The sequence below is a fragment of the Pyrus communis genome, chromosome 8, assembly GCF_041283825.1.
Source record: "Pyrus communis isolate YQ-2024b chromosome 8, ASM4128382v1, whole genome shotgun sequence".
Lineage (NCBI taxonomy): Eukaryota > Viridiplantae > Streptophyta > Magnoliopsida > Rosales > Rosaceae > Pyrus > Pyrus communis.
Window position 1 is genome coordinate 19,325,290 of NC_142572.1, and position 128,328 is coordinate 19,453,617.

The 128,328-nt window shown below is 38.3% G+C and overlaps 20 protein-coding genes, 1 long non-coding RNA gene and 4 pseudogenes across 25 annotated transcripts; 15 read left to right on the plus strand and 10 right to left on the minus strand.

Annotated features, from left to right (window-relative positions):
* The window catches only part of LOC137718145 (serine/threonine-protein kinase STY17-like), a 2,797-nt pseudogene extending 281 nt beyond the window's left edge, over window positions 1–2,516 (minus strand).
* A 5,196-nt stretch (window positions 2,517–7,712) lies between these two features.
* Window positions 7,713–9,602, minus strand: LOC137716805 (protein BIG GRAIN 1-like D). The gene has a single exon (XM_068456180.2). The coding sequence runs from the start codon at window positions 9,203–9,205 to the stop codon at window positions 7,856–7,858; it is 1,350 nt and encodes a 449-aa protein (XP_068312281.2). The 5' UTR covers window positions 9,206–9,602; the 3' UTR covers window positions 7,713–7,855.
* A 12,059-nt stretch (window positions 9,603–21,661) lies between these two features.
* LOC137717696 (omega-amidase, chloroplastic) lies at window positions 21,662–24,936 on the minus strand. Its single transcript, XM_068457140.2, has 10 exons — window positions 24,573–24,936; window positions 24,361–24,477; window positions 23,719–23,943; window positions 23,401–23,494; window positions 23,197–23,271; window positions 22,850–22,928; window positions 22,710–22,725; window positions 22,417–22,497; window positions 22,076–22,158; window positions 21,662–21,958 (listed from the first exon to the last, which is right to left on the minus strand). The coding sequence occupies exons 1-10, from the start codon at window positions 24,864–24,866 to the stop codon at window positions 21,880–21,882; spliced, it is 1,143 nt and encodes a 380-aa protein (XP_068313241.2). The 5' UTR covers window positions 24,867–24,936; the 3' UTR covers window positions 21,662–21,879.
* Window positions 24,937–26,107: 1,171 nt separating this feature from the next.
* Window positions 26,108–27,453, plus strand: LOC148695270 (uncharacterized). The gene is made up of 5 exons (XM_088699080.1): window positions 26,108–26,555; window positions 26,662–26,773; window positions 26,881–27,071; window positions 27,171–27,262; window positions 27,427–27,453. The coding sequence occupies exons 1-5, from the start codon at window positions 26,108–26,110 to the stop codon at window positions 27,451–27,453; spliced, it is 870 nt and encodes a 289-aa protein (XP_088555206.1).
* Window positions 27,454–28,487: 1,034 nt separating this feature from the next.
* Window positions 28,488–30,232, plus strand: LOC137718144 (uncharacterized). Its single transcript, XM_068457647.2, has 4 exons — window positions 28,488–28,935; window positions 29,257–29,516; window positions 29,610–29,795; window positions 29,894–30,232. The coding sequence occupies exons 1-4, from the start codon at window positions 28,488–28,490 to the stop codon at window positions 30,230–30,232; spliced, it is 1,233 nt and encodes a 410-aa protein (XP_068313748.2).
* A 596-nt stretch (window positions 30,233–30,828) lies between these two features.
* Window positions 30,829–33,200, plus strand: LOC137718676 (uncharacterized). The gene has a single exon (XM_068458225.2). It carries the CDS (start codon window positions 30,970–30,972, stop codon window positions 32,656–32,658), a length of 1,689 nt encoding a protein of 562 aa, XP_068314326.2. The 5' UTR covers window positions 30,829–30,969; the 3' UTR covers window positions 32,659–33,200.
* Window positions 33,201–34,527: 1,327 nt separating this feature from the next.
* LOC148695271 (pentatricopeptide repeat-containing protein At5g39710-like) lies at window positions 34,528–37,056 on the plus strand (annotated as a pseudogene).
* Window positions 35,375–37,592, plus strand: LOC148695272 (uncharacterized). Its single transcript, XM_088698130.1, has one exon. The coding sequence runs from the start codon at window positions 35,375–35,377 to the stop codon at window positions 36,602–36,604; it is 1,230 nt and encodes a 409-aa protein (XP_088554256.1). The 3' UTR covers window positions 36,605–37,592.
* Window positions 37,593–39,412: 1,820 nt separating this feature from the next.
* LOC137717997 (PHD finger protein ALFIN-LIKE 4) lies at window positions 39,413–42,926 on the plus strand. The gene is made up of 5 exons (XM_068457525.2): window positions 39,413–39,753; window positions 39,863–39,895; window positions 40,976–41,204; window positions 41,997–42,129; window positions 42,376–42,926. The coding sequence occupies exons 1-5, from the start codon at window positions 39,657–39,659 to the stop codon at window positions 42,652–42,654; spliced, it is 771 nt and encodes a 256-aa protein (XP_068313626.2). The 5' UTR covers window positions 39,413–39,656; the 3' UTR covers window positions 42,655–42,926.
* A 2,333-nt stretch (window positions 42,927–45,259) lies between these two features.
* Window positions 45,260–47,252, minus strand: LOC137717731 (uncharacterized). Its single transcript, XM_068457194.2, has one exon. The coding sequence runs from the start codon at window positions 46,593–46,595 to the stop codon at window positions 45,558–45,560; it is 1,038 nt and encodes a 345-aa protein (XP_068313295.2). The 5' UTR covers window positions 46,596–47,252; the 3' UTR covers window positions 45,260–45,557.
* Window positions 47,253–54,695: 7,443 nt separating this feature from the next.
* Window positions 54,696–57,040, plus strand: LOC137717963 (uncharacterized). The gene is made up of 2 exons (XM_068457485.2): window positions 54,696–55,392; window positions 56,000–57,040. Exons 1-2 carry the CDS (start codon window positions 54,826–54,828, stop codon window positions 56,846–56,848), a joined length of 1,416 nt encoding a protein of 471 aa, XP_068313586.2. The 5' UTR covers window positions 54,696–54,825; the 3' UTR covers window positions 56,849–57,040.
* Window positions 57,041–61,449: 4,409 nt separating this feature from the next.
* On the plus strand, window positions 61,450–62,141 carry LOC137716709 (17.1 kDa class II heat shock protein). The gene has a single exon (XM_068456081.2). The coding sequence runs from the start codon at window positions 61,520–61,522 to the stop codon at window positions 62,000–62,002; it is 483 nt and encodes a 160-aa protein (XP_068312182.1). The 5' UTR covers window positions 61,450–61,519; the 3' UTR covers window positions 62,003–62,141.
* A 1,267-nt stretch (window positions 62,142–63,408) lies between these two features.
* LOC137716827 (17.1 kDa class II heat shock protein-like) lies at window positions 63,409–64,716 on the plus strand. Its single transcript, XM_068456197.2, has one exon. It carries the CDS (start codon window positions 63,735–63,737, stop codon window positions 64,464–64,466), a length of 732 nt encoding a protein of 243 aa, XP_068312298.2. The 5' UTR covers window positions 63,409–63,734; the 3' UTR covers window positions 64,467–64,716.
* A 2,175-nt stretch (window positions 64,717–66,891) lies between these two features.
* Window positions 66,892–68,143, plus strand: LOC137718140 (17.1 kDa class II heat shock protein-like). Of its 2 annotated transcripts, XM_088698241.1 has the most exons (2): window positions 66,892–67,681; window positions 67,739–68,143. In XM_088698241.1, the coding sequence occupies exons 1-2, from the start codon at window positions 66,994–66,996 to the stop codon at window positions 67,837–67,839; spliced, it is 789 nt and encodes a 262-aa protein (XP_088554367.1). In that variant the 5' UTR covers window positions 66,892–66,993; the 3' UTR covers window positions 67,840–68,143. The 2 variants fall into 2 exon arrangements, with proteins under 2 accessions (XP_088554367.1, XP_088554366.1); XM_088698240.1 differs by having other exon boundaries at window positions 66,894–68,143.
* A 480-nt stretch (window positions 68,144–68,623) lies between these two features.
* LOC137718772 (17.3 kDa class II heat shock protein-like) lies at window positions 68,624–69,394 on the plus strand. The gene has a single exon (XM_068458308.2). The coding sequence runs from the start codon at window positions 68,730–68,732 to the stop codon at window positions 69,198–69,200; it is 471 nt and encodes a 156-aa protein (XP_068314409.2). The 5' UTR covers window positions 68,624–68,729; the 3' UTR covers window positions 69,201–69,394.
* A 1,113-nt stretch (window positions 69,395–70,507) lies between these two features.
* LOC137717555 (17.1 kDa class II heat shock protein-like) lies at window positions 70,508–71,350 on the plus strand. Its single transcript, XM_068456953.2, has one exon. It carries the CDS (start codon window positions 70,695–70,697, stop codon window positions 71,163–71,165), a length of 471 nt encoding a protein of 156 aa, XP_068313054.2. The 5' UTR covers window positions 70,508–70,694; the 3' UTR covers window positions 71,166–71,350.
* A 2,393-nt stretch (window positions 71,351–73,743) lies between these two features.
* LOC137717556 (17.1 kDa class II heat shock protein) lies at window positions 73,744–74,624 on the plus strand. The gene has a single exon (XM_068456954.2). It carries the CDS (start codon window positions 73,965–73,967, stop codon window positions 74,433–74,435), a length of 471 nt encoding a protein of 156 aa, XP_068313055.2. The 5' UTR covers window positions 73,744–73,964; the 3' UTR covers window positions 74,436–74,624.
* Window positions 74,625–76,756: 2,132 nt separating this feature from the next.
* Window positions 76,757–80,837, minus strand: LOC137717554 (25S rRNA (cytosine-C(5))-methyltransferase NSUN5-like; annotated as a pseudogene). The gene is made up of 8 exons (XR_015965472.1): window positions 80,390–80,837; window positions 80,115–80,200; window positions 79,521–79,619; window positions 79,348–79,401; window positions 79,068–79,214; window positions 78,846–78,907; window positions 77,914–78,001; window positions 76,757–77,543 (listed from the first exon to the last, which is right to left on the minus strand). The product of XR_015965472.1 is annotated as a 25S rRNA (cytosine-C(5))-methyltransferase NSUN5-like (transcript).
* Window positions 80,838–83,871: 3,034 nt separating this feature from the next.
* On the plus strand, window positions 83,872–85,401 carry LOC137716780 (putative WRKY transcription factor 43). Of its 2 annotated transcripts, none has more exons than XM_088699086.1 (3): window positions 83,872–84,336; window positions 84,534–84,678; window positions 84,918–85,401. In XM_088699086.1, the coding sequence occupies exons 1-3, from the start codon at window positions 84,111–84,113 to the stop codon at window positions 85,036–85,038; spliced, it is 492 nt and encodes a 163-aa protein (XP_088555212.1). In that variant the 5' UTR covers window positions 83,872–84,110; the 3' UTR covers window positions 85,039–85,401. The 2 variants fall into 2 exon arrangements, with proteins under 2 accessions (XP_088555212.1, XP_068312261.2); XM_068456160.2 differs by having other exon boundaries at window positions 83,881–84,330.
* Window positions 85,402–85,899: 498 nt separating this feature from the next.
* LOC137717687 (protein PLASTID MOVEMENT IMPAIRED 1-RELATED 2) lies at window positions 85,900–89,903 on the minus strand. Its single transcript, XM_068457127.2, has 2 exons — window positions 87,220–89,903; window positions 85,900–87,128 (listed from the first exon to the last, which is right to left on the minus strand). Exons 1-2 carry the CDS (start codon window positions 89,478–89,480, stop codon window positions 86,072–86,074), a joined length of 3,318 nt encoding a protein of 1,105 aa, XP_068313228.2. The 5' UTR covers window positions 89,481–89,903; the 3' UTR covers window positions 85,900–86,071.
* A 1,925-nt stretch (window positions 89,904–91,828) lies between these two features.
* LOC137717899 (protein phosphatase) lies at window positions 91,829–92,760 on the minus strand. The gene is made up of 3 exons (XM_068457403.2): window positions 92,590–92,760; window positions 92,369–92,453; window positions 91,829–92,242 (listed from the first exon to the last, which is right to left on the minus strand). Exons 1-3 carry the CDS (start codon window positions 92,688–92,690, stop codon window positions 92,162–92,164), a joined length of 267 nt encoding a protein of 88 aa, XP_068313504.2. The 5' UTR covers window positions 92,691–92,760; the 3' UTR covers window positions 91,829–92,161.
* Window positions 92,761–93,784: 1,024 nt separating this feature from the next.
* Window positions 93,785–94,214, plus strand: LOC148695273 (uncharacterized). Its single transcript, XR_015965473.1, has 2 exons — window positions 93,785–93,925; window positions 94,014–94,214. It is a non-coding gene; the product is annotated as an uncharacterized LOC148695273 (long non-coding RNA).
* Window positions 94,215–94,602: 388 nt separating this feature from the next.
* On the minus strand, window positions 94,603–102,257 carry LOC137717473 (aminopeptidase M1-like). Of its 2 annotated transcripts, XM_088698792.1 has the most exons (19): window positions 101,611–102,257; window positions 101,097–101,242; window positions 100,885–100,987; window positions 100,238–100,427; window positions 100,059–100,152; window positions 98,068–98,221; window positions 97,846–97,950; window positions 97,652–97,768; window positions 97,326–97,439; window positions 97,030–97,212; window positions 96,542–96,860; window positions 96,343–96,464; window positions 96,168–96,265; window positions 95,863–96,040; window positions 95,662–95,776; window positions 95,511–95,578; window positions 95,328–95,402; window positions 95,132–95,209; window positions 94,603–95,025 (listed from the first exon to the last, which is right to left on the minus strand). In XM_088698792.1, exons 1-19 carry the CDS (start codon window positions 101,824–101,826, stop codon window positions 94,840–94,842), a joined length of 2,661 nt encoding a protein of 886 aa, XP_088554918.1. In that variant the 5' UTR covers window positions 101,827–102,257; the 3' UTR covers window positions 94,603–94,839. The 2 variants fall into 2 exon arrangements, with proteins under 2 accessions (XP_088554918.1, XP_088554919.1); XM_088698793.1 differs by lacking the exons at window positions 97,846–97,950; window positions 98,068–98,221; window positions 100,059–100,152; window positions 100,238–100,427 and having other exon boundaries at window positions 101,611–102,003.
* On the minus strand, window positions 100,647–100,765 carry LOC137719318 (5S ribosomal RNA; annotated as a pseudogene).
* Window positions 102,258–109,707: 7,450 nt separating the features above from the next.
* Window positions 109,708–117,170, minus strand: LOC137717917 (aminopeptidase M1). Its single transcript, XM_068457422.2, has 19 exons — window positions 116,811–117,170; window positions 116,291–116,436; window positions 116,079–116,181; window positions 115,640–115,829; window positions 115,461–115,554; window positions 113,090–113,243; window positions 112,868–112,972; window positions 112,674–112,790; window positions 112,337–112,450; window positions 112,044–112,226; window positions 111,558–111,876; window positions 111,358–111,479; window positions 111,183–111,280; window positions 110,878–111,055; window positions 110,677–110,791; window positions 110,526–110,593; window positions 110,342–110,416; window positions 110,154–110,231; window positions 109,708–110,047 (listed from the first exon to the last, which is right to left on the minus strand). Exons 1-19 carry the CDS (start codon window positions 117,024–117,026, stop codon window positions 109,862–109,864), a joined length of 2,661 nt encoding a protein of 886 aa, XP_068313523.2. The 5' UTR covers window positions 117,027–117,170; the 3' UTR covers window positions 109,708–109,861.
* Between the last annotated feature and the right edge of the window lie 11,158 nt (window positions 117,171–128,328).

A 128,328-nucleotide genomic window follows, 5' to 3' on the forward strand; every position in this document is an offset into this window, starting at 1 on the left:
TGCCATGTTGGCTCAAAGATTTTATCTGGGTTAGTCACATGTAATAGATATTTCATCGTTAATAGATTGCAAGTCTCACACCATGCATCGACAATTAAGAACAATCGTTTGAATGATTAATTGTAGCATTCTTATAGCTCAAAACCAAATCTACAATAGTGTCTTTTTATGTTTGAAAATCAAGTGATACTAAAAGGAAATCTTGTGTCAGACATTTTAAACCCTAAACCATAGAAGGCTAGAACACCTACTTTTCTATCATGCAAGTCCACCCATGCGAGTGGTGCCGCACGGTTGTGCTGCACCGAAAAATCCCTCCGTACAACTTTATATCTTTTTTTTTTTTTTTTTTTTATTTATTATTATTTTTTTTTTTTTAACTTGAGACAAGTTGAGTACTGAGTAGTTTCTTACCTTAGTGGGACTATAATCTGTCTCAATGTAAGGATAATTTTCAGTTATAAGCTCTTTCAGTAAAAATTCAAAATTGTATATATCACATTTTTCATTATATGGCTCGCATTGGATCACCACTAGTGTTGTGTATGCATACGTTCCTTCAAATAATTTCAAAACCAAAAGATTACGACATAAAGTCACTTAATTAACACATGTATGAATACAATATCAATTAATTAACTTACAAATCCTCACCTATTTCACCAGTGAGTGCCTTCTCTTCATCACTCAAGAACCGAGCATGATCGAAATCCGCAACTCGCACATGTAGCATCGTCCAAAAATATGTTGCTAGGTTTGAGGTAATGAAGAATAATAACCTTAGGCTTTTGTCCATGCAAATACTGCATGGCTTGAGAAATCTCCAATGCCCTAGCGACCCTCTCTTTGAACGGAGGAAGTGGTATCATCCTCTCTTTTCGCCTATTTCCAGGCCGGGCCGTGAAGCCACTCCTTTAGAGTCGTGTTCATGAACTCCGTCACCACCCAAGCGTAGTTAGGAGTATCGAGGCATGCACCCATTAGCTGAAGTATGTATCGATGTCGCTGCCTACCTAAGGTCTCCAGCTCTTGAGCGAAACATGTGATACCGTTGTCGTTGGTTTCAAAGAAATCAGGGTACAAGCATTTCACTGCCACTTCAAGTCCATGCCATGTTCCTTTGTATATGTGAGCCGTACTCCCCTGCCCTATTTTTTTCTTCAAACTCAATCTGATCCAATTCTCACCATACATGAGTAGATGCGTTACTAGGGTTTCAGACAATATGGCAAGTTACATTGATCAAGACCCTAACCAGAATCACACATTCAGACACTTATTTTACTTGATTAACAATGTTCGTTGACAATCAGAAGAAATAACATGCTAAACCCTACGAAACATAATGTATAATATAAAATTTGAGGGATGGATGTACCATCCATTTGGCTGGGCTTTCTCAATAACAACAGCTAGATCAGAAGAATGGTGTAGTTGTTGAAAACTGTGGGCTGGCATTTGGAGTAACAACATTGGATGAGGGAGGGCATGGTTGTGGGCCAGTATCTTTGTAGTTGTGACTGAGGTTCAAGAATCCACTATCTTGGGCTACATGTAGGCAGTACCTCAGATAATCTTGTGTTCTTTCCAACCTCTTCTTGTACATCATGCGAAGCTCTTTCTCTTTTAGGACTTTCTGTTCCTGCTCTGCCACCTTTATTTGTATCCAAAACCCAAAATATAACACTCTTCAATTCTAAAAAAAAAAAAAAAAAGCGTTTGATGTTTACAATTTCATAGTTGCATGACAAAAATACACGTACTATGACTGCATATCTGTTAACATCCGCAAAGAATCGATATTGTAATAACAACTTGTAAAAAATCGACAAAAATAAAATTAAAATCGAAATATTTTCTTCACATTTAAATTGTTACAAAGACCACGTAAATTTGCAGGCCGAAATGTGGATTCCAGGTTTGGGTTCCTATTAAAACCTTAATACCAATTTCTTAACACTAAAATGCCCGTCTACCATTCATGATTCATCGCACTACGAACTTTGAATTTGCAATGATTAATCCAACGTTCCAATCATTTAAAAGTCAGCATTGGAAAAGTTGTAGAGATAGGGTTCTTTCCTTTTCTTTTTGTCGAATGTAGAGATACGCATGTTTGATCTTAATTATAAATTTTTTTTCAGTATAACAATCACATTACCATATATTATTATCAATTCATGTATATCTCGATAGTCAAATACCAGCCAATATGAGCATGCATCTAGCTAGTGCGATAGTCAAATCCCACCCAGCTAGTTAGTTGGACCACCTTTATAAATTTGACAAAATTCAAAGCTAGACTGTGGTCCAAACAATATAGTATATACCTGCTGCTCCAATTTAGAGATCGTTGGATGCTGGCTCATAGGAACAACGTTAACTGACTCCGAACTTGAGCAGCCATTAATCCCTAGGCAACATCCAGTTGATGCGGCGGTGGCGGTAGTGTTATTAGTAGCTACTACTTGATTTGCACTTTTTCCCGACTGTAGAGACCCAAATATGGAGCCCATTTTCTTGTGATAGTTCATGCTGTTCTATTCTTCTATATGCTAATTATGATTAATTAGTAAGAAGATGCAAAGAGAGGAAGCTTAATAACGGTTTAATGGTGATTAAAGGTGTCGTAATCTTTGTTGATTAGTTCATGCAATAAACAATTTGGGCGGATTTTGTGGGGTCAATTGTTTGTTTTTGTTTAGATTATGTGGATGTGGCGATAGAATCTATGATAACTTCCGATTATATATATATGAATATATGAGGATGGATGCCAAAATTTTACACTCTAGCCGGAATTTACTATAATTAAAGGATAATGCACCAATTTTTTAAATTAAATTTGCAAATCATATATGTGCACTAATAAGAAATAAACACGTTAATCAATGTTTAAGTAATAATTGAATCACAACAACCACATCACATGGTTTACAAAATTTAGTTTAAATAGATAATCTATCTAGGATAACGCATAATAAAAAGGCACAAGGGTTAAAATTTGGACCACCATTAATTAGTGGTTCCTTCTAGTGGTAGCTATGAATATACTTGAAACACGTAAACTTTACTATAAACCTAAAACTAATATGAAGACATAAAGATTGATTCGAGATAAAGAGTGTGCTAGCGTCAGTCATTTTTGGAAGATGTGCTACTGTAATTCATACATTGATAATTGTGAGATTAGGGTTTACATCTCGGAGTTTAGAGTTTAGATCTGATTGATGCGAGTGAAATCTATATATCAATAGATGAGCAAGCAGCGTACTGCTCAAATTGAGGGTTTAGGTCTATGTCAGATTGACGCTAGCGAAACCCTTCGACATAATTGGAGTCGATGAAGTGTCCAATGAATAGGTTAGATTGTCAGTGCTATATGTTTAAATGCATGCAAGTCTATGGGGATAGAGACGAAGATGAATCTTGAAACCCTAACAGTTACTACAAGTAAGTGGTCCTACGAGAACAACTCTCACATTCACAGATCATCACTTTTGTAGGTCAAAGGAGATGACGACGGTGCTAACAACTAAGCTTATGGAATTTTCACCTCGGGATCGACAATCGCTTATTTTCTTTTGTGACTTTGTTATCTTTTACTCTTTCACGACCCAAACAGCCAAAAAATAAAAGTAGTGGAACCTAATCTAGTGAGGACTGAGGAGGAGGAGACTGTGGACCATTCAACGATCGTAATCTTATTGAGAGCAGCTGGTCCTCCCTCAGGGCGCAGGGCTTAGCCTGTCAGTCTGGAGCTCCTCGCCCTTTTCCCCACCTCCACTTGGTTTTGTTCAATACATTTCACAGTTGATAAAAAAAATCATGCATTTCGGTTACAAATTAAAATACACAGGTAGGGATAGAACACTAGTAGGAATAATGTATTTATGATATACGAAATCTTATATATTTCACTGCATTTGTTTATCTTTTCCTTTTGATATCATACAACATGGTAGCTGTTAAGAAAGGATTCGTGTGTAAATGTGTATAATGTTTTGTATGCAGATAATCTTAAGAATTTAGTTCTCTCATACATTCTGGTGGGTGGCTTTTGTTTCTTTGTTACATATTATATTGTTGTTTCCCTAACAGAAAGAATATTATAATTTGCAGTATTGGGTAATCTATATATATATATATATATATATATATATATATGTATGTATGTATGTGTGTATGTATGTATATTGAATTTGGTCAAGAGTTTGTTGAATTCGTTATTGATTCCAGGTCGAAAAGTCCTTTGGTTGCAGGTAGCGACTAGTTTATAATTATATCACTGAAATGTCGAGTCCCCATAGCTAAGAGTTAATTGATGAACTTTCTTAGGGCTGGAGGATTGTAAATGGAAGGTGGCCAGAATTAGACTCCTTTTTCTTTTTCCCACTATTGACGACTTTAATTAAGTTGAGAATGTTAAATAGCTATTTATATTTATAGGGTAGAGTTTTGCAGGCTTGATTTGACTTGTGAACTTCAACTTCAACTTAAGATATGCCACAAAAATATCCAGAAAACAGCAAAACAGTTCAGGATGCACAGTTTCTGAATTTAACAATGCTACTGAGAGTGATTTTTCTTGGTGAACAATAAAGGAGCATATTAAAATCTAAAGAAAAGGATCACATAATTACTTGCATTAATATTCTATTTGAACATCATCATTTGACTTAATAACACTACTCAATCTTTACTTTGAAAAAATCGTGAGTTCAAACCTAAGAGACGATAGTTGTCGATTATTAAACATTGTTCATATTGCAAATCATAAATTTCGGTCTAGTGATGCCCACATGTTTACTTCGTTAAAGAGATCATACTGAGCTCAAATATGTTATTGATAAAAGCAAAGGCGATGTCAATATGCATATACACTACCTTGTATCGTTTATTTGTCATGACTTTTGCTTTTGTGGGATGATCAAGTTTGTTCTCGATCATGATTTTAAATACATTAAATTTGGTGTTAAAAAAACCAAAATCGAGCAATTGGTTCGGAAGGGGGAATATCATGAACATGATTAGGGATTTGTAAACCCAGCTAGAAACCTAGGATGGTCCAAAAGTGGTAAACGACTATAAGCAGTTAGGTGGTTTGTTTATCAATTGTATCAACTCTCCTTCTTCATCCAACCACACACATTATTCTTCTAATTATTGCTGGCAATTTCCCCCCACCACACCTACTAAATTACCCTAAAATAACCAATATTTAATTCATTCATCAACATTGTTAATCAACTTGCTTAATCTTGTTAATTTACTGATACTTTTCAACCCTTGGAGCCCTATAGTTTTGTATCTGATTGAGAAAGCATAATTAGTTGTGTGGTAGGATTCTTTGGAGGACAATACTGCCCTTATTTCTGAAAAGGAGGAAAGTCTTCATTCCCTACTAATGTGACATTATTTCCACAATAAGAATAATCACATCGTTCAATCTCTTTACCATTACTTAATTATTATATTCAAAATTAGAAACCGTGTAGACATTCATATATGTCGAACAAAATAGTTATGATAACAAGTGATGAACCGTTGATTCCTTTAATTCATATGAATAACTAAACAGTCTTTAATTTAAAAGGATATTTTTAGAAAAATATATTAACTAGATAAAGAAAACTTCAATGAATAGAGTTGAGTTTCTTAATCTTGTTTTTTAGTTAGTTCATCGTAAGATGATGCTAACTTTGACTCAGAGAGAGAGAGAGAGAGAGAGAGAGAGAGAGAGAGAGAGAGAGAGAGAGAGAGAGAGAGAGAGAGAGAGAGAGAGATTCCTTCTCAAGTCACAATTCTTCGCATTAAGAATTTGAGACGACGCAAAGTTGCATTTGCATGCTCATCACGTACTACTAATCTTATATATTAATAGGCCATTATTAGGTCTACTAATTAACAATGAACCCTTCAACAATCTGTAGGGTTTTCTTTAATTCCAATGTTGATTACAAGAATCAAAGCATCTTTGAATTTAATCGTGTTCAATCGGTTTCTTAGTCGCTACAGCAAATCATCAGTTCTACAGCTCGTCCTCGTGTCCCCTCATTTCCGCAGTACTTGATATAATAATACAAATGTACTACATGCATTGGCACTTCTTCAAGAAAATTTTCAGTGTGCTGGGTACACGGTTCAGTACACTGAGTGTTATAACGCAATTGGTTGAACTTTGTTTTTGAAGTTTCTAACCAATAACATTATTACACTTAATATACTAGACCGTTTTCCTAACACATTAAAAAACTTCACAGTTCTCGCAATAAAAAAGATTATAATTAGATATACGTATCGATGGTTGGCAGCTGGACATGCAAAGAATATGCGTATGAATGTAGCACGTAACCACAAGTTCACGTATGTGTGACATTAATTCCTCTCAATCATATTAGAAAAATCAGTATGCAGATACCAACTGCCCACCCCCAATCTCTTATCTGCTACTCGGTTCATCTTGGGAAGAAATACCCATATTATGTAGGACAAATAGAAGAGCATGTGTTGGTTAGTTAAAAGTATTTACAAGTATTTGAAACGTAAGAGGTTAGGAATTATGTGCATTGGTATTACCTGCATTTCCTTAGAGTTGTTGCCGTACTTAAGATCGTGTGTTTGATTATCGTCAACTTCTCTATCATTAATAACTCATAATCTTCAATAAAAAGTGAAAACTAGGTGCCACGAAACCAAAGTATTTGTAATTTGCAGGCACTTGGAAAGGGAAAAAGCACAGTTGGAAATTTGAAGGGGATGGAGAATCCATGAACCCAAAGACCCAAGTAGGGTTCAGTACAAGTGTCTTTATGTTTTCTTGGGATGATGAGATGGGGATGTTAACGCAACGTTTAAGTTACAAGGGTGCCAAATTCCCAAAAATCCAAAAAACATTTACAAAAATACAATTCCAGAGAAAGAAAGAAGAAGCAAAAGCAAATGCTTTAGGAGGACTTCACTTTCTCTATTCCCATGGGCGAAGATCTGCCTTTGCCTTTGCCATCACACCCCATCTTTCTTTCATAAATTTAATTTAATTTCATCATATTACGATCGAAGAATGCAAGGTCACTCGCTGTTAGATTTAATATTAAATGTGGAGAATATATGCACATTATTTAAAAAAAAATTTCTCGAATGTCAGATCCAACCGTTGATGACTATGTATCATTGATCACTAGGTTACCAAGAGAGCTGGACTCGTCATCTCATTTCATTTCTCAGTTTCTTGCTTTGGTTGCTTGCTTGTGATCAGCATCATCGAATCTTTCATTTTTCTCTTGCTCTTTTTCTTTCTTCCCCTTCCCTTTTTCCCGTTCCTATCAAGCACTGCACTCTGTCAGTATCCATCTGAGTGTTTGATCATGATCCAGAATGTAACGCATCCCCATTCCCCTTCTCTCTTTCTTTTCAGAAAATCAAACTCTATGTTCCCTCACTTTTTCCCTTTTTTACATCCCCAGATTGCCATCTTATTGATCATTCAAGTTTCAAGCTTTCTTTTTCCCAACACAAAAACAAATTAGCTGCAATGTGTACCACGGCACTCATCGAAATCTACCATGTCGAATTAGAATTTATAACTTAGATGGGGGTTATGTCAATTAACAAAGACAGTGTGTCCGTCCTTTTTACCTGAGATCGATCATCTACTCCATAAATTAGAGTTATTTAGAATATCATATGGTCCTGTTTTGTGAAGAGCCACATTTTGTATCCCCTCGTAAAACCATTTCCATTAATTAGTAAAACAAAGAGAGAAAACTAATCAAGAACAAATCTAGTTCTATAATTGTATATGCTGTAATCAAACTTAGAAGAGTGAAAAAAAAAAAAAATACTACATTGTTAACTACATTATCAAGCCATTAGCAATGGCACGATTTGTACGAACGTGAGTGGTTTCGTACACCGGAAGCTCTTCCAGATATCTTTCTTTTCCGATCACCGCAAGGTGATCAAGCTCAAAAAGATCCGAACTCGAACAACTAGCAGCATCATCATCATCACCATCATGGCGGTCACGATAATCTCTGTTCTCTATTTCACTCTTAACTTGGTTCCGATGGCTATCTCTCAAAATCTCTCTGGCCGCTTCCTCAACTCTTCTGCTTTTCTCCAACGCTTGAAGCTTAAGCTCCTCCTCCGCTTTTCTCCCCGGAGATCGACCAATTTTCCATGCGGTCGGAACAGTGACCGGCATTAGGGTTTGATCCTCCCCTTCGTACAAGCATTTCTGCCCACATGGCCTGCAATCTTCGTCCACGATCACACTCACCGGATAGAAATGAACCGATCTTTTAACCCCGTTTAGCAGTTTTTCTCGAGTAGATGGAGAGTTCTTACTCAAACATGATCTTGAAAATGAAGAGGCTGAAGAACATGTTGAGTCTGGCCCTGATTTCAGTTTCCTCTCCACACTCGCTTCCTCGTATCCTCCAATTGATGAAGTGCTCTTTGTTTTCTTGGTCTGCCCTGCGGTGAAGAATGAATTGAGGAAATTTGAAACCCGACCGCCGGGCGAAAGCGGCTGTTTCACCTTCTTTAGATTGTTGTAAATCTTCAATGCCCTCGATTTCGACTTAATTATGCCTTCGTCGAGCTTCGGAGTCGGCTCCGAGGAGCAACTGTAATGATAGTCATCAAACATGTGCACTTCCCTCTGTTTCCTCTCTGTTTTTTCCTCTGTTTTCACCGACCGGGCCGAGACGCTGGTGCGAACCGCCTTCGGCCACGGCGGGGCAAAACACGAGGATCTCGACTTAGACCCGAACATGGACTCAGCGTCCGAGGAGGAGAATCCGCCCGAGCTCGAATCCGAGGAGCTGGAAGTGGAGCTGAAAAACAAAGCATCAAGATCACGGTCGTGATCACGGTCTAATTTTCGGTCCAATTGACCCAAATGCTGTCTTCTTTGTACCCCGACCTTCTGACTGACCTTCTTTTCCATCCATTTCTCGATCAAACAAGCTCGGCGGAGGCTTGCCATCTCGTCTTCTTCGACTGCTCTGCCGCTTTTCCCGCCGCTTCTGCTCTGTTTCTGCGGCATTGTTTCATTGTAAAACATCGAGTCCTCGCGGTTTCTTGGAGAACCCTCGTCGATCGAACGGTAAATTTTGTCAAGGAGAGAGGATGAGAAAGAAGGGTTTTTCCTTTCGTACCTGTATCTGTCTTCTCTCAGTGTATTTTCCCACCTCGACATTATTGTTTGTTGAGAAATGGAACTGTATAATTTGAGGTTTTTAGCTACAGAAATCTGTAGCTTTTGTGACTTTTTTGTGTCGGCTGGGAGAGGATCAAAAGCTGCAGCGCAATTGGAGGGTGGGAAAATGTTAGGGAGAGAGAGAGAGGGGGCAATGTTTGAGCTGAGCGACCAAATTAATAATTCGACAACTCAGTCCTGATGTAGCTCTGCTCGCCTAATCGTCGATAATGGCGTTAAAAAAGTGTGAGAATTTCAGAGTTTTTGGGAATGAAGAGAAGGACGCATGAAGAAACGAAGCAATTGATGATTGTCTTGTTGTTTAGGGAGAGTAGAGAGAGAAAGAGAGAGAGAGAGAGAGGGAGGGCAATGAGAGCGAAATGGCACGCCTTGGAGATGGAGTAAGGAACAGGGAAGAGAGGGGGTAGGGTTTATAAAGCTCGACAAGCGCGTGCATGTCCACCTTATCGGAGCCAATGCCAGATTGGCATCCGATGACGTGGCTTTAAATTTGCCTTTTGATGTGCCTAAATTACCCCTTCCTTTGACGAGGAAATGACGGTCTGACCCTTTTGATTGATCAACCTTCCAATTCGAATTTGAAGCCGTTGATCGTGTTTCGAGGAGGACAATGCCTGTTATGTTACAGACAAAGCATTTGTACACGACAGTTGCTGTAACCCTAGTAATAATTGGCGGGCCGACATCCTGTTGTGAGGTAAAGTTTTTTATTTTTTTACTTTTTTTTTCTTTAGAGTGAGGTAAAGTTTTTTATTTTTATTTTTTAAGAATAATGCCAAGATGATTACAATTTGTGACGTTTTGATATAGACGTTTTGTTTTTAAATATTATAAACTAAACATCTATTTCTTTTGCAAATTTGATTAAACATTTTCCCTACAATTTTGGTACTTTAATTTTATTTCATTAGAAGTTTATTCATGTTAGCATTCCCTTTTTTCCTCTTATTTTTATACATTTCTTATTATGATGATATAAGATTTTTTTTTTTAATTTTATATTAAAATATTTATTTTAGTAAATTAAATAGAATGTAACAAAACTCATTGTTAGGTACGTTTGGTTATATTAGTATGCTTGATTATAATGCTACATTTAATTACTTGGTACATTTAAATTTTGGTCTATTTAGTTTCTTGGTACATTTGAATTTTTTGTACATTTGTTTTCAAAACATAAGTTTTATTACTTTTATAACGATGAATTACTTTAATTAATTATTTTTTTATAGAAAGAATCGTGAACAATGTAAAAGTTTAAATTACTTTAATTAATTTTTTTTATTTTTATAGAAAGAGCCATTAATCAACGGACAATAGTTTTTTTGTTAATTCAAAATTATATGATTTATCATTATTATTTAGTATTATCTGCAATAATAAGGATTTATCTACGATCAACTAAAAGTTGTTCCAGAGACTTATCTACAAAAAAACAAGACTATATAGGGCATTGTGTATGAATCAAACATATTTTTAAACATACCAAAAAGATGATTATTTATTTTAATATAGTTTATAATTGGGTACGTTTTAACTCGGGGTTGGTACGTTTTTGTTTGACGTTGGTACGTTTTTATTTAATGTTGGTACGTTTCCATTTGGCACATTTAATGTTGGTACATTTTTATTTAATGTTGGTACGTTTCCATTTAATGTTGGTACATTTAGATTTGAAAAGTTTAAATTTTTAGACTTAAATATAGTTGAAATTATTTAAAATATATAGCAGATATTTAAATGTAAATTAATTTCAATTAGTATAAAGTAGTTCAAGTTTGAGTATCTTAATCAAATGTTTCAAAAGCTTAATAAAAAACTCAAAAAGCATAAATGTTTAGTCTACAAAAGTCTAAAATAAGGCATCTAATTCTAATTTTCTCTTACATTTTTTAAATCAAATTACAAATCAAATGATGTGTCACTAATAAGGAACAAACATGTTAATCGATATTTAATTAATAATCCAATCATTTACAACCATATCATTTAGTTTGTAAATTTAGTTTAAAAAATTTTGGTCTCCCTGGCAATACTTTTTTTAAACAAACGATATTGTATGCACTAATGAAAAAGGAGGTGGCTTAGCCTTACTATTGGCTATCAATAATGTGGTTCAAATTCGTTTTTTTTTTTTTTTATATTTAATTTTAAAGAGACGATTGTGTTTTATTCATATATGAGAACGGTTACAATTTTTCATAAGGACATTCTAGATAATATCTAGAGCCTCATCAAACTAATGGCTTGTGAAACTAGAAATTAAAGCCAATTTGGCTAATTTATGGACCGTACCTTTGGCGGTTTTAATAACATGTCACACTCGTGAAGAGGTGAAATTAGAAAGAATCGGAGTTATATCCTCCATAATGAGATCAAAATCGAAGTTATAAAGTTTAAGCGTAAGCAACTTAGGGTAAATCACACAATGTGCTAATAAAATTAATTAGTATTGAATTCAATATTGACGAAAATCAAACTTGAAAACTCTTACTAATAAGTAAATAATAATATCTTTAAATCATAATATCAGTGTCCGGATTATTACTGTGACAATCCGTTCCAAATTTTACGTTTTTATTTTATTTTAAAAGCGTGAATTTACGAAATTGCCCTAGAGGTAAGGACTTTGAATTCCGTTGACCATCGACTTGAGAGATGTGGGACTTATTCTTTTAGCATATCCTCGTAATACTCATTGGTACGAACGTATAGGCGAAAGCCGTTTGCGAGTCCGAATTATAACGGTATAGTTACGGACGTTCGAAATTGGTTATTCAAGGTTTAGTGTTTATTTAAATTAAATCCCTACTTTGTGGGGGAAGCCCAATCAGAAATGGAGGGAGGAAAGAAAAAAAAAAAAAAAGAAAAGGAAGTGGTTCCCGTCCACCCGCACCCACCGCGGGTCCATTTTCCAAGGCCGATTCCGGCCAACTCCGGTGGATTTTTTCGATGCCACCACCACCATCTTGAGGCTCTCATTCCCCTCTACAAAACCCACCCAAGAACCACCTTGATTAACCATGGTATGGGGCGGTTTGAGGCCACGAAATTTGACGAAAATCAATGGTGCTCCGACCACCCTTTTCGATTTTCCGGCAAATCGGCAAAGCGATGGCCGATGCCACCACTTGGGCTTTGTAGCCCATCATCCCAGGAGCAAAACCCAACCAACCTTGACCCCGTTGGACTACCGTAGACGACGAATCGACGTCGGGAAGTTTTAGGCACCCGCCGACTTTGTGGGAAAAATTGACCATCTTCCGTCCACTTTTGGACTTCGTGGCAGATATAAAAGTTGCTCCACTCACTGAGATCTTCATTTCTGTGAAGTTTGAGAATTTTTGGAAATAGTTAGATTTTCCGGCGAGTTGGGGCGGCCGATCGCCACCCGCGGCGGCGCGTGGTGTGGGCCGCCAATGCTATTTTTAGGCTATGTCTAATGTCTTGAATTCAGTTTTGTCATTTGAATGACGTAGGTTGATAGTTGGAACCTAAATTCGTTACGATACATTACTTGATAAAAATGTGAATTGATGATTCGACCGTTGGATCGTCACCAAAATTGGATACATTATAATACGTAATATTTAAAGATCATAGAAATTTATGGATCGGGAATCCGACTTACGGATCTTCCTGAATTGGATTTGTAAGTTAGTAAAATGAATGTTCACGGCCACTTGTTTTAGGCAATTGGCGGAGATCTGACCGTTGGATCGTAATGAAATTTTAATATGTTATTCTAGAAACATATTGTGGATCGTTGGGAGTTGCGGATTGGAAATCTGATATGCGTATCTTCCGGGTCAAGTTATACAGGGTTGTAAACCCTACCGTCGATCTTTGATCGACGGTTGACTTGTGGTCAATGGGTCTCAAACTATTTTAGAATGTCTTTGAGGTTGTGTTTTATGTGAATTACGTATTCTTCGGATAAGAGTTCTGAGATGTGATTTGATAATTGGTCACATGGACCAATTATTCAGGACGCCTCGATGTGTGCGCTAGAGAATCATAGCATAGACTCCAGGTGAGTGGATATTTTCCTTTTTATCGCACATATTGTTGAGAGTTCTATCGACACTTTTAAATTGATTAGGTATATTACCTTCGTATAATTATTGTGAATGCTTGAAGTACCTATATGAACTACGAATGGCTTGATCCCTGTCTAGGGTACGTAGGCAGTCTAACGAGACGTTAGATGCAGCCATAAAATATTTGAGACAAAAGCCTTGCTTGGGAAATTGAGTAATGCGAAGGAAATTGGTAAAGGCAAGTTTTAGTTTTATGAATTAGTTTGTTAAATTAGTGTTAATTGGGTTATCATGGATAATTATCCCTGAAAATAAGTAGTTTGGGAGTAGGGCGTTATTGATTGTACACTTCTCACTATATTGTTTATAATTGAAAATGCTACGACATGGTTGAGTATTAGATTGCATAATGGTATATCCATATGTATATTACTTGCATATAATTATTGGGAACGCTTTTAAGTGCAAAGGTGAACTCAGGACACCCAGGTAAGTTCAGGTGAGTTTATGGTATTAGTTGAATCGATTGAGTTATAGCATGACTACAGTTATGTGTTAGGCAACTTCGATATTGTCGTATTGGTTGCCATGAGTTCCACATGTTATATTGAGATGCATTGAGAGCTCATAAACCTGCACCTCGGTGTTAGTGCTCCCGCCCGTGGCCAGGGCACAGTCCTTCACGTGATGTTCACCTCCCGCACGTTACGCTCACCTTGGATTCAAGGTAGGTGCACAGTCCTGTCGTACAGACCACTTTAGGTGGTTCCGACTCGTAGGTGACCCGCGATTATTCGCCCAGTCTTCACGTGATCGTAGCACTTGAGCGTATTTATTTATACCCAGTCCTGTCGTACAGACCACTTTAGGTGGTTCCAACTCGTGTGCAGGTATACTTATTGAGCTATTGGCTAGCCAGGATTGATGAGATATGGATAAGTCATACATGTCACTATAGGTGACTCCGACTTATATACTAGCCATGATTGATGAAATATGGATAAGTCGTACAGGTCACTATAGGTGACTCCGACTTATATGCTAGCCAGGATTGATGAGATATGAATAAGTCGTACAGGTCACTATAGGTGACTCCGACTTATATATCACTTTGTATTGATTTAGTTCATTTGGTCTACTTATTAATGTATGGTGGAGTTGATGGCAAACCGTGGTTTTGGTCATTTCTGAGTATGGTTTGGATATATGTATATATGTTGTACTATCTTATGGAAAACGATACGGATTTTACATTTAGGGGCATTACTTTTAGAGAGGTAATAACTTTGGGAAGCTTGGTTTTATTGCTTACTCACACCTTCTGTTTGGTGCCCTCCAGGTTTTAGCTGCTGAGTTTGTATCGACAAGAATCTGTGGCGAATCTTAGTATTGATGGATATTTTTTAGGGTATGATTCTTACCCACACTACTGTACCTTACTTATGCTCTGACATCACGTATGAAATGCGTTCGCTCCCACTCGTAGCGCACTCTGGTACTTAGACACTTTTAGATTCAAATTTATTCACTTTTTATACACTATCACATTTTATGGCTTCGTCACCTTCCACGTGCCACGTGTCGGCCAACACAACTCGATTCAGGGTCCAAATGGACTTTCTGGGTCGGGGTGTGTCAATTGCAATCTCTAAAGCCTAATATTTTTCAAAAGTTCAAACGCTTTATATAAATTAGCTAATTTAATTGAACACGAGGGCAAATTTAAATTGTTATTGTTGTGATCATGTTTGGTAGTCTAGATGAATATGATCCAATATTTTGGGTGGTAAATTAACAAGGTTCCAACTGGAGGCCGTATTCCATTCAAAACTATTAATTTCATCAGCGGTTGTGATAATTATTAATCAAGATTCGGTATTTCGTGGAATGTTTTATAAAAATGGTATATTTGAATTATTTATATAAAAAGAAGGAAGGTGTGAAGGTGGTGGTGCGTTATATATTTAGGTGTGGCATTGAGCTGGCATGACTGTATAATTGATTAATTTTTAGGTAGCAATTGTAATATACCAATAAGATGAGAAGGAGGTAACACAAATACAAAATATGATCTTTTTATTATTATTATTATTATTATTATTATTATTATTATTATTATTATTATTAATTTGTTTGTACCTTATTTTTGGTAGTTTTGTTTCTTTTTAATATACTTAGTCGTTGAATTATTTTATCTTTTATCGTTTTGTGGAAGTTCAAGTTATTTTCAAATGTTTCTTTTTACTATGCAATAACATTTTTTCTAATCGTATTTTTATGGATTTTTTTAATCTACACATAGGTACAAACAAATCCCACAAAGATAAAGTCATATTGCATGGGGTCTAATATCTTAGTGAACATGATGTTCAGTTTATACCTGTGTCCCTGGTTTGAAACTTCTTCCCATAAATTACTTTAATAGTTTCGAATCTCCCCGTTTTTTTTAGTATAATAATATTTTTTTTAAATTCGTATTACACCATTTTTTTTCCGAAGTATTACACCATTTAGGTAGAACCAAAATGTTAATTAATTAAATTGCTTACCAAAAAAATATGTTACTTAAATTATTAAACCGTGAACGTGAACGTTTGCATGAATTAAAAAATGGATTAGAGAGAGTTTACTAAGAAAACAAAAGAGAAACAGATGGATTTACCAACAAAAGGTACGTACCGGTGGAAATAACTAATGAATCTTATAAGAGTTGAGGGACCCCATTTTGCTTTGTTAATGTTATGATTATATTTTGAATTTGAAAGGTGTTAAGCTCTATTACCCAAAATAAAATGGAAATGACAAGGTTAAAAAGCGTAGAGAAGGCCTTTGTAATCATGGGAAATTAGCCTTTAACCGCGGTTGATTTATTGGAGGAGCCTGTAAAAATTGGCTTTAATTTAATCATGAAAACGGCTATCTGGAGCCTTAATGAAGTTAAAAAATCAACGGGTTGACTTTTTTCTACAAGTTAAAACTAATTCCATTTCATGATGTTCTCATATCTTGTTGCCAGTTTACCATGTATATATATTGAGATTAGAAGTTATGGGATCAAGCAGGTGATGAGATGATTGTGGGAGAAAGATATGCTTTGTTCTAATGTAGATTGCGCTCATCTGCACTCAAACTCAAATTATTATTATTATTATTATTTTTTTTTTTTGTAGTAAAGAGATAGAGGAAGTCCTTGGAAGATTTGAAAAGATACTATAAGAAAGATATGGAATACTTGTAGCTAACAAAAGACTTGGTGCAAAATCGAGCACAGTGGTGTTCTAAGATTTATATAACCGACCGCATTTAGTGGAATAAGGCTTGGTTGTTGTTGTTTGTAAGACTGATTTACAGTAGACTATCGATTGTAGCAAACTACATGATGAGAGAAGTTTTTGAGCGTGACAGTGACATTGTCATCATTGTTTTACTAAGTCACATGTTGTAATAAGATGAATAAATGACATAGTTGATATTTTATGCGCTTAAGTTATAATATTAATGATTGACGTAATGAAAGCAAACAATATAGTTTTAAAAAAAATTTATGTATTGTAACGTGAGTTAAGCGTTACATGATAGGTTGACGGTTACACTAAAAAATCACTGATTATTGGTGCATTTAATGGATTAAACCCTACCCAGAAACCATTGACAATAACCAATACCAAATAACCATGTCCACATTGTATGAACTAGGAATTAAGCAGTTAACTAAGCTAGCTTGGGTTATCATATGCAAGTGTATAATTGTATATACGACTTATATTCTTCCTTCCTAGTTGATAAAACAAACAAAACCATTAACTAAGCTGAAAAGGATGGCTTTGAAGTTACATATCAAGATCTAAAAGAACCCCACCAAATGCCTTGTACTGCATGAGAAACGAAGGATCTGCCCCCGAAACCCTAGCCAGGATCACATGTTTTTGCCATTTTTGTTTATTCATGTTCATCCATCCAGTGACATATGCTATGATGCCTGCAACATCCATACCCCTTTATGCACCCTAACCGTATGATATAAAGTAGTGTGACACAGAAAGGTCTTTGATTTGGTCTCTTAATCGGGTTTCAAACAGTATCCCAGCCATTTGGGTTAGGGTTTATAATATGATACATTGTAAGCTGGCTTCCACCCAACAATTAGACAATGATCTTATATACTTTCACGATCTGATGGTCATGGATCTTGGAGAGAATATTTACACACACATTTGAATATAAAAATTGCAACCCCGAACCAACAAAATTATGCGCTTTGTGAGGATCGAAATAACGTCTACCGTGACAGGATGAGAGATTTGAGTTATACCACATAATAAGCCATCTATAATAATTTATAAATTGAATTCGTCATCCACAGACGTCGAACTTAAAATGTTTACATGTTAGTAGATGAAAATGCACTAAATTGTAGTGCTAGATAAATTAAATACGGAGGCCCTATTTTTGGAACTTTGGTCAAACGACTCGAACCAACGCATTAAGCTGGGAAAAATATTGCTATCGGGGCACCGTCCCTGAACTTGATTGAATGTGTCTTTAAAGTGAGACCTACAACTTTAATTCTTTTGCATAATTTCCAAGCTGCTTCTTTGTTATGCATAATTTCCAAGTTTGTATTCAATTGAATCGATTCATGTAATGATTCTCGCCCACCCAATAAGCTCATTTGAGTTAGATTTACGAAGATGAGTTTCATGCTCATATTTCACATGGAATGTTCTTAGTTTGATTTTTAGCACTGGTGAATCACACGATAGTAGCCAGAAAGAGGCTGAAATGCTTTTATGAGTCTTCTCCATTCCCAAAGAGTGAACTACCATGACGAAACTACGAACTGGTTCCTTAAAAAAAAAAATTGTTTCTTCTTGAAATTGTGGATATATAATTTCAAAATCAATTAACATTTTCAATCGTTACATGTATGTGGATTAGTGGGCGTGATCCATCAAATAATGGTACAAAGCATATATTAAGTACATTAATATCCAGAGTAATGTTCTATCATCAGATTTTAAATTTTACGTAATTCGTATGCACATACGTGTTTGCGTTACGAAACTAAATTGAACTAGGTATTTGAGCAAAAAGTTACCCACATAACTGTCCAAATTTTGCCGTTTTGCCAACATAAAGAGAGCAATAAAACATTTTCTATTTTTAGTACAGCTAATGCAGTACGGACTGTGATACCATTGGTGGGGCCACTGACGTTCCAGTTTTCCGAAGCAAATTTGCACGGTCGCCAATAATGGACGGTCAGATTGGAGCATCACGCGTAACTCGTGTGGACCTGACCCTACCCATTGGGTGTGTTGTGGGGACCATTTTATATGCTCTCGCTCTTTTACACGTGCGAACATGGGGCTCTCTAATTTTGATACACATGGAGCACTCTTTTGTCTATGGCTTTCCTCACACGCATACGTCATGCACGCTAGTGTAGTTTCCTTGATTAGAAGAAATTTATCATTCTGTTTGTAAAACGGGTGGTTCACTATGAGTTATTATATAAGTGATGAGAAGTTTTATTTTTTAAATTATTAATTTTCCATGCGATTGTGCATAACACTACACTTTTATATGTTTACTGATGTGTGAAACTTTTAACTGTTCTGATGTGATAGGATAATAATGGGATCTTATTTCCAATACTTGTGTCCCCAAGTGGAGAGGTTGATTATGAGACTTTGTAGCATTTATTATTTTAATATAAATGAAAGTATTTGGTTCAAATTCTCTCACATCATAATTATCTTACATTGTAACGTCATCTCTTGAGGGGGTCGTATGGTCAATTTAGTGACGGTTAGAACATTCCGGCCTCGTAACTTGTGTTATTAGAGTCAGGGTGTGTCAGTTTGCTATAACACAATTATTTTACCATTTGTATAGTGACACGTGGTGTATTATCTTTTGTTCTAGGAGAAATTTTCATTGTACCTGGAACATGGGTGGTACACCATGTGTCATTAGATAAATGGAGGGAATTTTTTAACATAAGTATATCACCACTTGTATAGTTACACGTGGTGTATCATTCCGTACTCCGGGCACACTGAAGAATCTATCGTGTTCCAGGCACATTGAAAAATCTTTGCCTGTTTAGAAGCAGACCACCTAATTAAGCAATTGTCCTTGCCATGTGTCTAGGCTCTTGAGTCTCTATCGTTGATGGGTGCCAATACAAATTGAGACTTAAGATGAAAATGAAATGAGGCTTTCTAATTTAGTATCTTAATATGATTTTTTCACATATATAAACAAGAATTTGAGGTACATCAAATTAGATATATGAGATTAAGACATTTTTTTCTCCTTATTTTTAATTAAGAATACAAAAGAATGATAAAATTAAATTGTAAGATATATAATACGAGTATGAAGAAAATATGAGGCTTAATTTTAAAGGGAGGCTCAAAGCGCATGTCTTGTTGACTTTATCTCTCTAACCACACGTGTATAAACATTTTACCCTAATCCCTAGTCCAACGTTTGGTGATTAGAATTGGATTGCATTATGTTCACTTTGGAATGGAGAAGATAATTAAATATCCTAATTAGGTCGTTGGTATGAGTCTCGATCTAGGGTTTTAATTATAACGTGTATGCTTGATATTGACTACATATATTTTCTTCAAATATAACGTGTGTAGAGATAACTACCGATTTGCAGCTTAATAAACAAATTACTTCACTAGGGGCATCTGCCCCCAGTGGGCATTCGTTGACTCCGTCCATGCCTCTACTCTATGGGTGGTTTTAAGTTCTCACAAAAGTTGAGTTCAACTTGTAATTTATACTTGATAGATTATGAGCACAATATCTTTGCAATATGACGAAAGTCACTCAGGTAATTACAAGAACAAGCAAAATGCAGATGAGGCGTAATGCTAGGAGTTTGTAGTTCGAACGGTTAATTAAGTGCGTTTACACCTAAAGTCATCAGTTCGATTCTCTCTGTCCAACGTTATCGCTTTGAAAGTGCTTCTATGAATGAGGAAGAAGTGATTCTTATTTGGGCAAGTAATATATGCTTTTGTTTTCTGGTCTGATAATTTGGGTAAATTGGAAGCGACTTTATCCCGATCACGCCAAACATGCACTGATATTGTGAAAGAGATGTGCAGCAGTTGAGGGGAGATCCCGAAGAGGAAGTGAATAATGAACAAAGAGAGAAACTTTGCTGAGTTGCTCTTTGTTTTCTCTCCCTTCCCAGCAAAGCATGCAGTGTGGCAGCATATTTTACTTCCTTGCTGCTGCCTAGGGTTTTGTTTTGTTTTCCTCTCTAAGTTTCCTGACCAGGCTTCTTTCTCTCTTTCTCTATTCTCTCTCAGATTTATGTCTGGGTGAGGAGAGAGAGTGGATGAGTGATGACTAGGGCTGACGCAGTGCACCCACTTGCTCTTGTATAACGTGGCTGCTTTCTTGGAGAACTTAGACAAAAGCGGAGATGCTAGGGTGATAGTGTTATAAACTAATTATATATGCAACAACAATGAGAAAATTAAAATATATGACACAATATAGGGTTTATCACACCACCACCTTGACATATCCGTATCCGGTTTCATATGAGGATCTTTTAGAGAGTGTTTTTGTAAGAGTAAGAGTTAAAAATGTAATTTGCAAACCAAAAACACTTTTGATTTTGTTCGTTAAAAGTGTTTTTAGGTCATATAGGGCAAACTAACCTATTAGGTCATTTTGTGATTGCTTCTCTAGAAAACATTTATTCTCAATGTTCTCATAAGCGTTTTTGAAAATGTTAAAAAAGATAGTTTCCGTAGCATTTTCCGAGCATAAATATTTCTTACAAAAGTAATTAAAGGAGTCGCTCTCGCTTTCTTGTCGTCTCCGTCTTCACTTGCAGAGTTGCATACATCATTCCGCTCCACTTTGATGGGCCTATTATTATTTATGGCCTTTTAAAAATTGTCCCTGACTAATCAATTCCAGGGCCCAATACTTTTGTAGGGTTCCTACAGTCCTCCACCTTCCAATATTCTGACAGGACATCTCAGTTTACCATGTCGCTGAAAATCTCAACTCCCCTGCCTTTCAACCAAACACAAAGAAGACATCAGTTTCAAGCTTCGACATGAAAATTCTTCGTTGCCGGGTTTGTCGTATCTCTTTTACGAGACTGCGATGGATGATGGAATTCTTTCTTATACGGTAAACGCTGTTGTATAATTGCGAGAAGGACCGTACTGCATTGTATTGTATCAACTAGCTCTTGTTCTCGTGAAACTTATCTTGCCAATGTTGGTAGAAATCCATCGGTCCAACATTGGACGTAGAATGTATCAGCCTCGGCCCAATCCAACTGATTTTTCGCACTCCTACAGCATTAAGCCCACAGATAGATTAACGAGTTTTCCAACTCTGGTTCACAACAATCTGAAACCGAGATTTGATAAGCTCCAGTCTGGTTTAAGTTCACAACATGCGTTGTCAAGGGTTCGCTTTCCCTTGTTACTAAATACACACAATAATTCGGGTTTTCGATGATAACAACAGGCCCTCATTATTCGCACTAAGAAATGCAATTTGTCCCCGCCACTTTCCTTCCTAGAGGCATAAGAGGGATCTTGTACCCATTTGCAATCATTGAGAATTTAACCTCTGAACATCTACCAACTGGTAAAGATCGCCTCGTCTTTGCTTCAGTAAGGGAAGGTTTGTCCTGAATAATTCAAAACAGACCTGTTTTAATAATAAAGTAACGGGAAATATTTCATCGGTAAATCTATAAACATTCATGCATTGGAAAACGAAGACTATAGGTTGGAAACCACATCACCTTCTAAGCTCAAGAATTGAATAATCAATCTCTGCTATGATTATTGCCTCTTCATGTTCTGTCGTCGCCAGTACTTCTCCAAACTACCACATTTGATTCTTTTAGTCAGATTCATAAAAAAGATTCATCTACAAATAACTTGCCATCCAAAAGACTTAAACAGGCACGAAAATGCAGACTCAGACACTTTGTTCCATTACTAAAACGTAGAAAGGGGGTAACTTTAAACAAGTAAATGGAGTATAGGAGATGTGCAGTATGCGTCAACTTTCTGGTGAATGGGCCGAGCAAAGATCAAATGGAACTACGCATCATAAAGCTAAATTTACGTATCCACTTACTGGTCCAACAAGGGTGGAGTGGCCCCATGCCACATAACCGGCTCCAGCATCCCGAGCAGGGGAACAAGTTGCTACATATAGCTGACAACCCACAGAAAATCACCCATGAGAAGTCATTAGAGTTAATATGGAGGATCATCAAGGCATAATTGTCACAAAGTAGGGACTTGACTCTGGTTCTTGTCATCTAATCCATCAAAAATTCCTATCATTGTACTAACTCCAAGTTTTATTTGCAAACGTAACCCGTGATGTGCATCCCATATAGCCATATAGGACATATGTTACCGTACCTGGTTATCTGTAGCCCTGCACAAGATATAGCAAGGCAAATCTCAGTGAGAATGACTACATAAAAAACTAAAAATTGATTTAACATATCGTAAAAAAAATATTCTAAGGAATGTGAAATAGGGAATAATATAACTAATACCTTGCCCTCTGCAATAATTCCCAGTGCAACGGTCCAGTAGTCATGTTAAAAGCCCCGGGATAGCATATCAAGTGAGCACCTGATGTCAGCAACTTATTACTGTTAGCATTCGGTATTTCCAATCATAGAAGTCCTTCACTTGGAAAGGACTAAACAAAGGAGAAATAATTCCATTTCCTTTTTAACAACAAGCAGAATAATTGAACTGCAAAGAAGAATCCTGTGGAAGATTTCAAAGGATTAGGTGTACTGACTACAGAAAGAATAGCCCTTAATTTTATCAGTTTAGTAATGCCCAGAAAGTGGAAACAATTTCACGTCCATGGAAAGAAAAAGAAACGGCTAACCTCTTGCTCCATAAATCATTGCTAGTTCCGGAAACCTAATGTCATAACAGATACCAATGCCAATACGTCCAACTTCTGCAAAAACCAATTGATGTTTACTATCCCATCAATAATTAATGAACTAACTTCTTTCACCAAAGGAATAGGTGCTGTGTGAAGAAAAGAACCAATGAATAAAACTAATGCAAAGAATGAACCTCAAACCTGTATCCACAATGGTAGGAGTCTGCCCTGCTGTGAGAGTCTTTGATTCAATGAAGGTAATCTTCCCCGGGATGTCGATATCAAATAGGTGTATCTGTGACCATATGCCATGATCTTTGTTACTAAAACTGTAAGAAACAAAGACTAAGACACATAATTTCCCTTGAAAGGTAATCATTATATGTTCAAAAACATCAAGTCCATACATTCCTAAAGCAAGTGGAAAGAGCAATTTTTCATAGACATATAACCATACGATCTTGCGACTTGAACTTGATATTGTAAGTGCCCCCTTCATGTTAAAGCTTAGAGCATTACCTTCCTGTGTTTAGCCAACAGCTTTCCATCGGTGCCAAAGACACAAGAAGTATTGTACAACCGATCCCCAGAACGCTCCGCTATAGATCCACCAACAATGGTGATCTTCAAACGTTGAGCAACTTCAGACAGCATGGCTGTTGAAGGAGATGCATCGCCGCCTGCATCAATGTCCTCAGCATAAACCGGGAAGCTATCATTTGAATATGGACCATTCCAAATTTCCTGACATACAAAGCATCACACACAACTTAATGCCAAAATCTTAACATTTCTTAAAATTTGAGTTTATAAATTGTAGCCATCTCGTCTTATGCAACATAAATTTGTTCCGATACAACCCCCCACTTTGATGGTGAATATATACTTAGCAGGTGAAAGTGAGCAAACCCAATAAAGCACTAACCTTTTGGTTACTCGAAAGAACTATGCAGACTCCAAACTACACTATTCTTATGGGCATCTAAACTTCGATTAGCTAAGAAATGAAGTTTCCAAATTACCGAACATATATTGATACACTTAACAAACAATTGGAGCCTAATAAACCAATAATTAACTTGAGCCAGCAAGCTTAATCAGCATGCCAACATGAATGTCCCCAAAACAAACAGAGTGAGGAAGTAAAACTGTTAAACTCACAGGTAGAAGAACAAGCTGGGCACCCTTTGCGGCGGCGTCCTCGATGGCCTTGCGAGCATGGGCAATGTTCCTCTCCTTATCCGGCGTCACAGACAACTGACACAACCCAATTTTAAACTGCACAAAAAAACCCAATTCAAGTTCAACCTCAAAACTCCAAAAATTCACAACGAAATCACCGGATACACACGGAGATTAAAGAGAAAGCTTGCCTTGGTGACGGGAGGAGTGGGCAGAGGAAGGGCAGGCGGGACCCTGGCTTCTTCGGGCTTGTAAACCGACGCCATTACCGACGAGAAATTTGCAGAGCGGGTCTGGGACTTGCGGCTGAGACCGATGCGGATGTTGGTGGTGAGGGCTTTGGAGGGTGAGATTGGAGAGAGGAAATACGGCGGAGGGGAGAGAGGCTTCGGGCCGAGGCAAATGGAGCGGCAGAGAGAGGAGGAGGAGGAGGAGTGAGGGTTGAGATTCTTGGAGCTGATTAGTGTTGATAGTGCTGCTTTCATTTTCTCTCAAAGCACCAAATTTCTACGGACTCGGATTTTTTTGCTTTTGGGGATTAAAACGTTGTTTTCCTTCCCTTTTCACCCTTTTGTGACTAATTAACATTGTTGTTCTCTCACACATTACTTTCGGTCATTGAATCGAATAAATTAAAAGAGTAAAAGATAGAAATTAACAAACGGTAGGTAAGAAGTTAAAATAAATATGGAAATGCATTTTTCAACTTAACCTAGCACTACATCGTTCATTTTTACTGTAATGAAATTTTTCAATGCACCGAGCCGTAAAAAATACTTCTTTCTGTGAGTTTAAATTAAAGAACATCTAGACCTATTTTCAAATATCATTGATCAATTTACTGGAACGAAGAAATCTCTTGGCAAACATTTATTTATCAAATTTAAAAAGATTAAATTTAAAGATAAAATTCTGAAAACTAAAGAACATAGAAGTTGATGATTGGTTTATTATTTAAACGTTGATAAACGTGCTTATTCTTATTGATGACACATCTTTTAGTTTGCAAATTTTTTCTCTAAATTTAGTATCCCTAGCATTACTCTATTTTAAAATATTCATGATATACGTAAAATGAAAATACAAACTCAAATTTAAACGAGCGTTTTGCTGCAGTAACAAAAAACAATGATGATTGTGCACTCTAATGTAGGCTTGATTCCAAAAAATCAACAGAAAAGTCAAATATTAATAGAATAAAAAAAATAAATCATCGCAAAAATGGTTACCGTGTGATATCGCGAATTGCACTGCAAAAATGATAAAAATGTGTTGTAAGTGAATAGTATCAAGAGTAACTTTTTAGAATAAAAATATCATTTTTGTTAAAAGTGAATACTACGGGAATGTTTCGTTAAAATTTTCATAGAAAAAAGGAATAAGATCCTTACGATGGAACACATAGCACAGGATGAGAACCTCAACACCTTTCAAAACTCCCAACCGACTCTTGTCCAAACGGTAATTAACTGTCACTCGCGCCTTGTTCCTCTATTTCTTTGCACCCTTTCAAAACTTTCACTTCCAATTCAAACAAAAAACCTGTTCCAATTTCTCTCGAGCACCAAATTTCTGGTGCTCGAGACCGTTCGATTCACTTTTGGTCTAGGCGAAACTTGCAAAATCAAACAAAAGAAAGGGAAAAAAATATATCAAAAGAAAGATTTCGCATTGAAACTTCAGAGAATTGAACAGTTTCTGTACATAGATACAATTTTTTTTATGCATGGCAGATCCTAGGGCTGTTGTACCGTACCATGACCCCTACGAAAATGGCCTGTGTTCCGACATTATGAACTTTCTGTATGATTCCGAACATGCGATCCTCGGTGAGAACGTTCCGTTACCGCCGTTGGACGATGAGGGACTCACTTGCCCTACTAATCCAATTTCTCTGTTTGATGAGGGAATCCAAGATTTGGACGACCCTTTGTTGGATCAAGCAACATGGGATTTCCTCAATCAGTGTAGTAATGGTGGAGGGAACGTTGATTCGCAAGCCGGTCCCTCGCAGATTATCGGACAATCGAGCGGTACTAGTCCTCCCAGAGGGGACAACAATGAGCAGAATCAGGGTTTTGGTGATCCGATGCCGCTTTCGGTTTGGCCTGCGATACCAGTTCCATTTAACTGCAGTTGTTGCCAACTGCTTAGGGAAATCATACACTTAAATGGTAAGTTTTAAGTTGATTTTTTGTGTAATTAGTATCGGTTTAGTAGGTACTTTTCGGTTCAAGTGTTGATAAGGGTATTGATTTTATTTTCATCTTGTGTGGAAAGGCAACCACGTTATGAAATTTGACATTCATGGAAGGTTCGGTATGATCAGTCATGCAATTCTCCACAGTTTCGATGTGAATTCTTCCGACAATCATCAGTATCAAATGTTTGAGTAAGTTTTTTCGATCCTGTTTGTTTCGTTCCATCTCATTCGCAAGGGTGTGATCCGTTTAAACATGAACAAAAAGACTAAATATATTTTTTCGTTTTGGAACTTAGTTTTTGCAAGAAAAGCATAGAGGAGGTGAAGCAATTTCTGATGCAGTACTGCCTAGAGAGAAAGCTAGAGGGATACATTATGCAGCAAGATCCAATGGCAATCTTCTACGAGGCCCTCTGCGTTGGACTCGAGTGGGATGACATTCTAAACACCGATGACTTCACTTTCCCACCATCTCCTCCAAATTCAGGTTCGTGTGTTTGATTTTCCCTGCAAACTTCTATCATTCGGAAAATTTAATCTTCATATAATGTTGGCTACTTGAGTGTTTTTTTTTTGTCAATTTCAGGAAGAGCCGGTGAAGTGGAACAACAACAACCCGCTGCTGATCAACTAGAGGCGGCTGAGGATGAGAACGAGAGGATTTCCCTTGCAGCGCAGGTTGCTGTTAACTTTTCTCTCAATCCAAAAGCTCTTAAATTATCTAAATTTATCTTAATATGTGTCACTAATTTACTTCTCTAAGTACATTTAGCTACAATAAGATGATAAGCTATAACTACATTTTTTTTAACATGTTTGTTTGTGTAATGGTGTGGAAGTAGTGCAGAGGGAGAGAACAGCAAACATGACGTTGGACGATCTTCGCGGTTACTTCCATCTTCCGATTCAAAAAGCTGCTAGGAGATTGAAGGTTTGCCCAACCGTTGTGAAAAGGATATGCCGCCGAAACGGATTAAACAGATGGCCCTCTAGAAAGGTTTGTCCTCCTCTATAAACTTCTTCATAGAATTATTTCTAATTTATGTGTTTATTTTTCCTTACCCTTTCATTTTTTTCGATCAAACACGCAGATTCGAAGCATCAACAGGCAGATTTCTAGGTTGACACCGAGTTTAGAGTCCGACGATGCAAACACGAGGGTTCATGCTGAAGCTGAAATCTCTAGGCTTGAAAGAGAAATAGCTGAACTTGTCCCGTAGTGTGAATAAAGTACATATCTTCTCACCCCAAATTTGGGTCATCGTGGAGTTAGATGGGACTAAAGTACAGAGAGTTCGACGTTTTTTTGTGAGGGGTGCCTCACGGATGACCTATTTCGTATGTCGCCACCCAATTTTGTATTCGAGAGTAGTCCGGTCAATTATTTCCGTTGTTTTCTAGATAGCATTTTCATATTTATTTTTTAACGAGGGAATGTGATTAATATCTTGAGAAATTGAAAGTAACATGTACAGGATGTTTGACTTTAATTACGGATTATTATACTAAATTTTGTGTTTGCTCTTAATTTATGGGTTCCTAATTAAATTTTTCACATAAAATCCCATGTAAAATTGGAGAAAATTTTCATTGTAACAGGAACAGGTGGTACACCACATGTTTTAATAGAAGTGGTAGGAAATTTTATTTTTTAAGTTATTAACTTTTTAGCACACATATCCCACAATTTGTATAATGACACGTGGTGTACCATCTCGTGTACAAGTCTGAAAAATCTCTCGTAAAATTGCCAGCCGGATTTCCAGATAGCATCACTATATAATAATATAAATACGCCCTCAGAAGAATGACAATGTTCCTCACCGAGAGTACGGCGAAGTAACCGAAAATTAACGTTGGAGTGTTCGAACATGGATGGAGATTCCTAGGATCTCCACGAACTATGTCTTCGTCGAATTCGATCGATAAGATAATGGGAAGCGGCTTCTCCACTCTGAAGAGGAAAAATATGGCCGCTGTTACAACGACGCTGGTTTGCGTGAAGCAAGTGAAGCAAGAGGCGTCGGAAGAGTGGGACGAGAGCATGCCATTGCCCGGGGACATCATTGAAGGGGTTTATAATTCCGAGAGCCGTGACAATATTGGTGACGAGCTTTTCGTGCCTACGAAAGCCAAGGCAGAGCTGACGTCTCTGCTCGCTAAGTTTAGCAATGTGGAGGTCATTTGGGTGAAGGTGAGGAGGGGTGATAGCACTCTCAAGCTCCGGACGGGCATCGTGGCTGAGAGGCTTTCGATGCTTCACAAAAAGTATACGATCAAAGCGGCTACGGATGATAGACATGTTGCAGTTTTGGGGGACTTGACCTCGGATCAATGCACTGAGCTGCAAGGTACGTTTTTCTTCGCCGGTTTCCAGTCCATGTTGGTACTGTATTTAGTGATGATCTCTTATAAGATATCTAACGTGTTATGTTGTCTTGCCGTTGATTAGCGATTATTATTAAGTCTCATAAAACATGTCACGCTGTCATACTATGAACCAAGACTGCATATTATGTTTTCATTCCACATAATCTAAATCTACAGTTTTGATTCGCAGTCTGATAACATAACACGTCACATTGTTCGAATAAAGATCATACATTCATTCATGAGTTACGAAAATTTTGATCCAACGACCTTCGTCCGTTGCTGTTTATGTGACTTTGCAGAAATGAGCAGGAGTTTGGTGAATGTGGAATACAGGGGATACAACAAAAAGGGAGTTAAATATGACTGGAAGATGAAAGTCGACAGCCACTTGCCCGACCAACGGTGCACGATCATTAGCTCCATTCTGTTCATGCCGCTGCCAGGCGAGTACTGCACGGAGGCCACAACTGCCCGGTGCATGGCTTGGTTTTCTGCTGGAGTTGCTTCTGGAGCCCCGCTTATTTTTGTTAACATCCAAACAGAACAGATTGTGTCGTCGGTATAATCTCAGTCTCTCTTGTAACTCATGCTGAATAGCTAGTAACCAGTTATTAAGCGGTTCGATTAATTTCCCTTTTCTTATTACGTGAAGGATAAAAATAATTTACTAGGAAAGGAAATGAATTGGAACAAGCAACAACAAAACCACACAACGACGGTCCAAATTGCGCAGGGCATAAGGCTTTGGTTTATGCCCGGAGTTGCAGAATTGTTGATCGAATTGATACCTGAACCTGGCGAAGCACGGTTTGGATTGGACATCAAACGAACCGAAGAGGTAAGGAGAAATTCTGCCATACGAACACATGTGACATACGTACAAGTTTAATGTACAGGCACTGGTTCTCAAATTTTGTGCTCTAAAAATAAATGTAGGGCTTGATTTGCATACACTCGGTAGCAACAGGTTCGCCCGCGGATCGATCAGGGCTTAGAAGCCTTCATGAGGAAGCATATGCAAGTGGTTACCAGCTTGTCATATCCAGGTTAGAAGGCAAGAGCTTGATGCCTTCATATGTCAGCTCCGCCGGGCTCATACATTGCTGTGATCACACCGAAATTAAAGAGACTCTTCACTCGGCGATCGATCAGATGGACAGAGTTCAGTTCCACCTAATGGCCTGGTCTAACCATTTGCTTCGAGTTGCTCCGAAATCTATTGGTGTTGCTACGCTCCGGCCGCCGAGCGGATGCTGTCCCCCAAGAACAATGTGATCGTGTGAGTTTGCTAGTTGCAGCTACTGACAATCAAATCGTCACAAAAAGGAAGGCTTTGCACTAGTGAGTATGAATATGATCACCAACATCATAAAATGTAACATGTGGAGCATCGCTGGGTTTGAACCCAAAGAATGCTAAACGTTTGTGTTTTTCAATCGCTTTAGTTCATTGAGTTTGTATTAAAAAAAAAAAAAAAAAAAAAACAACGATGTGCTTTTTCACTTGAATTTGAATTTTTTTTCTTTATAAATTGAAGCAATTTAGAATATTTGCTTTATCAAAAATTTAAGAACGCAACGGCGTATTTTGAAAGTACTTTTATAGAATGAACTTCATAAGTTTCGTAAAAGTGAAACATTTGAGACTAAAAACAATGGTAATATTGAATAAAACTGCAATTTATGTATGTAAGAGTGTGTTTAAAAGTACATCTATACTAATTATTATGTAAAATTGTCTTTTTGTCAAAATTATATTTCAAATCAAGTGTTTAAGTCAATCACAATACAACATATACTTAATACGAACACCCGTTAACATCATCGCTCAGACTCACTGAGTGACATATTGAATGACAAATTTGGCTCTTAAAAATTACCACACCTTCTATTGGTCTAAAATTGCTATGTTTGTATATAACGTTTCTGGCTTCTTGAAAAGTGCTTATATCAAATTAGAAACACACCAAGTCACCGTCATCTTCTGCTGGAAGAAGGGTCCTCGGGAAATCAATGGCTACGCCAGCAAGAACCCTAATCAACCCATCTCACACATCACCAAATTTCTCTCTCTTAACCTCCATAACCTACCTTCTGCAAACCCTAAATCCCCAAAAACCCAACCCCTCAAATGTCAGCTCAGCCCCTCTTAACCAGTTTTCACCTCACCTGAACCCGAGACTTGTTACCCAAGTCATCAAATCTCAGACCAATCCTTACCATGCCCTCTTCTTCTTCAACTGGGCCTCAAATCCCAACCCTAATCCCAACAAATACTCCCACACTCACAATTGCTACTTAGCCATCACCGACCTCCTCCTCTCCCACTCTCTCTTCTCCACCGCCGCCTCACTACTTGTAGAATCCAACAGACTCTATGATTTCTTGCTCGGCAGGTTCATCACCGCTCACGGTGGGCGGGGTGATATCAGAGCTGCCATGGATTGGTTTCACAGGGCAAAGATGATTGAGGGTGGGAAATGCTTGTTTTCGTACAATGCGATTTTGGGCGTGCTTGTTAGGGCTAACAGGATGAGTATAGCCAAGGCAATTTATGATCAGATTGTGAAGGAAGGTTTGGTGAAGCCGGATGTTTCGACTTCTACGATAATGATCAGGGGGTTCTGCAAAAGGGGTGAAATTGAGAATGCCCGGAAGGTGTTTGATGAAATGACTTGTGAGCCGAATGTGATTACTTACAATACTATAATTCACGGGTTTTGTAAGACGGGTGATTTCAATAGTGCAGTGCGAGTTTTGGGTCGGATGAGGGAGAGTAAGGATTGCTTGCCTGGTACGGTAACTTATACAACTTTGATTGATGGGTATTGTAAGAAAGGCAAGTTGGAGGAGGCGATGAAGTGTATGAGTGAAATGGAGAAGCAGGGGTGTGAGCCTAATCTATTTACTTACAATGCTTTAATTCATGGTTTGTGTTTGAGTGGGAATGTTGGTGAGGCAATGAGGATGGTGATAAAGATGAGGTTAAATGGTGTGAAGGACGATATAGCAACACATACGGCTATCTTGAAAGGGCTTTGCATTGCAGGGAGGCCTGACGACGCTGCTAAACATCTTAAAGATATAGTGAGCCTTGGGATGAAACCGGATGTGGCAGCATACGGGATCGTTTTTAATGAGTACTGTAAGATGAGAAAAGCGGATGGAGCTGTTTCCTTTTTGAGGGAAATGAGGATGAGAGGCCTAGAGCCAGGTGTTTCAAACTTCAATAGACTGCTAACCGTTCTTGTGGAAAACAGGGACCTGGAAAGAGCCATTGTTCTTCTGAAGCAGATGCCACAAATGGGTTCCTCTCCAAATTTCTTTTCGTATAACACAGTGATAAGTAGTCTTTGTGATATGAGAGGTAGAATGGGGGTAGTTGAGGAGCTTGTTCATGGCATGCTTCAGAATGGTCATGAGCTTGATACCGCCCTCTACAGTCGTGTGATTAAGGGTTATTGTGAGGATGGCAATGTGAAAATGGCAATGCAGGCTTTCTGTGCAGCACTGGATGCTAAATACATTATTAGTTTGGAGAGCTTTTCGGTTTTCGTTAAGGAGTTATGTGCGAAAGGGATGGTCGTTGAGGCTGAGAGGGTATTTGACGATATGCATAAGAGATGCACCGTGGCTGATGTGGATAATTACAGAAGGGTGCTAGATGAGCATTTTAGGGAGATAACTGAGGATACTTGGTAGTAAAACAACCAGCAATCAAAGGTTCAAGGTTCTAATTGGCATTTTGGCTATGATGAATTAGATGGAGCCATCAGCCATGTACAAGTACACTCTTTCAGAATCAAAAGCATCGATTTGACATGCTTTTATGTGCCTCGGATCAGACCACCACGGCTCCTCTCTTCATTTCATACATCCCTTATCGGACATCTATCTCTTGATCTCTGGTTTTGGTTTATTTTTCCTTCGACGTGAAGCTCATACCTGCTTTTGCTTTCGGTAGACGCCCTTGTGGCGGCGATTGACCACATTGAAAGAGTTCAACTCCACCCCATGGCCTGGTCTAACGCTTTACTTCAAATTGCTCCCCAAGCTGTTGGTGTCGCTACACTCCGGCGGACATAAATTTAAGGGGCTTTTGGATCTAGGTCCAAAAACTTAGGTAGTTTTTGGGACCAAGTCCAGTTATCCAATTACATATTTTGATATCAATTTTGCCCCTTTAGATAAAAATATTTAAATTTTTTAATTTTTTATCATTTATTCAGTTTTTAAATTTTGAATATTTAAATACTCAAACTAAAATATTATCTAGTAACTACCTACTATTTATGAAGAAAACAAAACCGATATAATCTAGTAACTACCTACCTATTGTATAGGAAGAAAATGTTTTATACCTACAAAGCAGATATAATCTACCTGCAAAACAAAAATAAACTACCTATTGTATTGGAAGAAAAATGCTGGGAACCTACATGGCGGTACATAAAAATATAAATATGATATAATATACCTCTATTAAAGGAATGAATTTGGAGGGAAGAACACAAAAATATCACCCATGAAAAGAAAAGACAAAAAGGAGGAGGATTGATAAAGGGAATTGTTTGGAAGAAGGAAAAAAGGAGGGATGAAACGGACTGGGGGTTGAGGTGATTATATGGCTATAACTAATCCTACAATTAAGGGATTAGTTAAACCACAAATTATCTTATAATTAAGAAATTTTGTGTATTTATTACAATTCGTAAGCCTAAAGGGCAAATATGGTACAAACCACAAATAAACATACATGGAATCTCAATTATTGGATCTATTTCAATGAAGTGGACTAATTCTACTAATGGCTCACAAAATTGGATCTATATCAAGTTATCCCTAAATTTAACTATGGTTTTTCTCTTGTCACATTACAATCACATAAAGAATATCCTTAAGAAATTACAATTTTCCAAGTTAATGAACAATGAAGCAAAAATTGTATGATTCAATTTCCTATCACCAAATCCACATGTGTAACAGAAGAGCAAGAAGTAGGCGGGGAGCGGGAGTTGGTGCCTCTATACACTACGTAAATATTGTTTGGTGGAAGCAAGGGTAAAATAGGGCAAATAAAGGCGTGATTGGCATTTTAAAGAAACAGGTCCTCTTCTCTTACAACAAATTGTAACAATGGTTAATCGAGTAAAAATACATGACTGTTGGTCCCTTAACTCATTAAAACGTGTAGCTATGGTTAATTTCATCAACTATGTCAGAATTTTGTCAACATGAGTCATATTTAAAAGACCATTACTATAATTAGGTTAAAATTGAGGAACCATTGCTCCAATTGAGTTAAAATTGAGGGACTATTGCCATAATTTTTCTCATTTGTTTTTCTGTATTTGTCCCTTGATTCACCTGCACATGCCACGAACGTGACTCATTTTGACAGAAGTTCTAATGGAGTTGACGAAAAAAAATCATAGCTATACGTTTTGATGAGTTAAAAGATCAATGTCATAAATTTTTAGTTGAAAACCATTACTTCAATTAGGTTAAAATATAAGCACCATTGATATAATTTCCTAATAATATTGATGCAGAAATGCCAAAAGTAATTATATGGTTTCCCCAAATTGGAGACAACGTGGAAATCAGTGGCTACACCTGTTCTCGCCGCTCCTGAAACCAAGCCTTGCAATCAACGTGATCAAAGCTCAGGCCAACCCTCACCATGCCTTCTTCTTCATCAACTGGGCCTCAAACCCTAACCCTAATCCCAACTACTATTCCTACACTCGCCATTGCTACTTGGCGATCGCTGACCTCCTGCTTTCCCACTCTCTCTTCTCTACCGCTGCCTCTCTCCTTCAAGAATCCAATAGACTCGATGATTTCTTGCTCAGCAGGTTTATCGTGGTTCATGGCAGACGAGGGGATATCGGAGCGCCATGGATTGGTTTCACAAGGCGAAGTTGATCGAGAATGGGAAATGATTGTTTTCGTACAATGCGATTTTGGATGCGCTGATTAGGGCTGACAGGATGAGTTTAGCTAAGGAAATACATGATCAGCTTGTGAAGGAAGCTCTGGTGAAGCCGGATGTTTTTACCTGTACGATAATGATCAGAGGGTTTTGCAAAATGGGTGAAATGGAGAATGCACAGAAGGTGTTTGATGAAATGACCTGTGAGCCTAATCTGTTTACTTACAATGCTTTGATTCATGGTTTTTGTAACAGGGTGATACTATGAATGCCCAAAAGGTGTTTGATGAAATGACTTGCAAGCTGAATGTTATTACTTACAATACTATGATTCATGGATTTTGTCAAAAGTGTGATGTTAAGAATGCTTGGAAGGTGTTTGATGAAATGACTTGCTAAGCAGGATATGGTTACTTACAACACTATGATTCATGGGTTTTGTAAGAAGGGTGATTGTATACTGCAAGGCGAGTTTTGGATCGAATGAAGGATAGTAAGGATTGCTTGCCCAATACGGTAACTTATACAACTTTGATTGATGGGTACTGTAAGAGAGGCGAGTTGGAAGAGGCGATGAAGTGCATGAGTGAAATGAAGAAGCAGGGTTGTGAGCCTGATATGTTTACTTACAATGCTCTGATTCATGGGTTTTTTAACAAGGGTGATACTAAGAGTGCCCAGAAGGTGTTTGATGAAATGACTTGCAAGCGTGATATAATTACTTGCAATACTATGATTCATGGGTTTTGTAATTTTGATATTGCGAGGCAAGTTTTGGGTTGTATCAGGGAAAATAAGGATTGTTTGCCTGATACGGTAACATATACAACTTTGGTTGATGGGTATTATAAGAAAGGCGAGTTGATGGAGGCAATGAAGTGCATGGGTGAAATGGAGAAGCAGGGTTGTGAGCCTAATCAGATTAGCTACAGTATTTTTATTCATTGTTTGTGTAAGAAGGGTGATATTAAGAATGCCCAGAAGATGTTTAATGAAATGATTTGTGAGCCAAATGTGATTACTTATAATACCATGATTCATGGGTTTTTTAAGATTGGTGATTTTGATAGTGCAAGGAGCGTTTTGGTTCGAATGACAGAGAGTAGGGATTGCTTGCCTGATAGGATAACTTGTACAATATTGATTGATGGGTATTGTAAGAAAGGCAAGTTGGAGGAGGCGATGAAGTGTATGTATGAAATGGAGAAGCATGGTTGTGAGCCAAATGTGATCACTTATAGTACCATGATTCACGGGTTTTGTAGGAAGGGTGATTTTGATAGTGCACGGAGAGTTTTGGGTCGGATGAGGGAGAGTAAGGATTGCTTGCCTGATTTGGTAACTTATACAACTTTGATTGATGGGTATTGCAAGAAAGGCGAGTTGGAGAAGGTGATGAAGTGCATGGGTGAAATGGAGAAACTGGGCTGTGAGCCTAATCTGTTCAGTTGCAATGCTCTGATTCATGCTTTGTGTTTGAGTGGGCACATTGGTGAGGCGAAGGAGATGGTGACAAAGATGAGATTACATGGTGTGGAGGACGATATAGTAACACACATGACTATCTTGAAAGGGCCTTACATTGAGGGGAGGCCAGATGCCGCTGCTAAACATCTTAAAGATATAGTGAACCTTGGGATGAAACCGGAAGTGGCATATGTGGTGATTTTTAATGAGTACTGTAAGTTGAGAAAACCAGATGGAGCGATTTAGCTTTTGAAGGAAATGAATATAAGAGTCCTAGAGCTGAGTGTTTCATGCTTTAATAGAGTACTCAGAGTTCATGTTGAAAATGGGGAACCTGAAAGAGCTATTTTTCTTCTAAGGGAAATGTGTCGAATGGGTTGCTTTCCGAATTTCTTTTCGTATAACACAGTGATATGCAGTCTTTGTGATATGAGAGGTAGAATGGGGGAAGTTGAAGAGCTTGTTTGTGACATGCTTGGGAATGGTCACGAGCTTCGTACCAACCTCTACGGTTGCATAATTAAGGGTTATTGCGAAGATGGCAATGTGAATATGGCAGTGCAGACTTTCTGTGGAGCTCTGGATAACAATAACATTTTAGAAACTTTAACGAAAAGCTCTCGGTACTGTTCACTTTAACGAAAAACCACATTTTAATGCAAAAAAGTCAATTATGATACTATTTACTTTACCCTTTATTTTGTTCTTTAAAACTCAAAATTTTTAAGCTATTTTTATTAATTTTCCTTTAACATATTTTCTGTTTGGAGAGATTTTCGATTTTGATCAAGAAATTGTGCGCAAAAGGGATGGTGGTTGAAGCTGAGAGGATATTTGATGACATGAGTAAGAAATGCACTGTGGTTGATGTAGATAGTTACAGAATAGTGGTAGATGAACATTTATGTTTGTCTGGGAGAAGGAAGGAGGCACTTGACAGTGAAGCAAATTAGTAATGCAGCTTGAAGGGTCTAACTGGCAACTAAGCTTTTTACGAACACGATGGATTCATGAAGAAGTAAGCTCTAGAGGATCAAGAACAGCGATTTCTCATGCTTTTATATCGTCTGCGGTCTGCCTGATGCTTTCCATCTACATGAAGCTGGAGCATGCCTTTGTTTTGTTTTCGGATCGTAGGAGAACGAAATTGAGTGATTAATCAAGTAATGAGGGAGTTTACTCAGTTTCGAGAAATCTTAATCATAAGCCAGTATTTCTGGGGTTCAAACTCTTACCATACAGTTCATTATTTCGCGACTTTTGCTTGGAACAGATTGAAAAGTATAAAAAATAAAAAATGGAAAAACATAAAAACTAAACAAAAGTTTTCACTTCATTTTCATGCTCAACTGATTTCAAAGTATGTAAGTGTGCGTTTGAAAATGGTTTCTATTCAAATTAGTTTATTTTAAGGGAAAGTGTTTTTAAAATGACTATCGGCTTTTATATAACCAAAAGAGCTCAAAAGTACATTAAATGCAAATTTAAACTAAATTATTGGATAGTGCTGGAAAGGCTAAATTTAGAAAGAAAATTGGCAAACTAAATGATGTGTCATCGATATGAATGAGCACGTTTAAATAATAAATCAATCATCAACTTCTATATTTTTTAGTTTTCAAAATTTTGTCTACAAATTTAGTCTCTCTACCATAACCCTAAATTATTATGGCCTGTTTATTGTAAATTCAGTCAATTCTCCCAATTTCTTAGTCTAGATAATATCCTATGTATTAAAAAAATTACATTAAATCCAAGCGATTATATATATATATATATATATATATATATCATAATGTAATTGAAAAGTGCACCTTATAAATTAATGACTATAAAGTAATCATTTTAGGGTTTAGGGTTTTATGAAGCTTCCATTTAAAAAAAATAACTGTGTTAATTATATGATATAAAAAGTATTGATCGAGTAATTCATTATCCCTTTATTGATTAAAATTTTAGGTGATACAACCTGATTAGATAACAATTAAAAACATGAGGAGTTGTTCACGTGGGAAATGGAGAGAGTATTTATTCTTTGTTAGAACCAAGGTTGAAGAATAGCAGAGCTATTGTGGCCTTCTCTATGTTCGACTTAATCTGAAATTAGATTTTTCTTTTTAATTCAAAACTTCTATTACACAACATCTACATATCCATGATAATCTTCTCTCTTTCACCACCTGTCCAGACCGTTGGGTTGTCCTTGGAGATCCTCACAAGCACTTCATCAAACTTTTGAGTAGTCCCAGAACAACTCGGGTCCAAGAATGGATCTGCCATATATTTTGTGAAATTGCATCTTAAAGAGTTTTGGAACAAAATTGAACAAAAAATTTTCTTTCCAAAAAATTGTGGTTTGAATAAGTTCATAACAATCAGATGACAACTGAAAAACTAATCATTAAAACATTCAATTCTAAAAATGGTTAGTTTTACAATTTCTTAAATAAAAAGAGAGAAATGTCGTGCAATAACCACAATAATCTGCACAGCTCGGTACAAACCCTCACTCTTGAAAAATGATTTTTACATGAAATAAGTTCATTATTATATTATCGTGATGTTATTTTTCAAATAAAATAGTTGTACGTGAGTCTTCACTACATATACTAGCATATGGGCACACACAAAGTGTGTGAGAATTTTTTTTTTAATTTTTATTATTTTTTTAATAAATAGAGATATGTTAGGATTACATGTAGGTGCGGTTTTAAAAAAAAAAAAACAAAATTTAGTTGTGTAAAATTATATTTTTACCTCATATTTCTTATTCATATTTTATTAAAATGTTAAACTAATAATTTTATAGAATTTTAATTAACAATGAATATTTTATTAATTAATAGAGATTATATTAATACATTAAAGCATTACGCGACAGTAAATATGATTTATGTAAATTTCTCGGTTCATTCACCAAGAATTTGTTGAAATCTTAAAAGCCAGGTCGAGTTGTTGTCTGTAGGGGACCCACAAACCATCGTAACAGTAATCGATCAATGCCAGCGTGGCAAAGATCTTGAATTGAAAGACTAATAAATCGCACAAGGGTTTTTTAATTTTTTTTCAAAATAATGCGAGCCTGTCAGTTATTGTCAGCCTCACGGACTCTTACCATTTATCAAATCCTCTTTATTAATCCGTTTCGTTCCGATTCAAATCCGCATCTCTCTCTGTCTCTCTCTACACGCCCACATTCTCTCTCCTCCCAAACTCTCTGAGTAAAGAGGTCAAATATTTCCCAACCTTTCCCTCCCATTTTTTCCCACTTACTCTATCTCTCCGCAATTGTGAAGGCATGGACGGCGGTGCTTTGTACAACCCGCGCACGGTGGAGGAGGTCTTCAGAGACTTCAAAGGGCGGAGGGCCGGCATGATTAAAGCTCTCACCACCGGTAACTTTTTCGCTCCAATTTTCTTCGTCAACTTTCCACTATTACTCCAAAAGCTATGGAAATTCGATGAAGGATTAAATTTTCTTCCTTTTTTTTTTGGTGGTTGCAGAGGTCGAAGACTTTTTTCAGCAGTGCGACCCTGGTCAGTGTTTTTCCCTTGATTTTATTTCTGTTTTTTTATTTATTTAATTGTTTGGTTTAGTGCAGGCGCTGTTTGGTTGTATGAAAGAAAGTGTTTTTTTTTAAATAACTGAATTAGGGATTTTTGGTTTTAATAATTTCTGGTATTTATGATACGTGTGTGAAATATATATGCTTTTTGAGTAAAGGGCGACCCAAGTCAAGGCTCTTCGCTTTAGAACCTCTATGTGCGCATCACTTCCTTTGTTTTGCAAAGAAGCTGTTTTTTCGGCTCGAACCTGTGCTCTTAGGTCACAAAGTAGCAAACTTTTCGTTGCGCTAAGGCGCGCCCTCATATATGCTTTTTCAGTAATTCAGGAAAATAATCATATAAATAATTCATTTTTAACTTGTTTCTTGTTAATAAATTAATTATTTACTATCTTGGAATATATGTGAAGAAATTTTATTATTATTAGTTTTCAATAATGCAGTATCAGTTGAGTGTATGCAAACTTAGAAAGTATATTTTTTTCGCCACGCAGTACTACGGGTGGTATTCTTCTTCACTTGAAGGTGAGAGGTCTTAGGTTCGAATCCTGTGGATGACGAATTCAATACTAAATTAGGCTGTCTATTGTGTGGCTTAGCGAACTCCCCCTCTTCTTAGTGTAAAAATATATCGATGTACTTAAAAAAAAAAAAGGCAACCCGGCTCCCGCTTTGCAAGGGTTGAGGGAACGTCTATCGTATTCAACCTTAATCCAACTTTGCAGAGAGTAATGAGTTTAGTTGTGTTTTCATGTCTGATTAAAGTTTTTGAAAGTTGAATTGAATTGTTGCGGTTTGATCGGTTTTTGAGTTACCACCTCAAAAGACAAAAATAAATGTTTTTCAAGGCGATCAGTTGTGGTTTGGGTTCTTTTGTTAAGAAAATTGAAATTTTGATTATCGTTGCGTTATACATTTTGATGAAAAATGAGAATGCAGCTGTTAAAGCTGTTGTAAAGGTTAATTCTAAGCATGTTTCTCTCTCATACCTTGATTGCTTCCTTAGTTTTTGGAGAGCATGTAACGTTACCTTAAACATCTTTCATGACAGAGAAGGAAAATCTTTGCCTTTATGGATTCCCAACTGAGCAGTGGGAAGTTAATTTGCCTGCGGAGGAGGTTCCTCCAGAGCTTCCGGAGCCAGCACTTGGTATCAACTTTGCAAGAGATGGGATGCAAGAAAAGGACTGGTTATCCTTGGTTGCTGTCCACAGTGATGCATGGTTGCTTGCGGTGGCATTTTATTTCGGTGCGAGGTTTGGATTTGATAAGGCTGATAGGTATGCTTCTTTGTACCATATGATAAATGCATGGTTTAATTCTGTATGGTTCAATGGATTCAAATTGTGGGTTCAAGTTGACGTTATCACTTGATTTTAGGTCAGGCCAACAGTTCTGCATATGGCATGCAAAATGCTTTCTTTATTCCCATGAAGTCAAGTCAGGGCATAATCATCGTCCCGACGTTATGGTTTCCTGTCGTTATGCGTTTTTAAACTTTTTATGTTCCAATGTCTATGCACACACACATTGTATGTTTGCTGTGTAATTCTTCTGTTCGGGATTGAGCTATAGTAAAGTTGATGCTTTGTAGTCTACTTCCTTTACGACTGTTCACAGCTGTTTTAAATGATTGATTCTGTTCTTTTTTGGAAGATTTAGAAGGTGATTGTGCCATAGTTGTGTTACTTTCTTCTGGCATCTTTATTAGGAATGTAGTTGAAGGTGTTTGGATTTTGCATTCTTTTTTTCGGTTGCAGTTTTTGGATTCTTTTATTTAAATTTCTGATGTACAAGGAAGTAACGTGGCCTATTTCTGTAAAGTTAGTTCTGTTTGCAAATGAAAATTAAATCAAGAGCATCGCCAAAAACTGTAATGTGGCCTATCTATTTCTGTGAATTTCCCTACTGATATTGTACTTATCGAACATTGCCTTCATTTGGCAGCTTGCAGTGCTAACTACAATCCAAATCTCATTTTCTTGTGACCTCTTCTGGTTTCATGTTGCAACACTGCCGTATTATTGATCTTGAATTCACTTACCAATACGATGTTGGTATCTACATTGCAGGAAACGCCTTTTTAATATGATAAATGAACTTCCAACAATATTCGAGGTTGTGACAGGGACAGCCAAGAAACAAGTCAAGGAGAAGTCATCAAATTCAAATCATGGTAGCAACAGATCTAAGTCAAACTCTAAGGTCTGGAAAAAATTGATTGCCAGTTTCTGAATACTTGTTTGATGTTTCTACTTCTATTTTTTTGAAGTATAGATGAGCCCGTGAGGAAACTTTGCTATATTCATAAAATATTGTAAACGGAAAATAACGACTCTGAAATTTCTGTAAATTTTGTGATGCCATTCCAACATCAGACGAGAAGATGAATCATTAGTTTTTACAACCTGGCCAGATTGTATCTTATTCATATTCGGTTGGCAAATGCAGCAAGGTTTTGAGCCTCAACCCAGGTATTCAAAGGCATTGCAGTCAAAGGATGCGGAGGAGAACGAGGAAGAAGGTTTGGAAGATGAAGACGAGGATGAGCACGGCGAGACACTGTGTGGGGCTTGTGGAGAAAACTACGCATCTGATGAATTTTGGATTTGCTGCGACATCTGCGAGAAGTGGTTCCACGGTAAGTGTGTCAAGATCACCCCAGCAAGAGCCGAGCATATCAAGCAGTACAAATGCCCATCTTGCAGCAACAAGAGAGCCAAACATTGATGGTTTTTCTGGGGAGGTGACTTGCGTATTCTCGTGGTTGACTGCTAATTGTCTAGGTCAGGTTTTCTCTCAGTCTCAAAGCTTGTAACTTTAGGAAATTTTATCTTGGATCTTGACTTGTTGCGTAGTTTGCAAGTCTGCTGTCTATTTCAATTAAGTTAGGATATTTATGTTCAGGTCGGAAACGATTTTCCCCCTGTGAGTGTGGAACTCGTCATTTCTCTGCGTGAATGTAGCACAGTGTCTATAAAATTAAAGTCTGTATTTCACAATTGGATTTTCATCAACCTTATAGCATCTTGTGTCTTGTTTGTCTTTGAACTTCGATCTCGAGAGGTGTCAAACGTTTCGTTGAGGGGTGTAAAAATTTCATCCTGAAAATTTCAAGGTGTGTTTATGCTTCATTCCCCTTGTGCTTTGAAATGGCAGATGATCCCCCTCTAGGATTTTCGGTGAAAATTTCTAAGTATTAATCTAAGCACTTCTATTGGAAGCGCTTTTTTGAATCGGGCCCCAAGGTCCAGTCTCTGTATAGCTAAAGAATTGGCCCGGCCCAAGCCCAAAATAGTTTTTGGTTTCAAACACATTAAAGCGTTTGGTGTTTGCTTGGTGTAACAATGTTCGTAAACGGTTCAGACTGTTCGTGTGTCATGTATTTATATGACATAAACACGAGCGATTCATATGAAACGTGTACACTCGAATTGTAGTCTGCCAAGCCAATAATATAATATTAGCATTGTGTGAAATTTCTTCGATACTGTTGATATCAGAGAAATCAAGAAAGATATGAAGACCGGATGAAGTCATATCAAATAAACTTTTAAATTTCGGCTAAATTCAATAGATTTTGTCAATATTTTCGTCATATCGGTTAAATATGCACAAACTGCGTTATGATATTTCTAAAGATTCATTTCATGTTTTCACATTTTTAATTAATTTTCATCATTTTCATCGAAAGCAATTAACTTAAAGAGCCACAATATTATTATACCAGTGCTATGCAAGTCATTTTAATGGGAAGGGGATCCGGCTCTTTGGATCCTTTTCCAACAAGTTCGGGATCCGAACCGTTGAAATTTGATCCAACGGTTACCGTTATTATAACTTTTAAAAAAGCTTTCTGTTTGTAGTTGTTTAATCAAATTTCAATAATCCAAACCTTGAACTTAATGGATTTGGTGGAAAGGGATTGGGAGAGGATTCCTCTCCATTTCAACTGGACATTTCAGCGAGGATCAGACAATGTCACATTGTGGATAAGGCAATAAGAGGGAGGGATAAAAGAGAGAAACTGAGAACGAAACACGTGAGACCCACTGTTTTCAGTGGCGTCTTTGGATTGATGGTCCATAGAGATTGAAGAAAATGTCAAAGGTCTGATGGTCCACAGTTCATTGCATCGCACCGGATTAGCCCCTGGTTTTGGAGTCTGGGTCCCATTAAAATACAAAAAGTTGCTTCCGCACGCATATGCTGTGTTTGATGGACGTTTCACCTCTCGAGTGTTTGATCAGTTTCTTCAACCGTCCGCCCACCTTGACAATTGCCACCTCCTCTTGTTTTTATCGGCACCTGGTTCAACTTCAACATGTTAAGTTGTTCAATTTACTGGTGAAATTTGACATCACGTCTAGTTCAGATGCACATTGTTGACTGTTAGGAGAGAATATGTTATGTCAACGGGACGAGAGTATATCTTCTTGTATTCAACTTGTTCATCATGTGATCTGATGAAGCTGAGTCTAAAATTTATGTATCGTCATGTCTTTAAATTATTCATTGCGCGACGTGATAAAGCGTTTCTTGAGTTTGAAATGAAGTCCACATATTCATTAAACATGCTTGGCCAATTGGGTGAGACACTAAACCAAAAGATATGTATCCTCTTGTATCCGAATCACTTGTCATGTAATGTAATGTAATGGAGCATCAGTTGAGCTAAAGATCCACATGGCATCAAGAAAGCTTTGCCAATTGGCAATGTGACAGTCAAATCGAATCCCAACCACTCATCACATGACGTGATGAAATTTTCGTTGAGCCTGAAATTCATGTATTTATTAAGTACGCTCGGCCAATTCACAGTGTGACATACTGAAAATTTCATAACTAATAGCGGCCAATGTATTCAATGTAGCCTTTAAAAAGATGCATGCCAATTCTAGGGCTTTCAAGATGGTTTATTAAAGGGTAATAATTGGGAACATTCATGAATGTAGGGATGAGGCCAAATGAAACAAACTTGCCTTTAACTTAAGAGGGGCCAGAGCCAAACCACCCACCCAATTCCACTCATCAAGTTGTGCACAAGGTTTCTGACTAACATTTGTTATTTCTGGATAGTGGGCTTCCCACAATATTAAGGCAGTTTTAAAGTACGTGTTCTAATATTTTAATGGATAAGCTGTTAAGTTTCCACCTATACGTTCAGGATTTGAAACTCCTCCCTTTGAAGTATTGTAAAAGTTTACAACCCTCTTCTTATCAATGAAAAAAAAAAAGGGAAAAAAAAAAAAATAGTTTCAAAAGTTTCTTACATCAACATTTTCCGTCCAGCAACATGACAAAGAGATACCAATAGATAATTGCAAGCATAAAATCCAAAACTTGGCTTTATCATAAATAAAAACTCCACTTCTTTCCCGTTCACTTGTTCATCGTCTTCATTAAATTCGGGCCAACGATATGACATACGGTGTTACCACTCTACTAATGTCATTCCATCAAAACGGAACGGAAATTCTTGCACAAAGGGGCAAATCAAATGAAAGAAAACTACTAGACTATGTACAAATTTACATGATCAATATGGCAATAGGTATGCCGTTATAGCCAAATCCAGGCAAGAAGGATTTGAAATGTGCATGGAAATAAAAACCACTTCTTTCTGCGCAGCTCTATTGATTCTTGGTAGACATTCTTTTGAGAAACTCATAGGTAGTAACCATGGTTGTGGAAGACATTGCCATTGAAGCCCACCTAGGACCTAGCCCTCTGTAACAAGCAGCAAACCCTCCTTCCCTCACCAGATTTCTAACCGTCTGCATTATTGTCAGCGGTCTTCTATGCCCGTTTTCTTCCGCATCCAGAACTTGCAACCGCGTCTTGACGGTATCCAGCGGCATGGTAATCAGAGCAGAAACCCCACTTGCCATGCCTGCACTCAACGCCTGCACTGCCAGCATTGCCTTGCAATCGGGCCGCAAATTAGACCCATTGCCTGAGCCACTCTCATCTTTCTTACACATATAGCCACCAAAACTACTCCAAATGAGTCTGTGTGCAACAGAGTAAGAAGCCCACCAAACCGCATTTGAAGGAGCATAAGTCAGTGACGAAATCCCAAATCCCCTGTACAATCCTCTCAATCCATCGGCATGAACAATTTTCGTAAAAGCATCAAGGCCATTTCTATACCTATAAGAACTCACATTGGGGAGGATGTGTTTGGTGCTGCTGGTGCAGCCCTGAACCATGAGCCTCTGGCTCACAACATCGATCGGGGTCCAAACAAATTGGGCCGCCATGGCTGAGCTCAACCCTGCAGCTGCATTCGCTATCGCCATTGCTGTAGTATCCGAAAATCCTAATCTAACCGTCACAGTTCCAACATTGCTCTTGGTGACTTCAAGCGCCGTCATGTAAAGCGCTCGAGCCGGAATTGTTCCCATCAGAGAGGTCCCAAAACCTCTGTAAAACCCTTTAGGACCTTCGTAGCGCATGATTGCACAAGACATCTTCAAGCAAGAAATCTGAGTGGGTGAAACTTGTTGGCGGGTTTTTAACACTACAATTGGATACAAAGCACCTGAAACACCAGAAAACAAAGCAGCACCCAGAAAGAAAAACTTGGACTTGTCAAGCATATGCCAATCTATATCAGCCGGGATGTGAATTTCCGAAGCCGAATCGTCCTCGGCCGCGCTCAAGCTCATCTTCGCCACCTTTAAAACCCGATTCAAGATCCAGAATACAAACCACTCTTCCCCACCTATAAATTTTCCAAATCCTCCCTACCACCTAAAGATTTCAACAAAATTTCGAGCACTACTAGCTAGTTCCGAGCTCAGCAAACACACAAACCCGATAATAATCAGCAAACAAAAAAAAAGTACTTTAGATTTTGAAATGAAGTAAAAATACAATCTGGGAACTTTACAAAACGAACGATTACTAAGAAATGACCTGTTACTCAGAAAAAGAAGAACTTTTAAGGTGTGATTTGAGAGCTAGGAGATTAATTGAGATGTGGATTTTGTAGGATTTTTAGGGTTCTTTTTCCTCTTGCGCAACCGGATTAGGGAACGCATGTGGATCGCCATAAATGGGTCGAACATTTCTTCATGTAAAAACCCCAATCAGTATTGATGGTTCTTACCAGCAGAGGAAGAAGATCATGAGGGCTCATCATCATCGTCTTCAGAACTCCATCTCTGCAAAATCGACGGTGGAGATTGATGGAATCCCAGCTGCAAATATCTAGAGAGAGAGTGAGGAGTAAACACAGAAAGCGAAGTGGATTGAGCGAAAGGATTGAGGAGAGAGAAAGAGTGAAAGAGAGAGGCTTGAACTTGGAAGGTGGTGAGACAGAGAGGACAAGATTTATGGAGTGTAGCGAGGGTTTTTCGGATCCACAAAGCGGACACGTGTCAGTTATCACCTCGAGGTCTTTCCAATGTATTAACCGGGTTAAGGTTGGATCTGATTGACCGTGATCCATGCAATTATGGGTTCAACTGTGGGACTGTGGACTGATATATGTTGGCTTGTGGTGGTCACGGTGCTACAGTCATTTGATCACACGTTGAGTTCTTTTTCGTGTATCAATGGTAGGTTTGGAGTTTTCGTCTTGTATTAGAGAGCAACTTGTATAAAACAAGTTTACCGTTATTTAAGTTTCATGATCTAACAATACAAGAGAACTGTTAAGGAGATTCTCTTACAAGTAAAGTTGGAAAAAAATACCGAAAATTCCAAACCAAACCGAAAAAATCCCAAAATCGAACAAAAAAAGAATCCCAAACTGAAAATCCCCAAAATTTCAGTACCCAATGCCGAATTGATGCTGAAATTTTGGTACGGGAATCGATCTCACTTTTTCATTCGTTTGGTAATCCTGAACCGAACCGAAATAAATAAATAAATATATATATATATATATATATATATTACTTCATTTTAAATATATATTTGGAATTGTAACAACCATCGGATTTGGTTGAGATTTAATCTTAACCGTTGAATTCAAATAAAACCCTCACTCAGTCACTCTCTCTTGACCTCACCATAAAACCCTCACTCAGTCACTCTCTCTCGACCTCACCTCTCCCTGTTCTCTTATCCTCACCGATTTCTCTCAATCTTTCTCCTCCTCTTTATTTGCCATCTTCGAATCCGGCCACATCATACAAGTGACTCACCTCTCTCTCTTTCTTGAATGACCTCCCTGATCTCTCTCTTGACTTCTCATCCCTCACTGAAAAACACTTTCTAGGAATAACAGCATCTCAGGTGATAACATTATCAATCCTCACCAAGAGTTTGGCTTCGTTTGAATGACTCAAACCTTAAAGCATTAAGTTCACTCAGTCTCAGACTCTCTTTGTCTCTCTGTCTCTCCTTCTAGAATTCGAAGCTCAGCAGCCACCTACCCTATCACAATCTGACTCCGACGAACTCTCTCCAATCCAGCGACCAGCACACCTCACAGCTTCATCCCCCATCACCGATTCTCTCTAGTCTCTGTGTGTGTGGGGTTTCGAATTAAGGTTAAGGTTTCAAATTGGGGCTTAGGGTTTCACATTGGGGGCTTGGGTCAGAAGGAGGACGCGAGTCCATTTGACTATCTCTTCACTCTGTCTCTCGCTCGACCATCGATTCACTGTCACTCTCTCTTATTTCAATTTGGGTTTTTAATGTAGGTTCAAATGATTTCAATTTCAATCTAGATGATTTGGATTTTGATGCAAGTTTGGTTTTAGGAATCCTGAAGTTTCAGTTCCTGATCGATCGTCGGATTCTTGTCCTGAAAATTTTCAGTTTGGGATTTGGTATGCCATTTTCGGTTCGGTATCCCATACCAAACCAGCCCTACTTAAAAGTGAGACTTTCTATAGACTCTCTCCCAACTCATTTTTTTTGGCACAATGTTTTATAATGTTACCACGCATAAGAATTGTGCCAAAAACATGAAGTGGCAGAGAGTTCATGAAGAAGTCCAACTTTAACAAAGTCTCCTTAGCATTTCTCAACAAAAATACAATGTCAAGCTATAAAACATATTGTGACCATAAATCCGTTTTGTGCAAGATTATAGCCTAAAACATTCAACACCAACAAAAAAAAAATATCAATCAAATAATAATGGAATGAGAATTAAAGATTAATGAAATATGATTTACAAAAAGATTTTAATTAATTACCTATTACATATTAGGGAGCTTTATATATAGAGAAAAAAAACTTTTATTATATTTTAAGGAACTTTACTAGTTTTTAAACATGTCAAAGAGAGACAAAAACATAAAAACAACTAAATCCCAACCCAAAAACATGGAAACAATGTTTTAAATTATCGGCCATACCCCTAAGGTTTTAGGCTATTAATAAAACTCGGCCCTCACAACTTTAATAAAATTAATATGTGCCAAAAGCTCAACTCATCTTCAACTATTTTTGCATAATCAATTCAACTCGTCTTCATTTTTGTAGAATTAGTTCAATTCATCCTCAATCAGTTCAACCCTCTTTGACCATTTTTTCGGAATCAATTCCAACCCATCTTCGACCATTTTTGCAGAATCAGTTCAACCTTCATCGACCATTTTTGCTGAATCAATTCAACCTGTTGTTAACCATTTTTGCAGAATCAGTTCAACTCGTCCTCGACCATTTGCAGAATCAGTTCAACTAGTCTTCAACCATTTTCGCAGAATCAATTCAACCCGTCTGACCATTTTTCCAGAATCAGTTCAATTTGTTGTCGGCTATTTTTGCAGAGTAAGTTCAACTTGTTTTTTACTATTTTTGCAGAATCAGTTCAACCTGTCGTCGACCATTTTTGTAGAATCGATTCAAAGTTTAACTAGTCTTCAACCATTTTTGCAAAATCAATTCAACCCGACAAGGACCATTTTTGCAGAATCAGTTCAATTCGTCCTCGACCACTTTTACATAATCAATTCAACTCGTCATCGACCATTTTTGCAGAATTAGTTCAACCTGTCATTGACTATTTTTGTAGAATCAATTCAATCCGTCTTCGGCTAATACTAACATAATTTTCCTCTTTCACACGAAAGCAAGGTGAACGTGAGCCGAAATGTTCGAGTGCCTTTGCTTGTATCTAGAAATAAAGTGAAACTTTTGACATTACTAGTTCGAATGTTACATTTTGAAAATACCAGTTGAAATGTTGCTTTCTGGACCAATATAAGTAGCGAATAATGACAAGGCGACTAGAGCAATAATTAAATTGCATATATGGTACTGATTCGAGTTGGCCCCTTCTTCTTGCTCTGAATTAGCAGTGTATGGGGCTTTATCTGTGCTATGAGCCTCGAATTTTAACTCCAATCACAAAATCTGAAAGAAAATTTAAAAATTGGATGGTGAATCTTAATCCTTAAATCAATTGGAATTAAAACCCTATAAATGAACTGAAATTTGAGAAGGTACCTTCGAGATTTGGGTTGTGAATTTGTGATTGAAGATTGACGACATGGATTGAGTTGCAGTGAAGTTGAAATGTTTGAATCGTAGAAAGAGAGAGAAAGAGTAGAGTTTGGTGGCCGATTCGGATTTAACCAATTTTGGCAATTGAATAGGAAGTCACATTGAAATCATGTAACAAAGGGGATTCTTATTTGTACAAATGGTACTTCGAACTTGGAACGAGCATGAAGAAATAACGATACTTCTGGAAAGAAGTTGTAGTCAATAACAATTTCAATGTGGCTTCCTATTCACCTTGTGTTTATATTTGCTTCATAAAGCCAGCCACCAAGTGAGACAAATTTGGACTATATTTAAGAATATCCATATCTTTTTCCTTGGGGATTTGATTGCCTCTCGGGGGCTCGGTCTGCCATTTTGGATCTAGTTCGAGGAATGGTGGAAGCTGAGCGAAAAACTCACATTCTGAATTTTAATATAAAGGATATTTTCGTAACTTACATTCTAAAAATAAAGAGTCAATGATGTCATTTTCCATATGCATTAACTTTTGTTTCTCATTGAGATGTTTAAAAAATGTTGTCTCAATATATAATTAAGTATTAAAAGTATACTCTATGTGTAATTTTTCCTACATATTAATCTAAAAATTAATAGACACATAATAAATATTATTGGGTAAAGTACAAAAAACTACCTCAACTATTAGTGTCACGACACTTTCATACCTTATCATTTAAAATTGACAATGTCATACCTCATCTTTAGAATTTGTGTCAATGTTATATCTTCCGTTAACTTGGCCGTTTATTTCTCAGTTAAATACTGACGTGGCTTGATCCGAGACCATTTTTTATTAAAAAATTAATAAAAATTTATTAAAAACAAAAAAAATCATTTAATATTATTTAAATATTAAAATAATTAAAAAAAGTACATAAAAAAAATAAAAAATAAACCTCCCTTTCGTCCCTCCCTCCTCTCTCTCTTCCCCCATCTTCCTGCAACCCCAAAAAGAAGAAGGAGGAAGAAGAAGAGGAAGAAGAAGAAGAGAAAAAAAAAAAAAAAACCCCAATCCAAACCCAGTTCGTCCCCCCACCACAAACCCAACCTCCTGCAACCCATAAAGAAAGAGGAGGAAGAAGAAGAAGAAGAAAAAAAAAAAAAAAAAAAAAAACAACCCCAACCTAACCCGAAGGAGGAAGAAGAAGAAGAAGGAAAAAAATGGGAAACTCATCCTCCTTCCCCCCCTCCCCCCACAAAAAAACAACATACCCACCCACCCTGCAAAAGAAAAACATGAAGAAGAAGACGAGAGAAGGAAAAAAAAAAAACCCAGTTCATCCATCCCCCCACAAAAAACAACATACCCACCCACCCAGCAAAAGAAAAACATGAAGAAGAAGACGAGAGAAGGAAAAAAAAAAAAAAACCCAGTTCATCCATCCCCCCCTCAGGAAGAAGAAGAAGAAGAAGAAGAAGAAGAAGAAGAAGAAGAAGAAGAAGAAGGAAGAAAGAAGAAGAGGAAGAAGAAGAAGAAAAAAAAGAAAGAAAGGGAAAACTCAGTTCGTCCACCCCCCCCCACCCACCCTGCAAAAGAAAAACAAGAAGAAGAAGACAGAAGAAAAAAAAAAAAAAAAAAAAAACCCAGTTCGTCTGTACCCCCGCACCCACCCTTTTCCCTCCACACGCATGTTCTCAACCTTTGAAATCGCCCTGGCGAAGGTTTTCTGATTCCACCTCAACGGATCTGGGTTTTTTTTTTTTTTTTTTTGGATTGCAGGTAATGGATGCGAGGTTGGGTGCAGAGGGTGGGTGTGGAGAGTGGGTGCAGGGAGAAGAGGGGGTGGGGAGCAGGGAAAACAAATTGGTTTTTTTTTTTTTTCCTCTTCTTTTTTTCTGGGTTGCAGTTGCAGAAAGGGGAAGAAGATGAAGATGGGGAGAAGAGAGAGAAGGGGGGAAGGGGATGAACTGATGTTGTGATGTTGGTTTATTTATTTATTTTTATTTTTAATAACTTTTCTTTATTATTTTAATATTTAAATAATATTAAATATTTTTTTTAATAAAAAATGGGTCTCGGATCAAGCCACGTCAGCATTTAACTGAGAAATAAACGGCCAAGCTAACGGAAGGTATAACATTGACACAAATTCTTAAGATGAGGTATGACATTGTCAATTTTAAAAGATGAGGTATGAAAGTGTCGTGACACCAATAGTTGAGGTAATTTTTTGTACTTTACCCAATATTATTTAGAATATATTATCAAATTTAAACTACATATTAATAAAACTCTATTTGTCAACTAAAAGAGCATGAAAAGACTATTTGGTCTTCTATTACAACTAAAAAGTTAAGGCAATAACATAACTTCACAAAACAAAATTTTACTTTTTTTTTATTTAAATCTCACTTATGCTCTCGCGCGCTACTCGCTTAACTTCGGAGTTCTCATGGAACCCGAAGCCAGTGAGCTCCCAAAAGGCCTCGTGCTAGGTAGGGATGGGAATATACATATAAGGATCACTCCCCTGGGTCGGCACACCATGGCCAGGGTTAGGCTTTGATACCATATTGTCACATCCCGGCCCGGGAGGACCACTTCACGGGCCCGCTCCACCACCGTAGCACGATATTGTCCGCTTTGGGTCTCGACCACGCCCTCACGGTTTTGTTTCTGGGAACTCACACGAGAACTTCCCGATGGGTCACAAATCTTGAGAATGCTCTTGCGCGCTACTCGCTTAACTTCGGAGTTCTCATGGAACCCGAAGCCAGTGAGCTCCCAAAATGCCTCGTGCTAGGTAGGGATGAGAATATACATATAAGGATCACTCCCCTGAGCGATGTGGGATGTCACAAGTGATTTTAACATCTTTACTTTTTAAAATGAAAAATAAACTCTTTCCCTCCCTCCCTCTCTCCCACTCTTACGTTCTCTCTCGTTCTTTTCTTCTCTCCTTCAATTTCACACTTGAGAAATTTGGAAAAATAACCAAACTTTAGACCTTATATAGAGTTATAACCACTGTTTTTTATTTTATGATAATTATAACCAAAATTTGACGTAAAAGTACTAATATACCCTAAATACTAGAGTTTCTCACAACAACCAAAAGACAACCTTTAAACAATCTCTATCGCTTTTTAGTTTTCATTATTCTCTGCAACTTTTGAACTGCTTCATGCAACCTTCCGAATTTCTGCACAATGAAAGCATGAATCAAAAAGCAAAATCAGCAACATTTTTGTCTTATCCTTTCTATGCCTTTGCAAGAATTAGAGATTTTGGAAAATTCGACTCCATAAGTAGCAGGGAGGCAAAGACTACGGGTGGAGGACGATTTCCCTCCTCATCACTTTGAGAGTTATGCTCGAAAAAAAATGTTTTACTTCACACTTGGCCCCTGGAGGATTTTCCGTGGTATATTTATTTGGTCTTAATTTATGTTTTACTCATTTTCCAGAAAGGCTACGCTTTCAAAGCTCTCATTTTCACAAAATCAATGGTACTTTACTCCCCCTTTTCTCTATATTTTCACATTCCAAGTTCTCTGATGTTTTATGTTTTCCATGGAAGCTGTTTTAATTCATTCTTTCATTCTGGTTTAAAGGTTGCAGATATTTAAAGGTATAGTTAAGGATCATAGACATCTCAAGGTAGTTTAAGGGGGGTGTATTCAATTGGAATTTTGAGGGATTTTAATTCTTTTAATGGATTTAGGGGTATTCAATCAGGATTTTAAGTGATTCTCTGAAATTCAAGGTATATTCAATTAGAATTTTAAGATAGTTTATTAAAATCCTTATAAATCCGGGTATATTCAATTAGGATTTTAAAGAAGTTTATAACATTCCATATGTATTCAATTATAAATTAATTTTAAAGAATTTGAGAAAGTTGAGGAATTAGAGAGATTTCATAGTGTATTTTAAGTATTCACAAATCTCACCTCTCCCAATGAGATTTCGAAGGAATTGAATCAAAATTTTATATGAAATCTCTACAAATTAATTAAACTCCATAAAAATCTATTAAAGTCTTTCAAATTCTCAATTGAATACACCCCTCAAATCTCCATCTATATTCAAATCTGCAATATTATAAGTTGGGTTTTGGTTGTTGTGAGAAACAATAACATTAAGGATATATTAGTACTTTTAAATCAACTTTTAGTTATAATTATTATAAAATTAAAATGTTGATTATAATTCTACCTCAGATCTAAATTTTGGTTATATTTCCAAATTTCCCACTTTATGTGTGGATGTATTGATAAAAAAAAACTTGACGGTAACCTTTTTCTGGCTATTGAGCAAATTGACCTCCCCTCTTTGGGCATCGCCAAACTAACGGCATCCGTCAACTTCGGGTCGTCTCCGTCTCCGTATCCGTTTTCTCTTTCGCACGCAAAGCAATACAGAGAAAAAAATGAGGCTGCTCAATTTACTGGACTCGAGAGAAGAAGCAGCAACAGAGAGAAAGTCATGGAGAAAGAGCTCCATCGAGCCGCCGTGCGCGGATCCGTCGACGCGCTTCTCGAACTACTCAGTGAAGACCCTCAAATCCTCAATAGGACAGCCCCATCTCTCTCCGACACGCCCTTACACGTAGCCTCGCTTCTGGGCCACTCTGCTTTCGCCAAAGAACTACTGAGTCGGAACCCCGAACTCGCCGCCGAGCTGGACTCCCGCGGCTCTTCGCCTCTTCACCTGGCGGCTGCAAAAGGGTCAGTGGAGATAGTGAAAAATCTGGTGCGGGTCAACCCAGATCTGGGTTTGGTGCTGGATCGCGATGGGTTCACTCCCCTGCATCTGGGTGTGATCAAGGGGCGAGCTGCGGTTGTGGCCGAGTTGGCCCGAGTCAGACCGGCGGCGACTCGGGTTTTGACTCACGGAGGCGAGGGTGGGTTGCACTTGTGTGTGAAGCATCACAGGCTGGAGGTGTTGAAGTTTTTGATGGACTGTATAGGGAGAGATGATGAGTTTGTGAATTGGAGGGATGGCGATGGTAACACAGTCTTACATGTTGCTGTGGCCAAGAAACAATTAGAGGTAATGTTTCCTTAATTTTTAGGAAAAGTTTAGTCTTTTGACATCAAAATTAGTTAATTAGTGGGAATAATTAGGCTTTTATCTGAAACAAGACAACTTTTAATATTCAATAATTCTATGAATGTTGCATAGTGAAGAAAAAGCTTCAATTCCATTTAACTAGGTCACATTGTAGAGAAGAACTTCCATGTACCTGGAATGCTACGATGGTGGTATTTCAAGCTAATCACGTAGTGTTATGTGTTTGGCAATGCGTGACTGAATTGGGATGCTACCGTTGCATCCGAATCCATCCATGCAAAGTTGTCTTTGCAGTGCGTGATTAGATTGAGATACCACAGCCATGCAAATAAATTGTTGTCCACATTTTGTCGATTGAACTCCATAAAATTTCTTCGGTCGCTGGACTGATAGAACGATATAGTAGTACATTATTGATTAAGGTTGCTCTTTTGTGACCGAAGGCCACGGTTTCGTCCACGGGTTTGAGTCGTGAAAGCAGCCTCTTTTCAAGTAAGGGTAAAGTTGCATATCCTCGCAAAGTGGGGAGCCTTGTTGTCTGTATTGGAATTTTTTATCTAAAGGAAAGTGTGGGAATTTTGTGCAGGTTATAAAGTATTTGCTGGCTAATACAAAGATAGATGTAAATGCCCAAAATGCGATTGGTTTCACCGCATTAGACGTCTTATCTCATAGCACAAGAGATTTAAGAGACTTGGAAATCAAACAGTCCCTTCAGAAAGCTGCAGCTCCAAGAACGAACAGGGCACAATCTGTTGCATTTGAGCCGGAAATGGATTCAGTTCGAGTATCCAACTCGATCTCAATGCACCCGCAAATGTCGAAGAAAATGAGTGTAAAGGAAATAGTTAAGAAGAAGGACATTGATTGGTTGGGAAGGAAACGAAGCTCGTTAATGGTTGTGTCTTCCCTAATTGCGACAGTGGCATTTCAAGCTGCATTATCCCCTCCAGGCGGTGTATGGCAGGATGACTACTTGGTATACTCCAATGGCACCGCTGTGGAGCGTCCACACGACGCCGGGCAGTCAGTGATGGCAATTACAGAGCCAGTTCAATACGGACAGTTCATGATCTTCAACACGATTGCTTTCCTTGCATCATTGAGCATAATTCTACTGCTCGTGAGCGGATTGCCTATGAGGCGGAAGAGATGGATGTGGTTTCAGATGGTGATCATGTGGATTGCAATAACGGCACTATCGGGTACTTATTTTATTGGATTAATCTTCATGACACCGGACAGGAACCAGGGCAGCTATCTGTATTATGTGACTCAAATTTCTGTGCTGATATGGCTGGCGTTGATGGGGCTTGTGTTCATTGGTAACGTGATCCGGCTGATCATCTGGCTTCTTAGAAAGTACGGATACATGGAGGAGAAAGAAACAGATGATTCGCTCTACGTAGACTACGATGACAACGACGAAATTTGAATACGAAGATTATACTGCTGAACTTTTGAGTTGCTGATCTTCTTGTAGCAGTGGGGGTGTATATTGTTTCCAAAGTAAGCATGTTCTTTGTTTCATTTTACATGAGGAAACAAGTTAGAAGAAAACTGGTTATTGTTATAAATCGTGTTGTTAATTCAGATGTTCTAATATAAAGAAACAACAAAGTTGTTATATTATGAGTCTTAACTTTATTATTGGAAAATACGTGCACATGTTGGGAGATTTGTAAAACTTTGGGACTGCTTTAGGAATGTTAAAATAGTTCTCTGACAACTAAAAGCGCTTTAATTTTATGGTTAAACTTTAAACTGTTTTTGAGTCGGAGGAGTGAATACAAAGATTGTGAAGAATCGGATCTCTTATTAAGGGTACAAGTGCAAGACAGTTAGAAATATAGTTAGTAAGGTTGTTAGTATTTGATTAAAGTAGTTAAGATTCTCTTATAAAAACAGTGTGTAATCTTCATTTGGTTAGTTAATACAAATCCTATTTCTCTCTCTAAACTCTCTCTCTAATATCTATGTGTTCATCCTTCTGTTAATCATTTCTTCTTGATTTTCCCTTCAATTCTCAAACATTGCAATGTTGTTAACTTCCCTCTCTCTAAAGCCATCAAATCAAGTGATCCGAGTTCTTGAAATTTGATCCAACGGCTAAAAATTATTATAACTTTTAAAAGTTTTTACTAACTTCTTTGTTTTTAGCCATTGAATTAAATTTCAAGAGCCCTGATCACTTGATTTGGTTACTTTGAAGAAAGAGATCCAGAGCCGTGAAGAAATGCGCTTGAACTTGTACTATACAGAAACAGAGTTGTTTTATGTGCCTCACATGGAGTTTTAATAAATATTTAGGGCCTGCTTGGTTATTTAGAAAATTGGACTTCGAAAAGGGTTTTTTTTTTTTTTTTTTTCCACGAACATAGTTTCTGACTACAATACTCAAAAAATTTGTTTGGTACACGAACTTCAAACTTAATCTATATCAAATATTCAAAGGCAAGGAAAAAACCCAGATCTATATCAAATACTCAAAAAATTCGTTCATGACTATAACAGCAGCGCAGGAATCGAATGTCGGCGAAATCGAATGAATCTGGGTGAAATCCAGCGGAAGGAAATTGAACAGTGCTCACCGTGGAGATTCTTTTTTTTTTTTTTTTTTTAACAGTAAATTCTCACTTTTTCTGTTTTCAGGACGGAAGGCTTTTTAATTTTTATTTTTGTTAAAAAGGAAACATAATATTTAGTTTTTTTTTTTTTTTCGTCAGACAGACTATTTAGTTTCAAGTTGTGTTATTGAGAAAAACATATCAAATAAAAATTCTTCATATAACGCTTAAAAACTATTAGGGAAATTTTATTTAAACTCGTACAACAAGCTTATTTTCTACACCTATATTATTTTTAACTAAACTATCAATATTTTTTAAACCCAAATTTACTACATAAATTACCCTCACAAACCCAATTAAAAAATGTATCTTTACACACATTTTCAAAAGATAAAAATCAAAATCAAAGCATACATTTTCTTCTTTGACTTTCTCTCCTTCCATCAAGTTTGTTGTATTTCCTTTCAAATTCTTCATGATTTAATAGAAATATAAATCGAAATCAAAGGAATTGGTGAGAATATGAGAAAATTCTTGTTCATTTGTACTAGGTGCTGTCAATTTGTGCAAGAGACCAAACATCTCTTCTCTGTTAGGCACTGAGAGTGCAATACCATTTGGAGGGGCGTGTAGTCATTAGTTTAAGTTCTCTCATTCTCTTTCATATTTAGCGTGTTTACTTATAATATATGGACGCTGAGCTACTTGGCCTTAGATGATTTTGAAGGAGAAAAAAGAGTCCTGGAGGAAATGGAAACACAAGACATAGAAAAATGCAGTTGGTCAACATATGGTAACAAGGCAGAGCAACCCCTCAAAATGTCGGAAGAAATGATGAAACCCTGAAGCAACGCAAGCCGTACCATTTTTTTATTAGCCTCCATGCCTGCACTTCTAATCTAGGTGAGGTCAAAGGGGTGTGGAAAATGTTCAGGTAAACTTTCTCTGCAACAAACAATATAAGCTATCTTGTAATGCTTCAGGCCCTTTGTAAGCTAATCCATATTTGAGGGATTGTGTTTGGGCCTAAAATATTGGTGTGGGCCGAGTTAGGAGTTGTTCTCGGCCCGGCAGTATGATTCTAGAATCATCGCGAATTCTAGTTATTATGGGCTGCTCGTTTAAGATCGGCCGAGTCCTAGTATGAGACGGGTTGATGGGAAAGTCGAATCCTAGCATAACAAGGAGTCTCAATGGGATAAGGATGCTAAGATTTGAGAAGTGAATGTAGCAGGATAAAGAGTTTGGTTCAAAGCTCTAATGAAGGAAGAATTGGCCGAGACTTGGTTAGATTAGGATAAAGAATCCTAATCCGAGTATAGTTCTGGTTCGGCCATGACGAGATTGGCTGCTATAAATAAGAAGGGGGTGCATCATTCTAAGCCCCTCCAATTTAACACACAAACTGCCATGTACAAACGCTTGCTCCACACGAAACCTCTCAAACACCTTGAGATTTTTATTTTCTTTTTCGCCAACACATCTTCAGTTTAGATAAACAACATTATGAAGGCAACCGGTGACACCTTCAGTTTGGATAAACAACACCGTTGCCGTAGAATCAGCCGACCGCAGAGCACTTTCAGGATAGTCAATTTTGAAAGAACTTATTGTCAACCTCTTTCAGATATGAATCTGTCTGATTCAGAAGGGAAGAACTTGCATCAGTATCTCAATTTCAATTCAGATAAACAACACTGCGTCAAGGCCGTCTGATTACCTATCCAAGTCTCATTCGAGAAGGGTTTTCAAATCCTTATTGGTAGAGGTCATCTCATTAGCCTTCTTGGCGAAGTGAGGTGTTACAGATTACTGGGCTTGGCACGTTGAACGCCTAGTTGTTTTATGATTAGATACTCACAAGTAAGTTTTAGAATTCGGCATTCTGACGGCCGAACCACATTCACTATCAAGACATACATCTCTTTTGAGTACTTGTGTTCATATAGCTTGGTACCGGTTCGGCGTGCTTATACTCTTACGAATATAATCACCGTAATCGAACCTGGCACCGACGATCCGTGAACTTCGCAGAACTAGCAGCCTTGTCTTCAGGCTCCAGAACCCAAAGGCCAAGACATCTTCCTTCCTCTGTCGCAGTTGCAAGATCAAGAAGTCAGTAGCACGCTCAACGCAACATCAACACATTTTACTCCTCCGCTGAGCTCGGCCGACGAGTTGGCACGCCCACATCAATCGAAGGAAGTAGTTAGCTCATTAGTTATTTGGCCTGTGCGCCACGTAGGCTTAGTAGTTTTAGGGTCAACAGATTGAAATAATTGTTTGAGGAATAAGAGTCCATCTGCTTAAGACTTACATAGCTGCAGAAAAATAATATCTTGAGATGCGCCAATGATGGCACATCGAATTTTTTTTTTTGAGTTCATAAAATAAAAACTCATAAATCAATTCATACCTTAGTTGGAGGATCAAAAACTTCAAAATCAATATCCATTTGTCAAAAAGAGCTTATTCTCTATGAGAGCATCTTAGGATTTTAGCAAGAATATAACGCAAGATAAAGATTGCGTGATAGTAATGGTTTGATTATTAGGAGTGAGTTTATTGATACATTTTAGGTTTATTTTTAATTTTTTCTTGTACTTTATGGTAATTATACAATAGGATAAAAAAGACACTTCACATTTAAAATTTAAATTGGGTGTAGAAATATGAGTTCAAATAAAATTTCCCAAACTATTATTTAGTTTATAAAGCTGAATTTGAATTAAACACCAAACGAGTTATTATATTATTTTGTAAAATTTAATAAAAACGCTTACGGCAAAAAGTGCTTCTTTATGTAACAAATATCGACTTTCATGAAAAGTGTTTGGGCTAAATTTATTTAACAAAAACTTATGCTATAACTTTATTTAATAAAAAGACTTAAATTTTAATAAAAACCCGTTAAATTTTTATAAAAAAGGACAAAATAATTTTAATGAAAAAAATACATAATTTTAATATTAAAAAAACAGACACGCGGGACCCTCCATTTTTACACATACTGTTTATGAAACTTAACGGTACTGTACTATTTATGAAATTTAACGGTACTATACTGTTTATAAAATTTACTATACTGTTTATGAAACTTAACGATATTACTCTATTTAAGAAAGTTAATGGTATATACTGTTTATAAAACTTACTACACTGTTTATGAAACTTAACGCGCTGGGTGCACATGTTTATATGTTATGTTTTTTTTCCTTTTGTCCTTATAATTAAGTAAAATTATTAGATAATTTTTTTATTAAAATATAAAGTTTTGAGGTAATTTTTATTAATTTTTTTGAAAAAAAAAAAAGAAAAAAAAAAAGCCTTTTATCATACTTGTGTAGAACATTCTTGGCCAATCTGGACAGAACAGGAAGCAGATCAAACACTGCTCCTTTTCTTTGTATCCTCTAGAATTCTCTCACTTTTTCTCTTTACTTCGTTGAATCACTCTATAAATACATCACTCTAATCCTCTATTTTCCACACTAATCAATCAAATCGTTCGGCAATCTAACACAGTTTGCGTCACCATGGATTTGATAAACGGGGGAAACAATTTCTTCAGAGTATTGGAAGACATGCTGGACTTCGCCGATCAAGAGCCCGAAAAGTCCCGAAACGCCAACAACCCCTCTCGGGCGTACGTCCGAGACGCGAAGGCGATGGCGGCCACCCCAGCGGACGTGGTGGAGTACCCGAACGCGTACGCGTTCGTGGTTGACATGCCTGGAATCAAAGCCAATGAAATTAAAGTGCATGTGGAGAACGACAACGTCTTGGTGGTGAGCGGGGAGCGGAGGCGGGAGAAAGAGAAGGAAAGCAAGGATGCGGTGAAGTATTTGAAGATGGAAAGGAGGGTTGGGAAGTTTATGAGGAAGTTTGTGCTGCCGGAGAATGCGAACTTGGAGGCGATCACGGCGGTGTCTCAAGATGGCGTGCTGACGGTGAGGGTGGAGAAGTTGCCTCCGCCGGAGCCCAAGAGGGCCAAGACCATTCAGGTCAGTGTTGCTTGAGGTTGAAGATAGGAGGTTATTGTACTCTGAATTTGGTGTTTGTTCTTTTACAATATGAGGCATGTATCATGTCCACGTATGAGGTGTTATATGTGTACGTATGAAGTTTGAATAAAATTGAAGTTTGCTTTAGCTTTAATAGTTGATGTTGAAAATTTAAGTGCATCAAATGAAATACATGCACGAAACTTGGACGAAATTAAACCCTTCGCCTTTCTTTTGAATCAAAGTAGGACGAGCGCTGACTGTAACAATTAAAATGATTGTCGTTGATTTTAACAATTGTGATGTCCCTTAGTAAGAAGGGGATCAAAGAGATACGGCCGTTTCTCTAGATTGCGCATGTCATTCATGATCGAATAATTTAATATTGAATTTCATCAAGCAGCGTTCTCGAGCATTCTCATGTCTCTCTCCAATGATGAGTAACACGCTCAAGTTTATGCAAAGAGAGTTAAAAATGACAGATATTATGTTATAATCAGTTCTTAATTTAAATTTTAACATACGAGTTATGTTACATTTTACTTGTATTTATTTAAATACGATAACGAAAATTCATATTTGAATGCAAAACAGCCCATTCATCCGTTAAAATGTAAATTGGTATTTGCTTTTGGTCATGAGGAAGAATTTCTTTTGAAAAAGAAGAAAATTCATCTCATTAAGTGTCACACGTCTTCGACTTGGATGGACCATTTGGGCCATATCCTGTGATAGCAATTACAAGCAAGCTAATCCTTGAGTTTAATTACACAATGTGAGATTGGGTTGCTTTTACACTGAACCAATGGCTTCAATCCACGTCATCATTTCGTTTCCACTCCCGTAACCCACCCTTCCTTGTGTTTCATAAGATGGGACAAATCCTAGAAATAAGAATAGGGCGGATCCATACAAGGACTCGGGTGGTTTCCGAACGCTTCAAAGGAATATTAATTGTACTAAACGAAAGAACAAACAATTAGTTTTAATTATTTAATTAATATAATTAATAATTTATTCATTTATCGACAATTCGAAGTAATAATCTCGTTAAATAATATTTTTTTTAGCTCAAGATTTGTCGAAATTCTACTGTATAAAATGATATTTGGTGTCAGGTTTATGATTTTAAAGCCTACATGGATAGAAAAAAGTTGCATTTCCTTGGAACTCAAATATGCATATATGCTCTATTTAGTTCTACAGTCTCTTGGTATATTTTTTTCGTTTGTAAATGGAAAGTTTTAAGTTCGATTCTCATTAAAATTGAATTTGAATCATATTATTATTGACTTATTATAAAGTTAAACTCACCTTATCTTCTTTAATATAGATGATATCTTTTAATAAATAAAAAAATATGCTACATGCAAAAAAAAGTAGCATTCACGTGAGGGGAGTATGCTTGCCAATTGGAGTCAGCTCCGACAGAACTGCCACGCGGATTCCCCACTCCCTCTGAACTGCCACGCGGATCCCAAAACCCCTATGAATTCCCACGTAGCAGCCATAAAGACAAAAACAACCGATCCTCCTTCGCGAAACAAGTGCAAAACACACACACACTTGTCAAACGTACACCAAATTTTCTTCAGAAGTATCACCGCTTCATTATTTCTCTCATACTATATAAAGCTCTCCAAAACCCTAGACAAACCAACCAAACTAAAATCCCATCTCATAGTTTCCACTTAAGTTTGTTCATCATTTTTCAAGAGTTTGAGATCCTATCATCATTGTCACGAGTATGGAGGTGATGAGCCTGAAGAATATTGGGTTCGACCCCAACAACCTTCTGGAGACCCTGCACGACTTGCTTGACACCTCCGACGAGCAGAATCAGCAGAGCCACCACGCCCCTTCGCGGCAGTACCTCCGCGAGGCCAAGGCCATGGCTGCCACTCCCGCGGACGTGAAGGAGACTCAAAATGCCTACGTATTCGTAGTGGACGTGCCCGGGCTGAGGCCGGATATGATTGATGTGAAGATTGAAGACGACAACGTGCTGGTGGTGGGTGGGGAGAGGAGGAGAGAGAAGGAAAAGGATCAGGGGGTCAAGTATTTGAGGATGGAGAGGAGGCTCGGGAAGTATTTGAAGAAGTTTGTGCTGCCGGACAATGCAGATATTGAGAAAATTTCGGCCGAGTGTCAGGACGGGGTGCTGACTATCGCTGTGGCGAAGAGGCCGCCGCCAGAGCCTAAGAAACCCAAGGCTATTCAAGTCCAAATAAGCAGCGGTCAAGGCGGCCGCCAAGGAGGCGTAGATGTCGAAGGCGGTGGTCAAGGATGGCAAGGTGGTGCCCAAGGGAAATATGGTGGGCAAGGCAGCGAACAAGGTGGGGGGCAAGTTGGTGGTCAAGAATCACAAGGCGGACGCCAAGGTGGTGGTAAAGAATGGCAAGCCGGCCGCCAAGGTGGAGGCCAAGGTGGGCAAGGAGATCAAGGGAATGCCGGGGCAGCGCGTCGCGTCGTCCCATGATCAGTTTATGTGAGGTCGCTACTCACTAGTGGAGATCGTTCGTATATGTATGTATGAATAAATAAAGGTGCATGCATGCGTGCATCATTCTCCTTGGCGTTCTGTGTCTGTAATTTCGTACTCTTTGGTCGTGTCTAACTTTTATGTTCTTGTCTTTTGTGTTTTCACAAAAATAAGAAGAGAACGGAAGGAAGCTTGGCTGTGATCCTGATCGCATGTTTATATATATAGATATCTTCCCTTTCGAACATATACATATATTGGCATCGCCAGAGAAGACCCAAATAACACAACCATATTAAGCACTATAGAACATCAACTTGAATCAGTTAGCCGGATTTTGTTTCATGCGGGGTTTGCAAACTAGATGAAATTTGATCGTTCAGTTGGGGCTTGGGAAGTTGATATCTTGGGTAGTTTGGACCAAACATCAGACGAGGCTTGGATTAAACATTACTACTCACACTTGCCATCTAGTTGTACGTACTATCTAAGATAGGGTCTTCCAATGCATAATGTGGCTTTCATTTTCAATAAAGAGTTGGTACAATTAGATATTAAGAATAGTATTGTATTCAGGGTCGTCTCTGAAGGTAATCCATGTAAGCGTCAGCTCCCAGATCAAGGGCCCCCTAAATTTTTTTTGTATCATGTATGTAGTAACATATAAATAAAGAAAAAGTAAGAAATATCATAATTCAAAGGGCCCTTAAAAATTTTTTGTATCATGTATGTAATAACATATAAATAAAGAAAAAGTAAGAAATATCATAATTCATTTATTGATCCATGAAAATGTTTTTTTATTTTTTTTATTTTTTTGAGGTGTTAAGTTCGAAATATGAAGCTATCTTTTTAGTCACTAATTTTTTTTTTCTTTTCAAATTACTCCTAATCCATCTTTCAAATGCATATTATAAAACATTATAAAATTTAAGTCTCTTTGCAATCTTTTTTTTTTTCAACTTCATACACACTTTATTTCTATCAAATGTTTAAATCAACTATCACATAGTCTTGAATATTGTACTTTAAGGTAATAAAAATTTTAAATTTATAGTTTGCTTATCAATAATTGGGTTATTTTAATATTTGATTTGTTAGTGTGATGTGGATGTTGGAAAAAAACACAAGAGAAATAATTTAGCGTTGAATTTATTATACTCATCAATTAAGTTTTATTGTTCTTCACTTTCAATTATTGACTCTTGACTGCAAATATTTAGTAAGTTTCTCTCATCCACTACGGCTTGGAGCGCTTCGCCCGATACGAATGTCTGTTCCCACTCCTGTTCGGGATCGGGATGCATCTTATATGATTTTAAGTTAAGTTAGTTCGGATTGTCAGTGCAGTAATTGATGGGGAATCCCTGTGAAAAATAGACGTACCAATGCCGATTGGTTAGGGCCAAGGTCCGCAGGGTATCATATATATAATGCAAGACGATTTGCATCTAAAAATGTGAGACGTATAATATTTAAGTGATGTTTGTATATTTATTTATTTTTATATTAATTTTTAATTATATTTAATGTGGAAATATAATTTTTTTATGTATTTAGTGAGTTTTTATTTTTTATTTAAAAATAAATAAATACATATCTATGTATAAAAAATCGAAAGCTAAAGAACTTTAGAGCTTCACTTCAAAAGCTCGCCCATGACCCCTAAACTCGCAGGACGGGGCCTGACTGTACATTTACATTTGTGCACATTTAACAGAAAGACATCAGTTATTGACTGAACATAACTTGCACTTGACGCTGGGTGACAAGAAAGAAAATAATACTACTTTATTCTTATATTAAAGAACGAGAAAACAGGAATTCATTCCTCATAAAATATGAGAAAATCATGAAATTTATATAATATTATAAGAGTTTTATTATTTTAAAAGTATTTTTAAATGAGCTTTAAATAATTAGATAGCATCCTTAATTATGCTCTTTGTTCTTTTGGAAATAACGACCAGTTCTTTAATTTATGGAACATATGAGATAGCGTGGCCAAATTTCCAAAGCTTTGCTTGAATTCCTCAATTAAAAAAAACTGTGATAGAATTTTTTTCGTTAACAAGTAAAGTGCTCGACTAATTTTCGTAATGAAAAAAGTGAAAAATTTTGAGCTGCACACGTTTAATTTTTTTTATTGAGGTTCGTGTGGTAACTGGTAAGAACATTCCATGACGCAGAACATGCCAGCAGCTGAAACTATATAGCTTTGGAACTCAGATATATCTCTCAACTTTGGATTTCCATGAAGAAAAATAGATTTCCACGTGAGCGGTGTAGGCTTGCCACATCTTCTCCCCATGCGTTTGTAATTTGTAGGCATGCCACGTAGACTACCCAAACCTCCATCTCAACCCCACGTAGCAGGGGCATCAAGACAAAACCTACCGATGTAATCACAAACACCACCGCTTTACATTTCCCTAACTCTATATAACCTCTCCAAAACCCTAACAGAAGGCTCACCAAATTTATTTACAGATTGTCGTCTCGCGTCGTTTACGTTGTCATTAGTATGGAGGTTATGAGCTTGCGGAACTTGGGTTTCGACCCCAACCTGCTGGAGACCCTGCACGACCTGCTCGACATCTCCGACGAGCAGAACCAACAAAGCTACCAGGCGCCCTCTCGCCGGTACGTCCGCGAGGCGAAGGCCATGGCCGCCACACCCGCAGATGTGAAGGAGACTAAAGATGCCTACGTTTTCGTGGTGGATGTTCCAGGGCTGAGGCCGGATATGATTAATGTGAAGATTGAGGAGGACAACGTGCTGTTGGTGAGCGGGGAGAGGAAGAGAGAGAAGGAGAGGGATCAGGGGATCAAGTACTTGAGGATGGAGAGGAGGCTCGGGAAGTATCTCAAGAAGTTTGTGCTGCCGGACAACGCCGATATTGAGAGGATTTCGGCCGAGTGTCAGGATGGGGTGCTGACTGTGACAGTTGCGAAGAAGCCGCCGCCAAAGCAGAAGAAGCCCAAGACTATTCAGATCCAGATAAGCAGCAACCAAGGCGGCGGCCAGGGAGGCAAAGGTGGTCAAGGCTGGGAAGAAGGTGGCGAAGAGGAACGTGGCAAGCAGGGCGGTGGCCAAGGTTGGGAACATGGCAGGCAAGGTGGTGGCCCGGGAGGCGAATGTGGTCAAGGTTGGGAAGAAGGTGGCCAAGAGGAAGGTGGTAGGCAGGGCCGTGGGCAAGGTGGCCAAGGCGGTGGCCAGGAAGGCAAAGGTTGGGAAGAAGGTGGCCAAGAAGAACGTGGTAGGCAAGGCGGTGAGCAAGGTGGGGAACATGGCAGGCAAGGTGGGCAGAGCGGTGGGGAGCGTGGTGCCGGTGGGTATGAAGGGCAAGTTGAAGGGCGTGACAAGTAAGCAGAGGTCCGCTTGCTCTATTGGCAGTGCATGATCAGTTTACGTGAGGCAACTATTGATTAGCGGTGGCGGTATATATGTGCATAAAGCATATAAGCATCGTATTTGGTTTTCTGTGTCTGCTGTAATTTCGTATGTTTTTCTTTTAATTTGGTCTTTCATAAAAAAAAAAAAAAAAAAAAAGAATAAGAAGGAAAGGAAGGTTGGTGTTGTCTTTGACATATTAAGGTTAATATATTGTGCTCTTCCTTTTTGGATATGTAAAGAACCATTACGTGAAATTACAATATTAAACTAGGCTCCTTAATAACTTGTTTTTGTGTGCCAATTTAGAGTTTAATTTTTTTCATTTTAAATTTATTATTATCAAGGGATGAGACATATTTGAAACTAATATAACAATTAAATGGCGGGTTTCCAATTGAAATGGTTTAAAACCATTACATCAATCAATGGACGTGGGTTTTTAACTGATACGCATAGTTCAAATACAATATTTTATTTACTAAGATATCAAAATCACTTATTTTTATCTGCTCATATCTTTTAATTTAGTACTGTTTTTTATTTTAGCTTTTCCGTCCTCGTCTTACCCAACAAGAAATTTGGTAAATGACTAAAGTGGCCCCGCCTCTGGTAAAACCTTCCAAAATGTTCTAGACGCTCACCGAAGAACAAAATGGAACCTACTGGAACCTCCTTCCTTCCCTCCACGTGTCTCCAGAGCCCGCCTTATTCCCTTCCTGCTAACCCACGTCATCAACTCCTCCTATAAATACCCAGAACCACCACTATCCTCCGTAGCAGTGACCAGATTTCCACTCGAAAATTCACAAAAGCCTTCAAATCGAAACCAAAGAGCGAAAATTCCACCCACCAAGAAGCGGAGAATGGACATCAGAATCCCCGGTTTGGAAGCCCCGCTCTTCTCCACGCTTCAGCACATCATGGATGCCGCCGACGACGCCGAGAAGTCCTTCAACGCCCCCACCCGGACCTACGTCCGCGACGCCAAGGCCATGGCCTCCACGCCGGCAGACGTCAAGGAGTACCCGAACTCCTACGTGTTCGTGGTGGACATGCCGGGACTGAAGTCCGGGGACATCAAGGTCCAGGTAGAGGACGACAATGTGCTTCTGATCAGCGGCGAGAGGAAGCGGGAGGAGGAGAAGGAAGGGGCTAAGTACGTGAGGATGGAGCGGAGGGTGGGCAAGTTCATGAGGAAGTTTGTGTTGCCGGAGAATGCGAACGTGGATGCGATTTCTGCTGTTTGCCAGGATGGGGTTTTGACTGTCACGGTGCAGAAGCTGCCGCCGCCGGAGCCGAAGAAGCCGAAGACAATCGAGGTCAAGATTGGTTGAAACTTTTGAGTGCTGTTTCTGTGATTTGGGTTCTGAGAATAATCGTGCAGGGATTATAACATAAGGGTTTGTGTGTGGATTTTAGGGCTTGGTTGGTGTTTTCTGGATGTGTTTGTTATGTTTGTGTTGTGGTATTATAAGGTTGTTGGTTTTTCAGATCAATGAAGCATATTATGTGTTACTTCCTATTTCAATATCTGTTTTTACTTTCCAATTTTTGTTGACGTTTTCTTAAAATCGGCTTCAAAAACGCGTATCAACGGAACAAATAACTCAAATAACCGAGCATTTTACGATAATCAAACAGAGTTAGTCATATGAGTGTGTTTGGAATTACGCCATATACGTTGTTCCGTGTGTCAGCATTTTAAACAGATTGAGATGAGGTACTGCTTAATTTCTCAGCCTCTTCGGGGTTCTGTTTGAGCCTATGCGGGTTCCGATAGGTCATCTTTTAGGTTTTGATTTTTGGTAAATCGAATTTGAACTATAGTTTGCACATATTTTTCTTTTAACGTAAATAATATTATTTTCTTAAAATAAATATCTTGTTAATGGACAATTTATTTTAGAGTTTACTTTATCTTTTTTACATCTTATTAAAAGAATGGATATGTTCGAAATTATTACAATGATTTAAAGGGATTTTCAAATTGAATACTAGAATATTGGACCACCTAAATTTTAGAGTTTACTTGTCTTTTGTTGGCTCGTTTTTATTATATTTTCGATGATTAGACTCGGTTTTAGTATATTTTCGATGATTTGTCATAGAGAGTACCATTAGAATGACTATTTTGACATTGTTCATGAAGCGTTCATCCATAGAGTGACCATTTGACATTGTTTATGAAGCGTTCATCTAACTCTTCATTTCTATGTAATTTGAATTTGAAATACCATTACCTATTGACCCAGAAGAAGGAAAAATACCTCTAGGTGTTGAGTTTAATTTTCGTTTGTTTTTTTGGAAAACTAATGAAAAGAATTTGAAAACTTTGAGTTTTAATGATAAAGATAAAATAAACAGTAAAATGAATAGTATCAAGATTGATTTTTTAGTGTAAAAATATTATTTTTCGTTAAAATGAATAATACCGAAATTTTTTCGTTAAAGTTCATTCTGTTTTTTTTACCGTCTTCATATACTTCACTATTTTTTTTTTTTTGGGGATTATGCTCTTTCTCAACAAAATATCTCGTAAATGGCTAAAGAGGCCACCTCTAGTAAACGCTTCCATAATGTTCTAGACGCTTACAGAAGAAATTAATGGAACCTACTGGAACCTACTGGAACCTCCTCCCTTCCTTCCACGTTTCTCCAGAACATTCCTTTGTCCCTCCCCCCTAACCCCGTCCTCCCTCAACTCCTCCTCCTATAAATACCCATAACCACCACTCCCCTCCATAGCTACCAGATTCCCATTCGAAAATTCACAAAAGCCTTCAAATCGAAACCGAAAAGCGAAAATTCCACCCACCAAGAAGCGAAGAATGGACATCAGAAACCCCGGTTTGGAAGCCCAGCTCTTCTCCACACTTCAGCACATCATGGACGCGGCCGACGACGCCGAGAAGTCCTTCAACGCCCCCACCCGGACCTACGTCCGCGACGCCAAGGCCATGGCCTCTACGCCGGCAGACGTCAAGGAGTACCCGAACTCCTACGTGTTCGTGGTGGACATGCCAGGACTGAAGTCCGGGGACATCAAGGTCCAGGTGGAGGACGATAATGTGCTTCTGATCAGCGGCGAGAGGAAGCGGGAGGAGGAGAAGGAAGGGGCTAAGTACGTGATGATGGAGCGGAGGGTCGGCAAGTTCATGAGGAAGTTTGTGTTGCCGGAGAACGCGAACGTGGATGCGATTTCTGCTGTTTGCCAGGATGGGGTTTTGAATGTCACAGTGCAGAAGCTGCCACCGCCGGAGCCGAAGAAGCCGAAGACAATCGAGGTCAAGATTGGTTGAAACTTTCGAGTCTTGTTTCTGTGATTTGGGTTCTGAGAGTTATCGTGCAGGGATTAATAACGTAAGGGTTTGTGTGTAGATTTTGGGACTTCGTTGGTGTTTTCTGGATTTGTAATGTTTGTGTTGTGGTATTATAAGCTTGTTGGTTTTTCAGATCAATGAAGCATATTATGTGTTACTTCCTATTTCGGTCTCTGTTTTTACTTTCCATTTTTGTTGATGTTTTCATAAAATCGGCTTCAAAAACGCAAATCAACGTAACAAATAACTCAAATAACTGAGCATTTTAGGAACGTAATCAAACAGAGTGAGGTATTGCATAATTTCTCAGCCTCTTCGAGGTTCTGTTTGAGCCTATGCCGGTTCCGTTAGGCGCCTCTGATTGTCGCCGGACCTAGAAACAGAGCAATGTTGAGATACCAATATCTCAACATTTTTGTCACATTTGTCAAGATTTAAGGATGCCACTTACCGCCCTCGACACTGGGGACACCACGGTAGTGCCATTCCGGGAAGGGAGTTTCTAGTTGGAAACCATTGGATGCAGCAAGTGGTGGCATAGATTTAATGACATCTTCGTTTCCGACTTGGTTGAGAGCAGTGGCGGATGCATTGAGGGGCAGGGGGGTCAGCTGACCCCTCAAATTTCGGTGAACGTGTCTAAAGTGCTGATACTTTAAACTTCAGTGTGCCCGTGTGCAAGTTGGCTTCATCCATGATCTTCCACTGTTTGATAAAATATCTAAAAGAAAAGTGAATGAAATGGTGATCTTAATGAATAACAAAATATCATCATTCTTGAACAAATATATTAATAAGATGCAATAATATCAAATATTGTTAGTATGTTCAAGATAAGTGTGTTTTTTTTTTTTAAGCATTCATATGGGAGCAGCCTTGGAACATGTTAGTTACCCTCGCAAATGAGGTATTAACAAGTATGCAGTGTACTTTTTCAAATGACTTCAAACCCACCAAGATTAGATGAAATGATGATATGTAGCTAGTTCTGGTAAAAAAAATTTGTGCGTTGCTGCACGCTATTCTTAGTCCTAGTTTGGTACTTAGTTGATTTTGAAAAAATGGCTAACCAAAAAAGCTGGAAGCTTTTTTATATTTGGTAAATATTTAGCTTTAGCTATTTTTTCACAATTTTGAGTGAAAAAAAGTCAAAAATACAAAGCTGCAAAACCCAGCTTTGAAAAATCAGTTTTTTTCACATTTGTTTTACATAAAAGTTTATCAAACACTATAATACTGTTTTTTTTCTTTTTCAAAAGCACTTTTACAAAAAAGTTCACTAAACATTCTGCTACTTTATTTCACAGCCGCTTATTCTCATAACGCAGTAGAAGTAGTTTTTTTTTCAAAGCATAACAATACCAAACCAATCCTTACTAACTTCCCCTAATATTATTTCTTGGATCCGTCACTGGTCGACAGAGCATGTGCTGTAAACAGCTCTCTCCACTTCCGGAACTGGCAAAAGCGGTATGCATCAATTTATATCTTTGAAATAATCCGAAGAAGGTGGCCAAGAGGAACGTGGTAAGGAAGGCGGTGGCTAGGAAGGCAAAGGTGATCAAGGGTGGGAAGAAGGTGGCTAAGAGGAACGTGGTTGGCAAGGCGGTGGGCAAAGTGGGGAACCTGGCAGGCAAGGTGGACAGGGCGGTGGGGAACGTGGTGCCGGTGGGTATGAAGGGCAAAGTTGAAGGGCTTGACAAGCAGGCAGAGGTCGGCTTGCTCTGAGTGCAGTGCATGATCAGTGTACGTGAGGATACTACGACTGAGTAGCAGTGGCGATATATATATGTAGATGAAGTATATTGTAATCTTCCAATTTGGATATAAAACCAGCCTTTTTAATAACTTATTTGTGTGCCAATCGATAACCTTATTTTAGAGTTTACTTTTTTTTTTTTTAAACGTTATTATTATTTAAAAAAAGATAAGATTCGAAATTATTATAATAATTTAAGGAATGGTGCTACTAGAAACTTACTTATCTTTTGCTGGCTCATATTTAATATATTCTTAATTTGTCACCAAGAATACCATTAGATTGACCATTGTTATGTTATTTATGGAGTGTTCATCCTATTAGATTGATTATTGTTATATTATATATGGAATGTTTACCAAACTCGTCATTTAACTCATTGTCTATGTAATTTGAATTTGAAAAGTACCATAAATTATTGAACCAAAAAGGAAGAATACCTCTAGTTGTCGATTTATCGAATTAATTTCCGTTTGTTTCTTCACATAACAAAATTAGGTGCACAATTATCTTCTTCACATTTTTCTCTTTTGCTTTTTTGGGAGGTAAATGTTATTGGCACTTCAAAATCTTATTCTATACTTCTCATAAGTGTATTTTTCTTTTATAATATAGAAAATTTAAAGTGTAAAATGAAATTTTTGAAATGTTAATAACAATTTTCTTTTGAATTATCTTTTAATTTAGTACTGTTATCTATTTTAGCATTTTAGCTCTTTCTCAACAAAATATCTCATAAATGGCTGAAGAGGCCCTGCCCCTAGTAAACGCTTCCAGAATGTTCTAGACGCTCAGAGAAGAAAGGGAACCTGCTGGAACCTCCTCTCTTCCTTCCACGTTTCTCCAGAACATTCCTTTTCCCTCCCCGCTAACCCACGTCCTCCCTCAACTCCTCCTCCTATAAATACCCATAACCACCACTCCCCTCCGTAACAGCGACCAGATTCCCACTCGAAAATTTACAAAAGCCTTCAAATCGAAACTGAAAAGCGAAAATTCCACCCACCAAGAAGGGAAGAATGGATATCAGAATCCAGGGTTTGGATGCCCCACTCTTCTCCACACTTCAGCACATCATGGACGCGGCCGACGACGCGGAGAAGTCCTTCAACGCCCCCACCCGGACCTACGTCCGCGACGCCAAGGCCATGGCCTCCACGCCGGCAGACGTCAAGGAGTACCCGAACTCCTACGTGTTCGTGGTGGACATGCCGGGACTGAAGTCCGGGGACATCAAGGTCCAGGTGGAGGACGGTAATGTGCTTCTGATCAGCGGCGAGAGGAAGCGGGAGGAGGAGAAGGAAGGGGCTAAGTACGTGAGGATGGAGCGGAGGGTGGGCAAGTTCATGAGGAAGTTTGTGTTGCCGGAGAATGCGAACGTGGATGCGATTTCTGCTGCCTGCCAGGATGGGGTTTTGACTGTCACGGTGCAGAAGCTGCCGCCGCCGGAGCCGAAGAAGCCGAAGACAATCGAGGTCAAGATTGGTTGAAACTTTCGAGTGCTCTTTCTGTGATTTGGGTTCTGAGAATTATCGTCCAGGGGTTAATAACGTAAGGGTTTGTGTGTAGATTTTCGGGCTTGGTTGGTGTTTTCTGGATGTGTTTGTTATGTTTGTGTTGTGGTATTATAAGCTTGTTGGTTTTTCAGATCAATGAAGCATAATATGTGTTACTTCCTATTTCAATTTTTTACTTTTCATTTTTGTTGAAGTTTTCATAAAATTGGCTTGAAAATGCGAATCAACGTAACAAATAACTCAAATAACTGAGCATTTTATGAACGTAATCAAACAGAGTTTGTAATATAAGTGTGTTTGGAATTACGCGATGTTCCGTGTGTCTAGCATTTTAAACAGAATGAGAGGAGGTACTGCGCCTATGCCGGTTCCGTTAGGCACCTCTGATTGGTCGCCACCTAGAAAACAAGAGCAATGAAGAAGCCTTCTTTGTCCTCCTTTCGGTTGCAAGGGAAGAAAACACAGCAGTGCTCCCTTCAGTTGCAAGGGAAGAAAACAGTAGTGATTGGGATACCAATGTCTCAACATTTTGGTCACGTTTTGTCAAGATTTGAGGATGCCACCTACCGCCCTTGACAATGGGGAGACCACGGCGGTGCCATTTCGGGAACGGAGTTTCTAGTTGGAAACCATTGGATGCAGCAAGTGGTAGCACAGATTTAATGACATCTTCGTTTTCGACTTGGTTGACAGAGCATGTGCTGTGAACAAAACTCTCCACTTCCGGAACCGGCAAAAGCGGTACGCATCAATTTATATCATTGACACAAATCAGATTATTAGCCAAGCTGAACCAAGCAAGCAATAGATATCTGTAACTGAGCACCTACGGGATAGAAAGGATCAAGGTCTGGCTACGATTTTAGCGGCGAGCTTGTTAAGTCTCTCCATGCTGGCAAAATTGGCACCGTATTGCAACAAAACAAACATTTCCAATCAAATCCGCAATTCTGCACAAACAAAAGACTTTAATGTTCTTGGAACGCAGTTGACTGACTTCCCCAGTACAAGTAGCGCTCTAAATGAACTTCCTTGCATTATCAGCAATTACAAGAAGCTACCCAAAAGGTACCTGGAGCAGAAGATGGGAGCAAATGATCTAATCTTGCAGAAGCAGTCCCAGATCCAGAGCAGGAATGCTCTAAAAGCATGGCACGGACCTGCAACGTTGATTTTCTTGTGCTTGGGCCGTTGGTCAGTGCGGAAATGAGATTCAGGTTACAACCTCATCAAAATACAAACCTACAGTTGAATAGTTTAAAATACAAGAAATAAAGACATCGAAATACAAACCCACAGTTGAACAGTTTAAAATACAAGAAATAAAGACACTGAGAGAATTACGAGGTTCGGCAAAATCCTACGTACGTCTTTGGAGAGATATTGCCCTTCACTATGAGAATAACTAGTACAAGATACACTTGAATTAAATCGACATAACTCAAACCCCAATCCTTTGTATACTCACAGAATTTTCCTAAAAACCTCACTCTACCTCAAGATTTTCTCACTCTCACTCTCTATTTTCTCTCCCTTGTGTTCTCCGGATGCTCACACAATGCATAACTATTTCCTTCACTTATAGTCATGCACCAACAATTATGCCAACAACCAAGACCAAGAAAATCTTAAGTTCACATGGCATATTCAACACCCTTTTCTATACCTAGCTTATAGAGTACAACTTTTTCTCCATTTGCCATTTAATACATAGAAAATATAACATGCACAATTGTAACGTAGTGAAATTTAACAAAGATTGATAACTATGATGGTTTTACGAGTTGATACTAGAAGTAAAACAAAACAAATGAAAACAAGAAAGTTTGATCACAATGCAAAAAGTGGCAGCCAAGAACACACGTTGTAATTTAGTCGAGTAAAACGCTAGAGCATCCGACTCACCATAACCAATCCAACTTATTTTCTACAGTGAATTATTAACAAGTACTCAACCTCATTAATAGTCAAATCTCCCTAACACATGTAATATCTATGGCATCTAGACTATTATGTATATCCCAATATGCAACCATCCATGGCATCTGGAATAGTTTAACATAATGAAACTCATTACGATCAGGGGAAATTTATATAAAGACTACACAAATCCTAGAGTATGGCATCTACTACTAGGTAATTCATGGTATCTAGTTGCAAAAAGCTATCACTCAAGTTGAAAACATGACATTTGCACAACTTGCATCAAATTTACAAAGTAAAAGTCAAGATGGTAGCTAATCACCAAGACTAAAACCAAGCATATAAACACAGCAAACGATACTCAACGAAAATTGAAAACTTGAAAATAATTCAATTCAGAATATAAGCATTCATAGTCATGGCTACATCGTAGCCCTAGCTAAGGAAAATTAGTTCCGAAACATCATCGAAAATATTATTGAATTCATAATAAAAATGAGAAGAAAATTGAGTTCAGAAAAAAAAAAGGCTGAAAAATCCTTGTGCTCTGCTTGCCTTCTTCCCCTTGCTGCTTCTGGAAAATTGATCAGTTCTCCTTTTCTTCTTTTTGCTCTTCTGTTTTCATTTCCCTTTTTTGTAACCGACGACGGCTTAAAAGCTCATTTATTGAAAACATTAGAAGAAAGGAAACGGAAGAAACCGTTTAACTCCTTGACAGACACTTCGTGCGTTTAGACACCTTGATAAAAGCTTGAAAGAATAGAACGCCTAAATCACACTCAAGTTGGTCTACTTGCTGCAGCGAGGCCTCCATATTGTCCTTTTCTACCCTGCTAGATTCCAGCTGGAAATTTCATCTCCAAAGTGATATATCAACCAAATTTGAAAGTACCCAAATCTCCATTGCAATTGATGAGAATTAAAGATCAAAAATGCCCAATTCATGCTTCCACCGTAAACCAACAAACTGGAGAGTGAAATAGAAATATGGATTTTCATCCCTCTTCAATTTTGATAAGCTGTAGTGCGCCGGCTTGCTCCTGGAAATTGGGAGAGAAAAACAACCCTTTCTTCTGTCGGTGCAAATATGAGGATAAGGGCATTTGTTTTGTTGAAGCGGTCACGTGATAGTCATCCTTTTAGTGTGCAATAAGGAACCTGCTTAAAAATTGAATAATAGGAAATAAGTCTACACGGGACCCAACTGGGATAAGTCAAAGTAGACTAACAAATGGTGAATACAAATACAAATAGTCATCTAAACACCATTTTACCAGACATGATTAGACACCACCAGACTAACATGAAAATCACAGAAAAATAGCATAATTTTCCATATCATTAATCAAACCTTAAAAACACCAAAACATGTCATTTCTTTCATTTAAATCCAAAATTGTATCTAAGAAATTGTAGTTTTCGGAGTACAATAAATGATAAAATATGCTCTCATCACCCCAATACAAGTAGCGTTCTAAATAAACTTCCTTGCATTATCAGCAATTACAAGAAGCTACCCAAAAGGTACCTGGAGCAGAAGATGGGAGCAAATGATCTAATCTTGCAGAAGCAGTCCCAGATCCAGAGCAGGAATGCTCTAAAAGAATGGCACGGACCTGCAACGTTGATTTTGTTGTGCTTTGGCCCGTTCGTCAGTGCAGAAACGAGATTCAGGTTACAACCTCACCAAAATACAAACCCACAGTTGAACAGTTTAAAATACAAGAAATAAAGACACCGAGAGAATTACGAGGTTTGGCAAAATCCTGCGTACGTCCCCAGAGAGATATTACTCTTCACTATGAGAATAACTAGTACAAGATACACTTGAGTTAAATCAACATAACCCAAACCTCAATCCCTTGTATACTCACAGAATTTTCCCAAGAGCCTCACTCTCACTCTACCCCAAGAGCTTCTCACTCTCACTCTCTATTTTCTCTCCTTTGTGTTCTCCTCCGGATGCTCACACAATGCATAACTATTTCCTTCACTTATAGTCATGCACCAACAATTATGCCAACAACCAAGACCAAGAAAATCTGAAGTTCACATGGCATATTCAACAACCTTTTCTATGCCTAGCCTATAGAGTACAACTTTTTCTCCATTTTCCATTTAATGCATAGAAAATAAAGCATGCACAATTGCATGCAAGCACAAAGTCAAGACTTGCTTGCTTCCAACTTTGCTTGTGGCAGTCACCATGTCTTCTCTTGAAACAAGATTTCCATGCCAAAACTGAAAGCCAAACACAAAGTCACAAATGGCTGCTGCCATTTCCTTGTAGCATTCAGAAAGTTACACTATCAAAATTATTGCCAACTCATAAGTATATGAGTCAAACACAAACAGATTTTTGTTGTAAGCATGAAAGGAACATATTTGAAGCATTGTAAAACGCAAGTCTGCAACCAAGAGGAGAAAGGTAACAACGGTCCGGAAGTCAAGTCATCTAACCTTGGAATATTGAGGATCTTCAGGGTTTAAGTCTAAGAAAACTCCATGCACAACCTTAATATCTAAGTCCAGGTGAAGTCAAATGGCTTATCAATATGTTACGACAGCAAAGATATGATCAGAGACCGGCATTCCTCGTTAGATTGCGGTAGTTCCACTATTTTCAACAAGGAAAAAGAGAATAAACAGAAAGTAAACAAAAAGACTAAGGAAGAAGGATACTAGAAGTACCAGAAAGTCCGATCGTCTCTTTTGAACGTCGGACCCTTTCTTCATTCAGCTCACATGTTATGACATTTCCCTTTTTCCTCTCATTAGAGCTGCAGGGTGTACAGTTTTGTTTCCAGGAGCCAAGCTCGCATCAAGAACCTTCAAAGGAAATCAGATTTTAAATGTGGCGTAAACTGTTGTACAATCTCAAAATCGAAACTTCAATACATTATGCAGAATAATAACCGCAACCGAAGTGCAAAATTACTAACGATGTACAAACTTTACCGACCTCCCATCCTGGTTTTGGAGCGAGGGCTTCGGCCACCATAGAGCTTGCCTTTCCCTGTTAAACAAATGATAAAACCCTAAATCACAGATGAAAGATAAATGGATCCTTCACGGTTTAGACAATTTTTCTACATCAAGGAAAGTACTAATAGCAAATATCATGATAATTCTTACTTGCATAAAAATACTTCCATCCATTATTAGAGGATGATCACGAAGATCACTACCCGGCGGAAGAACCAACAAATCAGGTACCAAGTCATCCTTTTGAACCTATTGAAGAAATCCAAAAGGAAAAAAAGAAAAAGAAAAATGCGTCTTAGTAACAAGATGAAGGAACTACAGAAGGCGGATACATCACAAAACATACAATTCAATGTTCGAATTTTGGTCTCTACAACGCAATCACTTGTTATTAGGTTACCAATAACTGACAGGAAACATCCTAGTTGCGGTTCCACATGTTTACTTCGGTAGAGATAGCCTAGTCTGATGTTTCACCCGCTCCACCCCAACATTACCTCCAAATTTCTAAAGGAAAACTACTGAAAAAAACTTGAAAACTTTGAGTTTTAACGATAAAGACAAAATAAAGGGTAAAGTGAATAGTACTATAATTGACTTTTTAATGTAAAAATGTATTTTTTCGTTAAGTTGAACATTATCGGAAGCTTTTCGTTAAAATTCTCAATTTCTAACGTGTGACACACTACACGCATTTGAACATAATTCTAACAAAAACTTTAATGATAAAGCCCGAGAAAATACCTTAAATTGCTTCTCTAATTCAAGTAAGTCGGTGTCAACATCTATTTTCAGAGTATTTACTCGAACATAACGAGGTATTGAACCATCTGCAACCAGAAATTAGTGTCCAAAAGGGCAACACCAATCCACATCCTAACAGTTTAAATTTCCCTTGGATTTTATGAACTGAAAATTGCAAAGCAAAGTACTTTGTTTCCACAACTTCCATGCTATTAGTATAAAACTGAAGAGCTGGAACAACAAGATGAAACTAATAACACTGTAAAATCACACACCAGGAATTTCATGATGAGTTATCAAGTCTTCAACTTTCTTCACTTATTTCTTCACCAAAAGGCCAGCCAGAGCGGACTGCAGAGCTTCTTGGCGACGCATGAGATACTTCTCCGCATCACCAGCTGCCGATGAACTCACCTGTACGTATTCAAATTCACAGTTCGCCGCCTCCCTCCTGGAGAAGTAAGCCGACCTCTCCATGTTTAAACGACGCCAATTTTCCTACTTGTCGGCGGCTGCAGGCGGCGGGGCCCTTTTGTGCTTTAGGCGCGCCATCGCTCACGGTAAGAGCACGCACAGAGAGGGGCGGCAAGAAAGCACTGCATATATGCAACCCTTCCACAAACGACATCGCTGATTAGAAAGGGTAAACTTGTAATAAAATCTAGGAAAATTGGGCTCACTGGTTCTTTTACAATTGTTGGTTGTGACGAAATCATCAGCTGGTCCACTTATTGCCAAGGTCTCTAACAATGTATTTTGGAACGACTCCTTGGGCACTTTCACATCTACATCTACTTATAACAAGCACGTATACATAAACAAATCTAAATCCTGTTATCTTAACGGGTAATGAATTACTTTTAACCACAACTACACATTAGTCTAGACTCACATGACAGTCGATACTCAAGATTTCATTTAACCTGTAGACTAGAATAGTAAACCTCACCCAAATTTAACATATGCTTAAGCTCCCAATAGCCTCACGAGCTGGATTAGTATGAATTCTCTGGTTACTTTCTTTTCGCATTAAAAAAAAATAAATGCAATCTCTGTTAATCATCTACAACGAAAATATTTATGGGATTAACATATTATCAATTCAATATTAATACATTGTCAACACAGTATTAATAGACTACTGGCATAATGTTGATACATTATCAACACAATTTTTTTTTAAAAAAGGATGCCGCAACATAGGAAACTGCATCGGTGGTTCGGAGGCAAGCCCGTTTAGGGGATTCTGCTGTCGGGTTCGCCAGGGTGAGGGAAGACGACGTTGGCTCATGCCATTGCCAATGAAGCCGGCATTCGGTTTCAGAATATTAATGCCACCGAGGTTGTCTCTGGTGTCTCAGGTATGAATTTGATTGCATTTGTGAATTGTGTGGAAATTATGTACCTTTGAAGTTTGAACTACTCTGTTAGTTATAGAAAGTGTTCTCTCAAAGTCCCAGCCTAACTTAGCCCAGTAACCGCCTAGTGTAGTTTAAGCTCCGCTAGGCACTAGGCAGCTAACCACTGTCACGATTAATCTCTAGGAGTTTACGAAGTAAGAAAGGGCGCATAAACTTGTCTAGGCGCTGACCAAGCCCACCTAGGTTGTGACTCTCCATTAGACAAAAAATAGATAAATTCTATTTTGTAAAGACTTGTTAGATACTTGGATAAACAATCATTGTATACTTGTTTCCTGTGCTTTGAATATGTACTTGATAATTTATATGTCATTCAATTGTGTAGTTTTGCATCTCAATGTAATTATATATATTTTTTTAAATATAAGAAGACGTTTAAAACATGTATGCTGAATTTGCAAAAAAAGCCATAAAGGATGAGGATAGAAAAAAAAAGTGTAGATGCTCTTTCCAATAAAAGGTAAGAAGCTAGCAACTGATGATGATTGGATATCAATGATAGTTATTAGAGTGCATAATCACACATCAACAAAGTATTTGGAGGATCATTCACTTACTGGCAGATTATCAACAGAGGAGTCTTCATTGTTGAGGAATTAACATTCAAATTTTTAGGAATAATAGTCGGTGGAGAAATGGTATATTAGAGGTTATTTTAGAAATAATAGTGAGAGAGAAAATGACATTTCAATTTTTTAACTTTTTATAGTGGTGAGATTATAATGTGGATAAGGAAATAAGATACTGGGATGGGTCTAATAGCTTTCTTTTTAAACCGGGTTTCAATTTGTCAATTTGTGATTAGTTCCATCATATCTTGCCATATATTAACTTTTTTAAGAAACAAATTGGTATCAAAAGTTTTGCTTAACTTGTATAAAAACACCAATAAGAATTAATCTTTCAAAGTTATTGCTTAGCTACCGAACTTGACATTGACAGCATGATAATATGGCAGCAAGGCTTTCGTAGACCTTTGTTATAAACCCCTTGACAATGGCCTCTGGAAGGAAGTTACCCACACAATTCCTAAGTGGGCTGCCGGCTAGTCCTAATCCTAATTTTGATGCCTTCTGCCATCGACTTTGAACATAAATTTGATGCACCGAGACGAAATGGTCTAACCATATCTCGTCGACATTATCGGCGGATTTGACGGGTTCATTTTTCTCTCTTAAGATATGGTAAAAAGTGCAAATATGTCATATGTCAATTTCTTGGATCTAGATGATCAATTTAAGCACCCGAATCATCCCCAACCTCTTATTTCAACCGCATTCACTCATGACTAGCTCAACTTAGTGTCCTTGGGCGGGCGGTCACGTGAACTTGTCGTTCGGACCTGAGAATTTGTCCTTTTAATGGGACTTGATTGGTAAGGCAGTACCAATTACACCAGTATTATTTGGTCAAGCCCTTTCATCTCAAGTTCTTGCTTCACTCCTTAAATTACGGTTTGTACAGAGACCATGTGCACTCCAAATCACAGAAGCAACATCAACGTAAGGACAGGGTTATGCTTTTCACATTTTAGTATAACTGAAATTAAACAAACAGATGAAACAAGTGGAACATAAAATGCCAAGTTTCTCAGCTCTTTGCTTGTGCATCATGTGTTGTGGTGTTATTTGGTTATATGGTTGTGGAACATGCGACATAAAATGTCAACCAACTCTTGCGCTTTTGGGCTTTCAAACAATTGAAAACGTTTTTATGGCAACGTTTGAGTAAGACTACTTCTTACATAAGCATTTTCAAAAATCATGAGCGAAGTGAGGAGAAATTTTTCAGTTTAGATGTTCGGATCACGTGATAATCACTGTGAGGATGGGTCAATAATCTTAATAAAAACACTTTTGTTTTAAGTGATTATGAGCAAAATTGCTTCTCACGCATTCTCACTTCCTCGTCTATTGCTTTTTTATATAAGGTGCCTTATACCGTTATACGAGCGTCCAAACATAAGAATCTCTCAATTGTCAACGTAAAAATAGTACTTAACGACGTTAGCTCAATGACTTCAACACATACCCATCTCATCTCAGCTCCAAGATTTTGAGTGGTGCATTGAATCAACGTATCAAAATCACCACACAATTGACTTGTATTATTAATTACTTTAATATTTATTTGTCAAATGTGAAGGGATTGGGCTTGGTCTAACCACGAGCCGGAGACCTTTCAAGGTACAAAGTCTTCCCACAAGTCCTCCTTTGGCATGTTCTACAACCATCTGCATCTTACATCTGGATTTCAAATATTTTCTAATATATTTCGGGATATTTTATGCTCTATTATTTTTAAGCTGTTAGATGTTCGGTTCGGTTCAAAATATAATGACGAAGATATAATGATTAAAAACTTTGAAACATAACTTCAAGGCACCATAGAACTTTCTTTTATTTCATAATAACAGTATGTCTGTCACTGTCTGTGGCAGTCCTAAGCACCAGCTTTGAAGCTTCGCTTCATTGACAAGGAAGGTCACGAAGAAACCCTCCTCCTTTTGAGATGGAGATATCATATATTTAGGTCGTGATCAACGTTCAGTCTGGCCATACTTTACAGTACCTTAATGTCTGGTGGCAACTTCAGGTCAGTGGAGTCACCTGAGACTAATGACTTTTCCAGCAACTTGAATTTTGAGTTTTCGGAGTACTTGATGATCCGCAAGTGGCTGGATGAGGATCCGAGTTTCGTAGGTTCGGAGTTTTCTGCCCAGAATTCGGGTTTTCGAGCGAATGAAGTTGGTGAGTCTGGTGCAAGAAGCAGCCAACCTGGAGGGTCTACTAGCAGTAAGCGTATAAATACTTATGCGCACACACGTATATATTATATATATATTATATATGTATGTATATATATATATATATATTTTTTTTTTTTTTTTTCTAATGCATATTTCTAAACGTTCCCTTCCCGACCTTCGCAAAGCTGAGAGTTTTGTTGGCTTGGGGTCACCTTTTTTATTTATCTTTTGTGTGTGTGTGTGTGTTAGGAGGAGAGAATGGAAGCAGCCGGAAGAGGCAGGAAGCTGGAGACAGAGTTGCATTCAAAACAAAATCAGAGGTTGAAATATTGGATGATGGGTTCAGGTGGAGGAAGTATGGTAAAAAGATGGTGAAAAGCAGCCCTAATCCAAGGTAAAAGAAAACATATACAAAGTAAGAGCACGATTAACCGAATCGAATACAGATCTGTTCCTTTTCATATACAAAGTTACAAACGATCCTCTAAACTATCCTAATCTATTGAAGAGGATTCAAACTCACCTGTAAGGCGGCGGGTACACTGCTCTGCCCAACTTGCCTGGCCCACATATACGATAACGTTTAGCCATGTTTAGATGTTTTTAATCTGATGATGTTATGTTTGATTGCAGAAATTACTACAAGTGTTCAATTGGAGGGTGCCACGTGAAAAAAAGAGTTGAGAGAGATAGGGAGGATCCAAGGTTTGTAATTACAACTTATGATGGAGTCCATAATCATCCAGGCCTCTAATTTTTGAGCATTTTTTGGAGTTTGGGGTCCTTACAAAGCGGGAAGCTTCGTTGGCTTGGATCATCCTTTTGTTGACCCCACATAATGGGACAAGACTTGGTTGGTTGTTTGAGTTTAGGGTTTGAAACGAGAGTTTATCTCGTGTGTTACGTGCAGTCTTATTTGGTTAACGCTTTAATCATGTGACCTGCATTTCAACAACACTTTAAGCACTAGGAGGTTTTTTTTCTCCAAATTTTTGTTCATCTATTGATTTGAACAAAGACTGCTATATCTGTTATGGAAGATATATATATATATATATATATATAAACTAATGTAATCGACAATAAGTTTTCTATGCAAAACGTATGTTCTTTGTCAGATGACGGATTCTGTTCCTTTAGCATGTCGATACATTTTGACATCGATGTGTTAGATGTTAATGTTATATACATCACATCAATGTTCTTTCCTTAAATGAAGAACGGACATCCTGTCCTAAGTTATGTCATGGACATCAGAAAAGCATTAGATGTTTCCAGTAAGAAGACTTTCTTAGATACTATGGGTGTTTTAACCATTAAATCTTTGTTTAAATATACATACATATATATACATACATATATATATATATATAGATTTAACGGTTAAAACACCTGGTGTATACAAAGTACTCTGGCGCACTCAAGAATTTTTGTTCGAGTAAGTACTTAAAACAGCCTCAATTCCATGTTATTTAGCTGAAGAGGGAAATGACATGAAACTTTCTCCTAACCAAAACCAAACTAACAGTCTGCGGCATTAATGGGCATAATTACTTGGGCTAGAGTGGATATAATTCCTTAGGCACCCAAGTTCGAATTCCGCACCCAGTTGAGATTTGTTAAAAAGTAAAATATGGTTTGTATAAAAATAAATCAATGCACATGAATCGGTTATGTGTGAAGTATAATGCAACAGAACCTATAATTCACATAATAACCTGTAGCTTAACATCTCTATTCTCGCTCTACAAACAAAAGAATCTGTACAAGGAAAGCACATCTACATGTTACAGGTTTATGTGTGGTTTGATGCCTTCATTCGGAAATATAACATTCGGGTTTCGAACATGTGGAGCTATCAAATCCTTCCAGGTAGCTCCTGTTCCTTGAAAATCAGAGGAAATGCTCCATAGAAAATCCCTTTGATGTTTTGCTGAAACTGGTGTGGATGATCTTACAATGGCTTTGGAGTTCGAGACTGGAAAACTAGCGGTCTTACCCATGCCAGCGCCAAGCAACCATCGGGAGCCAGAATGCAGTTGGGTTGTGGTACCCCAAAGCCGCCTGTTTCCAGGCGCAGCATCCACTCCTGCAAGATGGACGTCGATGATTTTAAACTGAGGATTGCATCCTTCATCTCCTTCATTTGTCTCCCCTTTTCTCATGTCCCCAATCTCGTCAAAGACTGCCTCATCGTGTTCGTTCTCTTTGCTATCGTTTAACAGCACACTTGACACCTCTGGCATTAAATTGGCCAAAACTCTCTCCACTTGAATTAGAGCAATCATTGGAACACCCACTGGTTCATGGTTTCGAAAGGGATCTCTAAGCTGCACCATGAGAGCAATTGTGAGGTTGTCCCCCAAAAGTCCACAGTTCCTACCGGATAAACCACCGCAGTTTGTTTCTTGTGTCAAATTTCCATCAACCAAATCTGTGTACTTGGCATGATGGGCAGCAAGGATTTTCAACAATCGCTCTCTGCTGTGATCTTCATCACTAATGATTTTAGCATCTAGCCTCAGCCACTCGTCCAATGGTAAAGACAGAGCAATTAATCCCTCAGCATCAACAACACGGTCTCCAAAACCGCATAGTTGCAAACCTCCAGACTGAGGATATATACTTGGAGGTGCCTCCCCGCTTGACATGCGGGACTGGATTCTTAACCCTTCCACTGCAAGAGCTTCAATTTTTCCCATTGCCAAAGGGGCAAGATACTCTAGAGATACGTAGTCCGACCCCATCTCACTACATCCCAATTCGGCAGAACTCAGGTTATGACAACTCCAACTAGAAGGAAATCCTTCATCCTGCCTCCCACGATATAAAATCTGCTCAAACCTGAAACAAGGAGGAGAATTAAGCCAACAAATAGAGAAATATTTGAAATCACAATACTTCAGATATCAATGTAATTGTTGTGCTCACAAACCTCTCAGACACCACTATGTTACGCGCTGCAGCCGCTGCCTCCCAGGCTATTTGTTGTATTGTCTTCCCGGTAATATCTTCCAAAGGCATTAGTTTACTCACACACTCATGCAGCGTATCTCCAACCATTGCCAGATGCTGCACTATCTGGATAACATCAAAACCCATTACTGCTGGTATAACAACGGGATTAGAAATATGAATCACCAAGTTCCCACCGTTTTTAGCATTTCTGAAAAGCGAAGGATTCACAGACTGCAAAATGCCTCCACCCTTCAACCGAACGTAAGGACCAAAGCCTTCTCCGAGTGGAGGTAGGAGTGGCTCTTCAAGGCGGAGCTCAATTGGACTGCCGAATCCACCAGAGAAGGTACGAGGAGAATTCCGAAAGTCCTTTTCATTTAATCCCCATTCTCGCATCAAAGCTTCAGTCTCCAAGCCTTCAAGAATTTTGGCCTTCCTTCTTCTTAATAGCTCACTTTTCTTGTGCTCTTCTTCAGCGGCTTCAATAATCAATGACAAATCAGAATTCTCAAAGCAATCTCCAGAATCAGAACCTGGTGAAACAGAGGATCCAATTTCGGGCTGCTCTTCCTTCCAATCAAAATCAAAAAATAAGTTTCCCGAACCCAGAGCCTCTTTTTCAAACTCTCTTAAAAGACGTTCTCTAGGAGACTCGGCATCACTATCAGAACTCATGCTACAGTCCATACCAAGGATGTTTAAGAAATCACTTGACACGGATTCAGTTACATCGTCCAAACTAAGTGATTTTTTACCTGTTTTACTTGATTTGTAAGTCGACTTAAGTTCCGTGTGGTTCCTTTCCTCAAGAAACTCTCCTGAAGAAAATGGACGATCCAAATCTGCTGATTCTGAAATCAAGAGCATGTGAGTTGCAGACTCCACGTCATCCATGGCTGATCCCTGGGTGCATACATTATCATGTTCATGTTTGCGGTCATCCACCACAACTTCGTCCACATAACTACCATGGGCTTCCTTTGGAATAACCATAGTCTTCTCCTCGAGGTCTATGTCATAACCATTAATGATCTCATCCACATTGATAATTTCAACTGCTTCTGACTCATCATTAGCATGACCGGGAACTTGATCAGATTTTAACTCTTCCATCTCAGACATTTCTGTCCCCACTTCTACAATGGTAAATTCAGTATCGTCATCATCCTCATATTCTTCAATTCCTTTAGCAAACGAAAAGTCTATATCAGTTTTAGGTTCAAGTGGCGGCACATGTTCACAATCTGACTCTGTTACACTGCTCAATCTCGTCTCATCAAGTGTCTGACACAAGAAATCAATTGACTTGGAGAGCTCCAACCCTTCATTCAGCAGTACTTCGCGACAAATTTTCAAATCAAGAGACTGAGATGAGAAGGCAGGCTTGGGAGTTACACTACGTGGCAAACTCCCAACTGGGCGAAGCATTGTAGCTCCACCGTCCAACGAACTTGACCTCCTTGGCCCTGTGTTCAGAAGCTCAGGAACATTTGGATTAGCCCTCACATTAATTAACTTATCCTGCATCACCAGAAATCCCAAACTAACATTTAGATTAGCACCTCTAGCCTTGTCTGAAAGGTTAAAGCTTGTTGTCCATTTACCACTCTTTTCCCCCTCCAACTCCTCAAAAGTAAGTGGTAACAGCCTCGTAAGATCAACCCAGTGTTTCCCGATGTCAAGCCCTGGTGCCCCACTCAAAGAAACGTAGATCAACGACAGCTTCTCCTCATACTTAACCGAATGGTTCGGGCCATTTCTACTTCCATACACAGAACACCTATGCATCAAAGTTTCATCAAATTCAGCTACGCCTTCCACAACCTTCGAAGACTGAGTCTGCAGCACCTCACCCTTCCTCTTCCAATGCACACATACACTAAGATTATTAAAACTCAGAGGCAACCCTTCAACAGAATGCACATGAAGGTAAAAACAACAACTAAATTTCCGATTCCCGATATGACTGAGAGCCTTCAAGGGCTTCTTCCAATTCCACACCGAAGACGATTTCTTGTCCTTGTGCAACAAATCTTCTCCAACAAATCTCGGGTTCGAATCCAAAAAAGGGGTTTTCCCAGCAGATTTGGATCTTCCATCAGAAGAGGAAAGCAAAACCTTCGGTGGGGATTTATGAAAGTAAAGGGCTTTGCTTAGTTCTTCAATGTCACGCAACAACTCACCATTGTTGGAATTCCCACCACTGTAATCTTCCCTACTCTCAGCTTTCTGCAACATGATATCTTATCTTTGCATACAAATTAATCTAATTAGACCATATCCAACCAAACCCACCATGGAAACTTGTAAATAATTCAACTTTTCTCTAAAACCCCCTACAGATGCTATTGAATAACAATCCAAACACTGGAACTGATTAATCGAATGAGAAATTCTGACAATATGAAAAAAACTGCAAATGTACAGTACCAGCAAGGACCGAGCGCCTCTTAGCCGGAGGAACGTCACTCGGGGCCCCAGCCGATGAACACCGTGTAGATGGATGGCTTGGTCGAGCGAGCCGTGTGGTTGGTTTTGGGTATTTTCTCGGGAATCGTGTGAAGATTTTCCGGGAAAAACTTCACCGTGACGAATTTTAAAGGCGATTGAAAGTAGAAGTTTTGTCTTCTGTGTGTTGGACGGTGGAGTGATTAGAGAGTCGTTCTAGTACCAGTTTGGCGAGGTTATAATGGTCATTGTTTTTCGTGAACGATAAATATGCTTTCGTCTAAAAAATAATTATTTTCCGACTTTCGTTTTCTTTTCTGTGCCTACTATCTCTTTTAACTAATGAAACTTAGGAGAGAGAAACAAAAAAATTATTGCATACGTAGAAAGATTAATGTTAAAGAGACTGTATTTTTATATCACATTGGCTTATCAGATGATGTGTTAAGTGACGTATATATCTCTCGTCAGTTAATGGATCCATCTGATTGAACGTTAGTTGTATCCATCATCTGCCACGTGTGAGTACATCAATATAACTTAAAAATATAACTTCCCTAATATTATTTGGGTAAAAAACAAGAGCGTCAAGATCACTACCATAATAATTTTAACCTTATATTTTAACTAAGATTTTACTTATCCTTGTAGTTTCAAACGTAGCAATTTAAAGTTTCGTAGTATGGTTAATTTTGTTCTTAGCAAAACATGTGTAAATATAAATCAATCTTTTTTTTTTTTTTTTTTTGGGTTAAAAGATATATTTGTTAGATTAAGGAGGAAGTTGGAGGTTCAAATCCTCGCCATGATGCAAGAACAACACTCCTCTATACCACTGTAGTAGAAAGCCACTTGCATGAATCAATCTTTTTAAAGTTTTGTAGTATAGTTAATTTTGTTCTTAGCAAACGTGTAAATATAAATCAATCTTTTTTATTATTTTTTTGTTAAAATATAGATTTATTAGATTGGAGAGGAAGTTGGGAGGTTCGAACCCTTATCATAATGTAAGAGCAACACTTCTCTACACCACTGTAATAAAGGATCACTTGCATGAATCAATCTTTAAAGATGTTAAAATACCAAATAGACCAAGATCAAAATCATACTTCGGCCTTTGTTTCTACTTGGGTCCGGTCCGCCTTGGTGGGCATAGATGGGCTCAAAAGTTGGACTTTCTAGTTATCTTTCCGTCAAAACCGTGTAAAAATAGGGAGCCGAGAACATTAGAGAAAATATTTTGAGAATTGTTATTAGTACTTCAAAAATCTCATTCTACATTCCAAACTTTTTATATTAAGAAAGAAAAATACAATTGTAAGGAGTGTAAAATGAGATTTTTAAAATGCCAATAACACTTTCCAATATTTTTGGGTTCTAAAAGAACTTGAATTGGTTATTACAAGAAGCACCACTTATACGTTTCTTGCAGAAAACACTTTAAACGTTTTTCCAAGATTCACACTAGCGTGAGAACTCAAGTAGAGGATGCTGAGAAAGCAGCGTTGGAGCTCCACTGTGAAATGTCACGGATAAAATATGGTCACACACACTCTTCTTGATTTTGGGCGTGGCTGGGAATCTTTGTCATTGTGCATTGCACAGAGATATAGCAACTGCAAAGTTACCGGGATCTGCAGCTTGACGACACAAAAAGCTTCCATAGAAGAGCAATGCCTGTGCGTAAGCGATTAATTCTTTACCAGATTGAGTCGCTGGACTATGTGCCGTGATATCGATTCAAGTTATTTTTGTTACGGTGTGTACGGATCTAGAGCTGCAGAATGTAGAGATGTCATCGGAGATATCAGCACGTTTGAAACAGAGGCTTCCTGCTCCATAAAATCAATTATGGATTCAGCCGTGAAATGGAGAGTATATTGGCCTACATTCTTCATTTCGGTGGCAATGCCAAAGCTCTGTTTGCGTACGGAGCAATGAAGCAGCCAAAGCTCTGTTCGCGTACAACAAAGGAGAAGAGTCGATGGTTGTTCATTTCCTCTTCAAGAAGAAACGAAGCAATCAAAGCTCTGTTCGCGTACGAAGCAATGCCAATGGAAAATGAAGTGTAAAAGCAATCAGCAATGCCAAAAACCAAAGTGCATCTTTGCTGTTCAAATAATGTGATCGTTGAGAAATTGTAAAAAGTATAAACCCTTCAAATTATCACAGAAAACTAACCGAAAACGTACAATTTCACAGAATGTTGATGCCCAATGTTACACATTTCGAACCCAACTCGATATTCTCAGTTTTCGATTTCTCAAGGTTTTTTTAACCAAATGGCCTTGAGAAGAAGTGGACGGGCTGATTAGATAAAAATACCGGGTATTTTTCATAAAATAACCAAAATGATTGGCATTGTACAAACGACCACTTCTATCGAAGGCGACCAAAGTGAGGTGTTATACCTAACAAAAAAAACTCCTAACCAAGACCGGCGTTACCATCTCCGCCGCTGCCGGTTTTCGTTAGCCACCGTCAGTGGTGGTGGAGTTCACATTGCCTTCAGCCTCTAAGAAGCGACTCAGCTGCTTATCTTCCAAATGTTCCTGCGCAAAACCAAAATTAAAATAAGTTTCAAAACCCAGAAAATAAAATAAGCAAAATATTTATATAAAATTATTAATTGTGATTTGGATGAACATTTAGAAGAAGGGTAAGATTTGGAAACGCACGGCGAGGCAGGCCTTGTATTTCTGCCATTCTGAAACGCAATCCTCCTTGTCCCATTGGCCCTTCACAAACTTCTCCGAGTACCATCTGCACACAAATACAATACCCATTATACCCTTTTCAGAAAACGAAAAATGGATTTTGAAGAGCGAGGAGAGAGAGAGAGAGGAGAGAGATTAGGGTTTAAGGGCAATAATGGAAACTAATTTTGTGCAGAGAGGACCTGGTAAAGCAATTGTGGTAGGCGTCTCTGAGTTTTGCACAGGGAGAAGTGGAAGAAGAAGAAGGTTTCTTCTTGTTCTGTGAATCGGCGACGATCCCCATGTGTCGCAGACCGGTTCAGAGGCGGGGGGCGAAGTCCGAGTTTTTCACTCTCTGATGAAGTGTTTTGGGCCGGTTTATATATTTCTCGGGTAGATATTGGGCCGTTTAAGAAGGAAGGGAAAATGTTAGACTGGGCTAGACCTCCTATTAATGGGCCTTGTAAATGAAAATTACCAATACACCATCCAATCATCTGTAGTCAATTCTTTTGAGATGATTATCTATAATCAGTTTTCCAAGTTCAAACCCTCCCTCCTTTCTTAATGTAGTTTAGAGTAAAAATATTGTTTAGCGGGATAGACAATAGACAACAGACAATCTTCTTCCAAAAAAGACAAACCAGAGATGACAATGGAAGGTATTCGGTTAAGAAAACATACGACAATCAAGCGGAATAACTTGTTCACGTGACCGTAACAGCGTTCCGTGGTGTTATCAGTCCCCATCCTTGTAAAAGATCACATGAGATTCAAGTAATGGTTGCATTTGCCTTGAGAGAATACTAGTACAATTATTTATGTCTCTTTATTCTTTGTTTTGGCAAGTTCAAGTTACATAAGTTTGGAAATCCAGTCCCAAACACAGTATCAGTTTGGTACTGCTTAAATTTTTTTAAAAGCAAGGATGAAAAAAAGTCGAGCTTGTGTTTGATAACCCAAACAAAACACTTATTTTCAAAACTGCTGCAAGAAACAGTTGAAAAGTGGAAGCAGCTATTTGCTGCTTTTAAAAACCAACTTTTTATCTTAGAAACACGATGAACAGTAATGTTTAATGAAAGTTTGCAAATATCGCCCTGACCTCTCGCGTCGTCCTCTTCCTTGCTGTGCCATCTCACTGGTTCTCTCCCTCCCGTCTCACTCGTTCACTCCCAACTCGTCGCCCCAAACCCAATCCCCAACCTCAAACTTCATTCACAGCTTAATCTTTGAAATTACTCCAGTTTTTTTTATAGTAATGCAACAAATGCAGGAGAGCATTCACACAGTCAAATCCTCTGCCTCGCGGTCGTCGACTCCTCAAAGCTCACAGCCTCACTTGGCCATGGAGTTAGCAAAAGAGCTGCGTGAGATTCGGACGCTACAGGGCCACACCGATAGGGTATGGAGCCTCGCCTGGAATCCAGCCACTGGTGTCGCCGGAATCCCCCTTTCCTTCCCTTCTCTTCCTGCAGCGGTAATAAGACCGTTTGTATTTGGGAACAAAACCCCTCCACTTCGTCTTGGGACTATAAGGTGACCCATCTTTTCATTTAATTTTATTTAATATTTCCATTTTTTTGTTAAATGGGTCGGTTCTTAATGGAGTTTTTATGGGTTGCAGGCAGTTCTGGATGAAACGCACACCAGAACCGTCCGATCGTGCGCTTGGTCCCCATCTGGGAATTTATTGGCCACTGCAAGCTTCGATGCCACCACTGCAATTGGGAAAATGTTGGAGGCGATTACGAATGTGTTGTCAGTCTAGAGGTATGCAATAGTGAAAGAATCTTGCTTTACATGAATTGGTAAAGAATATTTAGTAGTTCCCCCCTTTTTTTTTTTTTTTTTTTTTTTTTTTTTTTTTTTTTTTTTTGGTAAAATTGGGGGTCAAAAGATCCAAGAAAAACAATTAACTATTAACAAGGCGGTTATGAGGAAACCCAAGAGCATCCTCAAAGATCAATTAACTATTAACAAAGCGGTTATGAGGAAACCCAACAGCATCCTCAAAGATCAACCTATCTACAAGAGAAGGCTCATAAAAAACAAGAAGACCAATGTCAAACTTATGGCCTAAATCTGCCATACCATCAGCTACTCTATTCTTCTCACGAGAAACATGAGAAACCGAGTAAATCCAATCCCTACTCAATAACTTTAGTAGTTCATCTTTATTTGTTAAGAAAATTAAATTTATGACACATATAGTATTTTACCATTTTTTTATCATTTCTCACCGTCATATTACTTTACATAAAAGTTTGTCAAACACTATAATATTGTTTTCCAAAAACACTTTTACAAAAAAATTTATCAAACACTCTGCTGCTTTATTTTACAACTGCTTATTCTCATAGCACAGCAGAAGCAGTTTTTTTGTAAAGCACACTAATACCAAACCAGCCCATAATCTTCGTTATAAAACAGATGCAGCCAAACATGGAATCCTAGTATTTCCGGCATGCCAACTCCGTCGCGACATCGGCAAGGTTTCTCTCGCTCTGAACACTCTGAACCCATTTGGCGTTGATTTGCACCCGCTCAATGCTCTGCTTCACTGTTCTAGTTATCTTCGGGTTTGGATGTGCTTTGAAGAACTCATCTACTTCCTTAACCTTGTCAAATGAAGCAAACTGCAGAGGAAGGTAGAAGGAAATAACAAGGTATTAGAAATCTAAGTTGCACAACAAAAGACCTCGAGCATAAGAACGAAAGTTCCTAGAGAAAGAAAGAACGAACCGGTGAAACAATTTCACTGACAAAGCGAGGAATTAGTAATCCAGACCCCCAGGTCTCTGAGATGTGCTCCCAGTTATCCTGGTTTCGGATAATCCAAATGGAAAAATGAATCATAGCAGCAAAAGTGGAAAAAGAACGAAAAAATCCATGAAAGTGGGAAACATTTTGTAGTATGTCGTAAACTAGTGAGAGTTACCTTCATCCACGTCCATGCTGTTTCCCGACCTTCATTACTAACAGCAAGTCCAAATACAGCATCCTGACTGCGAACCTACGTAGACGGGCATTAAAATCAGTATATCAAGCTTTGAGATTCTCAAAATTATTACTTGTAAGTAAAACTTCAACCTCCAATTAAGAGAAAGAAAATCTGAAATACCTCAGGAGTCAATATAAAGTGGAGAACTTCCAGTGTAATACTGGGATCGGGACAAGACGCTAAAGAACCTACAGGCACAGACAAATCGATTACTGCTACAATCTAACAACCTCATATGTTAAGCATCATTTTACTAATTACTTATATTTACCTAGAATGCGGGTTTTCTCCTGGCTTAGATCACTCTCTCTGTAGACTCTAACAAGAGATTCATAGCCTGATCGGTCAGATACGCTTGTTCTTTGCATTAAAGCCACATATGCTGCCTGCAACAGTAGTCCATAATTAATATCAACGATGAACTTAAAAGTTTAATTAGGTATGTGTAATTAATGATTTACGTCAAAGCAACCTTTCTAATGTCTGGGGGAAGGAGGGGCGTGTTTCTGTCTTCTATAAAGGCATGAAAACGCCTACTTGCTTCATCTAACGTCAGGTCATGACCAAAAACAGCAAGTGCAGTCAAAATTTCTCCTCTCAACATTGCATCTAAATGGCTTTCGCCCGGTTTAGGCTGCCAACCAAGCCTCCTGTAAAGAAATTCCATCATAAATGATAAACTTTTAACAAAATTAAAGAAAAAGACAGAAGCAAATCTTGTGTCCTGATAGTTTATCTACGTAGCCATTTGAGTTGTTAAGAAAAGAACAAGCTTACTCTGCAGAATACTGGAAAAGTCCAATAAAGAATTGTTTAATGTGATCCAGTAGTCCGGGTACAGCATCGGCTGCAATTCTTGCCAGATTATAACTTATCTGTGAAACATGAGGACCAGAATCAGGCCAAGGTCATCAATGCAGTAACATAAACACAATGCAGGGGCGATCATTACAGTAATCAAATTTGACAGCACGATATAGTCAAGTTCCTCTCTGTATGCACTCATCAAGGTAAGCAATGAAGCAAAAGACTGCTTGCGGGCCATTGATAGGGCAAAGGAATCATCCAAAATGCCTGTGAAAGGAAAAAAAATTGGTGAAAACTTTCACTATCAAAGAGATAAACAAGCATGCGTACGAAATGATGATTACCAAATCTGTCAGTTTCAGACAATTGCTTCTTTTCGATAGCGTTTCTAAGCGCAGCTGCAAGTTCATCCTCATATTTCACTCTGTAAAACCCAGTCTGATCCACATTGACTTTTATCCAACCGCATAAAGCATTGTCTTTGTTGCTTGTGCCTCCACATCCAGCCTTTCCTACTGAGCAACCCAGAAATTCCTTTATGTCAAGAGTTTCAGACTTCGCTTGTAGTAGGAAATTCTTGCGTACATCATACGAGCCACAGGATAATGTGATCGGCACAATCCATTGCCCATCGCCTTGGGAACCGCTTGAGTAGAATTGTGTCTGCCATACATTAATTTACTTATTAGATCTCTTTGTTCGTGTCCTTGTACCGTGGAATAAAACCTAAACAAATGACTTAACAGCTTATATGTGCATTAGAGCTTGAGAGGATCTTTCAGAATTTTATTTGATAACCAAACAACTTTGAAAGAAGCAAACATAAGGAAACCTGATTAAACTCCAGTTTTTGATCTTTGACTTTGACAGAAATAACCGGGTAACCCTTCTGCTGTGTCCATGAACTCATTAGTTTGTTTACAGGTTCACCAGATCCCTCCTCAAGGGCAGCCCACAAATCTTCTGTCTTTGCATTTGAGTAAGCATGCTTTTTGATATATGAAGCAAGTGACCTCTGGATGCATTAAAAAGTGGCATGCAATTAACTCTCTACCTTTTTTATATCATAGAAAATAACATAGTTCCTTCAACCTTCAAGCACACTAGTTGACAAATCAAAGGACATACCTGGAAGACTTCAGCACCTAGATAGCTTTGTAGCATCCGAATAACAGCAGCACCTTTTTTATAACTTATCGCATCAAGTATTTCATCAATCTCAGCAGCATGATTGATCTCCACCTGGCCAAAAAGAACAGATTAAACCATAAATACCAGAGAGACTTGTCCACACTAATACTCTCCAATAATAACGCCTTGAAAACTATAGTGGTGAATATTACTATTTAAAGCCTTCTGTGCAGATGATCCAGATTCGATGCCAGGAAACAGCAAACTTAAGGAAATTAAAATTAAAATGAAACCCAAGAAAGACCAACTGCACGAATAAGTACCTCAATGGGGTGAGATTCTTCAAGCCCATCCAGCTTAAGACCAGCAGTGACTTCATCAAGAAACTGAGTCCATATTTTCCACTCTGGGAATAAGCTATCAGTAGCTAAATAGCTCACCTAATGACATTAAACTACTTAGTTATAAGTACAAAAGCATGGAAACTAACAAGTATAACAATGATATGAAGTGATACCCATGTTGCAAATCCCTCATTCAGCCATAAATGTGTCCACCATTCCTTTGTTACAAGATTGCCAAACCATTGGTGTGCCAATTCATGTGCCACGGCAATCGTAACCTTTTACCAAAACCAAATAAAGTGATTAAACGTATCATTGAGTGCTAAAACTATACCTCCCTACCATATTAACCAAGATAATTCTGAAAGCAGTAACATTCAGGATGCGCATTTTACCCTTTGCTTGTTGGCAGCTGCAGAATGTTGTTCATCAAAAAGCAAAACTATTTCTCGGTATGTAACTAAACCATAATTCTCCATGGCGCCGAAAGAAAAATCAGGTATTGCAACCATATCCAATTTGGGCAACGGGTATGGCACAGCAAAATATCTGCAGAATTTATCATCAATGATTTCATATTAAATGGAATGTAATGCAGCATAAGTACAATAACAACCAAGTCTTATCCTTATCCCACTAAGTGGGATCGGCTGTATGAATTGAATCCTAGAATGCCACTGCGCTCGGTTTTGCGACAAGTCTTCCATTAGCTCCAAGTACAACATATCTTTTCTTAAAGTTTCTTCCCAAGTCTTCCTATATCTTCCTCCACCCCTTTTGCCTTGAAGCTCTGTTTCATAGTCATCTTCCGCTAGCTCCAGGTACAACATATCTTTTCTTAAAGTTTCTTTTATCTTCGGTTCACGTGTCCAAACCACTTTAAACGATTTTCCATTGTTCTAAAAAACTAGCCTCGGGGCCTGCCTAGGCGCCCTTGGAGGCGGGGCTGCTAGGTTTTCGCCTCTGTTTTGTGAGGGTAGGTGTAAGGAAGTGTCGACGGGCCTAGGTGACAGAGGCGCGCCCAGGTGTTCAGTTGGGCCTTTTTTTCATTCCAATTCCAGGTCTATTTCCGCCGTTCCTCTGTTTCTGCCATTCCTCTTTGTGCCGTTCTAGTTTCAAGAAAGAAGAAAGAAATTCTCTCTCCAAATCCTAGTGGCAAAGTCTAACTCTTAACTTTTTTTTATGTTTTTGTTTTTTATTAATAGCCCATTCAGATTCTGCCACCTAGCATTTTGATTAGCCAAGATTTATTTCTCTTGAAATTTCCTACAACTACTCACTCAGCCATTATTTCCTTTAAATTCCCTATAATAATTGCTCCGCTGGATCTTTATTTCATTTTAAATTCCCTATAATAGCTCCACTTAGCGTTTATATCCAAAGTATTATACTATATGTATAATTATATATGCAATATATATTAAGTTATACAGGTCGCGTGAGGCGAAGCCTCACACCTCATGCCTAGGCGGGGCTATCCATGGAACGACTCCGTCTTTTAATACATTGATTTTCTCTCATCTTATCTTCAATTGCGGCCACTGCTACTTTACCTTGGATATCCTTGTTCTTACTCATATCATTCTTTGTGTGCCTACATATCTAATGAAGCATTCACATCTTCACTACTCATTTTTTGCACATGTTGCTTTTTGACAGCCCAACACTCCGTGCCATAAAGCATTGTTGACCATATTGTCATCCTATAACATTTCTCTTGAGCTTTAGTGGCATACGACGATCGCACAACACACACACTGCACTCTTCCACTTTATCTGTCCAACTTGTATTCTATGGTTGAGATCTCCATTTAATTCTTCATTATTTTACAAGATTGATCCAAGATAACAAAAGTATTCACTCTTTGGTACTTCCTGATTTCCAACCCTCACCCTATCTCATCTGGACCCCCACTTTATCTTAACTTGCAATCCCTATACTCTGTCTTTGACGTTAGACGAAGACTTTTAGATTCCAACTCTTCACGCCAAAGGTTAAGCTTTGCATTCACTCCCTCATGCGTTTCATCTATTAGTACTATATTATCTTCGAAAAGCATACACCAAGTGATATCATCTTGAAAATGTCATGTAAGTTCATCCATTATCAACACAAAAAGGTAAGGACTTAAAGCTGAACCTTGGTGTAACCCTATGGTTATGGGAAAGCTTTCATTTTCTCCTTCATGAGTTCTTACTGCAGTCCTTGCTCCATCATGCATATCCTTTATTGCTTAGATATATGCTACACTACTTTTTTCTTCTCTAGAATCCTCCAAACAATTTTTCTTGGGACCTTATTAGAGAAACTGCTACATTAGTCCATAACATGCATCAAGTGCAATTGCCAACTTGAATATGAATGATTAGTAACTTTTACACATACTCTGTGCACAATTCAAGTGTCTTGACAGCAACGTGCAAAGCAAACTTTCCCTGGTCTGCCTTACCAACTTGACAATATACCCGCACTTTGACCCCTGTAACGACATCAAATGTGACATCATCAAAAAAAGGGTTGCACTGACATACACATGAAACTAAGGATATTGTGTAGGAGTTTACCATCAGAAGTATGATCTTCAACGTAATCAAACAATCCGACAACAATGGCCACCAAATATGTAGACATAATTGGTGTTTCCACATATGAAACTGTCTTCAGATGTCCATTCAATTTTTCTTCTTGAATCGGCATGTTAGAAAGGGCTACTAGTTCAGACGGAACACCATCAAGTGTAATCTTGAATGTAGCCTGCCAACCAAATAGCCAGCAAGTCATAAACTCTATATTTGAACAATTTAACCAGAACGGGAAGATTGATTTCTCATCTTTACTACCACCTTAAACAATAGATCTCTTTTTACCTAGTCTCAAAAATGCATTTATAACAATGTATATCCAGAATGGTGTAAACGAAATCACTTGATCTTCTACTTCTAAGCCTTTTCCCACTCGGTGGGGTCGGCTATGGGGATGCAATACGAGGACTTCCTAGCAGGTCACCCATCCTAGTAATATTCTCGCCCAAACTCGCTTAACTTTGGAGTTCATATGGGATCCGGTACATGTGAGTTGGTATGATCGCATCCCAAGGATTCGATGTAAGATAGGAGTGCCAGCTGTCGACTACCTAACGCCTTCCCCCTCCTCCTTCGATGAAAATCAATATCTTAAGTCAACTGTGTGTGTTAGAGAGAGAGAGAGTAACCTTGCAAGCAGGTTCATCCCAACACGGAAAGCACCGCCTGGCATCAACGGGTTCAAACTGCGTAACTGCCATATTTTTCTTCTCACCGTTGTGCTCATATGTACTGCACAAAACAAAACAAATCTTAGACATATCTATACCATTGGGACATGATAATACTGAACGAACAATCGAAGATGGACTGCGCAAAAGTTTCTGCATTCAAAAGCTACCTTCTGTAGAAACCCTTCATCTTGTCATTCAAAATTCCTTCAAATTCAATAACCAAAACTCCAGACCCAATCGGAAGCATCTCTCCAAACTCCAAAACCAAAATTCCATCATCTTTGAACGTCTCGGCCTTCGAAGGCTTGAAAACCTGCTCAAACATTCATTTACTCATTCAGTAAAGACACAAGTAGCCAAACAACGCACTAAATGAATTCCAAATAATCTTTCCATTTCCTACGTTATCCGTGCAGCCAAACAAGGCAGTAAAGTTGGCAACGTTACAATCATCTTATCAATTCCAATCCATTCACTTGCCCACAAATCATGAACAGAGCAGTAATTAAACCAAAACTAATCAACGATTGATTAATTGAACTTAGACTTACTAATCGAGTATTAATTAACAAATCGACATAAAAAGAATGAAAATTTTCATCAGCCAAACACCTCACTCTCCGTTCTACTTCTTTTTTCAGTCAGTTCTACAAATTTGAAAATCAAATGCGCATCGATCACCTTGGACGAGCCGCCGTGAGCGAAAGAAACGGAGCCCGCATTGACGGAGAGCTCGGCGGCGTTGAGAACGATGAATTTGGTATCGGCGACGATATCGAGGTCGATGTCGACGGAGCCGCCGAATTTGCAGGCGACGAGGTCTGGCATCAGCCTTACGTCGTACCGTTTCGGGACGGCGAATTTCGGAAGCCGGGGCTGGCCTTTAAACTGCTCCATAGCAGCGACGACGAGTGTGATACTTGCGAGCTGCGCGAGAGTTGATCGAGTTCAGATTTCGGAAGTGTGCTACTGGGACTCATCAATTGTCGCCATTTTACAACTTGCAACGTACGGTCTGGACTTCATTTTTTGACAATATGATCCGCAATTAATTTAGCAAATATCTCTTGACACATAATGAAATGATCGACTAATTGTAGTAATGGCCTTTTAATTTTAACTCAGTCGAAGCAATGATCCATCAACTAAAAGTTTATTACCATTAAGTCCCTCAACTCATCAAAACGTGCCGCTATGATCATTTTCGTAAATTCTGTTAGAACTTTTGGATTAAATTGGTTATGTGTGACCTCCACAGCAACCCAGCTGGCCCTGGGTTTGAGACTGGTAGAGACATAAAGGAATGAGGGATTATGGAATGGTGTTTCATGCATCGTATAAAAAAGGATTGGAAACGTGGAATTTTGGTGTATGATGCTGACACAAAAGGAGAAAAAGACAAAGGTTTTTGATGATGCATCCACATCATATAAAAAAGAAAAGAAAAAAATGAATAAATAAATAAATAAAAATGGAAGGTTATGGGTTGGTGCACGGCACTATGTGAATGATTAAGATTACAAAGATAAAGTCTCACTATTTTCTCCTCTCTTTTTCCTCTCTTTCTTTCTTTCTTCCTCTTCCTTCCTCTCTCTCTCTGTCGTAAGTCTCTCTACTTTGGTGTTGTGTGGGGTTTGTATTTATATAGAAAATAGCAGTTGTAGGAAGAAAGCTTCGACAGATAGTGGAAGGGCAACTTGCTCATTATTTAATTATTTGAGTGGACATACACTATTTTACAACACTCCTCTTTGGATGGTCATAAGTCTTCGATTGACTCGTTAAAACGGCGGTGCAATAGGCACATAAACAACACAATAAAAAAAAACTCGTAAATGTGAAATGTTTAGCTGATGCCCAAACACGAGTTGTACTGAGGAGTATTGGTGGTTGGCTATAGGTTTCAATCGAACCAATGATGCAACATGTAAGATGGCATGTCCCCATGCAGAAACTGGCAATTTTGTTTTCATGAGCAGAGTGCAAGCTATTAACTAAATCCGCTTGATCAATGATTCTGCTAAACCATTTTGAGTATGGACATGAGGAACAGTGCGAGCTATTACCAACTTCTCTTGAGAACAAGCTTTGCAAGGGTTATCATTTAAGATAGCAATGTGTGTGCTCAATAATGGATGCCCATTAGAGATGGTAATGATACTACACATCATGGTGGATCTTGGATGGCCCAGAAGGTCATGCCAAAGCATGGAAACCTTTGAATAATGAACTTTTAGATCATGACAGTATGTGGTTCAACTGTCTTTATGTATGTATAATATAATCCACTCAACAAATCTCGCAACTTCTCCAATATACACTTTTGGGTATCATTGGAGGTAACGCATAAATACTCCACATTTTCTGCGCTTTTTGTTTCAATGTGGTATCCATTTAAACGTATGTCATTGAAACTCAACAAATTTTGAGTAGATCGAGTAGCATACAACGCATTTTGTATAAACAATATTGTTCCATTTGGTAACATAATTTGAGCTTACCCTAAGCCTTCAATTACATATGATTGGCCTGATATTGTTGTTACCCTTACTTTTGTAAGCATTAATTTTGAGAAATACTTTTGATCACGAAGTATTGTATGCGTGGTTGCGCTGTCTGCAAGACAAATAGCTCTGCCATTTCTCATATTTTGAGAATAACCACAGTTTTTATCCATACTTTTTGAGTAAATGGAATCATAGTTAAAAAACAATTTATTCATAATAAAAGGAAATTGAAATATCACTTTTATTGAATTGAAATGCGAGTTTTAAACTACAAGTTCAGAATAAAAATACATCAAACATAAATGATTCAATCAGACCGGTACACTTCACTCCCTCTTTCCACAATGAAGTCTGAGGCATCTAAGTGGGTTGTGTTCAACTGCCTTGATAAGTTGAGCACTGGATTAGGTATATCCATTAGTCTAACCTGGTCGAAGAAATTGATCTCAACACCTTTTTCCTTGAAGGTGGCTTGATATAGATCCACCAAATGTTTTGGGGTACGACATGTACGCGCTCAATGTTCATTGCCACATCACTCATAGCAGACTCCTTCAAAGTTTCTAGGAACATTGTTCACATGAGTTTTGCCTTTGTGGCGATTTACATTTTTAAAATTCAGGCTTGAATTTTGTGTTGGAACCTGGTTGTGAAACTAGACACCATGATTCTTGCCTTTTCTGTTCCACCGGCCTTACTTGTGGCCACGTCCTTATTTAAGATTATTACCACCAGAAGATGTGGTGTTCACTTCAAGGGAAGCATCATTTACTTATGGGAATGGTGTAGATCCAGTAGGTCGGGACTGATGATTTTTCATCAGGAGATCATTATTTTGTTTAGCTACCAGGAGCACAGATATCAGCGGGTTGTATTTAGTGAAGCCTCACTCTCTATACTGCTGCTGCATGAGCACATTGGAGGCATGAAAGTTGTTAAACGTCTTTTTCAACATATCCTCCTCAATGATGGTTTCCCCACGGAGTTTCATTTGGGAGCTAATTCTGAACATCGCAAAATTGTACTCAGCCACTAACTTGAAATCATGGATCCTTAGGTGTGTCCACTCATAACGAGCCCTTGGAAGAATCACCGTTTTCTGGTGATTGTATATGTTTGTCAATGCCTTCTAAAGAGTTAATGAATCTTCAACCGTTAGGTACTCACTATTTAGTCATTCATCAGGGTGGCGACAAATAACGATCATGGTCTTCGCCCGATCTTGAGAGGATGGACTGTTTTCCTCCCTAATGGTGTCTTCAACATTCCCTGCCTCCAGATGGATCTTGGTATCCACTACCCAGATAAGGTAGTTCTTCCCAGTAATATCCAGGGTAACAAAATCAAGTTGTGCCAAGTTCCCTATTTTATTTTATGAAAGAAAGATGAAATATGTAAGAACTTGTAATAATATGTATTCCTAAAGCAATATAGTGTTAGAACTTTTGATTCTTACAAATTTTTCATTTTGATCTTCAGGCCAAAATGATAAGCATTCGAAACTTCAAGCTCGAGATTTACATAATTAATGAGAAGGGCGATTGTACCGCACCATTCTCATTGAAATAAACATAGTATGGACGATTATTCCGCACCACTTAAACAGCAAGAAAATTTAAATATGCATAGTAGTTTAAATATGCTGAGTAGGATAGGCGATTATACCGCACCACTTAAAATTGCGGTAAAAAATATGCAGCTCAAGATGGGCTATTGCACTACACCATCTTTGATCGCAATGAAATTTGTACTACTGATTTTCCTGAAGCAAATATATATATATTGTTGTATGATTGTATATCATATTTTGCAGAAGCAAAAAAGTACAGACTCAAAATTTGTAGAGAATCTAACAGCCATATAAACAGACTCAGAATTCCAACTTGTGGACCTCAGATTGAAATACTTTCTTCTTCAAAGTTGTTCATCCGCCCAGTACCTACAACATATCAAATTTTCAAAAAATTCCAACGGTGTGATCATCCCAGATACATGAAATACCAAACCAATTTCCAATTTCTGCAGAAAATTGGACAGGCACCTTATGAGTACCAAAACTCCATTTTAGTAGCTCAGATCGAAATTATTTCTTATAAAATTGTTCGGTATCCACTTATCCATATAAAACTAAAATTTAAGCTAAATCTAACGGTTTGATCTTCTTATAAGTTGCAGATACTCTTGACTTCAAAACTTATGGAAACCGTTTCGACTTTTTCGAAATTCACCGGAAGAGGAACACCAATTGGAACTTATTGTTACTATTACTTCCTTAGTAACTAAAAGGACTTAGAGTTGTGAAATGAAAATAAAAAATAAAAAGAATGAAACAAAAGAAGTGGTAGATATAAAAAGGACTCAGTCCACAGACTATTAAATAAGGACCTGGAGTTCCTTGATTTATGTAAATGATGATATAATGTATATTTGTTGGAGAGTTTACATCTCAAAATCTTGATGATTATTGCATATCACTAGGCATTGATGTTGAACGTCATGTTCCTCATGTCCATACCCAAAAATGATTTAGTAAAAACATTTATTAAGCAGATGAAATTGATTATCCGCGCTCTACTCATGAAAACAAAATTGCAAGATGGGTACATACCATTTTACATAATGCATTATTAGTTAAGTTGAGACTAGTTGCCAACCATCAATATTTCTCAGTACAACTCATGTTTGGGCACCGGCTAAACATTAACATTTACGAGTTTTTGGTTGAGTTATCTATGTGCCTATTGCACTGCCACAACGTACTAAAATAAGGCATCAACGTAAACTGAGAATTTATGTTGAATTTGATTCACCATATATTATTCAACATTTGGAACCCTTGATTGGGGATATGTTCACCCTGATGATATGATATACTTTTACTATGGTGTGACTTGTTTGAAGAGGTATTCTTGGAGAGGAAGAAAACTGAGTATTTCAATATGCTTTGTTGAAGATGCATTCTCGGAGAGGAGGAAAAATTTAGGTATTCTTGCAGGTCTATCTTGCCATGGAAGACGAAGGTCGACATATATAGAGTTTTCTCAATAATAAGTAATGGTGCTCTGCATTTACTCTTGTCAGCAACTATGGTGTAATTAGAACAATAAGATTCATGCGATTTCAGCTTTGTCAGAGATTTTTATAAAGTTGCACGTGATATCCAAAAAACCTGAGATTGTGTGTGAAAGGTACCGACAAACTTTCATTTAGGAAATCCGGCTTTTGAAATTCGGAGAGCGGTGTCTCTTCGATTTTTGAACAATTGGCCTTGTTACTTCTTTTTTTTATAGAGGCATCAATTGTGTTAAAAAACGTACGCTCGGAAAAAATTGCTGCATGTAGAATTTTCTCTTTCTTGCGCTTTTGAGATTTTATCTGACCTCATTTTTCTTTCATCATTTCTGAAAATAGTTTGCCCATTTAACCTTTGTTTAGATTTGAGTCTCAGGAGGGATACAGACGAGCTGTGTCCGGATAATATATGGCGCCCATCCTTTTTATCTTCTAATGGCCCTCTTACAGTTGGAGACTCTGTGATGAAGAATAACATAACCGCTACAGTAGCAGCTAGGAATCTTCTTACTCCAAAGGATAACAGAATCCTTTCAGAACGGTCTGATGATAACGTGTTGTAAATAGGCAAAAGTTAAAGAGATAACTTTTGCTAAGGACAGGAGTGAAGCAGGTGCAAAGTATCACACTATAACTATAACACAAAAATATTACAGAGGAGGTGAGAGATACTGATATTATTTCTCTTGCTTTCTTTCGCAGTGTCATCCGTGAACTTATCACATTGATATTGTGTGAGGTTTGTATTTATATAGAAAATAGGAGTAGTATGCAGTAAACTTCAGTAGACAATAGAAGAAGACATCCCTTATTCCCACTTGTACCTTAGTGGATTAGTGGCCAGCGTGGATATGCACCATATTTACAACAAATCAGAGTGTCTTATACTTCATGCTTTTGAATAACGAGTGAAGAAAAATTTCGAACAAATTGTCCATTTGTAAATTTCTCAAAAAGCTAATAGTTTCTTATGCTACATGCTTTTGAATAATGAGTGAATAATTTGGAAAATCAAAAGATTCTCTTGCAGTTTTTCATCACTTCTTTTTCATCTTGCTTTTGCTTAGTAGTGCAAATTTCATCAGAGCCGTCCATTTTTTAAACATGTTGTTGATTAACATATAACCTAAGAATTTATGCGTGACTTGACTTCAAATGCTCACCCAGGTGAGACTTAAGTCCCAGTGTAACATGTTACATAGTATTGTTTATTATTTTAGTTTTTTTGTCTAAATTTATTATTATTTGGTATGAATCTATTTATGTTGGTGGTGAGGATGCTTGTGATGCTATATTTATTTAGAGTATGCGTTAATGAGATGCTAAGAGTACCAATCTCACTTTAAAAGTGAGGGCCAATTGGTTTTATGGTGGAAACCCAACTTTTTTCATGGTATCAGAGCAAGTTGTCCCACTTGTGAAGCTTAATGGCCATACATGCTCAGTGCCACCTAATTTGTGTAGTCCACGTATTAAACATGAAAATTCGTTATACATGAGGTGTAAGAGTATCAATCTCATGTCGAGAAAATGAGGGATCTTGCATGTGTTTATGAATAGTTGAACCACTTCACATATTACCAATTAGTTTTATAAGATCTCAAGTTTTGTCAGACGACACTTATAGCATGTGCGTAGCATTTCGTTGTCCAAGTTTCTCATCCAAATCCCATGTTGAAGTGACTCGTACAACTTACACTATAAGTAATCGGGAAAACCTACGACAAAAAGTTAGCAATATTGTAAGTAAGTTATGTCTGTCACATTCGAATCAAATGCACTAGTAAAGTAAAAATTGTTCACCAATGGGGCAGTGGTACTCAGGCATATATTCGTTGATTTGTTACACTAATAGGCCTAATGGCTTGGAATAATTTCATAAGCAAAGGATTATTGGTTCCCATGGAATTAAAAAAAATTAAAAAAAAATTCCCAGGCAAGGTTCTCAAATCTATGTTTCAAAAGTGATTAGTTGAAAATGAGCATTTCAGTAAGCTCACTTTGAAGAGAATCTTAAACTGATAAAGACACAAGTTAGTGAAAGGCAACAAAATTTACTTGAAAAATATTTAATTTTCGAAGAAAATCTAGTTTTATGATTGAATGTGCTTCAACATAGCCTTGGTTTTTTACGTTAACCAGTTTCCAATGCAAAAATTCAAAATAAAATTACAATCCATATGAAATTCCAACTCATGAGGACTGAGGAGTATGCATGAGGTGATTTTAGAGCATGTCCAACCCCAGCCAGCCACCAATTGCGCGAAGGCGGGCATCCTCCCAATTTGAACCACGGTTTAGATAAAAAGTTATTTAAGTTTTAAGTTGTTGTTTTTTTATTGTTTATAAGAGATTTTGCGCCAAAAAAATATATTTTGTAGAATATAAAGATGATAATTTGATGTTGCAGGGGAAAGAAAGCAAAAATAAGGCAAAAACCAACAACAAAAGAAATTTGAAGAAGGGGAGGATCGGTATTATGCTACAAAGAAATGATTAAACAGGTCTGAAAAGTTAAAGTATTGTTATGAACTTTCTTAGTTTAAGTATGATTATGTAAATCTTAGATTTGATTTGATTCTAGTTATTATTTCCTATATAGACTTGTATTCCTTGGGGATGAAGGATTTTTTCTCTCCTTTTACTACTATAAATAAAGGTACTACCATGTGGATGAAGAATTTTTTCTCTTCTTTTACTATCATAAATAAAGGCACTACGTAGGAGGAATAACAACATCCTCAATACACAATTCCCCTACGATTCTACAAACACATCTCTCTACCCTTGCCGCCAGCCCTTACCTTCTTGTCAGATAAAATAGGCTACAACACGTTATTAGCACGCTCCTACCACTGCGCTTACCAACACGTTATTAACATGCTCATACCACTGCGCTTACGAATCTGATGTTGAAGCTTTTTTTGCATCAAACCAATTCATCCATATTATCACGCAATCAGGTTCTTCCAAAACAACAATTTTTATCTCGATATTTTTGCAGCCCTGGTAGCAGGAACATTCACCATAATGCATGACCTAACTTTACGTTTTTCGAATTCTAGATTCTACATAAATTGTGTATACATTATATTCGGTTCAGAAAACATACGACAATCAAGCGGAGTAACTTGTTTTTGCAACCGTAACAGCGTTACGTGTTGTTATCAGTCTCCATCTTATAAAAGATCACACGAGATTCAAGCAATGGTTGCATTTTTCATGAGAGAATACTAGTGCAATTATTTATGTCTCTTTATTCTTTGTTTTGGCAAGTTCAAGTTACATAAGTTTGGAAATCCAGTCCCAGACATAATCTTCGTTAAAAAACAGAAGCAGCCAAACATGGAGCCCTAGTATTTCGGGTACGCCAACTCCGTCGCGACATCGGCAAGGTTTCTCTCGCTCTGAACACTCTGAACCCACTTGGCGTTGATTTGCACCCGCTCAATGCTCTGCTTCACTGTTCTAGTTATCTTCGGGTTGGGATGTGCTTTGAAGAACTCATCTACTTCCTTAACCTTGTCAAACGAAGCAAACTGCAGAGGAAGGTAGAAGGAAATAACAAGGTATTAGAAATCTAAGTTGCACAACAAAAGACCTCGAGCATAAGAGCGAAAGTTTCTAGAGAAAGAAAGAACGAACCGGTGAAACAATTGCACTGACAAAGCGAGTAATTAGAAATCCAGACCCCCAGGTCTTTGAGATGTGCTCCCAGTTATCCTGTGTTTCGGATGGAAAAATGAATCATAGTAACGAAAGTGGGAAAAGCAAGATAAAATCCACAAAAGTGGGAAACATTTCGTAGTATGTCGTAAATCAGTGAGAGTTACCTTCATCCACGTCCAAGCTGTTTCCCGACCTTCATTACTAACAGCAAGTCCGAATACAGCATCCTGACTGCGAACCTACGTGGACGGGCATTAAAGTCAGTTTATCATCAAGCTTTAAGATTCTCAAAGTTATTACTAGTATAAAACTTCAACCTCCAATTAAGAGAGAGAAAATCTGAAATACCTCAGGAGTCAATATAAAGTGGAGAACTTCCAGTGTAATATTGGGATCGGGACAAGACGCTAAAGAACCTACAGGCACAGACACATCGATTACTGCTACAATCTAACAGCCTCATATGTTCAGCATTATTTTACTAATTACTTATGTTTACCTAGAATGCGGGTTTTTTCCTGGCTTAGATCACTCTCTCTGTAGAGTCTAACAAGAGATTCATAGCCTGATCGGTCAGATACGCTTGTTCTTTGCATTACAGCCACATATGCCGCCTGCAACAGTAGTCCATAATTAACATCAACGATGAACTTAAAAGTTTAATTACGTATGTGTAATTAAGGATTTACGCCAAAACAACCTTTCTAATGTCTGGGGGAAGGAGGGGCGTGTTTCTGTCTTCTATGAAGGCATGAAAACGCCTACTTGCTTCATCTAACGTCAGGTCATGACCAAAAACAGCAAGTGCAGTCAAAATTTCTCCTCTCAACATTGCATCTAAATGGCTTTCGCCCGGTTTAGGCTGCCAACCAAGCCTCCTGTAAAGAAATTCCATCCTAAATGATAAACTTTGAACAAAATTAAAGAAAAAGACAGAAGCAAATCTTGTGTCCTGATAGTGTATCTACGTAGGCATTTGAGTTGTTGAGAAAAGAACAAGCTTACTCTGCAGAATACTGGAAAAGTCCAATAAAGAATTGTTTAATGTGATCCAGTAGTCCGGGTACAGCATCAGCTGCAATTCTTGCCAGATTATAACTTATCTGTGAAACATGAGGACCAGAATCAGGCCAAGGTCATCAATGCAGTAACATAAACACAATGCAGGGGCGATCATTACAGTAATCAAATTTGACAGCACGATATAGTCAAGTTCCTCTCTGTATGCACTCAACAAGGTAAGCAATGAAGCAAAAGACTGCTTGCGAGCCATTGACAGGGCAAAGGAATCATCCAAAATGCCTATGAAAGGAAAAAAAAATTGGTTAAAACTTTCACTATCAAAGAGATAAACAAGCACGTGTACAAAATGATGATTACCAAATCTGTCAGTTTCAGACAATTGCTTCTTTTCGATAGCGTTTCTAAGCGCAGCTGCAAGCTCATCCTCATATTTCACTCTGTAAAAACCAGTCTGATCCACATTGACTTTTATCCAACTGCATAAAGCATTGTCTTTGTTGCTTGTGCCTCCACATCCAGCCTTTCCTACTGAGCAACCCAGATATTCCTTTATGTCAAGAGTTTCAGACTTCGCTTGTAGTAGGAAATTCTTGCGTACATCATACGAGCCACAGGATAATGTGATCGGCACAATCCATTGCCCATCACCTTGGGAACCGCTTGAGTAGAATTGTGTCTGCCATACATTAATTTACTTATTAGATCTTTGTTCATGTCCTTGTACTGTGGAATAAAACCTAAACAAATGACTTAACAGCTTATATGTGCATTAGAGCTCGAGAGGATCTTTCAGAATTTCATTTGATAACCAAACAACTTTGAAAGAAGCAAACATAAGGAAACCTGATCAAACTCCAATTTCTGATCTTTGACTTTGACAGAAATAACCGGGTAACCCTTCTGCTGTGTCCATGAATTCATTAGTTTGTTTACAGGTTCACCAGATCCCTCCTCAAGGGCAGCCCACAAATCTTCTGTCTTTGCATTTGAGTAAGCATGCTTTTTGATATATGAAGCAAGTGACCTCTGCATGCATTAAAAAGTAGCATGTAATTAACTCAACTTTTTTCTATCATAGAAAATAAGATAGTTCCTTCAACCTTCAAGTACACTAGTTGACAAATCAAAGGACATACCTGGAAGACTTCAGCACCTAGATAGCTTTGTAGCATCCGAATAACAGTAGCACCTTTTTTATAACTTATCGCATCAAATATTTCATCAACCTCAGCAGCATGATTGATCTCAACCTGGCCAAAAAGAACAGATTAAAACATAATATACGGTATATACCTGAGAGACTTATATACACTAATACTCTCCAATTAATAACGCCTTGAAAACTATAGTGGTGAATATTACTATTTAAAGCCTTCTGTGCAGATGATCCAGATTCGATGCCAGGAAATAGCAAACTTTAGGAAATTAAAATTAAAATGAAACCCAAGAAAGACCAAGTGCACGAATAAGTACCTCAATGGGGTGAGATTCTTCAAGCCCATCCAGCTTAAGACCAGTAGTGACTTCATCAAGAAACTGAGTCCATATTTTCCACTCTGGGTATAAGCTATCAGTAGCTAAATAGCTCACCTAATGACATTAAAATACTTCTTTATAAGTACAAAAGCATGGAAACTAACAAGTAGAACAATGATATGAAGTTATACCCATGTTGCAAATCCCTCATTCAGCCATAAATGCGTCCACCATTCCATTGTTACAAGATTGCCAAACCACTGGTGTGCCAATTCATGTGCCACGACAGTCGCAACCTTTAACCAAAACCAAATAAAGTGATTAAACATGTCATTGAGTGCTAAAACTATACCTCCCTACCATATTAACCAAGATAATTCTGAAAGCAGTGACATTCAGGATGCGCATTTTACCCTTTGCTTGTTGGCAGCTGCAGAATGTTGTTCATCAAAAAGCAAAGCTGTTTCTCGGTATGTAACTAAACCATAATTCTCCATCGCGCCGAAAGCAAAATCAGGTATTGCAACCATATCCAATTTGGGCAATGGGTATGGCACAGCAAAGTATCTGCAGAACTTATCAATGAGTTCACATTAAATGGAATGTAATGCAGCATAAGTACAACAACAACCAAGCCTTATCCCTAACCCACTAAGTGGGGTCGGCTGTATGAATCCTAGAATGCCACTATGCTCGGTTTTGCGACAAGTCTTCCGTTAGCTCCAAGTACAACATATCTTTTCTTAAAGTTTCTTTCCAAGTCGTCCTAGGCCTTCCTCCACCCCTTTTGCCTTGAAGCTCCATCTCATAGTCGTCTTCCGTTAGCTCCAAGTACAACGTATCATTTCTTAAAGTTTCTTTTATCTTCGGTTCACGTGTCCAAACCACTTTAAACGATTTTCTCTCATCTTATCTTCAATTGCGGCCACTGCTACTTTACCTCAGATATCCTCGTTCTTACTCATATAATTCCTTGTGTGCCAACACATCCCATGAAGCATTCTCATCTTCACTACTCATTTTTTGCACATGTTGCTTTTTGACAACCCAACAGTCCGTGCCATAAAGCATTGTTGGCCATATTACCGTCCTATAACATTTTCCCTTGAGCTTTAGTGGCATACAACGATTGCACAACACACCCAATGCACTCTTCCACTTCATCTGTCCAACTTGCATTCTATGGTTGAGATCTCAGTTTAATTCTCCATTATTTTGCAAGATAGATCCAAGACAACAAAAGCGTTCACTCTTTGGTACTTCCTAATTTCCAATCCTCACCCTATCTCATCTGAACCCCCATTTTCACTTAACTTGCAATCTCTATACTCTGTCTTTAACCTTAGACGTAGACCTTTAGGGGGCGTTTGTTGCGCCGGACTATCTCGGACTGGATTAGTTTCAAGGACTAAGTTGGACTGGCTTAGACTAGACTAAACTGGACTAACTTAGTGAAGCGTTTGGTGCAGTATTGGACTAAGAAGCTGGATAATAACAAATTCTAATATTATATTATTTAATATATAAATTATTAATATTTTATTATGATCTTATCTTTTTCTTCATCTTTTCCTACCATTTCCGTCCCACTCTTTTCCTCTTCTCTCATCATCCCACCCTCTCCCTCTTTTTTTCCTCTTAGACCTCTCAATTCATGTCTCTTTCTCATTTCTGGTCAAACTCCTTATTGATTCCAGTCTCTATTTCTCTGTCCTCCCTCCCTCTTTAGTTATGTGTTGTTCGAATGGAACCTCACGGCTCCAATTTTCCCGACGAGTTGCAGGTTTCCCGATGTGTTTTCCGGCCAACCCTCGTTAAATTGGATGAAGTTAGCACCACCAAAAAATTCATCACCATCCCTAGACCGAGATCTTAGCTTTGAATGCTCGAATCTGTCATGGATTTGAAGAAGCCCAAACATGCCGAGACTTCCAGGCCATTTTCCGGCCACATTCGACCACATTTTGGCCTCGATTCTGGTAAAATCGTAATCTTGTCACTCCCAGCTTCAATTTGGTATATTTTATATGAAAGTTGGTTGTGAAATGGATCTGAAAGAGAGTCGGAAAGTTAATGATTGATCTAGGTGACCGGAGATGACGAGGAGTCTGTCGGGAGTGGTCATTGAGCATGACGAGGACAAGAAAGAGAGGATAGTCTTAGCTAGTCCCATGGTTATTGGGGGGTCTCGCTAAGACCTCTTAGTGAAGGGTTTTGTCCATGCTAGTCCCCTTTAGTCTCATTAATGTTAGTCCCAGCATGGAACAAACACAGTATTGGACTAATAGCTAGTCCAGTCCAGTCCAGTCCAGTCCAACTTAGCGAGGGCAAACAAACGCCCCCTTAGATTCCAACACTTCCCGCCAAAGGTTAAGCAAAGCATACACCAAGTGATATCATCTTGAATATGTCCCGAAAGCTTGTCCATTACCAATGCAAAAAGGTAAGGACTTAAAGGTGAGCCTTGGTGTAACCCTATGGTTATGGGAAAGCTTTCGTTTTGTCTTTCATGAGTTCTTACTGAAGTCCTCGCTCCATCATCCATATCCTTTATTGCTTAGATATATGCTACTCGTACTTTTTTCTTCTCTAGAATCCTCCAAAGAATTTTTCTTGGGACCCTATCTCACGCTTTTTCCAAATCTATAAAGACCATGGCAAATCCTTTTTTATCTCTATAATGAAAAGGCAAAAAAATCTAGAAAAACTGCTACAATAGTCCATAACATGCATCAAGTGCAATTGCCAACTTGAATATGAATGATTAGTAACTTTTACACATACTCTGTGTACAATTCAAGTGTCTTGACAGCAACGTGCAAAGCAATCTTCCCCTGGTCTGCCTTACCAACTTGACAATATACCCGCACTTTGACCCCTGTAACGACATCAAATGTGACATCATCAAGGAAAAGGTTGCACTGACATACACATGAAACTAAGGATATTGTGTAGGAGTTTACCATCGGAAGTATGATCTTCAACGTAATCAAACAATCCGACAACAATGGCCACCAAATATGTAGACATAATTGGTGTTTCCACATATGAAACTGTCTTCAGATGTCCATTCAATTTTTCTTCTTGAATCGGCATGTTAGAGAGGGCTACTAGTTCAGACGGAACACCATCAAGTGTAATCTTGAATGTAGCCTGCCAACCAAATAGCCAGCAAGTCATAAACTCTATATTTGAACAATTTAACCAGAACGGGAAGATTGATTTCTCATCTATACTACCACCATAAACAACAGATCTCTTTGTTCCAAGTCTCAAAAATGCATTTATAACAATGTATATCCAGAATGGTGTAAACATTATCACTTGATACTGATGAAAATCAATATCTTAAGTCAACTCTGTGTGTGTGCGCGTGTGTGTGTGTGAGAGAGAGAGAATAACCTTGCAAGCAGGTTCATCCCAACACGGAAAGCACCGCCTGGCATCAACAGGTTCAAACTGCGTAACTGCCATATTTTTCTTCTCACCGTTGTGCTCATATACACTGCACGAAACAAATCAAATCTTAGACATATCTATACCATTGGGACATGATAATACTGAACGAACAATCAAAGATGGACTGCGCAAAAGTTCCTGCATTCAAAAACTACCTTTTGTAGAAACCCTTCATCTTGTCATTCAAAATTCCTTCAAACTCAATAGCCAAAACTCCAGACCCAATCAGAAGCGTCTCTCCAAACTCCAAAACCAAAATTCCATCATCTTCGAACGTCTCGGCCTTCGTAGGCTTGAAAACCTGCTCAAACATTCAGTTACTCATTCAGTAAAGATACAAGTAGCCAAACAACGCACTAAATGAATTCCAAATAATCTTTCCATTTACTACGTTATCCGTGCAGCCAAACAAGGCGGTAAAGTTGACAACGTTACAATCATCTTATCAATTCCAATCCATTCACTTGCCCACAAATCATGAACAGAGCAGTGATTAAACCAAAATTAAAACTAATCAACAATTGATTAATTGAACTTAGACTTACTGATCGAGTATTAATTAACAAATCAACATAAAAAGAATGAAAATTTTCATCAGCCAAACACCTCACTCTCCGTTCTACTTCTTTTTTCAGTCAGTTCTACAAATTTGAAAAGCAAATGCGCATCGATTACCTTGGACGAGCCTCTGTGAGCGAAAGAGACAGAGCCGGCATTGACGAAGAGCTCGGCGGCGTTGAGGACGACGAATTTGGTATCGGCGACGATATCCAGGTCGATGTCGACGGAGCCGCCGAATTTGCAGGCGGCGAGGTCCGGCTTCAGCCTTACGTCGTACCGTTTCGGGACGGCAAATTTCGGAAGCCGGGGCTGGCCTTTGAACTGCTCCATAGCAGCGACGACGACTGTGATACTTGCGAGCTGCGCGAGAGTTTTTCGAGTTCAGATTGGGAAAGTGTGCGAGTGGGACTCATCAGTTGTCGCCGTTTTATAACTTTCAACGTACGGGTCTTTTCTGAGAAAATTTTACACGCCGACTTATTATGCATGGGTGTGCTACCCCACACACTTTTTTATTTTTCACATATTTCGGATTATTTTTTATTATTTTAATTTTTTTTAAATCATCAAACGGTCGAAAATTAAAAAAATGTATGAGAAGTAAAAAGAAATACTACATTTTTTCCAACTTATTTAGCCTAAACATGTGATCTTTTTCAAAATTTAATTAAAATACTTTGATGAATTGTCAACTCAGCAATCTTCTATTTATTTGATATATATATTCACTTAAGCTAAGCTAACAACTAATTTCTTACAATTAAAAAAAATTTAAATTTGTTGCCTTATTAAGAATATTTGTTTTAACTGATTTCACATTATCACTAGAAAAATAATAATATTTTTATTTCTATTATTATATTTAGGATTAATTACACAAACACCCCTTGAAGTTTTTTGTGTTTTCACAAAACCCCCTCAGGTTCTCAACATATCACAAACACCCCCTGACGTTTTAAAATCATTTCACAAAACCCCTTCAGTTAGAGTTCTGTTAGTTTTATGCTGACATCAACAAAAAAATAAAATAAGTAAATGAGAAAATTAACCTTGTTTATATTCTAAGTAGAAATATGATATTCCAGAATATGATACACTTGCAACCAAACACCTTAAACATAATATTTATCATATTATTCCAATTAGACTAGCCTAGTGGCTTTGTGTTTCACGATACAAAAAATTCCCCTCTATGTTTCTTGATCATCTTTTTCTTGTTCAAAATATTATTCCCCTATACTAACAACCAATTCATTGAGTGCAGCCTACCTTATGATTGCGCACTTCAAGCATTAAAGCAATATACAATCAAAGTAAGACTTAACACGATAAATTTAAGAACAATTCAACATTCAACAATCTAATATTTTCAAAAGGTTGCAACAATTCAAAATAAAACTTAACACAATAAATTTAAAAACAATGCACAACCAAACATAATATTATCATATTATACCCAAAATATAAAATAAAAGTCATAATCCAATTGTAGCAACTTCTTCAAAACGGTTGATTGCCGACAACTTGGTTTGTTGCATTGGCTTGGCTTCTAATTAATCTTTTGACTTTTCTAAAGTTTAATATTTTCAGTTATCATTCATTCTCTGCTGCAATGGTTTTATATACATCTTACACACACACACGCATGCAATAAACTATAGACATAAAGGTGGCGTGCCTAGCTGCCCATACTGTAACACATCAGACCACATGATCTGACACCATGTGCTAGTCTGCTACTGAACACCCTTACTGTGCTGTCTGATTCTTTCCTTTAACACTCCCCCTCAAGTTGGAGTGTGAATGTCAATCACACCCAACTTGCCCAGATGTGCATGGAAGATGGGTGCACGTAATGGCTTAGTAAATAAGTCTGCGACTTGCTCTCCCGTCTTGACATAAGAAGTTTTGATTTCTCCTTTTTGAACTCGCTCACGGACTGTGTGGCAATCGATCTCGATATGCTTTGTACGTTCGTGATACACTGGATTTGCAGCTATGTGCAAAGCGGCTTGATTGTCACAAAACAATCTTGCTGGCTGAGGATGGTTAACATGTAAATCTTCCAATAAATACCTCAACCAACTTAATTCACAAGTGGCAGTAGCCATGGACCGATACTCCGCTTCTGCGGATGAACGAGCTACTGTAACTTGTTTCTTGCTTTTCCAAGACACCAGTGATTTTCCAAGAAAAATACAATAACCAGTCACTGACCGACGTGAAATGGGACAACGAGCCCAATCTGCGTCGCAATAACCAGTTAAAGATAATTCACTTTGGGAAGAAAACATCAAACCTTGCCCAGGAGCTCCTTTAAGATATCGAAGGAGTCGATATGCTGCATCAAGGTGGTGTCGTTGCGGATCTTGCATAAACTGACTCAACGTGTTGACAGTGTATGCTATTTCCGGTCTTGTGATGGTCAAATAAATCAACTTGCCAATTAAGCGCCTATACCTCGCAGGTTCATGAAGTGAAGTGCTTCCTGTGGGTGTTAGCACTAAATCAGCCTCCATTGGAACTTTCATGGGTTTAGCACCAAGTAACCCAGCCTCCTCCAGTATGTCCAGTGTATATTTCCGTTGACAAATTGTGACTCCGGCTTTCGAACGTGCAACCTCGACTCCAAGGAAATATTTTAGAGGTCCAAGGTCTTTAATTCGAAATCGACTGCTAAGGAAAGTCTTTAGGTTCTTGATTTCTGTCTCGTCGTTGCCTGTAATCACCATATCATCAACATACAACAATACAATAGTGAGTGAAGTACCCTTGACTTGGGTGAACAGAGAGTAATCTGCCTTAGATTGGCAGAAACCGATGTCACTGATAGCCGAAGAAAATCCTCGAAACCAACTTCTGGACGCCTGTTTAAGACCATATAAAGATTTGTGGAGTCGACACACAATGTTCTCCCCCTGTCGACGACACCCCGGAGGAGGCAACATGTATACTTCCTCCTGAAGTTCGCCATGAAGGAAGGCGTTTTGGACGTCCATTTGATGTAATGGCCAATGCCGGACAGCAGCGATGGTTAGTAAGCAACGCACTGTGGTGAGTTTGGCAACCGGGGAAAAAGTTTCCTTGTAGTCGATACCTTCACGTTGGGTGAAGCCTTGGGCAACGAGACGCGCTTTGTAGCGATCAAGAGTGCCGTCGGAGTGGTACTTGAGTTTGAAAACCCATTTGCATCCGATAGGACGGTGGCCGGACGGAAGAGGAACGAGACTCCATGTTTTGTTGTCGTCTAGAGCTGTGAGTTCGGCCTGCATGGCTGCAACCCAGTGGGGATTTTGACAAGCCTGTTCATAGGTAGTAGGCTCCACCAAGTGGGAAATGTGAGAAACAAACCGTTGATACCCAGGAGATAAGCAAGAATAGGAAACATACCGATGTAGCGGATAGCACGTGCTGGACATGGACCGCGAGAGGGACTCGGTTGGTGTGAGCAAGGTGGAATGATGAGCCACATAATCTTTGAAGTGAGCCGGTGGTTTGGTGGGGCGAGTAGAGTGACGGGGTGGAGGTGGTTGGAGAGACACTGGAAGGGAGAGGCGAGGAGAGACGGGGTCAGATGGTGGGTGATTGTCGGTGGTGGTAGGTAACGCGGGAAGGTTGAAGTATGATGGGGAAGATTCGTGGGTGGCAGAGATAATGGGTGAGGGAGAAGTGGAGGGAGTCTCAAGGTTGGTAGGGGGGATTTGACAAAGGTGGAGGGGATGGTGAGATAGGCGTGTGGACCGTGGGATGGGAGGTGTTGGGAATATGGGTATTTGTGTCGTGGATCATGTCGTGAGGTGGATGGATAAGGGGAGTAATAGGCAGGTCATTTTGGTCAAGGGTTGGTGAGGTGGTGTAAGGGAATATATGTTCATGAAAGATGACATCACGGGAGGTGAAAATTTTATGGGTGAGAAGATCATATACCTGATAACCCTTTTGACCAAGTGGGTAACCAAGGAAAACACAACGACGAGCACGGGCGTCAAACTTAGTGGTGGGTGTGAGGTTGGTGGCATAACTAAGGCACCCAAAAACTCGTAAGTGGGAATAAGTAGGTGGTGTATGATGCAAAAGTTCATATGGAGACTTATGAGAGAGCAAGGGTGTAGGTAGACGATTGATGAGATAACAAGCGGTTTGGATACTTTCCCCCCAAAATTTTAAAGGTAAGTTGGCTTGAAATCTAAGAGCACGACCAACATTTAAAAGATGCCTATGTTTACGTTCGACTACCCCATTTTGTTGTGGTGTGTAAGAACAAGAATGTTGGAAGGAGGTTCCACATGAGTCTAGGTAAGAACGCATGGAAAGAAATTCACTCCCATTATCCGCACGAAGAGCTTTAATGTTATGATGAAATTGGGTTCTGACCCAAGAGAAAAAGGATTTTAGTAATGATTGTGTGTCAGATTTGAAATGCATGATATGTACCCAAGTAAAACGAGTAAAATCATCCACAATAGTGAGAAAATATCGTGCCCCATAGTGTGTTTGATGTTTGTGAGGACCCCAAATATCACAATGAATTAAATCAAAAGGTGCGGAAGATTTTATTTCACTAGTAGGAAAAGGTAAACGAGTTTGTTTTGCTAAAGGGCAAACTTCACAAATGTGTTTGGAATCAAACATTATCTCAGCAGTGGTTTTGGCTAAGGAATGTAAAGGTGCGGATGATGGGTGCCCAAGGCGCCGATGCCATAGACTTGTGGTGTGGGAAATGTGGTTGGCAAGGTGAGGATTTTGTGTCGGGGTGAGGTAGTAGAGCCCATCAAAATGCTTGCCCAGGCCAATCATCCTCTTCGTATCCATGTCCTGCACAACACAAAAATCAGGATAGAACGTCACTATACATCGCAAAGCTCTTGTCAATTTACTAACAGACAATAAATTGACGCGGAACTTTGGTACATAAAGAACTTCATCAAGAGATAACTCATGTGACAATTTCATTGAACCAGTCCTTTTTATTTCCGCTTACCCCCCATTTGGTAAGCCAACATAGTCATGCTGAGCATCCATGATGTTGTGTGTTGGTGGCGAATGAGAAATATGATCAGTGGCTCCGCTATCAACAATCCAACAGAGATTCGAATGTGGATCTGTTTGTGCTATATTGCATTTAGGCAAGAAAATACCTGTTGCATTGGCAAGTGGCTGTCCATTACCGTTACGAAGCATGGCGATGATTTGATTATACTGCTCGGTAGTGAATGTAGGACCATCAGAAGCATTGGTCTTGGTGGTTGTGGTAGGGGTGATAGCCTCGGCATTGTTGGCTGCTCCTCTCTTGTTCCTGGGCTTCACATTTTTTCCATGCCATTTGTGTCCTTCTGGGAACCCAATGATGTAATAGCAGCGGTCCACCAAGTGTCCATCTCCATCACAGTAAGTGCATTTGAGTGACTTACGTGAAAATGTGTTGGAGGTCTTGCTATTGGATGAGGATGATGCATAAGTTCGCTGGACTTGCATCGCATGCGAGGATGTCCCCATATCGCGACGACTAGCCACATCCATCTGCCGTTCATGTTGAAGAATAAGGCCATGGACTCTGCGTGTATCAGGTAGTGGACTCATCATCAGAATCGAGCCTCGTACAGTTGCATAGGATTCGTTCAATCCCATCAGAAACTGCATAACTCTTTCTTTCTCTTCCCGTTCAGCAAGTCCTCTCAAACCTGTGCAAGTGCAATCTAATGGATCATGATATGACGCTAACTCATCCCATAAGGCCTTCATCTTTGTGTAATAGGCAGAAACAGAGAGCTGCCCTTGATGATTTTCAACAATTTCTTGTCGAATCTGGTAGATCCTCGAGTCACTGCTCTGTGAGAATCTCTCTCTGAGGTCGCTCCAAACTGCAGCAGCAGTTTCGGTGTACATGATGCTGCCGGCTATGTCTGAGTGGACTGAATTCACAATCCATAATGTAACCATGTCATTGCATCTTTTCCAGGCCGCATAATTTGCGTCCAGTGATGCGGGAGCCTTGATGGTTCCATCAATGAACCCAATCTTGTTCTTTGCGCTGAGACCCATGCGCATGGCACGGCTCCATTGCCCGTAGTTGTTTCCATCAAGAGTTTTGGAAACCAGGACAAGTCCAGTGTGATCTGAGTGATGAATGATGTATGGGTCTGAGAACTCCATGAGATTCTCATCTGATTTATTGTTTTTGGGTTTGACTGGTTCTGTCATGTTGTGGTTAATGGTATTTGTGGGAGAGCTGTAGAGATTACGGAAAGCCGAAGGTGAAGGAGCAAGAAAACTACTTGATGGTGAAGGTTACGGTGGTTATTGGTATGGCAGCTAGGATTGGTTATAATCCCAATTTATGCAATAAGGTCAGTGACAATGTTGCTGATCAGACTGGGAATGATTCGACATCGGGGTATGGTTGGGAAGAAAATAAAGCTTCTGTGCAGCTTTATTTTGAGGAAGAAAATAAAGCTTCTGTGCAGCTTTGGCGGAAAGATTTTGCCCAGACCAAGTGATGGAATGTTGAGGTATGTTGGAGGGTATTGGGTTTGTGGTGGCGGAAGCATGAAAGAGTCACCGGAATCGGTGCTCTGATACCATCTAAAGTTTAATATTTTCAGTTATCATTCATTCTCTGCTGCAATGGTTTTATATACATCTTACACACACACACGCATGCAATAAACTATAGACATAAAGGTGGCGTGCCTAGCTGCCCATACTGTAACACATCAGACCACATGATCTGACACCATGTGCTAGTCTGCTACTGAACACCCTTACTGTGATGTCTGATTCTTTCCTTTAACAACTTTGTTCAGGAGCTTGACTTCCAATTTCTTGGCTTGCTGCATGAGTGCCACCAATTTGAATTCCCTCGTTTGGCACTATCAACATAAATACCAAAATTAAATGAAATTGTGAAGAACGAATTCATATGTAAAAACTGAAAACAAAAACAAAATATCACATTGTAGTAGCCAGTAAATATGAAAAAATAGATTTTGACCTCCTCTCCTAGTGTTACTAGTTCTACTTGGTGCATCGACTCCTCTGCTCGCTCTTCCCGTTCCCCTTGCAACATTCACACCTCTTCTTTGAATCGTTTCAAGATTTCCATTTGGGCACCTTCTTCTATTATGACCCAATGTACCACAAATTTTGCATGATAATGCATAAGATCTCTTTCTCTTTCCCCGGTTCTTACGTTCATCCGCCTCTTTTCTGCTATTTTTTGTGGGCCTCCCACGGGTTTCCTTAAGGGTGGGGGATGAATGACATCATAAGGATCGTTCGCCCAATATCTCTCCTCTAGAACATGATGAATATGATATGAGTATGATGCCACATACTTCTCTTTAGTGAAGAATTCATGATAGTAGTCTTATGGGTTGGCTCGCTTCCGTATAATGCATGCACACACATGCTTACATGGAATCCCACTAATTTGCCATTCCATACAACTGCAGTGGCTTGTAGGCAATCGCACAATGTGCTTTTGGGAAATGTCATGCACTTCAAACTCGTCTTCACCTGGTCCAATGAAAAAAAAGTCATACTAAGTGTTTCAGAAAGAAAAAAAAAAGAAAAGAAAAGAAAGATATACTATGGAATAAATAAAAACAATTTGATAATTATTACATGCATGAGCTACTATAATGTTCCTACATTCTTGCACATTCGTATTTAACTTCTTTCTTGCGCCTTCAGTTAGCCTAGTAGGCCATTCCATCCCTCTTGCACATCTCTTTGGATATCGTCTCATCATTTTTTCTGTAATTGTATCAATGAGCATTAATATTGGTTTTCCTCTCCACTTGTTCACCGTTGAATTAAATGATTCTGACATATTGTTAGTAATATGATCATTCTTTACACAACGATCAAAGACATGCTTGCTCCATTACGAAGGGTGAATTTTATTTAGCCTATTCCATATGTCTTCATCAAGTTTCTTTATTTCTTCTATTGCCTCTGTAAAACTCGTAACACCACATGCTCTAGCCGCTTTCCAAAAGTTACTTCGAAGAAGTAACCCAGGGTTCTCTTTTCTCATATTGCTATAGATGTGTCTACAACAATGTCTATGTGCAGAGTGTGGAAATATGTTTGCTACCACGTCAATAACACCCTTGAAATACACAACATTGTTAGCAAAATTCATTTAGTCAAAGTACGTTAAAAACACGAAATAAGAATAATGCTATCTTTTGTCTATCTGACATGAAGGTCCACGGAATGTTGTCTGAGTTGTGACTACCAATCATTGTTTCCAAGTGAGTTGTCCAACTTTTTGTGCACTCTAATTCAACTATTGTCATAGCTATTGGAAACACCCCAGAACTATTGTCTAGACTAATTGCTGTTAATAGTTGGCCTCCAAAAGGCCCTTTCAAGAAGCACCCATCAACTCCAATAAAAGGCATGAATCCATTTACAAAACCATCTCTCATTGATGCAAAGCAAATGAAGAAACGCTTGAAGATAGGATACCCCAAGTTTCTATCAACCTGAATCTTCAAAATGCTCCCTGTATTTGATTTGAGAACCTCATTCCCATATCTTCTTAACTTACCATAACATGCAGCATGCTTCCCTTCCACGGCCTCTTTAGCCTTCTATCTTGCTCTCCATAACTGTATGTAGCGAGCTTTAATGCCATAATTGTCTTTTAGCTCGCTCTTCATATGTGTCAATGAGATATTGAGAGTATCAATCTCACATCGAGGAAATGAAGGACCTTACATGTTGAGTTACTTTCTATATTGTCAATTGGTTTTATGATGGAAACTCAACTTTCTTCATGGTATCAGAGCAAGTTGTCCCGCTTGTGAAGCTTAATGGCCACACATGCTCCATGCCACCTGATTTGTATTGTCCACGTATTAGGTTTGAAAATTCGTCATACATAAGGTGGCGTATTAAGAGTATCAATTTCACGTCAAGAAAAAAAAGGGACCTTACATGTTCTTATAAGTAGTTGAACTACTTTACATATTGTCAAATAATTTTATAATAAGATCTCAACTTTTGTCAGACGATACCGATAGCATGTGTGTAGCATTTCGGTTGTCCAAGTTTCTCATTCAAATCCCATGTTGAAGTGACTCGTACAACTTACACTTTAAGGAATCGGGAAAACCTACGACAAAAGAGTTAACATTGTAAGTAAGTTATGTCTGTCACATTCGAATCCGATGCATTAGTAAAGTAAAAATTGTTCACCAATGGGGCAGTGGTACGTATGCATATATTCGTTGATTTGTGACACTAACGGGCCTAGTGGCTTGGAATAACTTCATAAGCAAAGGGCTATTGGTTCCGATGGAATTAAAAATAAAATCCCAAGCAAGGTTCTTAAATCTATATTTCAAAAGTTAATTAGTTGAAAATGAGCATTTCGGTAAGTTCACTTTGAAGAGCCTTAAATTGATGGAGATGCAAGTTGGTGAAAGGCAACAAATTTTACATGAACAATGTTTAATTTTTGAAGAGAATATAGTTTTATGATTGAATGTGCCTCAACATAGCCTTGGTTTTCGGCGTAGACTAGTTTCCAATGCAAAAATTCAAAATAAAATTACAATCCATATGAAATTCCAACTAATGAGGACTGAGAAGTATGCATGAGGTGATTTTAGTGCGTGTCCAACTAAAGCCATCCACCAATTGCGCAAAGGCGGGCATCGTCCTAATTGGTTTAGATAAAAAAGTTCATTAGGTTTTACGTTGTCGTTTTTCGATTGTTTAAACCTGAATTATAAGAGAATTTGCACAAAAAATATATTTTGTAGAATATAAAGATGATAATTTGATGTTGCAAGGGAAAGAAAACAAAAATAAGGCAAAAACCAACATCAAAAGAAATTTGAAGAAGGAGAGGATCGGTATTATGCTACCAAAGAAATGATTAAATACGTCTATGAAAAGATTAAAGTACCATGTTATTAAGAACCTTTTTTATTTTTTGGGAAAATCTCGATAGTATGAGAAATTTTTTATTGATATCGAGAAAAGGAAAGAGTACACCTAGTCAGGAGGAACATAAATATAATCTTTCATGATACAACAAAAAATGAGCATAAAAAAGAAGGCGGGACAATTGTCCTTTGCTTTGCTTGGGAAAAGATTGTAGTTTTAAGAAGCTTACTTAGGCATTCCTCTTTTATATTCCATTGGAACCAATTGTCCTTTGCTTATGAAATTATTCCAAGCGATTAGGCACAATTTTTACTCTATTAGTATATCTCATTCGAATGCGACAGACATAACTTAACTACAGTGTTTACTTTTTGTCGTAGGTTTTCCCGATTCCCTTTGTGTGTGTGTTGTGAGTCACTTGAACATGGGATTTGGATGAGGAACTTGGAAAACCCAAATGCTACACACAAGCTATATCTTCCTTAATATACAATAGCTTCCGAAAAATTTCCTGTTTAATCGCAACATATTTTCATGAATTTACAGTATTTGTCAGTATCTTCTCAAGAAAGTTGGATTCTTCTATACAATAAATTAGTAATATGGAAAGTTGAAGCTCGACGTGGGATTGACACTCCAACACGCATCCTCATGTGTGTCGAATCGATGTAGGATTAGTACTCTCAACACGTTCTCTTATGCGTACAAATTTCCAAGCCTAATATGTGAACACTATAAATCGTAGGATGACTTGGAGTATGTATGGTTGTTAGCACACTGGACAATTTGCCTTGATATCATGAAGAAAATTGGGTTTCACCATAAAATTTGGTAATATGAGGAGTAGCTCAACTACTTATAAGCACATGCAAGGTCTCTCATTTCTTTGATATGAGATTGATACTCTAAATATGCCCTCTCACGTGTGGTGAATCGATAGAAGACCATTTTCATTTTGACTTGATCTTGTAGATCGATGCTTTTGCTTGCATAGAGTTCACACTTTGAAAAATACATTAACATATTTAAACTAGTTTTTTTTTTTTTTGAAAAAAAAAAAAAACAAAATTATTATTTTATATTTTTTGTCAAAATTTATTATATTTGTTATGAATCTAATTATGTTGGTGGTGAGGATGCTTGTGATGCTATATTTATTTACAGTATGTGTTAATGAGATGTTAAGAGTATCAATCTTATATCGAGAAAATAGGGGACTTTATATATATTTATAAATAGTTGAGTTGCTTTCTATATTGTCAATTGATTTTATAGTGGAAACTCAACTTTCTTTATGATATCAGAGCAGGTTATCCCACTTGTGAAGCCTAATGGCCACACATGCTCCATGTCACCTGATTTGTGTTGTTCACTTGTTAGGCTTAAAAATTCGTCATACATGAAGTGGTGCGTCGAAAGTATCAATCTCACGTCGAAAAAATGAGAGACATTACATGTGCTTAAAAATAATTAAACTACGCTACATATTACCAATTAATTTTACAATAAGATCTCAACTTTTGTCGGACGATACTGATAGCATGTGTGTAGGATTTGGGTTGTCCAAGTTTCTCATCCAAATCCCATGTTGAAGTGACTCGTACAACTTACACTACAAGGAATCGGGAAAACCTATGACAAAAAGTAAGTTATGTCTGTCACATTCGAATCCAATGCACTAGTAAAGTAGAGATTGTTCACCAATGGGGGGGCAGTGGTACTCATGCAT

Excerpts from the sequence above, each read along its gene's own strand:
- LOC137717997 (XM_068457525.2), top strand. The coding sequence starts at position 39,657 with ATGGACGGCGGTGCTTTGTACAACCCGCGCACGGTGGAGGAGGTCTTC. Across the intron at positions 39,754-39,862 it reads GATTAAAGCTCTCACCACCG|AGGTCGAAGACTTTTTTCAG; the intron begins GTAACTTTTTCG and ends TGGTGGTTGCAG. Across the intron at positions 41,205-41,996 it reads GGATTTGATAAGGCTGATAG|GAAACGCCTTTTTAATATGA; the intron begins GTATGCTTCTTT and ends TCTACATTGCAG.
- LOC137716805 (XM_068456180.2), bottom strand. The coding sequence starts at position 9,205 with ATGTCGAGGTGGGAAAATACACTGAGAGAAGACAGATACAGGTACGAA.
- LOC148695270 (XM_088699080.1), top strand. The coding sequence starts at position 26,108 with ATGGCAGATCCTAGGGCTGTTGTACCGTACCATGACCCCTACGAAAAT. Across the intron at positions 26,556-26,661 it reads GGAAATCATACACTTAAATG|GCAACCACGTTATGAAATTT; the intron begins GTAAGTTTTAAG and ends TTGTGTGGAAAG. Across the intron at positions 27,072-27,170 it reads ACCATCTCCTCCAAATTCAG|GAAGAGCCGGTGAAGTGGAA; the intron begins GTTCGTGTGTTT and ends TGTCAATTTCAG.
- LOC137718144 (XM_068457647.2), top strand. The coding sequence starts at position 28,488 with ATGTCTTCGTCGAATTCGATCGATAAGATAATGGGAAGCGGCTTCTCC. Across the intron at positions 28,936-29,256 it reads TCAATGCACTGAGCTGCAAG|AAATGAGCAGGAGTTTGGTG; the intron begins GTACGTTTTTCT and ends GTGACTTTGCAG. Across the intron at positions 29,796-29,893 it reads ACATCAAACGAACCGAAGAG|GGCTTGATTTGCATACACTC; the intron begins GTAAGGAGAAAT and ends AAATAAATGTAG.
- LOC137717963 (XM_068457485.2), top strand. The coding sequence starts at position 54,826 with ATGGAGAAAGAGCTCCATCGAGCCGCCGTGCGCGGATCCGTCGACGCG. Across the intron at positions 55,393-55,999 it reads TGGCCAAGAAACAATTAGAG|GTTATAAAGTATTTGCTGGC; the intron begins GTAATGTTTCCT and ends AATTTTGTGCAG.
- LOC137718676 (XM_068458225.2), top strand. The coding sequence starts at position 30,970 with ATGGCTACGCCAGCAAGAACCCTAATCAACCCATCTCACACATCACCA.
- LOC148695272 (XM_088698130.1), top strand. The coding sequence starts at position 35,375 with ATGAAGGATAGTAAGGATTGCTTGCCCAATACGGTAACTTATACAACT.
- LOC137717555 (XM_068456953.2), top strand. The coding sequence starts at position 70,695 with ATGGACATCAGAAACCCCGGTTTGGAAGCCCAGCTCTTCTCCACACTT.
- LOC137717696 (XM_068457140.2), bottom strand. The coding sequence starts at position 24,866 with ATGAAAGCAGCACTATCAACACTAATCAGCTCCAAGAATCTCAACCCT. Across the intron at positions 22,929-23,196 it reads AATGATTTATGGAGCAAGAG|GTGCTCACTTGATATGCTAT; the intron begins GTTAGCCGTTTC and ends TGCTGACATCAG. Across the intron at positions 22,159-22,416 it reads ACTCCACCCTTGTTGGACCA|TTTGGAGAAGTACTGGCGAC; the intron begins GTAAGTGGATAC and ends CAAATGTGGTAG.
- LOC137717556 (XM_068456954.2), top strand. The coding sequence starts at position 73,965 with ATGGATATCAGAATCCAGGGTTTGGATGCCCCACTCTTCTCCACACTT.
- LOC137716827 (XM_068456197.2), top strand. The coding sequence starts at position 63,735 with ATGGAGGTGATGAGCCTGAAGAATATTGGGTTCGACCCCAACAACCTT.
- LOC137717473 (XM_088698792.1), bottom strand. The coding sequence starts at position 101,826 with ATGGAGCAGTTTAAAGGCCAGCCCCGGCTTCCGAAATTCGCCGTCCCG. Across the intron at positions 97,769-97,845 it reads ATGAGGGATTTGCAACATGG|GTGAGCTATTTAGCTACTGA; the intron begins GTATCACTTCAT and ends TAATGTCATTAG. Across the intron at positions 95,777-95,862 it reads TTCCCCCAGACATTAGAAAG|GCAGCATATGTGGCTTTAAT; the intron begins GTTGCTTTGACG and ends CTACTGTTGCAG.
- LOC137717731 (XM_068457194.2), bottom strand. The coding sequence starts at position 46,595 with ATGAGCTTGAGCGCGGCCGAGGACGATTCGGCTTCGGAAATTCACATC.
- LOC137718140 (XM_088698240.1), top strand. The coding sequence starts at position 66,994 with ATGGAGGTTATGAGCTTGCGGAACTTGGGTTTCGACCCCAACCTGCTG.
- LOC137717899 (XM_068457403.2), bottom strand. The coding sequence starts at position 92,690 with ATGGGGATCGTCGCCGATTCACAGAACAAGAAGAAACCTTCTTCTTCT. Across the intron at positions 92,454-92,589 it reads TACCACAATTGCTTTACCAG|ATGGTACTCGGAGAAGTTTG; the intron begins GTCCTCTCTGCA and ends ATTTGTGTGCAG. Across the intron at positions 92,243-92,368 it reads AATACAAGGCCTGCCTCGCC|GAACATTTGGAAGATAAGCA; the intron begins GTGCGTTTCCAA and ends GGTTTTGCGCAG.
- LOC137717917 (XM_068457422.2), bottom strand. The coding sequence starts at position 117,026 with ATGGAGCAGTTCAAAGGCCAGCCCCGGCTTCCGAAATTTGCCGTCCCG. Across the intron at positions 111,480-111,557 it reads GTCTGAAACTGACAGATTTG|GCATTTTGGATGATTCCTTT; the intron begins GTAATCATCATT and ends TTCCTTTCATAG. Across the intron at positions 111,056-111,182 it reads CTTTTCCAGTATTCTGCAGA|GAGGCTTGGTTGGCAGCCTA; the intron begins GTAAGCTTGTTC and ends ATTTCTTTACAG.
- LOC137716709 (XM_068456081.2), top strand. The coding sequence starts at position 61,520 with ATGGATTTGATAAACGGGGGAAACAATTTCTTCAGAGTATTGGAAGAC.
- LOC137716780 (XM_088699086.1), top strand. The coding sequence starts at position 84,111 with ATGTCTGGTGGCAACTTCAGGTCAGTGGAGTCACCTGAGACTAATGAC. Across the intron at positions 84,337-84,533 it reads AGGGTCTACTAGCAGTAAGC|GAGGAGAGAATGGAAGCAGC; the intron begins GTATAAATACTT and ends TGTGTGTGTTAG. Across the intron at positions 84,679-84,917 it reads AAAAGCAGCCCTAATCCAAG|AAATTACTACAAGTGTTCAA; the intron begins GTAAAAGAAAAC and ends GTTTGATTGCAG.
- LOC137717687 (XM_068457127.2), bottom strand. The coding sequence starts at position 89,480 with ATGTTGCAGAAAGCTGAGAGTAGGGAAGATTACAGTGGTGGGAATTCC. Across the intron at positions 87,129-87,219 it reads AACATAGTGGTGTCTGAGAG|GTTTGAGCAGATTTTATATC; the intron begins GTTTGTGAGCAC and ends TCCTTGTTTCAG.
- LOC137718772 (XM_068458308.2), top strand. The coding sequence starts at position 68,730 with ATGGACATCAGAATCCCCGGTTTGGAAGCCCCGCTCTTCTCCACGCTT.